The sequence below is a fragment of the Mercenaria mercenaria genome, chromosome 10, assembly GCF_021730395.1.
Source record: "Mercenaria mercenaria strain notata chromosome 10, MADL_Memer_1, whole genome shotgun sequence".
Lineage (NCBI taxonomy): Eukaryota > Metazoa > Mollusca > Bivalvia > Venerida > Veneridae > Mercenaria > Mercenaria mercenaria.
Genome location: NC_069370.1, coordinates 60,158,605 through 60,282,323, shown reverse-complemented (window position 1 = coordinate 60,282,323; position 123,719 = coordinate 60,158,605). Strand labels below are relative to the sequence as shown.

The following is a 123,719-nucleotide window of genomic DNA, read 5'->3' as shown; positions in this document are numbered from 1 at the left end:
TTGAGTGAATACAAATGAGATGCAACTATTTAACTGCAATCTTTCCATTTTTGGCAGAAAAACAAGATTTAATTACATTCACAAGTGAAACAAATGAAGGGGAAACCCTACTTTTTACAACAAAAATATATAAGAAGATGAAATTTTGGGAATACCCTGTATGCTAATTCTGGGTAATGTATATTATTTTACCATATATTTATAATTTCGGCAGATCTGGAAACTACATCATACAAAATATTGTTTCAAATGGTTAAAAAGTGTGGGAAGTGGAGGAGATTTTGTAACAGTGGTAAAAAGTAATAAGAAATTCATGAAATTTTACACATGGGTATTTTAAATCATCATAACTTTTTATTTAAAATCACATTTTGCAAAGTTTGACAGCTGTGATGTAGTTAATAAGTTTACACAACCAGTGCAAAAACTTATTATGACATGCGACTCCCTGTTCAAACAAGGAGCATGCTTAAACAAAATACACCGATTCTGGTGCCCCACTGATTCAGGTAACTGTACGATACCATTAATTTCAATAGAAGAAACATCAAACTATTGGTAAACAATCATAAAACACAAAATAAAAATGTCAATGTCATTTTTTCTATGGTGCCTCAAGTAAACGGATTTAATGAGACAGAATTCATACTTCAATACTGAACAAATAAAGTCGAATGATGTGTTTCTGTTTTGGATTTTGCTTACTCCATTTAAAAATAACCTTAGGGAAGATGTAAAACCTACCTAAATTTCTTCCACAATATATAATCTAAGAGTGAAAGCAAAATAGAGAACTTTCACCGCATGTAACTCAATATTTTTAAAGATGTGTAACTCTACCCCTTCTGTTTAAGTAGTAAATTCACTTTGAACACCAAGAAATCGCTTATAAGATTCATCTTTTTCCATTTTTGTACAAAAAATCAATAATGAGTCTTGAAAGAAGTAAAACCTTACTAGTGAAAAAGGAAAATAAGGAAAAAAATATTTGGTCCCAGTAGGGCTTGAACCTACGCACCCCTAAGATCTTCAGTAAAAGTAGGTTTATGATAGGAATTGAATACTCTTCAAAAAGGAGGTTCTCTATTAGTGATCTAATACCTTCAATGATGTCGCATATGGAAGAAGGCAAGTTAATTGCAAGTTTCAATAATTCTGTCTTCTTAATATTAGTATTGTATATTCACTGTGGACATTATCAGCATACAGAATTATTATATGCTAACATTGTGCAAAGTGAAACTGATGGTCCTGACTCTCATATCAAGTGAGTAGGTATGAAAGAATTTACTACAGAAAAGAAATGGAACATAGTTTAAAAGCTAGGTGATTTAAACACATAAGTCCTAGCACAACTGGGGAGCCTAGCCACAGCAATGCATGCTAGTCATTCAGTCTTGCTGGATTTTTTCATATCTCACAACTTTTTCCATTGTTGCTGGTCTTATTCCCAACAGGTTGATTCAAATGAAAGGCTATATTCGCCCAACCTCCCCATGAAATTCAACTAGATATATACAAGAGCTCATAGAACACAAAATGCCTCTCTTGATGCATTCAGTAATTGCACAAGGAACAGAAATTATTTGGTCACTGTACACAAAAGTTCTACTGCTCTGGGTCAATGTGACCTTGATCTTTGACCTCAAAATAGAGGTCATATGCTGGTCATAATCTACCTCCCAATCCTAGGCCCAAGGGTTCTCAAGTTACCGTCCGGAAAGGGTTTAACTATTCCGGGGCAATGTGACCTTGACCTTTACCCTACTGACTTCAAAATCAATAGGGGTCATCTGCTGGTCATGACCATCCTCCCTATTAACTTTCATGATCCTAGGCCCAAGCCTTCTTGAGTTATCTGGAAACCATTTAACTGTTCCAGGTCACTGTGACATTGACCTTTGACCTACTGATCTCAAAATCAATAGGGGTCATCTCCTGGCTATGACTAACCTCCCTATCAACTTTGATGATCCTAGTCCCAAGCATTCTTGAGTTGGTCTACATACTGACCGAAAGACATCTACAGAACAATATAGCCCTCCTTCTCCAAAAGGGGGCATAAAAATATATGCATGCTACATTACTTGTTAACTACATAACTTTTCTCCTGAATATTACTTCATGTATTATGCTGAATATTTCACTCTGATGATGGAAAAAAGTAACTAGTTTTCAAAACAGTGCAGAATTTATTGAAACAGCAGTATGTCAAAATGTTGTTTTTATAAAAGATGGAAATGACAGTAACAAACTGATTTTGAAATCTAAACAAAAAGTTATCTTTTACAAAGCATTATAATTATATACACCTACATACGTGAAAAACAGGGCAAGGGAAAACTGAATAATTTGTTTGTTATTTTCTCTCTTTTGTGTATACGTACATATCTGAACTAGAGCTATCACTTAAGGCCATTGATCATTTGACTTTGATACAGACAAAGTAAAATGTTGTGATCATGACATTTGACATTAAAATTTGACCCTGACCTTGGATCTTGTGACCCAGGTTGTACACTCTGCCTGTCATCTTGATTAGGTAAAGAATTGATCCTATTTTAATGAAAATCTTCACAGAAGTTTAGAAGATCTGGAGCAGAAACAAGTGTAGTTCTTTGACCTCCAAATGTGACCTTGACTTTGGACCTCACTCTGCACATCGTCTGAGTGAGGTAAACAATGTTTATTTGATGAAAATCTTCCTAGCTGTTTAGACAACATGCAGTGGACATAAGGTTAAGCTATTTTACCTTTGACCTTCAAGTTGGACCTTGACATTGGACTCAGGGACCTTGACTGTGCACTCTGCATGTCATTTTGATGAAGTTAACAAGTGATGCTAGTTTTATGAAAATCTCCCCAGTAATTAGGAAGGTAAGGAGCAGACATGATTGATAGACAGGACAGACCAACAAATATAACCTCCATATTCTTTGTATCTGGGAGTATACTACAAGAAAATAACATATGGTAAAAGGGTAAGAGAAAACTTTATTACTGGCCTATTTTGAAGGGCAAGAAACTGAGAAATTGGTCCTGCAGTATGTATACTGTACTTATATAATACCAGAATAATACATAATGTAGGCCTAATGGGGAAACGGCTATATTAGGATATTTGACCAAAATGTGTATGATATGGACATACAGTGAAGTGCAAGAAATTAAGAAGTTGGTCCATTAGTATGTATAAACTTGCACAATATACTTGAAATAATATATGCTGAAAGGGACAAAATAACTACATGTATTAGATAATTTATCACTAGTGTACATACCTGAATAAGAAAATAAATGAACTAAGAGTTGATTTCCAAAGTCTACATGATATATACAGTGACAGTTAAAGGGGAAAAGCTATCAGGTTATTTATCCCTGTATTGTATGTATATACCTGAATAAAAGACTGTGAAGGGTAAGAAAAGTAAGAATTTGGTCCTGCAGTATGTATATACATGTATTTACATTATGCACCTGTATAATACATCCTGAAAGGGAAACACTAATAGTTATTTTCCCCTAGTTTATATATGTACACACCTGAGTAAAAAGATTGTGAAAGACAGAAAACTGAGATTTGGTCTTCATGGATGTGAACACCTACATTACAAATACCTGATTAATACATGGTGAAAAGATGTACAAAAATAGAATGTAACACATATTCCTGAATAAAAGACAACAGAAAAGTTGCACACCCTGTATGTATATACTGATATAATACCTGTAAGGAGGAAAACTGCAAGCTGATTAATCTTTTTTGCAACAGAAGTTTTCTTTTTTCTTTTAATCTAAAACAACAGCTTTAAAAAAAAAAAAAAAAAAAAAAAAAAATACCCCCACCCCTCACCTCCAATGAGGGTCTGTCAAAGGCAACTGAGTATGTAATTTTGTATGCTGTGACCTTGACCTTTGACCAAATGACATAAAAACACAACATAGGCAATCATTCAATGTAATCTGTAAGCCCAAAAGTACTTCTATAGATACTGATTGGAAACCTTTCTCAATTTTAATGTCACTGACCTTGACCTCTGGCCCCTAAAACATAAGGGAACATCTGTTATTTAACAACGTTAAAAGCATTAGGCTTTAGTTCTTTAGTTGTCAAGCAAAAATCGTTTTCATTCTTCAGATCAATGTGATCTTGGCCTTTGACCTACTGCCCTCAAAAACAATAGGGGTCATCTACTGACAACAAGTAGTTGATATCTGCAACACAAGGCATTCTTTAGTAGTAAAAAACTGCTTTTAGTGTAAATTTCAATGTGACCTTGACCATCGTATGAAGTTTGTTGACTGTAGACCAAACTGTTCTTTAGTTATTCAAAGGGAACTATTTTCAGTCTCCAGGTCACTGTGACATTGCCCTTTCACCTACTGACAACTAAATCAATGCCCGTAAAACAAGGAATCATCTACTGACCACATCCTATGAAGTTTGACTGTTGTGCTTTAATAAAAGCTTAAAACGATTTTTAAAAATATTCATTAGTTTAAATTTTATGTCTAGATTTCGCTAATTTGATTAGATTTCGCGAAATCTACTAGACTTTGCTATTCAGTCATACCCTCCAGTTATTTATCAAAAACCAAATGGTCTACTCACTGATGGACCGACTGAAAGGTGGCCCATGAGTTAAATAAAATATCATTATAAAATTATTATCACACAGTCATAAGCTCAGAAGTAAACTGTTTAAGTTGGGATCTCAAAACTGGAAGCATTTTTACTTTGTGAAAGCAAATTTTTACAAACTTTTGGTGTTGCGTTAAAAACAGATCAAGCATCTGTCTAAATTGAAAACATGAATAATCAAATGGTTTGAAAAACACTTTTCAATATTACATATGACCTTATAGTCAGAAACCATACAGGGAGGTAACTGAAACAATGGATTCAATAATACTTTCTACAATGTTAATCAAATACTTTTAATATATGAAAAGTACATATAAAAATATCAAAAATGGGATTTAACATGAAAAACAAGTGAATGAAGTTTAGCGATGCAATAAAAAGTCTCTTACTGGAAGGTGATTAATCATCTCAACTTGCAGTATAACCTAATGATCAGATATCTGTAAATGATACAATATTGTACTATATTCTGGTATACATTATGTTATAACACACAATGTTTGAATTAAAATTTGGGTACAATAAACTCTACAGTTGTTGATAGTTTATAACATTTATAAATATAAATAAGTACATGTATTTAACTTCAATTTTAACAACATTTCATTTTTAAAATGGTAAGGAAATATGAGAAAACATTAATTTATACATGTCAAAGTTATGGCCCAGACACAGAATAACAGTTTACTGTCTTTTGAGAAAGGGTTTCTCAGATGAGGCTAGATATGGTCCTGGAAGGAGCGAGGCTTGCCGAGCTCCTTCCGGACCATATCTAGCCAAGTCTGAGAAATCCCTTTCTCAAAAGACAGTAACCTATTATTCTATTTATCATGCCATAATTTATTAACAACTTTTGTCTTACCATTATGCGAAATATTTAGTGCAAAAATAGGGGTGGACCAAATTTTGCTGTTTTGCCAGACTTCTTTTTAAAAATGTTTTTCTTCAAAATGACGCCATCTTGTTTTTTAGAATAACTGCTAAAAGACATTTACGCCAATATTTTTATAAACGCACTCTTAATAGGTAAATGAGACCATGTCACTAATGTATAGATTTGCAATTACCACAAAAATGTTTTTATAACGGAAACGCTCGTAGAAAACGGAAAATGACTCGTGCAAAGCATTTGTTCAGGATTTTAGCTCTCTGCACTTACATCATGGAATATTGCATCTGAAATGAACTTTCATGGAATAAAATCAACGGTAGATGAAATGGTATTGCCTATTTTTTCTGCCAAGCGGCGTTATGGCGTGTGTATTTAATTCACTTCAAACGTTTGCTTGGTGAGAATGGGTATCCGTCTAGCAACTGAATTTCGGATAAAATTTCACTTGGGAACAAATTGAAATTATTCTTTCGTGTTCAGCAAAACAGAGATGTGGTTACAAAACACAATGAATGTCGTCAAGGAAGCATATAATAATCTTTGATAACATCTTAAAACAGAAATTATATATCTCAAACCTTGATTTGCTCTTGAACAAAATCATTGCCTTTTAGATACATTATATTACATCACACAGGCTGAGCACTTGTGAAATAATTCCCTAACATCTAAACTCCAAACAATGATTTTATACAATGACAAATCACTGTTTAGGATATATTATTTCTTAACTAAAACTGCCTTTTCTAAATTTAGAGTGACATTAATCTGGAGGTATACAGCTGTAAGCATCTGTGTTGTCATCTTTCACAATTATTCCACCAGCACCATCAAACCCATACCACAAAGTAGCTTCTGGATCTTCCTCCTCTATTGCAGAAACTCTATCAAAATAAGGATCAGGCACCTTGGTCTTTACTCGTTCAACAATTCTCACTACACTGGACTGTTCCTTTGAGGCATACTTCTCTTCTGACTTCATTTTCATTTTAAGTTTTTCGTTTAACTTTAGTCTGACCTCTTCATGATCATCTCTTTCCCATCTTGATGACTGGTTCAATTCATTTTGACTGTTCGTTTGTTCAATGTCTGTAAATTTGGGAAGTTTTGTCATATCTGTTAATTTGTTTTCATTTGCAAGTTGTGGTGGTTTGGCTGGTCCCTTTTCAACCCCATAAGGATAATTATGCAATATATTTTTTAGCAATGTTTTTAAATCTTCAATACTTAATTGTCTCAGTATGTTTTCATTTAGAAGAGGTCTTGCACCATTTATACTGTTGCTGGGTGCTGGTTCTGTTGTGGTTTTGTCTATTTCTTGTGGTGTATCTTTACAAACTGATGATCTAGCATTACTTCCACTTTTCTTTCTTTCTTTGCCTTTCTTTGGATTGTAAGAGGTTTCACCTTTAGCTTGGGTATTGCAGTAACTCTCAGGATGGTTAAATTCTGGTGGTGGAGTGTCAGTGTGGCAGCCTTTTAGGATAGGTGAATCATCCTCATCTTCAGAGATATCTGAATACTGACTGTTTTTTATTACATGTATACTGTAGCCCTCTTTACCACTGTAATTTCTGTTGTCATTAAGTGTTGTTTTATTGTTTTGTCTATTGTCAACTGCCTGTTTGGCTTTACTTAATTTTGAAGTATCTTCTTTATTCTTGTCTAATTCACTTGTTCTTTCATTTATTATACCCTTATCACTCTGTTTGGCTTCAGTTACATCAGAACTTGTGCGTTTTTCCTTTTCATTAGTTTCTTCCCTTGCTCTGTTTGTTATGCTTTCAAAGTTCTGGAGTGATTCATGGCCTTCTATATCTGTATCTACATGTGTTATATTTGTACATGAAGCCAATGTAGAAGGAATGTTCTCATTTGTCTCAAGTTTATCAGTTCCTGAACAGTGTGTTATTTTGGTCTGGTCAGTACTCAAATTGTCCTCATTAACATTAGTCTCATCAGCTTCAGCATCCATCTGAACACACCTATTCAGGGCTTGCTTAAGTTTAGGATAATCTGACTTATTTTTCAATTCAAGTTTAAAAGGTGTTTTGAATTTAAAACCATACATATATAACTCTGGAATCTTTGAAAAATATTGTTCTCTTATTTGCTGCATACATTTATTGTAGTCCACACAATTTGGAAGAATACCCTCAGTTCTAGCTTTCTTGATGGCCGTCCTTTCTTGAGGGTCAGGCTCCTCTCTTGAGTGTCTTCTTTTACAAACCACCTTTCCAGACTCCTGTGAAGAGTCAGACAACTCTAATTCAGAAGTGTTGTTTTCAGATACTTTGTTTACATCAAATTCATCTCCAAGTGATAGAGATGATAGGGTATCTAAAATACAAATAATAATTATCAAAGCAATGTAAAATGCAAGGTATACTGAAACTTATTCTTGGTGTAGTATCTCAGAAGAGACTATAGTTTAATGACCAAGATGCTTTGCAATATTTAAAATAATGTCTAATTTTCTTCTGTTAAGAGGCTCATTGTGTTTTAACTTCTCTATTTTAGAGAAAAACAAGAGCTGTCTGTTGACAGTATGCTCGACAATTCAAAGAACTGATGGAAGTATGGGACTAAAATATTACCAGACATTTTCAGACAAAAGAAAAACAATAGATGAAACAATGTACCTGTATCTATGGATATGGATAAGTCTTGCACTTATATGGCAGTGTGTGACCATGATGGTAAGCAAGTGTTCAAAGTTTCAAAGCTATATATCAAACAGTTTAGACAAAATATGGAATGGTATGCAAAACGTAACTAATTTCTATGTCAAAAAAGGGCCATAACTGTGATAAAGTCCTTGTCCTAGTTATGTAGTCTTGCCTACATAATTTATCATGTAGACTATGAAGGTAAACAAGTGGTCAAAGTTTCAAAGCCATATATGACAAACAGGTTGGGCAAAATATGGACTGGTATGCAAAATTTAAGAAAAGTCAAGTCAAGTCAATATTAATTTATTGTCGGTAGATAAAATAACATTATAAACATAAGTTATGTATAGCTTTTGACTGAAAAAGTTTCAAAGGCACATGTCAAATACTTTTGACAAAACATGGACTTGTACAAAAACTGAACCAATTTTCAAATTCAAAAAGGGCTATAATTTAGCCGAAATAGTTGACAGAGTTATGTACTCTTGCCTACAGATGGAAATCATGTCAATTTCAATTGTTCAAAGTTTCAAAGCCACATGTCAAATAGTTTTGACGAAACGCTGACTTGTACGAAAATTGTTCCAATTTCCAAGTAAAAAAAAAAGGGCCATAATTCAGCCAAAATAGTTGACAGAGTTTTGTACTCTAGTCTACAGATAGAAACTGTTATAATAAACAAGAAATAAAAGTTTCAAAGCAATATGTCAAACACTTTAAACAAAATATGAACTGGTACAAAAAACCTAATCAAGATTTGTAAGTTAAAAGGGGCACTAATTCAGCCAAAATCCTTGATGGAGTTATGTACTCTTGCCTAAAACTGGACATAGTGATGGTAAAAATGTATTGAACGTTTAAAAGCTTTATCTCAAAAGATTTTGTCAAAATGTAGACTGGTACAAAAAACTTAATTAAAGTGCAATGCCGACACCAACGCAAATGCCGTGGTGAGTAGGGTAGCTCTACTTATTCTTCGGATAGTCAAGCTAAAAATGTAACAAAATATTCTTAGTCAAATGCTATTTTAAATAGGATTTTAATAAAGCTTTCATTGTGCTGATGGTCTAAAACTGTCGTGTATTATGTTCAAACTATTTAAAGAATACACATACAAATTAAATTAAACAACTATGACTTGTGGTTCAGAAAAAAGATTGAGATTTTGTCAGAACTTTTAAGTTTCTGGACTTACATGAAACTGAGGGTGTGACAGCCTTATTACCACAACTGGTTAATTAATATTTTTTTACTGTTTTAACCATTATATTATTACATTTTGTACACAGATCAATTACCAGAAACAGAATATAACATTGATGAAGAAAATGTAAATACAAAGTAATTTTGTTTTGGGAGACCCTTATTCATTATATACCTATATAAATTTTGTAAAAAAATTTGCTTGTATTTCACAAGTAAATAATTATTTATGAAGTGGAAGAAAAAATTTTGTATTGTACCTTTTGTATTGTATGTTACCGGACTACTTTCATTAATATGCATGACAAAATTCTTTCTATAAATAGTGCACATAAAAACTTCACTTAGTTCGATTTTATTATCGATAAACATTAAAGATTTCATTCAATAACAAAAAGATGGAGGTATATAATAAAAGGGTCATTATAACAGTAGCTGGATCTGGGATTTTGTATTTGGCTAGAGTGGATTTTGCAAGGTCGGATCTCTCTCAGCACTTGCGCGCCTCGTGAGATTCGATCTTGCAAAAATCCACTCGAGCCAAATACAGCAACCCAGATAGAGTTATTATTATTATGCCCCCGAAGGGTCTGTCGGTCTGTCAGTCTGTCCGTCTGTCGGTCTGTCCGCAATTTTCGTGTCCAGTCCATATCTTTGTCATCGATGGATGGATTTTCAAATAACTTGGCATGAATGTGTACCACAGTAAGACAACGTGTCGCGCGCAAGACCCAGGTCCGTAGCTCAAAGGTCAAGGTCACACTTAGACCTTAAAGGATAGTGCATTGATGGGCGTGTCCGGACCATATCTTTGTCATCGATGGACGGATTTTCAAATAACTTGGCATGAATGTGTACCACAGTAAGACGATGTGTCGCGTGCAAGACCCAGGTCTGTAGCTCAAAGGTCAAGGTCACACTTAGACGTTAAAGGATAGTGCATTGATGGGCGTGTCCGGTCCATATCTTTGTCATCGATGGATGGATTTTCAAATAACTTGGCATGAATGTGTACCACAGTAAGACGACGAGTCGCACGCAAGACCCAGGTCCGTAGCTCAAAGGTCAAGGTCACACTTAGACATTAAAGGTCATTTTTCATGACAGTGCATTGATGGGCGTGTCAGGTCCATATCATTGTCATCCATGCATGGATTTTAAAATAACTACGCATGAATGTGTGACACAGTAAGACGACGTGTCGTGCGCAAGACCCAGCTCCGTAGGTCAAAGGTCCTAAACTCTAACATCGGCCATAACTATTCATTCAAAGTGCCATCGGGGGCATGTGTCATCCTATGGAGACAGCTCTTGTTATAACCCTATTATACTCAGTAGCAGTGAATCTAGTCCTTAAACTGTTAGGAACTGTAAAAAATTAATTAATTCTTAAACTATTTAAGATAGAGTTATGGTTCTTGTTCTCATATCCTCATTCGTCGTCTCTTTGTAATCTGTCATTTTATCAAAAATCACTGATTCCCATCAGTAATATCAAAGATATTGTTTTAAATTTTTCACGACCAAAGTACAAATGGACAGGAAGATGTAAGAAAGTGATTAAAATACAATCCCAAAACTCATTTTGTAGAGTATAATAAACATACCACAGCAAAGCATTAAACACTGGCTTCTATGACAAATGTCTGCTTGAAATGTGTGCTTAAATATATTTAAATTATATTTAATTACCTGGACATAAATGTGTACTTTCTAAAGGTCTGGGTTCCTCTGGAGATACCTAGAAGTACAGTAACAGAATGTATTATTACCATAGCAATGAATGGTCCTGTGTTTATGTATTTCGGAGTCTGAAATATCGACTTAGGATTAAGAGTGGCAAATTATACATTGAGCAGTGCCATGAGAAAACCAACATTTTGCATTTGCAACCAGCATTGATTCAGACTAGCCTGCGCATCCGCGCAGTCTGGTCAGGAGCCATGCTGTTTGCTAACTGTTTCTCTAATTGCAATAGACTCTGAAAGCGAACAGCATGGCTCCTGACTAGACTGCGCGTATGGGCAGGCTGGTCTAGATCCATGCTGGTCGCAAACGCACTATGTTGGTTTTCTCATGGCACGGCTCAATTTAACATTTTGTTCATAATAAATCTAAATGCTGAATTAGTCTGAAGTTTTGCTCAGCTGTCTGTAGATAAATTTCAGTTTTAAAAAGAGCGAGCCTGTATTGTTTCATCCTGATATTTAATGTTGAGGGTTGCCATTAACAGCCTTAAATCAACTTTTAATGTCTGAGCAAATAAAGATGGAAGACAAGAATGTAACAAAAGGTCTTGTTGATTATAGTGTCACCCCTTTTGAAAGGGCCAGCTAATTTAGCTTATGAGACACCTTTATTGTGCGTACCAATTACCTCCCAACTCCTACCACTATGCTAGGCGCCAGGGGGATAGAAGTTGGTAACCATTCATTAACTAGCTCCCAGCTCATGAACCGGCCTTTTCAGAAGAGTGAGTCCCATGACAAACATACTCCCATCCGCACCCCCACCCGGATGAATGCTCCCCATCAGTAACATGAAGCTGATATTCCTGACAGAATTTTAAATGAAATACAACAGACCAATGGTGATACTATGAACTGTCCATGCTTCCTGACATGTTTTGTAGTAGGTCACCTGCAATGAATTCTTTCAAATTATTCTGAATTTTGTTCTTTTGTTTTAAAGTTTTCCTCTTAGTTGTTACAGCAACCAATTTTGCAAGATTGCTGTTTGTGGTAGAGCATTGCATCAATCATGTTTGCAATTTCCCCAAACAGTTTCAGTAGAAATTTCTGTTCAATCAAATGTTGAAGACAAAAACAGAGAGATGTACAAGGACCAGTCACAAAACTCATTGGGAAAGTTATTCTTGTCACAATGGCAAGCAGCAGACTAAGTATACACAAGCAAATTCATTGATGCAAGCATCAAAGACGCCGCCAAGGGTTGTGTCTGAAGTACATTTATTGCAATATGAGAAATCACCTAATCATTACTTTATTAGTCTGACTGGCTACAAGTTATCAACATTAGCACTAGCACATAAAACAATATATGTTATAAACTGTTTAAAACATGAAGAATAAACATGATAGAAAAGTTTTACCATGCAATACAAATCCTCTACCTGCAATGACATTAACATTGCGAGTAGGTGGTCCCTTTACATACAAAATTAAAATAATTATTTCACTAGCTAAGGTCACCTCCTGTGAAAAGTTCTTATATGCAGGAGCGTGTGTATGAAGTTTCACAGAACTGCAGTTTGTTGGGAAATGAGGAAATGTTGAAATTATTTCAAAGTTGTGGTTCACAGAAACCATTATTTTTATTATCATGTAATGTAATGAGTGTTTTCTATTTACTGATGAAGTTTTATGGACCTTAGTCACCTACATTATAGATTTCAGAATGCAGATTATACACAGCAATTTACTGTTTCCGTTGCCAAGAACAACCAAAAATTTTGTCCAAGAAAAGAATGATATAACATAAATAATCTCTATATTGCCCCTATTCACAAAGCATGAATCTTTCTTATATACTTTCGAATATCATAGAATTCATTTTTTTTTTCGGACGAACGATAAACTTGAAGTCCTCATTGATCTGTAAGGTTACTAGGGGTATGTCAGTGTCTAGATTCAAATCTAATATTACAAGAAATTTAGCAAGCACAATAACCCACTGCCAAAGTGTAGAAAATATTTCAATGAAAATGTTTGGGTTTTTTTGTTTTGTTTTTTGTCAGGAATGGACAAATACAAAAACTATCTAGATTCTATTAAATAAAAAAAAAAAAGAAGCAAGTAACAAGATATAATAAAACCAGAGCAACTGACTAGTCATATAAGATCAATGAACATATAATTTCAACAAGGAATTCTATTTTAAAGTCACTGATGCTTTGATAAGTTATGGTCCCATGGCTTTTGATATTTCGATCTAACCACATTTAAAGAAGTATCAACTTGTCACTGACAAATTCAGCCAAATGCTCTTTAGCCTATTGCACACCTTAGTTGACAGTGTATATCTGTAAACAATGAGTAGATCTATATGACACATAAGCAAAAAAAAAGAAAGAAAAAATAAAAAAAAAAAAATAAAAAAAAATAGGAATTTGCAAAAGTGTGCGCATTCTGAAATTACATCACTGTACCTATCAACAAAGAAAATAAGACAAAAGGTTAAAAATAAGTTAACAGCGGAACTTCCTTCGTTCATTTCAACATATCTATGCTTATTGATTCCTTTATTTACTTTGTAAATACGTTTTTTTTTCAAGGAACTTTTATGCAGGCAAATTGTAATTTTCCATTATTTTGTTTTAATCTCTTCGAAGTTTACTGCAAGATTATTGTAGAATACACGAACGCTCCCTTGTCCAGGCGATTCATGCGTTGAAGTATGGTATATCTGCGGTGTGTTCTATTTATAGAAAACGAGATAGGTAAGTAGGTCATGCTAAGAATAGAAATAGAAAACTTGACTTACAGAGTAACCTCCCTTATCAATAAATCGGATCAACATTTTTGACGAAATTTAAAAAAAAAAAAAAAATATGTTCTGTTCTACAAATGAGAGGAAAGACAGATAGCATTGTTTTAAATCACATAATAAGTTGCATTACATAGATTTTTTATGTTTTCTTTTTGCCATTTTTTTGTTTATTCACTAAAATGTATTGTGCAATATCGTTGATCCTTTTACAAACTATTCACTGTGTTCAGTTTATCGCCCCGAAACTATTCATTACCATCTTTACAGGGTCCGAAATAAAAGTGTATCCCATATACTCGACACCGCCTTCAGGGCGGCGTCAAATAAAGTTCTTGCAGTCTAGACTAAATATGCATAAAGTTCTTGCAGTCTAGATTAAATATGCATAAAGTTCTTGCAGTCTAGACTAAATATGCATAAATGTCTTGCAGTCTAGACTAATTAAGAATTGAATGGTATTTTTTTCTGCAGTTCATCGATGTATGAACTGTCAGGAAGTTTACACCTAATTTGCATAAACATCGAGGTGTTTATGTAAAAATTAGGTGTAAACTTCCTAACAGTTCATACATCGATGAACCGCAGAAAAATACCATTCAATTCTTATAATTACACATTTGTTTCCTATCTGAAAAAAAGCAACCTTTTTTACTGAAATGCAAGCTTTATGAATATTAATCAGATCTAATGAATACATGATGGCTTCACTGAGAAATGAAAGTTGGTCACGTGTGCTGACCAGAAACGCGCAAATCTATTAATTGAGTAATAGCTGTAATTATATATGCATAAAGTTCTTGCAGTCTAGACTAAATATGCATAAAGTTCTTGCAGTCTAGGCTAAATATGTATAAGGTTCTTGAAGTCTGCTAGACTTAACACATATATAATTCTTTAAGTGTTGATTATTATGCATTAACCTAATGCAATCTAAACTATACATGCATAAAGTTATTGAAGACTTAACAATACAAGCATTAAGTTCTTGCCTTTTTACGAAGACCTTCACATCCTGCGGAAGGAATGTCATCATTTACACTGTAACAAAATATGGCAGTAAATATAAAATAAACATTCTTTAATTCTAAGCTAACTTTGCATAGGATAGAGTCTTTGAAGTGAAATCTTCAGCAATAATAAAAAACAAAAGGAAGGAAGTGAAGTGCCATTTCTAAATGATGAAGATTTCACTTCATACCTTCTATCAGTCTTCATTATTTAATTTCTATCAAGTCCTACATAGGTATGCCGCCAAGTACGGTTCATTGTAGTGGAGAAACCAACATACATTTTGTAGTCTTTTTAGGAATAAATAAATACTTAAAAGATTTTGAAAATATATAAATGATATTGCATGTGACTAGATGAAACAAGAGGGTCATGATGACCCTGAATCGCTCACCTGAGTATATTGAACCACATGTTTCAAATGGCAAACTGATGCTAAAATATTAGAAAGTAGATCAGGTCACATTTATGGTCACTGAAAGACAGTTTAAAGATTGGTGTGCAAAATTGTACATGTCATCCAAATTTCAAGGCTGGATCTTAAACTAGAGTGGTCACAAGCAAAAGTTTACGCATGGACACACGGACGACATAGACCTACTGACCTAGTTTTTGACCGCAGTTGACCCAGTTTCGAACTTGACCTAGATATCATCAAGATGAATATTCAGACCAACTTTCATACTGATCCTATGAAAATTATCGTCTCTTGAGAGGTCAAAAGGTTTTTCTATTAACTGACCTACTAACCTAATTTTTGATGGCAGTTCACCCAGTTTTGAACTTGAACTAGGTATCATCAAAGTGAACATTCTGACCAATTTTCATGAAGATCCATTGAAAAGTATGGACTCTAGAGAGGTCAAAAGGTTTTTCTATTTTTAGACCTACAGAGCTAGTTTTTGACGTAGGTGTAAACTTCCTGACAGTTCATACATCGATGAACTGCAGAAAAATACCATTCAATTAATATAATTACACATTTGTTTCCTATTTGAAAAAATGCAGTATCGAACTTGAACTAGGTATCATCAAAGTGAACATTCTGACCAATTTTCATGAAGATCCATTGAAAAGTATGGTTTCTAGAGAGGTCACAAGCTTTTCCTATTTTTAGACCTACTGACCTAGTTTTTGACCGCAAGTGACCCAGTTTCGAACTTGACCTAGATATCATCAAGGTGAACATTATGACCAATTTTCATGAAGATCCATTGAAAAGTATGGACTCTAAGAGAGGTCACAAGGTTTTTCTATTTTTAGACCTACTGACCTAGTTTTTGACCGCAAGTGACCCAGTTTCGAACTTGACCTAGATATCATCAAGGTGAACATTCTGACCAATTTTCATGAAGATCCATTGAAAAGTATGGACTCTAGAGAGGTCACAAGGTTTTTCTATTTTTAGACCTTCTGACCTAGTTTGTGACCGCACGTAACCCAGTTTTGAACTTGACCTAGATATTATCAAGGTGAACACTATGACCAATTTTCATGAAGATCCATTGAAAAATATGGCCTCTAGGGAGGTCACAAGGTTTTCCTATTATCTGACCTACTGACCTAGATTTTGACCGCACGTGACCCAGTTTCGAACTGGACCTAGATATCATAGGTGAACATTCTGACCAATTTTCATGAAGATCCATTGAAAAGTATGGCCTCTAGAGTGGTCACAAGTTTTCTCTATTTTCAGACCTACTGACCTAGTTTTTGACCGCACCTGACCCAGTTTCAAATTTGACCTAGATATTGTCAAGGTGAACATTCTGACCAATTTTTATGAAGATCCATAAAAAATATGGCCTCTAGGGAGGTCACAAATTTTTTCTATTATTTGACCTACTGACCTAGTTTTTGACTGCACGTGACCCAGTTTCAAATTTTACCTAGATATCATCAAGGTTAACATTCTGACCAACTTTCATAAAGATCCCATGAAAAATGTGACCTCTAGAGTGGTCACAAGCAAAAGTTTACAGATGGACGGACGATGGACACCGCACGATAAAAAAAGCTCACCTTGTCACTTTGTGACTGGTGAGCTAAAAATAGGGTACCAGTACACGTCAAATAAATGTTAACTCATAAAATGTTTTACATATAAGAAGTGCAAACTCTCATATGGCTTTTCATCTTCATTTCACTATTTCATTTGTACAACTGGCTAACATAAACAAAATAAATTATATTCACAGGCATGACTTGTTGTTTTTGTTGTCTTTGTTTCTCATGGAAACAATACATTATTTTTTTTTGTAACCAGTTCAACAACAGCACCACAATGTGGAGCAATATACACCAAAAGGTATGACCTTTGACCCCTAAGTGTTACCTTAACCTTAAAGCGAGCCATCAAAAACTGCACATCATCTTGATGTGATGAACATATGTGCTAGGTTTCTTTAAAATTCTTCAAGCAGTTCAAGAGTTACAGAGCGGACACAAAACAAAGTCATATGACCTTAGACCCCTAAGTGTGACCTTGAACTTGAAGCAAGCCATCAAAAACATGGGCTCTCCCGCATGTCATCTCGATGTGGTGAACATTTGTGTCAAGTGTCTTCGAAATCCTTCATAGGGAGCAGACACGAAGTTGCTAATGGATGGAAGGACGGACGGACACAAGCATCATAACATAATACGTCCCTTCAGGTGTATAAAAATGTGCATTAATAAATTCAGTTTAAAACTAGTCTTCTGTATTTTGGCTTGAACAACAGACATAGACATATTGTGTTATCACTATTTAATATTTGCCGAGGACTAATATTTTATGGATGTGTCGTTCAACAAAATTATATTCATTTAAACTTAACAAATTAAGAACAAAAGCTGTTTGTGAAAAATGTATGCCCCCTATGATGGCCTGTCCAATTTTTAGTCCTGCAATCACTTTAACATTCACCTTTGACCTACTGACCTCTAAAACAATAGTGGTCATCTATACAGGCCACATGCAATCATCCTGATTGTGAGCCAAACAAAGCATCTCAGCCTCATGGTCACTGTAACCTTGACTTTTGGCCTAATGCTCCCCAAAATAATAGTGCCAGGCAAGCATCCTATCAAGTTTGAAGTAGGCAAAAGGGTTCTTAAGTTGAAACCATTTTCAGTATTGAGGTCACTGTGACCTTGACCTGATTTCTAATACAATAGGGGTCATCTATTAAAAACTGGCAATCATCCTATAAAACTCAACAACTGTAGGCCAAAGTGTTCTTTACTTTTTCAGCAGAAAGCATTTTCAATCTTGAGGTCACTGACCTTAACCTTTGACCTACTGACCCTGGAACAATAGAAGCCATCTATGCAATCATTCTATAAAATTTGACTATTGTGAGACCAAGTGTTCTCTAGTTATGGATCGGAAACCAAATGGTCCATCGACTAACTAACAGACAGTCCGACAATGAGCAAAACAATAAACACCTTCTTCTTCAAAAGGGGAGAGGGCATTTTAACCCTTAACCTGCTGGCGGCAGATGATTCTGCCTTTGCGACCAGTGCAGACCAAGATCAGCCTGCACATCCGCGCAGTCTGATCATGGTCTGCACTGTTCGCTATTCAGTCAGTAAATTTTCAGTGCAAACCCCTTTGAATAATAAATGGTATGGTCCAAATTGAAAGATGGACCAGTCCATTATAGAAATACAGCAGGGTAAGGGTTAATAAAGTATCAGGAAATATATACTAGTACCTGTTAGCAGGCTGTATGATATCTGGTAACTGTTCACCAACAGTTACTGTTCTCTCCCCAATGTAACCACACATGCTGACATTGTCACTGGTTGATGGTTGACCTTCTCCTGCTGAAATACATTCTTATAACTTGAATTCATTATTGAACCTGTTCAAATTGACTGAAATTCTGAGCCAAAAAACATGTGATTCCAACAGTTACTGTTAAATTATGAAAGATAAAATCAACTGCTTCAATAGTCTAGATCTCCAGGTACAGCATCCACTTCCAGTGCAGAAGGGTCATGGATTAAATTCCGAACCTCATCATACTAAAGACACCAAACAATCCCAGCAGCTTATGCATTAATCTCTTCTCTTATACCCTCCATCAAGAATGATGTGTTGAGAGTGGTTAATACAAGTTCTAGAACATACATCCCAAACGACATAAAACAACTAAGAAACAAGAGGACCATGATGATCCTGAATCGCTCACCTGTCCCAACATGACCCAGTTTTGAACTGAGTATGACGTCGTTTTTTTTCTATTATTTGACATAGTGACCTAGTTTTTGAGCTCATGTGACCCAGTTTTGAACCTGACCTAGATATCATCAAGATGAACATTCAGACCAACTTTTATACAGATCCCATGAAACATATGGCCTCTAGAGAGGTCACAAGGTTTTTTCATTATTTGACCTACTGACCTAGTTATTGACGGCACGTGACCCAGTTTCAAACTTGACCTAGATATCATCAAGGTGAACATTCTGACCAATTTTCAGGAAGATCCATTCAAAAGTATGGCTTCTAGAGAGGTCACAAGGTTTTTCTATTTTTAGACCTAATGACCTAGTTTTTGACCGCAGCTGACCCAGTTTCGAAACTGATCTAGATATCATCAAGATGAACATTCAGACCAACTTTCATACAGATCCCATGAAAAATATGGTCTCTAGAGAGGTCACAACGTTTTTCTATTATTTGACCTACTGACCTAGTTTTTGAAGGCACATGACCCAGTTTCGAACTTGACCTAGATATCATCAAGGTGAACTTTCTGACCAATTTTCATGAAAATCTTATGAAAAATATGGCCTCTAGAGAGGTCACAAGGTTTTTCTATTTTTAGACCTACTGACCTAGTTTTTAATCACAGTTGACCCAGTTTTACACTTGGCCTAGATATCACCAAGATGAACATTCAGACCAATCTTCATACAGTTCCCATGAAATATATGGCCTCTAGAGAGGTCACAAGGTTTTTTTTATTATTTGACCTACTGACCTAGTTACTGATGGCACGTGATCCAGTTTCAAACTTGACCTAGATATCATCAAGGTGAACATTCTGACCAACTTTCATGAAGATCCATTCAAAAGTATGACCTCTAGAGAGGTCACAAGGTTTTTCTATTTTTAGACCTAATGACCTAGTTTTTGAACGCAGCTGACCCAGTTTCGAACTTGACCTAGATACCATCAAGATGAACATTCAGACCAACTTTCATACAGATCCCATGAAAAATATGGTCTCTAGAGAGGTCACAACGTTTTTCTATTATTTGACCTACTGACCTCGTTTTTGATGGCACGTGACCCAGTTTCAAACTTCACCTAGATATCATCAAGGTGAACATTCTGACCAATTTTCATGAAGATCTTGTGAAAAATATGGCCTCTAGAAAGGTCACAAGGTTTTTCTATTTTTAGACCTACTGACCTAGTTATTAACTGCACGTGACCCAGTTTCGAACTTGACCTAGATATCATCAAGATAAACATTCTGACCAACTTTCATAAAGATCCCTTGACCTAGATAGCATCAAGATGGGCAATCAGACCAACTTTCATACAGATCCCATGAAAAATATGGCCTCCAGAGAGGTCACAAGTTTTTTTCATTATTTGACCTACTGAAGACACGTGACCCAGTTTCAAACTTGATCTAGAAATCATCGAGGTAAACATTCTGATTAACTTTCATGAAGATCCATTGAAAAGTATGGCCTCTACAGAGGTCACAAGGTTTTTTTATTTTTAGACCTACTGACCTAGTTTTGGATTGCACTTGACCCAGTTTCGAACTTGACCTAGATATCATCAAGGTGAACATTCAGACCAACTTTCATACAGATCCCATGAAAAATATGGCCTCTAGAGGTCACAAGGTTTTTTTTATTATTTGACCTACTGACCTAGTTTTTGAAGGCACGTGACCCAGTTTCGAACTTGACCTAGATATCATAAAGTTGAACATTCTGACTAACTTTCATGAAGATCCATTGAAAAGTATGGCCTCTAGAGAGGTCACAAGGTTTTTCTATTTTTAGACCTACTGACTTTGTTTAGGACCGCATGTAACCCAGTTTCAAACTTGACCTAGATATCACCAAGGTGAACATTCTGACCAACTTTCATAAAGATCCCATGAAAAATGTGACCTCTAGATTGGTCACAAGCAAAAGTTTACGCACTGACGGACTGACGACGGACGCTGTGCGATCACAAAAGCTCACCTTGTCACTTTGTGACAGGTGAGCTAAAAAGGGCCATAGCTGATCTAAAGTCCTTGTCCTTGCTATGTAGTAATGCCTACATATGTAGACTATGTTGGTAAACAAATGGTCAAAGTTTTAAAGCCGTATGACAAACAGGTTAGGCAAAATATGGACTGGTATGAAAAATTTAACTTATTTCCTTGTCCAAAAAGGGCCATAATACAATCAAAATCATTGACAGAGTTATGTACTCTTGCCAACAGATGGAGATCATGTCGATAAACAAGTGTTCAAAGTTTCTAAGACACTATCCTTTAATGTCTAAGTGTGACCTTGACCTTTGAGCTACAGACCTGGGTCTTGCGCGCGACACGTCGTCTTACTGTGGTACACATTCATGCCAAGTTATTTGAAAATCCATCCATCGACGACAAAGATATGGACCGGACACGAAAAATGCGGACAGACCGACAGACAGACGGTTCAAAAACTATATGCCTCCCTTCGGGGGCATAAAAAGTGCCCTATAAATCTACGTTACGGAGCTTAGGTTAGGACATAGCTTTATTTTATTGCGGTTACATGATTTATATTAGCGGTCAAACATGCTTTTGCAGTAAATTTGTTCAAAGGAAGAGATGCAGACCGCGACGAGATGAAAAAATTATACTTCAGAAAGATTATTTTTCTTGTGACATGCACAAGAAACTAAGCAGCATTTTGGCCAACAGTTTCATACGAGGATGTGATATATCGTTAGTGTTTACGCAAAGGCTACACTCACAAGAAAATAAAACATTACTGATTTTAGGACTCAATAAGTTAGTTTTTCTTTTCATCGATCTAGCCGAAGTACAGATACCATGATGTCCTGTAGAAGATAGTGCCTTATTTTGTTACGGAAAATAGGTTCTTTGAGTTGTATTATATAAAAATGCAAAAATTTGCTACTTACTTCAAATTATTTTGATAAAAACTCATTCTACATACAAATAAATATATTAAAGGACAAAAACCAATGATGAAATTTACACATCTTTGTAAACTTTTATTTAACTGATAAGAAATGCGAAAATCTTGAAATTGTCTCAAAATGTCAGCAACTTTGACAGATTCTTCAAAAGAAAAGAAATGCAAATTGTTTAAATTTAACGCATAAGACAACAGTCTGAAGTTAAACAGTAGGTTTTAAGAACATCAACTATCTCATACTACTAAATAACTGTCATAGAAACTTTCCTGAAAATTTGTTACGGAACATATAAAAAGTAACTTTTTTAAAGCCATACAACAAGAGCTGTCTCCATAGGATGACACATGCCCCCGATGGCACTTTGAATGAATAGTTATGGCCGATGTTAGAGTTTAGGACCTTTGACCTACGGACCTGGGTCTTGCGCGCAACACGTCGTCTTACTGTGGTACACATTCATGCCTAATAATTTTAAAATCCATACATGAATGACAAAGATATGGACCGGACACGCCCATCAATGCACTATCATGAAATATGACCTTTAACGTCTAAGTGTGACCTTGACCTTTGAGCTACGGACCTGGGTCTTGCGCACGACACGTCGTCTTACTGTGGTACACATTCATGCCAAGTTATTTGAAAATCCATCAATGGATGACAAAGATATGGACAGGACACGCCCATAAATGCACTATCCCTTAATGTCTAAGTGGACCTTGACCTTTGAGCTACGGACCTGGGTCTTGCGCGCAACACGTCGTCTTACTGTGGTACACATTCATGCCAAGTTATTTGAAAATCCATCCATGGATGACAAAGATATGGACCGGACACGAATGCACTATCATGAAAAATGACCTTTAACGTCTAAGTGTGACCTTGACCTTTGAGCTACGGACCTGGGTCTTGCGCGTGACATGTCGTCTTACTGTGGTACACATTCATGCCAAGTTATTTGAAAATCCATCCATCGATGACAAAGATATGGACCGGACAAGAAAATTGCGACAGACCGACAAAAACTATATGCCTCCGAAGTCCCTTCGGGGGCATAAAAAGTCAGAAATACAAAATATTTTTAGATCTATAACAGAACTTTGCAATAGGCAGACTTTGTGTAATAACAGAAGGCACTTAGTTCACATAATTTTCCACGTTAGGATTCCTATTTTCAGTCTGTATCACCATTATCTGCAAATATACTTTTCAACCATCATACTCTTCCAAAACATCAGTTTTTTAATAAAAAAGTAAAAAAGCAATATTATACAACATCTCGAATAAAATACCATTTATATAGACTGTAATTCGCACAAACACGGCTTTAAAGTTTGACTATGTTTTAAAATCGTTACGGTACCATAAGTGTGTATTGGCGACATCGATTCAAAGAGAAATTACTACCAAAATATCAATTTCTGACGGGAAACACGCTTCATTGTATCAAGATAAATACAGGTACTGTTAAAAGGTTGAAACACCAATACAAAACAAGTGCTCGTCAAGCACGAAATGCCCCCCTTGATGCATTCAGTAATTCCTCAAGGAACAGAAATTATATGCTCACTGTAAACGAAAGTTCTACCATTCTGGTTTAATCTGACATTGACCTTTAACCCATTAACCTAACAAGAGATGACAGAGTAATCCTGGTGCCATCCACTGAGCCATTTTTGAATGTTCCAAATTTCAAGACTAGCTCAAGGTCAAAATCAAGGTCAAATTTCATTTTGGTACAAAACAATGTGTATGTGGTCCAAATTTGAAAGCTGTGGCTTGAGAAATGTGAAAGCAGGTCACTAGATCAATTTCAATGTCAAAGTTCATTTCAGTAGACAGAACTATGCATGTGCTTCAAAACTGGAGGCTGTAGCTTGAGAAATGTGAAAGTAGGTAATAGGTAAAAATCAATGTCAAATTTCAATTCAGAACACAAAAATATGCATGCGGTCTAAATTTGAAGCCTGTAGCTTCAGAAATGTGAAAGTAGGTCACTAGGTCAATCTCAAGAACAAAGTTCATTTTGGTACACAAAACTATGCAAGTGGTTCAAATTTGAACGCTGTAGCTTGAGAAATGTAAAAGTAGGTCAATAGGTCAAAATCAAGGTCAAATTTTATTTCACAACACAAAACTACGCAAGTGGTCCAAATTTGAAGCCTGTACCTTCAGAAATGTGAAAGTAGGTCACTAGGTCAATCTCAAGATCAAAGTTCATTTCAGTACACAAAACTATGCTTGAGGTTCAAATTTGAAGGATGTAGCTTGAGAAATGTGAAAGTAGGTCACTGGGTCAAAATCAAGGTCAAATTTTATTCTGGAACAAAAAACTATGCATGTGGTACAAATTTGAAGCCTGTACCATCAAAAATGTGAAAGTAGGTCACTAGGTCAATCTCAAGATCAAAGTTCATTTCAGAACACAAAACTATGCTTGAGGTTCAAATTTGAAGGCTGTAGCTTGAGAAATGTGAAAGTAGGTCACTAGGTCAAAATCAAGGTCAAATTTTATTTTGGAACAAAAAACTATGCATGTGGTCCAAATTTGAAGCCTGTCCCTTCAAAAATGTGAAAGTAGGTCACTAGGTCAATCTCAAGGTCAAAGTTCATTTCAGTACACAAAACTATGCTTGAGGTTCAAATTTGAAGGCTGTAGCTTGAGAAATGTGAAAGTAGGTCACCAGGTCAAAATCAAGGTCAAATTTTATTTTGGAACAAAAAACTATGCATGTGGTCCAAATTTGAAGCCTGTACCTTCAAAAATGTGAAAGTAGGTCACTAGGTCAATAACAAGGTCAAAGATTTTTTCGGTACACAAACCTATGCACGTGGTCCAAATTTGATGACTGTAGCTAAAGAAATGTAAGTCACTTGGTCAAGATTAAGGTCAACTCATGCCAAGGTTCATCTTGCCATTCAAAACTATACATGTGGTCCAAATTTGAATGATGTAAGTTATGGACATGAAGATTCTAAGTTTTTCCCTATATAAGTCTATATGAACCATATGACCCCTGGAGCGGAGCCATATTTGACCCGAGAGGGATAATTTGAACAATTTTGGTAGAGGACCACTAAATGATGCTACATTACAAAATATCAAAGCCATAGTCTTTGTGGTTTGGACAAGAAGATTTTCAAAGTTTTTCCCTATATAAGTTTATGTAAACCATGTGACCCCCCGGGCGGAGCCATATTTGACCCTTGGAGAATAATTTTAAAAATCTTAGTAGAGGACCACTAGATGATATCACATACAAAATATCAAAGCCCTAGGCCCTGTGGTTTTGGACAAGAGGTTTTTCAAAGTTTTCCCTATATAAGTATATATAAACCATGTGACCCCCGGGGTGAGTCCATTTTTGACCCCAAGGAAATAATCTAAACAATCTTAGTAGAGGACCACTAGATTTTGCTACATACCAAATATCAAAGCCCTAGGCCCTATGGTTTTGGACAAGAAGATCAGAAACTGTTTAACTGTCCCTGGCCAATGTGACCTTGACCTTTGACTTAATGACCTCAAAATCAATAGGGGTCATCTGCTGGTCATGACCAACCTAACTATCAATTTTCCTGACACTAGACCCAAGTGTTCTTGAGTTATTGCCTGGGAACCATTTTACTGTTCCTGGTCACTGTGACCTTGACCTTTGACATACTGACCTCAAAATCAATAGGGGTCATCTGCTGGTCATTACCAACCTCCCTATCAATTTTCATGATCCTAGGCCCAAGTGTTCTTGAGTTATCATCCGGAAACTGTTTTACTATTCAGGGTCACTGTGACCTTGACCTTCCACATACAGACCACAAAATCAATAGAGGTCATCTGCTGGTGATGATCAACCTCCATATCAACTTTCATGATCCTAGGCCCAAGCATTCTAGAGTTATCATCCTGAAACAGATTGGTCTAAATTCCTACCGACCGACCGACATCTGCAAAACAATATACCCCTCCTTCTTCGAAGGGGGGCATAATGATGCCGTAAAATGATGAACTAGTCCTTTTTAGTTCGCAAATTAGCTTGGCGACATGGGTTTTTTGCAATATTTGGCAATTTTAACGTCTACTCGTGGAACATTTTGAAAAATATTAATGAAAGTTCGGCGACATGGTTTTTTCCAATATGAATTGATTTTGGGAAAATGGCTGACATGTCAAATAGTTTTGACAAAACGCTGACTTGTACAAAAACTGAGCCAATTTCCAAGTCTAAAAAGGGCCATAATTCAGCCAAAATAGTTGATAGAGTTATGTACTCTTGCCTACAGATGGAAATCATGAAGACAAGCAAGTGTTCAAAGTTTCAAAGCCACACATCAAATAGTTTTGACAAAACATGGACTTGTACAACAATTGTACCAATTTCAAGTCCAAAAATGGCCATAATTCAGCAATAATAGTTGACAGAGTTATGTACTCTTGCATACAGATAGAGATAGTTATAATAAACAAATCATAAAAGTTTCAAAGCCATATGTTAGACAGTCTACACAAAATATAAACTGGTACGAAAAACTTACCAAAGATTTGTAACTTAAAAAGGGCCATAATTCAGCCAAAATCCTTGATAGAGATATGTACTCTTGCCTAAAACTGGACAAGTCGATGGTACACAAATGTTGAAAGTTTCAAAGCTTTATCTCAGAAGGTTTTGTCAAAATGTAGACTGGTATGAAAAACTTAACCAAGGTGTGATGCGGATGCAGACACCATGGTGAGTAGGATAGCTCTACTTATTCTTCGAATAGTTGTACTAAAAACTGTCCATCAGGTTGTGAAAAGACTCCTATATTCAAAATAATTACTCATACCTTCAATGTTAATAAATGCTGTTGCTGTAGTAGGCACCAAATCAGCCACCTCCTCCTCATCTAAAGGTTCACAATGTTCGTCTATCTCTGTTACCTGTTTGAATTAAACAAGCCAATTTACATTCTCTGCTCTATCTATACCAGTAATAGTTAAAGGGCATATTGTAAATATTTCATTACATAAAACTTCATAAAGCTTTTCTACATATCTTGTTTTCTTTTATAAATAAATTCTTCAAAGAACTCTATCAATTCCTTCATCTTTACTTTTTATTTACAGTTACCAACTAATAAAAATACCAAGAAAACTTTGACATAAATCTGAAGGCAATTCATTTTAGAGGAGTGACTGTAGGGACTTGGTACACTGGAATGTCTTTAAACTTTCACTTACCATTACTATGCTTTGCTCATTCAATGATGTCACTGCCTCGCTGACTCTCAGCTCTTGTCTGAAAAAAAGTATATGTTTGTGGTCGTATTTAATCAGCCTTTTACATCTTTCAATTTGGACGGTACCATTAACTGTTAAAAGAGCTATAAACTTCTTTGGTCTGAGTAATTGAAGGGCCATAACTAGCTGAGCGACTTCGACTATCTGACATCACTTGATATCAAACTCTGCCAAGACATTATGCCCATGAACGTTTTGACATGGTAAGTTTGATGAATACTGGATAATAACTACATTTGTAGTCAAGTTACTGAATCGACACTGTCATTTTTTTTTGCAATTTTGAGTAACTGAAGTCAGAACTCCAAAGCATCGGGGCCAGGGATGATTCAGGTGGCTATAGAACTTAACCAAGCTATTACACCATGAACATCCTGACCAAGCTAGATGGTCATTACTAAAGATAAGAATCACCTAAGATGAAGAGCTAACAATGTTTGTGGACACTTAAGGTCTGCCCACCATGATCAAATAGTACGTCCTGTTTCACAGTTTCACAGGCATATAGAAAGGGCATTAAAGACGATAAACCAGATCAATTGTGCTAACTTCGAAGGCTCAACTACTACAACAACCAATCAAAATACTAAGATACACTGGTGTAAAAAGGCCACAATTTTATCTTCAACAAAACTGCTGCAACCTCTTCAGACTGGATAATATCTACTGTATGTGTACATTTTTCCGCGCAACTAACATAATTTGAACTCCAGCACCTAGTCTAGAAAATACTATTTATTAGCGCAAACTAAAATTTGCGTCGTGAGACATCATATTCATGAATTCATGCACAGACATTATGACCACTTCTTCTGTACAGTTGTGATTGGCATTTTATAAACGTAATTATTATACCTTACTTTTGTCTACAATGGTAAAATCCCATAACCCGAAAAAGTGATATTTTGACTATCAGAAACATTTCCAACCTTTTTGACACTTGACCAAGCGAAAGTGACCGTGCTGATATTTTGAATGTCATTTAAGGGCAAATAACTGCTTCAAATTTTTAGCCAAAAGATTGTCTCCCTTGTACACACTGTCATATTGTAATGACGTCACTATTCAACGTGTACACAGGTGATTGCCGCGCTAAAGATGCAAAGTTCTGTTGAATTAAATTAATTAAAAACATTGTAAAAACTTTTTTATGTGCTTAATTTTGTTCGGTATAATAAAATAAATATCATATGACAGCGTGTCTGACATTGATATTGTCAACCCTCGAAACAGAATGTCACCACTCGGCTTTCGCCTCGGGTGACATTCTGCCCTCGGGCTGACAATATCAATGTCACACACTCTGCCATATGATATTTATATATTGTTCCCTTATGTCTCTTTATTGTCCAAACAAACAATGCATTGTTGCAAAAATTAACAGGCTTGCATTATGTGTGAAAAACACATTATTTGGTATTTATGATCGAGTCACTGTTATCAAGTGTGATGGTAGTTTAAATATATTTTATTTGTCGAACAGAACAGAACATATCATACAAACAACATACACATAATAAAACAAGCTTATCATATTGACAAATTGAAATAAAATATTTTGTATTTGAGAAGTTTGGGATACAAATTTAAAACTTTGCTGAATTCATGGGTGTCCGGCGCGAAAATTACAATCCCGCAAATAAATCTACACATAAAGTATTCAGTTTAAGGAACACTTTCAATCTTTGCCCTTTTGAGTAATTAAAGTCAGAATTCCAGAGCCACCCAAGTCACTCAGATCATCCGATATTGACTGATATTTCTTTTATTGTCAAACTTTTATGACTTGGAAATAAGAAATCACCTATTAAAAATTTTCTTAATTTCCCTTTGTTTTATTTTTGTTTTTGTTGAGTTTAACATCTCACCAACACAATTCATATTCATATGGATACATTCCAGTTTTTGATGGTAGATGAAGAACCTAGGTGCCCCTCAGTGCATGATTTCATCCCAGGCTGATGCCTAGGTGGAACCACCGCCCATCTGAAAGCCAGCTGGATGGCTTTCTCACACTGAGAATTCAACGCCCTAAGTCAGGCTCAAACCGACATCGGTGAGAGGCAAGTGATTCGAAGTCAGCAATTTTAACTGTTGGCCACTATTTCTGTGACATTTGTTTTTGTTTTTGTTGGGAAATGCATCAAATCACCAAGTTGCCCCTCAAGGCTAGATTTCAGGCACAAGTGGGCACCTGCATAGAACAACTAACCTGCAAGTCAGGTGGATGGCTTTCTCACATGAAAGCCAGGTTTCGAACCCACAGTGGCAAGGAGCATTAGATTAAAAGTCTGTGACCTTAACCATTTAGCCATAAATGACCCCATTTCTTTGACCTCTCTAACCTTTAAATTGATTTAATTGGCGATTTTAGTATATAGTTTATAATTTTAAAAGCAATTAATTGTTAGTAAATCAAAGTAAAAAACATAAGTTTTATTTACATTCCATCTCTGTCTCCAGGCATTTTTGTCCCTGCTAAAAAACTCAAAATTCCAATTAATTTTAAGGGGATTTCCAATGAAAAATGCACAACAGTTCCTTTCTGTTTACAGTAAGTTCTTTTTTGACATTGCATAGAGTCCACTTTTTAATCTGACAAAGTAAAATGAACGAAAAAAGCATTAATTACACCTTCCAACTTCCAGGGAAAAAGTAATTGCAGATTTATATCTGAATAATGAAAATATGAATGGAAATCCCCGGTGTCTAAGTAAAATTCACACGCCGTCATATAGATAATTATATATAGTCAATAAACTGCGACAAAAGTATATACAAAATTAATGTCATAACACTCAAAATTTTGGTACTTAAGTTACAAGATCATAGTTTAACTTCCTGCTACAGTCTCAAATAACAACTTATATCTTTTCAATAATCTGTAACAGCTGGGGTTAATAATGATTGACATTATCAGTAACGCGAACTATAACTTATTCTGTTAAAATCTCTTTTATTATAAGGCTCTCTCCTAATGTGAATATATAAACACTATTTTTTCATTAATCATAATTAAAATAGTCTTTACAAACCTGGGAAGAATAGAGCTGCCTGCTATATACATAATTATGTAACCTGTTTATTAAGATCACCCTTTGGACTCTTTGTTAACAGATAGTACCTTATTTCAAGTTATTACTGTTGACAGGAAAGCAGATAGAGAAAATGATGGACATTCTAGTATAGATATTTGCAGTCTTCATGAAAGTGGCCTTAAAGTACAATTAATTTCCCATAGAGTTACACACAGATACATCAATGTAATGCTTTGACAATATTTTTGAGAAAACTAGATGCCCACGGGCAACATGTCGAACCCGCCAGCTGTCAAAAAGACTGGGAGTTGCACATGACACTCCCTGTCTCATTAAGGCAAACATTTATGCCAAATAAAAAAGAGATTGCAAAACGTTACAATATAAGTTATTTAAAGTAACAACTAAGGGACGTAAAACACAAACAAGAGGGCCATGATGGCCCTATATCACTCACCTTTTATCATTGCACTTGAGGACAAGAAGGTCCTCAGAAAAAATACCTACGGTAAATCCAACGGACAGGAACAACAAAGGGAAGAAATTTAACCAAAAAGAAAAAAAAAATTCTTACAAGGTACAGATATGTCAAAATACACCTGAAATTGGAGGTACCATCCATGCTGTACCACAGAAAAGTGGTCTCGGTTTTTCCCTACGGCCAATAATAAAAAAGTTACTAAAAATAAGCTATTTATAGTAAAGTAAAAGGGAAGTAATTAAAAAAAAATTATTGTAAGTGAACAAAAGAAGGATCTGCCAAATAAATCTGTTGACATAAATGAAATTTCAGATCAGTATCTTCATTAGTTACGGAGATATACCCATTTTAATTTGAAATAAAGGGAGGTAATTTGACATAAAATCAGTCCATAGTTATCTACCCTGATTGTCTCAGTCCAACTAATAACAATAATGAAATTTCAAATAAGTCCTATAAGTACTTACTGATATAAATCCATTTTGATTACAATCAGGGGAGATAATCAGATATAAAATAACTGGAACCTACGAATGGATCTGATTTGTCATGGAATCCAAGATTTATTGTTGCTGAAGATATTTTGAAAGTTTGTATCAAATAAAACCATAAATGAAGTCTCTATATGGCTGCAAAAGCCAAAATAGCCGATTTTGGACCTTTAAGGGGCCATAACTCTGGAACCCAAGATGGAATCTAGCCAGTTGAAGAAAGGAAGCAAGATCTTGTGGTGATACAAGTTGTGTGCAAGTTTGGTTAAAATCATATCATAAATGAAGCTGCTATTGTGCAGACAAGGTCAAAATAGCTAATTTTGGCCCTTTCCGGGGCCATAACTCTGGAACCCATTAAAGGCTCTGGCCGGTTCAAGAAAGGAACCGAGATCTTATGGTGACAGAAGTTTTGTGTAAGTTTGATTAAATTCAAATCATAAATGAAGCTGCTATTGTGCAGACAAGATCAAAATAGCTAATTCTGGCCCTGAAAGGGCCATAACTCTGGAACCCACAAAGGAATCTCGCCAGTTCAAGAAAGGAACTGAGATCTTATGGTGATACAAGTTGTGTGCAAGTTTGGTTAAAATCAAATCATAAATGAAGCTGCTATTGTGCAGACAAGGTCAAAATAGCTAATTCTGGCCCTTTCAGGGGCCATAACTCTGGAACCCATAATGGAATCTGGCCAGTTCAAGAAAGGAATCAAGATCTTATGGTGATACAAGTTGTGTGCCAGTTTGGTAAAATTCAAATCATAAATAAAGCTGCTATTGTGCAGACAAGGTCAAAATAGCTTATTTTGGCCCTTTCAGGGGCCATAACTTTGGAACCCATAATGGGATCTGGCCAGTTCAAGAAAGGAACCGTGATCTTATGGTGATACAAGTTGTGTGCAAGATTGGTTAAAATAAAATCATAAATGAAACCACTATCGTGCAGACAAGAAATTGTTGAGGGACGGACAGACGCACGGCGGACGACGGACGAAGGGTGATCACAAAAGCTCACCTTGTCACTATGTGACAGGTGAGCTAATAAAACCATAAATGAAGTCTCTATATAGCTGCAAAAGCCAAAATAGCCAATTTTGGACCTTTAAGGGGCCATAACTCTGGAACCCATGAAGGAATCTGGCCAGTTCAAGATAGGAACTAAGATCTTGTGGTGATACAAGTTTTGTGCAAGTTTGGTTAAAATCAAATCATAAATGAAGCTGCTATTGTGCAGACAAGGTCAAAATAGCTGATTTTGGCCCTTTAAGGGGCCATAACTCTGGAATCCATTAAAGGATCTGGCCGGTTCAAGAAAGGAAGTCAGATCTTATTGTGACACAAGTTTTGTGCAAGTTTGATTAAATTCAAATCATAAATGAAGCTGCTATTGTGCAGACAAGGTCAAAATAGCTAATTCTGGCCCTTTCAGGAGCCATAACTCTGGAACCCATAATGGGATCTGGCCAGTTCAAGAAAGGAACCAAGATGTTATGGTGATACAAGTTGTGTGCAAGTTTGGTTAAAATAAAATCATAAATGAAGCTGCTATTGTGCAGACAAGGTCAAAATAGCTAATTCTGGCCCTTTCAGGGGCCATAACTCTGGAACCCATAATGAAATCTGACAGTTCAAGAAAGGAATCAAGATCTTATGGTGATACAAGTTGTGTGCCAGTTTGGTAAAAATCAAATTATAAATAAAGCTGCTATTGTGCAGACAAGGTCAAAATAGCTAATTTTGGCCCTTTCAGGGGCCATAACTCTGGAACCTATAATGGGATCTGGCCAGTTCAAGAAAGAAACCGTGATCTTATGGTGATACAAGTTGTGTGCAAGTTTGGTTAAAATAAAATCATAAATGAAACCACTATCGTGCAGACAAGAAATTGTTGACGCACGGACGTACGAGATGCACGGACTGACGACGGACGATCACAAAAGCTCACCTTGTCACTATGTGACAGGTGAGCTAAAAAAAAAATAAAAAAAATTCTAAGTCCACACAAAAATCCTCACCAGAAGAGACAAAATTCACCTGAAAATTGGATGTAACATTCATGTTGTTCTACAGAAATGTGGTCTTGATTTTTCCCTACGACCAGTAATAAAAAAGTTACAATATAAGCTATTTATAGTAACAACAAAGGGAAGTAATTCCAGGATCTTGTGCAGGACACTCCGTCTCATGATGATTAACAATTGTGCCAAGTTACATCAAAAACCCTCTATGCATCAAAAAGAAATGCTTCAGACAAAGTCATTCTTGTATCTGACCTTTGACCTCTAAGTGTGACCTTGACCTTAGACCTAGGGACCTGGTTCTTGCACAAGACACTCCGTCTCATGGTGGTGAACATTTGTGCCAAGTTACATCAAAATCCCTCCATGCATGAAGAAGAAATGCTCCGGACAAAAGTCATTTTTGAATTTGACCTTTGACCTGTAAGTGTGACCTTGACCTTTGAGATAGGAACCTGGGGTTTGCGCATGACACTCCGTCTCACTGAGGTTAACATTCATGCCAAATATAAACAAGATTGCTCCATGCATGTCAAAGTTATGGTCCGGACAAACAAATCCGGACGGACGCACATACACCGAACCACCATTTGGACAACTATGTCTTCGCATCCGCAAGCGGGCTCGACAAAAAGCAACTAGAAGATGCTTTTTAGAAAAGCGCATGTCTTCCCAAATGCATAGTTGTATAGGCAAGAATTCAATAGGTGACAGGAGCAAAAGTCAAAGAGACACTGATGGTTGGCTGCAATTGGGACCATCTACTTGGCATGTCCAATCATCCCACTAAGTTTCAACATTCTGGGCCTTAAGTGGTTCTCAAGTTATAAACTGGAAATGGTCTCCCATGTTCAGGCCCCTGTGACTTTTGATGGAGTGACTCAAAAAACAATAGGGGTCATCTACTCTGCAAGTCCTATCACCTCATGAAGTTTGATGGTTCTAGGTCAAGTGGTTCTCAAGTTATTGATCGGAAATGGCTTTCCATGTTTAGGCCTCTGTGACCTTGACCTTGACCTTGATTAGAATGAACCCAAAATCAATCAGGGTCATCAACTCTGCATGTAAAATCATCCTATGAAGTTTCAACATTCTGAGTCAAGTGGTTCTCAAGTTATTGATCGGAAATGGTTTTCCATGTTCAGGTCCCTGTGACCTTGACCAGAGTGACCCCAAAAGCAATAGGGGTCATTTACTCTGCATGATCAATTATCCTATGAAGTTTCATCATTCTGGGTCAAGTGCTTCTCAAGTTACAGACCAGAGATGGTTTTCCATGTTTAGGCCCCTGTGACCTTGACCTTAAACAGAAGGACCCCAAAAGCATAAGGGGTCATTTACTCTGCATGATCAATTATCCTATGAAGTTTCATCATTCTGGGTCAAGTGGTTCTCAAGTTAATGACCACAGATGGTTTTCCATGTTCAGACCCCTGTGACCTTGACCTTTAATAGAGTGACCAAAAAATCAATAGGGGTCATCTGCTCTGCATGTTCAATCATCCTAGTAGGAAGTTTCAACATTCTGGGTCAAGTGGTTCTCAAGTTCTTGATCAGGAATGGTTTTCCATGTTCAGGCCCCTAAGATCTTGACCTTTAACAGAGTGACCCTAAAATCAACAGGGGTCATCTACTCTGCATGACCAATCATCCTATGAAGTTTCAACATTCTGGGTCAAGTGGTTCTCAAGTTATTGATTGGAAATGGTTTTCCATGCTCAGGCCCCTGAGACCTTGACCTTTAACAGAGTGACTCAAAAATCAATAGGGGTCATCTACTCTTTATGACCAATCATCCTGTGAAGTTTCAATATTCTGGGTCAAGTGGTTCTCAAGTTCTTGATCAGAAATGGTTTTCCATGTTCAGCCCCCTTTGACCTTGACCTTTGATGGAGTGACCCCAAAAACAATAGGGTCGTGTACTCTATAAGCCCTGCCATCCTGTAAAGTTTGAAGGTTCTAGGTCAAATGGTTCTCCAGTTATTGATCGGAAATGTGTGATGGACGGATGGACAGGGCAAAAACAATAGTAGGGGGGGGGGAGGGGGAGACACGAATATCCTCTCTAAAGAAATCTATCTGAGAGAAACACAAAAATCCCTATTAGAGATATGTTGAACTGCATCTTTTCTCCTGACACCTGTCAGAATGAATAGTCTTTTGCATTTAACCAGAGTGAAGTGGTCATGCCTACTTTTTGTACCAATCCGCAGACAGTCATCATGATTTTCCAGCAATTTCTCTTCATTCACAACAGCTCTATAAAATTTGGTTACTTTCAGAAGCTCTGGATATCTATTTTCAAACAAATCTATCAGGAAATGTGAGACCACTTTTCTCTCGGATACACTTCCTTTAGTTGGGTAACGAAGGGCAGGTAACTGTACCTTATTACCAGATTGTACTTTCTTACACCTAGCAGGACCTGGTGCACATCATCATACTTGCACCAAGGCAAATTCTGCATGGTGTATAATTTTTGGTCATAAGTACCAACAGAAAAGGTTTTGAGAAAGAAGGGACATAACTGTATACTTTGAATAGTTTCAGTTTTTCTCTCCTATAAATAAACCTTAAGATTTAACAATATTTGTTCATTTTAGTGTAGACTGAGATAGGTTTTACAAAGTGAAAATCAGATGAGTGGTGCAGCAATAATTGAAACTCATCTGCAGCAATAATTGAAACTTTATTATAAATATATATAATAATATTAAATATTCACAAGTTTTTATTGAAAAACAAACAGATTTTCATTTTATTCGGTAGAATATGTAACTTCTGGCTTATAAAAAACAAGAGGACCATGATGGTCCTGAATCGCTCACCTGTCCCCACATGAACTGAGTATGACGTCGTTTATTCTGACCAATTTTCATGAAGATCCACTGAAAAATATGGCCTCTAGAGAGGTCACAAGGTATTTCTATTATTTGACATAATGACCTAGTTTTTGAAGGCATGTGACCCAGTTTTGTACTTGACCTAGATATCATCAAGGTGAACATTCTCACCAATTTTCATGAAGATCTCATGAAAAATATGGCCTCCAGAGAGGTTACAAGGTCTTTCTATTTTTAGACCTATTGACCTAGTTTTTGACCGCACGTGACCCAGTTTTGAACTTGACCTAGATATCATCAAGGTGAACATTCTGACCAATTTTCATGAAGATCCATTGAAAAATATGGCCTCTAGAGAGGTCCAAAGGGTTTTCTATGTTTAGACCTAGTGACCTAGTTTTTCACCACAGTTGACCCGGTTTCAAACTTGACCTAGATATCATCAATTTGAATATTCAGACCAACTTTCATACAGATCCCATGAAAAATATGGCCTCTAGAGTGGTCACAAGGTTTTTCTATTATTTGACCTTCTGACCTAGTTTTTGACCGCACGTGACCCAGTTTTGAACTTGACCTAGATATCATCAAGGTGAACATTCTGACCAATTTTCATGCAGATCGCATGAAAAATATGGCCTCTACAGAGGTCACAAGGTTTTTCTATTATTTGACCTAGTGACCTAGTTTTTGACCGCACGTGACCCAGTTTTGAATTTGACCTAGATATCATCAAGATGAACATTCTAAGCAATTTTCATGCAGATCCCTTGAAAAATATGACCTCTAAAGAGGTCACAAAGTTTTTCTATTATTTGACCTAATGACCTAGTTTTGGACCGCACGTGATCCAGTTTCAAATTTAATCTAGATATCATCCAGTTGAACATTCTGACCAATTTTCATGCAGATTCCATGAAAAATATGGCCTCTAGAGAGGTCACAAGGTTTTTCTATTTTTAGACCTACTGACCTAGTTTTGGACCGCACATGACCCAGTTTCGAAATTTAACTAGATATCAGCAAGATGAACATTCTGACCAAATTTCATGAAGCTCTCTTTAAAATATGGCCTCTAGAGAGGTCACATGGTTTTTTCATTATTTGACCTACTGACCTACTTTTTGAGGATACGTGACCCACTTTCGAACTTGACCTAGATATCATCAAGGTGAACAATCTGACCAATTTTTATGAAGATCCATTCACAAGTATGCCCTCTAGAGAGGTCACAAGGTTTTTCTATTTTTATACCTACTGACCTAGTTTTTGATGGCACATGACCCAGTTTCGAACTTGACCTAGATATCATCAAGATGAACATTCAGACCAACTTTCATACAGATCCCATGAAAAATATGGCCTTAAGAGAGGTCACAAGGTTTTTCTATTATTTGACCTACTGACCTAGTTTTTGAAGGCACTTGACCCAGTTTCGAACTTGACCTAGATATCATCAAGGTGAACATTCTGACCAATTTTCATGAAGATCTTGTGAAATATATGGCCTCTAGAGAGGTCACAAGGTTTTTCTATTTTTAGACCTACTGACCTAGTTTTTGACCGCACGTGACCCAGTTTCGAACTTGACCTACATATCAACAAGCTGAACATTCTGACCAATTTTCATGAAGATCCATTCAAAAGTATGGCCTCTAGAGAGGTCACAAGGTTTTTTTTTTCTATTTTTAGACCTACTGACCTAGTTTTGGATTGCAGTTGACCCAGTTTGGAACTTGACCTAGATATCATCAAGATGAACATTCAGACCAGCTTTCATACAGATCCCATGAAAAATATGACCTCTAGAGAGGTCACAAGGTTTCTTTTATTATTTGACCTACTGACCTAGTTTTTTAAGGCACGTGACCCAGTTTCAAACTTGACCTAGATATCATCAAGGTGAACATTCTGGCTAACTTTCATGAAGATCCATTGAAAAGTATGGCCTCTACAGAGGTCACAAGGTTTTTCGATTTTTAGACCTACCGACCTAGTTTTGGACAGCACGTGACCCAGTTACGAACTTGACCTAGATATCATCAAGATGAACATTCTGACCAATTTTCATACAGATCCCATGAAAAATATAGCCTCAATAGAGGTCAAAAGGTTTTTTTATTATTTGACCTACTGACCTAGCTTTTGACAGCACATGACCCAGTTTCAAATCTGACCTAGATATCATCAAGTTGAACATTCTAACTTTCATGAAGATCCATTAAAAAAATATGGCCTCTAAGAGAGGTCACAAGGTTTTTCTATTTTCATACCTACTGACCTAGTTTTGGATTGCACGTGACCCAGTTTGGAACATGACCTAGATATCATCAAGATGAACATTCTGATCAATTTTCATAAAGATCCAATGAAAAATCAACTACAACAGGAAAGTTTGATTACTTGAAATATTCTAAAAATAGAATCACTGGTAAGACAAAAGCATTACACAACTTAACTAAGCCCTTACTGAATAGAATGTTAATATCAGATCTCTTATAAACAGTAGCAAGAGCTGTCATAGGAGACAGCATGCTCGGCTTCTTTGGTGCTGAGGGCACATCTGAGTAAGATGGAGCTATCAATGGAATGTTTAATGACTCCAATGCTTATGACTATACTGGACAATGTTCAAGTCCAAGTCAAATGTATTCAGTAAAAAAAAGAGATAGGCTGAAAGTGTACCAAACATTAATTAAGTACCAGTATAAAAGGGACATAATTCATGGAATATTTCTTCAAGAGTAATGCACCATGTGTTATTATCATGATGCTAATTAAGTGGAACAACTACTTTGAAATCGAATAAAATCAATTTATTTATAATTGAGAAAGAGAAAAGAGCATCATAGCTTTAACCTGAAATTCTAAATACAAAGGTAGAATAATTATCATAGCTTTAACATGAAATTCTAAGTAAAAAGGGAGAATAATTATCATAACTTTAACATGAAATTCTAAGTAAAAAGGGAGAATAATTATCATAACTTTAACCTGAAATTCTAAGTAAAAAGGGAGAATAATTATCATAACTTTAACCTGAAATTCTAAGTAAAAAGGGAGAATAATTATCATAACTTTAACCTGAAATTTCAAGCACCTGCTGCCCATAATCTAATACTACATCTCAAGTCACAGGCATACATACATATTGACTGTACAAGAAAACAGTGTTTACTAGAAAAATTAATAACATATATCCTGTGTCACAGACGTATATACATATTGACTGTACAAGAAATCATTTACTTAAACAAGAGGACCATGATGGCCCTATATCGCTCACCTGGTTAAATGGTTGCTATGAAGATTTGCATTTAAGCTTGACCCCGGGGTCATGTTTGAACAAACTTGGTAGAGATCCACTAGGCAATGCTACACACCAAATATCTAAGCTCTAGGCCTTCTGGTTTATTTCTAGACATTTTTTGGAAGATTTTCCTATGTACAATCAAGTAACCCCTGGGGCGGGGCCAATATGAAGCCGGGGGTCATGATTTGAATAAATTTTGTAGAGGTCCTCTAGGCAATGCTACATGTCAAATATCTAAGCTCCAAGTCTTCTGGTTTATTTTAAGAATTTTTTTGAAGATTTTCCGATGTACAATTAAGTTACTGCTGGGGCGGAGTCAATTTTACCCCTGGGGTCATGATTTGAAATTTTTTTGTAGAAGTCTACTAGGCAATGTTACATATCAAATATCTAAGATCTAGGCCTTCTGGTTTATTTTTAGAAAATTTTTGAAGATTTTTTCTATGTACAATCAAGTAACCCCATGGGGTGGGGTCAATTTGACCCCAGGGGTCATGATTTGAACATATTTTGTAGAAGTCTACTAGGCAATGCTACATGTCAAATATCTAAGATCTAGGCCTTCTGGTTTATTTTTAGAATTTTTTTGAAGATTTTCCAGTGTAAAATCAAGTGACCCTTGGGGCAGGGTCAATTTTGACCCTGGGGGTCATGATTTGAACAAATTTTGTAGAGGTCCACTAGGCAATGCTACAAGTTAAATATCTAAACTCTAGGCCTTCTTGTTTATTTTTAGAAAATTTTTGAAGATTTTCCTATGTAAAATCAAGTGACCTCTGGGGCGGGGTCATGATTTGAACAACTTTAGTAGAGGTCCACTAGGCAATGCTACATGTCAAATATCTAAGCTCTGGGGCCTCTGGTTTTTGACAAGAATTTTTTTTAAGATTTTCCTATGTAAAATCATATGACCCCTCGGGCCAAATATCTAAGCTCTAGGGCTTCTGGTTTTTGAGAAGAAGATTTTTAAAGTTTTTCCTTTCAGTTAATTGCCATTGCAACCAGAGTTCTGCATGGAATTCAATTCTTTGAATACTTTTTGTAGAGCTTCACCCAAGGAACATTCCTGTGAAGTTTGGATGAAATTGGCCTAGCGGTTTATAAGGAGATGTCGTTTTAAGTAAAAGTTTACGGACGGACAACGGACGCCGGACAGGGAGTGATCACAATAGCTCACCCTGAGCCTTTGCTCAGGTGAGCTAAAAAATTAGAAACATACTCTTTCTTTTATTATATTATTGTATAACAAGAGCTGTCCGTAAGACAGCCAAGCTCGACTATTCGAAATATTGTCCCAGAAGCAGGAAAATATTACCCAAAAAGGTTAAATATCAAAAGAGTTTTAAGTTCAAAAGGGGGAATAATTCGACCAAAATGCATATCAGTTATGGGACTTGCTGCTATCAACTAGTTTTATAACCCCGAAGGCACATGTGAAGTTTTAATTCAATATCTGCATTAGTTTTGGAGATAGAAACTTGCATGTAAAACTTTAACCAGAGTTTTCGAAGTCCAAAAGGGGGATAATTTGCCCAAAATACATGCCAGAGTTATGGGACTTGATCCAGTGAGGTTAGTAATTGATCTAAAAAAAGAAAAAATAAGTTTCAAATCTATATGCCTTTTAGAAATAGCTGTATGTACTTGAACGCAAAACTTTAACCAGAATTTGCTAAGTCCAAAAGGGGGCATAATTTGGCCAAAATGATGGTCAGAGTTATGGGACTTGCTGCTATCAACTAGTTTTATAACCCCGAAGACACATGTGAAGTTTCAAATCAATATCTGCATTAGTTTTGGAAATAATAACTTGCATGTAAAACTTTAACTAAAATTTTCTAAGTCTAAAAGGGGGCATAATTTGCTCAAAAAACATGTCAGAGTTATGGGTCTTGACCCAGTGAGGTTGGTAATTGATCTAGAAAAAGAAAAAGTAAGTTTCAAATCTATATGCCTTTTAGAAATAGCTGTATGTACTTGCACGCAAAACTTTAACCAGAGTTTTCTAAGTCCAAAAGGGGGTATAATTTGGCCAAAATGAAAGTCAGAGTTATGGGACTTGCTGCTATCAACTAGTTTTATAACCCCGAAGACACATGTGAAGTTTCAAATCAATATCTGCATTAGTTTTGGAGATAGTAACTTGCATGTAAAACTTTAACCAAAATTTTCTAAGTCCAAAAGGGGGCATAATTTGCTCAAAATACATGTCAGAGTTATGGGACTTGACCCAGAGAGGTTGGTAATTGACCTAGAAAAAGAAAAAATAAGTTTCAAAGCTATATGCCTTTAATTGATGGCTGAATGTACTTGCATGCAAAAACTTAACCAAGGTGTGACGCCGATGCCGACGCCAGGGTGAGTAGAATAGCTAGACTATTCTTCGAATAGTCGAGCTAAAAACTGTAACAAAAATGATCATTTTCTATTTATATTACACAGAAAGTGTATCTGAAGTTGCTACTGCTATAATTTGTTTGTCCTACCTTTTAAATGCATATCACATGCTACACATACAGATAATGGCAATGATCATCATTAACAATCTCTTAAGTTGTATGATAGTGTCCACTTCACAGAAGAATGTTAATCTTTTTTTTTCCAAGAAGCTCAATGTCGGCACAATTTTACTTGTCTGATACTGCCAACATTTTAAACAGGATTTCAAGATCGGAGTTATCATTTAAAAACTGTCAAAAATATAAGTATTCTTCAACAACCATATTAATTTCAAGTTTTACAAGGTGAAAATGTGTATCAGGATAAAAAACTTCTCTACACTCTTCTCCTTTTGTGTATATCGAAGTTTCCCTATGTTAGAAAATACTGGTACATCTTGACAAAAACTAATGGAGTCATTTTGCATAAAACAAAGCCTTTTATCCAGAAACACAATATTTCTTCAGAAACACAGACCCAGCTATTACCTGGGTAGCATTCTTTTCATTATTTTGTCAGTAATTATTTTTCTTAAATTTCTTCCATCCATTTTCAGCATAAACTGTTTTAGCCTATAGTATTTTCCTCTGTTCTTTTTACTGATGTATTCCATTATCTCGCTTATTGGTGTTACAATACTTAATTTCTTTTCTCTTTTACTACCTGTTACAATTCCAGCTGATATCATCTCCCCTTTTTCTACAGAGAATACCATAGATCCTGAATCCCCCGGTTCTGAAAATGGAACATTTTCCCATTGAACCTTAACCTGATTGAACAGAAGCAAAACCTCATTCAAAAACATGTATGGTTCATTTTTCTTGGTTATTACTCCTTTTGTAAGACCTGTCTTGGGACCCATTTTATACACTTCAGTGCCAAGCGGTATGTCATGGTAATTCTGACAGCTTCCTTTAAATACTAGCTGATTTCCCATGCCTGCAACAAAATGATACAGTATTTAAAAGGAATGGTATTAAATTGCTTAAAATCATAAAATGTATTCTATTTTCAACTGCCTAATATAATTACTGTAAAATCATTAAATTTCGTGGCATGAAATTTCGTGGTTTGGGTCAAAACGGCAATTTCGTGGGGATATGAATTCGTGGATTCCAACTTTCTAACAAAAAATGAATGGGAATTTTATTTGTTTGTTGGGATTAAAGTTCGTGGATTGACTCGACCACGAAATCCACAAAAATTAGTCCCTAACGAATATTAATGATTTCACAGTATCTTAGGCTAATTACCCTAGGCTAATTACCCTTGACAAGTTTCTTCCTTCGTTTCACAGCAATCTGAAAAGCATCTCTCCCTCTTCTTTCAAAGGAGTTTTATTTATTTGGGTTTTACAGCTCACCAACATAGTATAGGTATGAAGTGTGGAAAAAAATATAATAAGAACTCCGCAAAGTGGGGCAATATATGCCCGATACTCTAGATCAGAGGAGTAAGTTAAATAAAAGAAATTTTTTTTGGGTGTGTGTGTGTCTGAGGGGGCAGTAATGTGGTAAAGAGTGGAGGTTGGAGTGTTTTGTGTGGCAGTGGTGATAAAATACAAAGGCACAAAAAACTAAGTGATTTTTTGTGTGTGTGTTGGAGGGGAGTAGCGGGAGCTGTAATGTGGCAGTAGGTAGGGATTGGGGTGTTTTGTGCTGCAGCATTGCTGGAATACTAACACACAAGTAACCAAGTGATATTTTTTCCAAGGGGGTGGGGGGGTGGGAGTTGTCTCATCACCACCCCCATACATGCCAAGTTTAAAGTCAATACCTTGAATAGTTTTGAAGTTGTGCTCTGTACACAGAAGAACAGATTTGATATATGAAAATTTGTGTCCTTGGCCTTTGACCTACTGGCCAAGTTCATGCGCTCTGCACATCATCTCATCACCAGATACCTATATGTCAAGTTTGAAGTCAATACCTTGAATGATTTTTAAGTTATGCTCTGGACACAAAACATGGCAGATTTGAAAGATGTACCTGTTATGATAAAACATTGGAATATTTGCAGTCCCTGTTAGGTTTTGATTTTGTCATTTTGGGGATCTATTATTTTAAAAGTATGAAACACTGAACTAAATAAATCAATGTGAAACTAGAGCTATCACTAAAGGTGATGAATGCACCCCCCGCATGCACTGACACAGTACATTGCAATTTGACGCACACAAGATTGCATAATTATGTGGACTTTATGTGTATAGACTGTATGTATACAGTATAGTAACAAAAAACAAAGTGCCATAACTATGCAGAATATTTATCTAAAAGAACGTAACATGCACCATGCACAACTAGGGTTGGCACTGATCACTTGTGTGAAGTTTCATTAAGTTATGTGCAAGGGTTTGAAAGATTAGGTGCGCACAAAATTGCATATGCAGACTGTATGTACATAGTATGTTAACAAGAAACAAAGTCCCAAAACTCTGCAATTTTTGTTGTTGAAAGAACGTGACATGCCCGATGCACAACTAATGTTGTTACTGATCACCTGTGTGAAGTTTCATTAAATTGTGTCAAGGGGATGAGGAGAGATGGTGCGCACAAAATTGTGTCTATGTATATAGTATAGTAACAAAAAAACAAAGTCCCGTAACTGTGCAAAAAAAAATCTGAAAGAACCAAACATGCCCCATACACAACTACTGTTGTTACTGATCACTTGTGTGAAGTTTCATTAAATTGTGTCAAGGGGATCAGGAGAGATGGTGCGCACAAGATTGTGTCTATGTATATAGTATAGTAACAAAAAACAAAGTCCCGTAACTCTGCAATTTTTTTTTTCTGAAAGAAACTAACATGCCCCATGCACAACTACTATTGTTACTAATCACTTGTGTGAAGTTTCATTAAACTGTGTCAAGGGATGAGGAAGATGGTGCGCACAAGATTGTGTCTATGAAATATAGTATAGTAAAAAAAACACAAAGTCCCATAACTCTGCAAAAAAAATTCTGAAAGAACCAAACAGCCCCCATGCACAACTACTATTGTTACTGATCACTTGTGTGAAGTTTCATTAAATTGTGTCAAGGGGATCAGGAGAGATGGTGTGCACAACATTGTGTCTATGTATATAGTATAGTAACAAAAAACAAAGTCCCATAACTCTGCAATTATTTTTTCGGAAAGAACCTAACATGTCCCATGCACAACTACTGTTGTTACTGATCACTTGTGTGAAGTTTTATTAAATTGTGTCAAGGGGATGAGGAGAGATGGTGCGCACAAAATTGTGTCTACGGACAGACGGACAGACAGACAGACAGACAACCTGAAACCAATATACGCCCCCTTACAATTTTGTTGTCGGGGGGTACAAAAAGAAGTAAACAGTACTATGAATATATAAGGAATAAATTCTGGTTGTGTAGTTACCATCTCAACATGAAATACTTGGGCTGCCTCCTCACACTTAAGACAGCATATGTATTACCCTAAATGCTAGAATGGAGGGATAGATGGACAGGACAAAGTAATTCCAATAATAGACTAAAAAAACTTCTTCTGTAGGGCTTATAAGAGACAGAGATGCAAGAACTGTAATTTTAATGTATGACAAAAAGCAGTGTGAAATACTGAAAATTCTAATATGACGAACAATCCTTGAATTGTCACAACGATATTATGTTGACATCACGTTGTGATATTTGGCGCATTGAGAAATAGCACTTTCAAATTTGATCAAATATTTTACATAAAAACATGTTTAAAACAAATATCACAAAGCATAACTGTCTTAATTAATTTACACACACACAGGGTTGGCCAATAGCTGTGCAGAATAATTTACCATCATTTGTGCCCCAATGAAACTATTCTGCAAAACATATAACCATTTGCGATCCTGGCGTGTATAAACAAAGGAGCGTGACAACCTCCCATTTGGCACCATACATGCACCAATAAACAGTTCTATCATATTTTATCTATATTTTACAAATAAAGATAAAATAGAATCGAAATAATTTACAGCAAAACTTTGTTTGAACATTATTTATACACTTGGGCGGTTATACATCGTACGGAAAAATTTCACAAGGGTGCAGCCCGACGTATAACCGCCCATCGTGTATAAAAAGTGTTAAAACATGGTTTTGCTATAAATTATTTCTTCAGTAACCAGAGCTGTCAAATGACAATGTGTGTTTGACTATTTTGGAAATGTTATCATACCCTTCTACAAAGTACAAATTTGACTATGAAAGTATTCAACAAAGTTTTCTTAGTATAAAAAGGGACATAAATATTTAACAAAATGTTCTAAAGATAAAAAGGGACAAGATTCTGTTAAAATAAAAGCCTTAGTGAAGGAACCTTGCACCGTCAAATTCTGTAAGCCAGTGTTGTTGAATATACTTGTCAATTCTTGATACCAAAGACTTGTGTGGTGTTTGAAATCATTCCATCCAGTAGCTGCTTACATGCAAAACTTTCATCGAGATTTATATGTTGAAAAGGGACATAACTTTGCAGCGCTAATAAATGTACGCCTACAGTACCTGACTAGTGGGATCAAGATGCCAAAGACATTTGTTGAATTTAAAGTCATTCTCTATAGTAGTTGCTGAGAAATTTACTTTTACCAAAAAAGTTTCAGTTAAAAAGGAGCAGTCTTGAAAAATTGTAAGCTAGATTTATGAAGTCAAATAATACAGAACACTTGTTTGGGGTATCTGACAGCATTTGATCCATTAAATTCTCAGAAGCTTCCTTACATGAAAAACTCACAAAAATTTCTGAGCAACAAAAGCTCGTAAATGCGAAATGCCCCCCTTGAAGCATTCAGTAACTGCACAAGGAACAGAAATTTTCAGGTCATTGTGACCTTGACCTTTGACCTACTGACCTCAAAATATAGGGGTCATCTGCTGGTCATGATCAACTTCCCTATTAAGTTTCGTGATCCTAGGCCCAAACTTTCTCAAGTTATCGTCCGGAAACCGTTTAACTGTACCGGGTCATTGTGATTTTGACTTTTGACCTCAAAAACTATAAGGGTCATCTGCTGACCATGACCAACCTCCCTATCAATTTTCATGATCCTAGGCCCAAGCATTCTTGAGCTATCATTCGGAAACCGTTTAACTGTTCCGGTCACTGTGACCTTGACATTTGACCTACTGACCTCAAAAAATCAATAGGGGTCATCTGCTGGTCATGACCAACCTTCCTATCAATTGTCATGAACCTAGGCCAAAGCGTTCTTGAGTTATCATCCGGAAACCGATTGGTCTACATACCAATAGAGGGGGCATAAAAAGGGGCATAACTTTGTTAGCAGTAAGCAAGAGATATGAAACCTGGCCTGTGATGTCATACTTGTGTATAAATCAAAATCATTCAGTTCAGTAGTTGCTGGAAAACCTGCTTACATGCAAAACCCAGGGGTGTGGAATTCCTATGTCTGACTTGTCCGACTCAGAACTTTTTGACGGCGGACAAGTGAGTTTTCGCATTCTGTTTGTCCACGAACAAGCACAAATTTTTTGGTTTGAAATGAAAAAAGGAAAAGATAATTTAGAAACGCTGAACAGTGCTTCAAGTTTATGGAGTTAATAAAAGAATTTGACGTACAAAATGGATGTTTCACCCGCCGAGGGCCTCTCGATTTCTCCAGTTTTGGGAAAACCATACTGCGTCTAAATTTAGCATCTCTTTCTCTGCATTTTGATTGGTTCCTGTCACGACCTCACATGATTTTTGCACATGATAACTCGGCGAATAGAAACAGGAAACATAAACAATTATCACAAAGTTTTGGACAAATTCGTTGTTACAACCTCGTCTGCCAACAAAAATGGAAGTCAGCAGTTAAAGCACAAAGAGCTCGCTAGTACGAGTCAGGAAGTTTCATGTTTTCTAACCGTAACAGTCAGAAAGTTTCATGCTTTCTCAAATGATTTCGCATGGCATGATGGGCAGTCTTCAAGGTATTTCTGTTAAATGTTTGACTGCCTCGCGGACGAACACAAGCTAAAGTGTCGAAAGCTTAATTTTTGAAACAGCTATAGTATTACACTTTATTATGTTTACGTTTGTTAATACTTGTAGATTATTGTCCAACAAAAGAATTATTTGCATGCTTAAATGTTGAAAATCCGGGCAAGTAAGTTTTGACTGCGGACAAGTAGATTTTTCAGTCTCATTTGTCCGTGGACAAGTGAAAAATATTGGGATTTCCACACCCCTGAAAACCTTTTTTGATGTAAATGCTAACAAAATGTGACAATAGCTAATTCAAGGGCAGTAACTCTGCTATTATATGAGCTCATAATCACATTTAAACAAGATATGCTCTATGTAGATTTCTTTAAAATTTGTCAACAGATGCTTTAACACTAACAACAATGAGCATTTATAATAGCTCTCTCCTAATTAACAAAAAGTAAAGTTCTTACCAAGTTTGTTCCACTGATCAGATATCGAGTCAACAAAGTCAATGTTTACTTTCTCTTCATGGTCCATTTTGACAAGGGCTATCTCAATCCCACTTCTATCCATTACAGCCGCTGAACAATCCCCTTGTTCCCCGTTTATAAAGTGCACGTTTAGTTTCTCCAACCTTTTCCCCATTGTACGAGAGGTCAACTCCACATTTACATTCCCCAAGGAAATTCTGGTAAAGCTGGTGGCAAACATCAAGATGTTTTAAATTCTCGACATCCCCTCCTTCATTCTGAATTTCTATAATTCTATTAGTTCCAAAAAGAACATGCAAACTTAATACAACAAACTCAGCCACTCCTTCGATTATTCGCCAGCTGAAAGCATCGGGGTCAATGTGACTTTTAATGTAATGTTCAAACTGCTGTCTATCACTAAATATACGTATCTTACTTTTAGGCTGTTTCTGCAGATCTAAAAATTCTTCTTCATTTGTAGTTCCCTCTGCAGCGGTTTCAACTGAAATACAGTATAACCTCTAGCTATGAGACCACTACAACAAATGCTAATGCTTACCTCTAATTTCTTAGTAAAATATCCTTTAATACAGCTGTAATCTGTGTGAAATTTCAGTGCTGTTGCACTACAGAGGTTGCACTGTACAGTCTAACCTGCATAAGCAGTCACCTATATACCTATATATACGTGACCCTGCTTAGAACGATCACCTGGTTCCACCATTGGAAATCCCTATATAATGACTCTTTATATAGCATGTCGGCCTCAGTGGCCAAAAATAACTGGGATCTGGACATTTGACCCAAAATGAAAAAGTGGACTGTTGGACATTTGCCCATAAGTGCTTATTTCTGAAACAGACATTTACACACTCCAACCCCTCACACGCGCACAATATTTTTGTCCCCAAATGATTGTCTTGGAATGAAGTTGAAAATAATTATCTTATTGCTGGTTTCAATATCTTTGTTTGTTACAACTTTTTAATAAACAGGTTTGAGTGTTAAAAATATAGTACAAATTAAAACAAGAGGGCCATGAAGGCCCTATATCGCTCACCTGACCTATTGACCTAAGATCATCAAGATAAACATTCTGACAAAGTTTCATTAAGATATGGTCATAAATGTCTCTAAAGTGTTAACTAGCTTTTCCTCTGATTTGACCCGGTGACCTAGTTTTTGACCCCACATGACCCACATTTGAACTTGATCTAAAGATCATCAAGATTAACATTCTGACTAAGTTTCATGAAGATAAAGTTATAAATGTGGCCTCTAGAGTGTTAACAAGCTTTACCTTTGATTTGACCTAGTAACCTAGTTTTTGACCTCACCTGACCCAGATTAAAACTTGACCTATAGATCATCAAGATTAATATTCTGACCAAGTTTCATTAAGATATGGTCAAAAATGTGGCCTCTACAGTTTTAACTAGATTTTCCTTTGATTTGACCTGGTGACCTAGTTTTTGATCCTACATGGCCCAGATTCAAACTGGACCTTGAGACCATCAAGATAAAAATTCCGACCAAGATTCATGAAGATACAGTCATAAATGTGACCTCTACAGTGTTAAGAAGCTTTTCCTTTGATTTGACCTGGTGACCTAGTTTTTCAACCCAGATGACCCAATATCGAAATCGTCCAAGATTTTATTGAGGGTAACATTCTGATCAAGTTTCAATAAGATTGGGCCAAAATTGTGACCTATAGAGTGTTAACAAGCTTTTCCTTTGATTTGACCTGGTGACCTAGTTTTTGACCCCAGATGATCCAAAATTGAACTCGTCCAAGATTTAATTCTGAGTAACATTCTGACCAAGTTTCATTAAGATTGAGCCAAAATTGTGACCTCTACAGTGCTAACAAGCTTTTCTTTTGATTTGACCTGGTGACCTAGTTTTTGATCCCAGATGACCCAATATCGAGTTCGTCCAAGATTTAATTGAGAGTAACATTCTGACCAAGTTTCAATAAGATTGGGTCAAAATTGTGACCTCTAGAGTGTTAACAAGCTTTTCCTTTGATTTGACCTGGTGACCTAGTTTTTGACCCCAGATGACCCAATATCAAAATCATCCAAGATTTAATTGAGAGTAACATTCTGACCAAGTTTCATTAAGATTGGGCCAAAATTGTGACCTCTAGAGTGTTAACAGTCAAATTGTTGACAACGGACGGATGACGACGGACGACGGACACAGGGCGATCACAAAAACTCACCTTTGAGCACTTTGTGCTCAGGTGAGCTAAAAATATATAATGCTGTTATAAGCGCTTTTGTTTCTCAATATCAGGCTATTATTTAACTACTGTACACCGCAATTTAATTATAAAAATGTTTTTATCAATCTATTTATCAAATTATCAATGAAAAAAAAAGCACACTTTTTCAGAAAGAAAAATGTCTCTTACCGTAGTTTTTGAGGACAAAAGAACAAACAAGAGGGTCAATGACACTATATCGCTCACCTGTTAAACTTGCCTTTGAATCATCAAGATAAATATTCTCACCAAGTTTCATGAAGATAAATGCGGCCTCTACAGTGTGTTTGATTTAAGTGGTGACCTACCTTTTGACCCCACATGACCCAGTTTCGAACTTTGCCAAGGAATAATCAAGATAAACATCCTGACCAAGTTTCATAAAGACAGAATTACAAATGTGGCCTCAAGAGTGTTAACAAGCTCTTTCTTTGATTTGATTGAGTGACCTACTTTTTGACCCCATATGACCCAGTTTTGAACTTGGCATAGAAATCATAAAGATAAACATTCTGAAGTTTCATGAAGATAGGTCATAAATGTGGCCTCTAAAGTGTTAATAAGCTTCCACAAATAGAAATATTTTGTGCACTGGTGATGGTATATTAAATTCATGATAAAACATTTCCAAAACAAATTGGTCAATATAATTTAATAGCTATTGCAGAAGTATGTCAAAATTGAAAGTTATTATCATCATCTACAGGACAGTATCTATTCCTAAAGAACAAGAAGAGGAAACCTTCATAGATTTTCTCCCATCAGTTGCATCTGAAATGTGTGTGTTTTTATAAATATGATAACCATGTATCAGAAGAAGAAGATAACTGTGTATCAGTCTTTTGAAAATGCTTTTATAAGAATAATCTTAATAGAGGGTCACACAATTACCATTTGTGTGAAATTATTTCAGAATCAGCTGCTCGTTCTACATACATAGAGGATATTACACAAGTGTCTTTTCATATTAAATTTATTAAACAAGTTGAATAAAATAACAAGAGGGCCATGATGGCCCTATATCGCTCATCTGAGTAGTGTTGCTTGCTTGAATAAATTTCTTACCTAAAGCTTTAAAAACAAGAAAATTAGGAGGGTGGGTCAAGGTAAAGATTATGCAAGATTACTTCTGAAATCTGGAAAATATTACAGGTAGTCCAAATCCTTTTGCTGTAGCTTAAAAAACAAGAAAGTAGGTCAGTAGGTCACATTGATGGTCATTGAAAGTCTGTTTAAAGATCGGCATGCAAAACTGTACATGTCATCAAAATTTCAAAGCTGTATCTTAAAAAAACAAGAAAGTAGGTCAGTAGGTCACATTCAAGGTCACTGAAAATCAGTTTTAAGATGGGTGTGCAAAACTGTACATGTCATCCAAATTTCAAGGCTGTATCTTAAAACACAAGAAGTATGTCAGTAGTTCACACTCATGGTCACTGAAAGTCATTTTTAAGATCGGTAAGCAAAACTGTACATGTCGTCTAAATTTCAAGGCTGTATCTTAAACAAGAGGGCCATGAAGGCCCTGTATCACTCACCTGACTATTGACCTAAAGACCATCAAGATTAACATTCTGACCAAGTTTCATTAAGATATGGTATAAATGTGGCCTCTAAAGTGTAAACTAGCTTTTCTTTCAATTTGACCTAGTGACCTATTTTTTGACCCGACATGACCCAGATTCAAACTGGACCTTGAAATCATCAAAATTACCATTCTGACCAAGTTTCATGAAGATATAGGCATAAATGTGGCCTCTACAGTGTTAACACGCTTTTCCTTCGATTTGCCCTAGTGACTTAGTTTTTGACCCTACCTGACCCAGATTTGAATCTGACCTATTGATCATCAAGATTAAAATTCTGACCTAGTTTCATTAAGATATTGTCATAAATGTGGCCTCTACAGTGTAAACTAGCTTTTCCTTGGATTTGACCTGGTGACCTAGTTTTTGATCCTACATGACCCAGATTCAAACTGGACCTTGAGAATATCAAGATTACCATTTTAACCAAGTTTCATAAAGATACAGTCATAAATGTGGCCTCTACAGTGTTAACAAGCTTTACCTTTGATTTGACTCTGTGACCTAGTTTTTAACCTGACATGACCCAGGTTCGAACTTGACCTAAAGATTATCAAGATTAACATTCTGACTAAGTTTCATGAAGATACAATCATAAATGCGGCCTCTAGAATGTTTACAAGCTTTTCCTTTGATTTAACCTAGTGACCTAGTTTTTGAACCCATCTGACCCAGATTCGAACTTGACCTATACAGCCTCAAGACTAACATTCTGACCAAGTTTCATTACAATATGGTCATAAATGTGGTCTCTAGAGTGTTAACAAGCTTTTCCTTTGATTTGACCTGGTGACCTAGTTTTTGATTCTACATGACCCAGATTCAAACTGGACCTTGAGATCATCAAGATTAACATTCTGACCAAGTTTCATGAAGATACTGTCTTGAATGTGGCCTCTACAGTGTTAACAAGCTTTTCCTTTGATTTGACCTGGTGACCTAGTTTTTGATCCCAGATGACCCCATATCGAACTTGTCCAAGACTTTATTGAGGGCAACATTCTGACCAAGTTTCATTAAGATTGGGCTATAATTGTGACCTCTAGAGTGTTAACAAGCTTTTCTTTTGATTTGACCTGGTGACCTAGATTTTGACCCCAGATGACCCAATATCAAACTCATCCAAGATTTTACTGAGGGTTACATTCTGACCAAGTTTCATTAAGATTGGGCCAACAATGTATCCTCTAGAGTGTTAACAAGCTTTTCCTTTGATTTGACCTGGTGACCTAGTTTTTGACCCCAGATGATCCAATATCGAACTCGTCCAAGATTTTATTGAGGGTAACATTCTGACCAAGTTTCATTAAGATTGGCTCAAATTTGTGACCTCTAGAGTGTTAACAGTCAATTTGTTGACGACGACGGACGACTGACGACAGACACGGCGATCACAAAAGCTCACCTTTGAGCACTTCGTGCTCAGGTGAGCTAAAAAGAAGAAAGTTGGTCAGTAGGTCAAGGTTACAGTCAAATGACCCCTAATTACATGGGGTCATACGGTAATTATAATTAAACAGTCTAGGAAATATGATCAGATATTTTTTAAGTATTTTTTCCTATATAACTCATTTAAAAACTATGTGACCCTCAGGGCGGGGCCTATTTTCCCCCCTACAGGCATAAGTTTAACAATCTTGTAAGGGAGCCGCTAGGCAATGTTACATACTGAATATCAAAAGCATAGGCCTTGAACTTTCAGTCAAGAAGATTTTTAAAAGTTTTTTCCTATGTAAGTCTATGTAAAACTTTGGACTCCCAGGGCAGGGCCTCTTTTTACCCAAGAGGCATAATTTGAACAGTCTTGGTAAAGAACCACTAGGCAATGCAACATACCAAAAATCAAAAGCCTAGGCCTTGCAGTTTCAGACAAGAAGATTTTTATTTATTTTTTCCTATACAAGTCTATGTAAAACTTGGGACCCCCGGGGCAGGGCCTCTTTTTATCCTAGGGGCATAATTTAAACAATCTTGGTAGAGAACCACAAGGCAATGCTACATACCAAACAATATCTAAGCTCTAGGGCTTCTGGTTTTTGAGAAGATTTTTTAAGATTTTCTTATGTAAAATCAAGTGACCCCGAATGTTTTATCATCTGTATATTATGTATATATTCTGAGGCCCACATGAAAGATTGGGAAACCAAATGTGTAGCCTCATTAAATAAAGTCTTTACTTACTTACTTACTTACTTACTTACCCCTGGGGCGGGGTCAATTTCGACCCCGGGGTCATGATTTGAACAAATTTGGTAGAGGTCCACTAGGCAATGCTTCACACCAAATATCTAAGCTCTAGGGCTTCTGGTTTTTGAGAAGAAGATTTTTAAACTTTTTCCTTTTGGTTGCCATGGCAACCAGAGTTCTGCATGGAATTCAATTCTTTGAATAATTTTGAAAGGGGGCCACCCAAGGATCATTCCTGTGAAGTTTGGTGTAATTCTACCCAGTGGTTTTCAAGAAGATGATTTTTTTAAACATTGTTGATGGACAACGGACAACGCACGACGGACATCAAGCGGTCACAATAGCTCACCTTGTCACTTTGTGACAGGTGAGCTAAAAAGTGACCACGCCCACTGGCAGCCATGTTTTTTGACAAATCGATATAACTTGATCAATCTTGGTAGAGAGTCATACAAGGACCATTTATTCTAAAATTGGGCTAGCAGTTTCACACAGGAAGATTTTTAAAGTTTCCACTATATACATATAGGGAAAAGTGACTACTCCCTCTGGCGGCCATGTTTTTTGACGAATCAAAATAATCTGAACAATCTTGGTAGAGGTTGACATAAAGCATATTTGTGTGAAATTATTTCAAAATTGGACATTCGGTTTAGGAGGAGGTGTCGTTTGAAGATTTTTCTATTTTCAGCTCTGGCGGCCCCTATGTGCAACCAAACGGAACCGTTTGAACAACTTTGGTAGAGGACCATCCAAGGAACACGCATGCCAAGTTTCATCAAAATCCATTCAGTGGTTTTGGGGGAGATGTCTTTTAAACACAATTGTTGACGACAAACGGACGCACGCACGACGAACACAGCGTGATCATAATAGCTCACCCTCAGCATTGCATAGGCGAGCTAAAAAACTACTTTCTTTAATTATCATAAACAAATTAATACAGCCAATGACTCCAATACTTTAAACGACGTCGACGTCACATTTTCTAACATCAGATCTGCATTACAAACCATACAGTCTTAAAATTACAAAATTGCATTTCTCATATATCTACATAAAGGTGTTCTGACAATTCCTCTTTTCCCTTATCCTGCATTCTTTTAACTTATGTATATAAACGCATCATAACTGAATCAAATCATCATTCTAGTTTTCATTTTACCGATTTCATGATCTTTATTGGATGAAATGAAATGTTAACAAAAATATAAACACTGAAATCGTACTTACCTTTAAATGTTTCTTTTGGAGCAACGGAGACTAAATCTGCCTACAAAATAAGTAAAAAAGACTGTAACAGAGTTGTTTAAGTAATATGCTCTAAAACATATGATGCCAATGATTTTTGTATAACTGTATACGTCATAAATGTAAGACAAATGGCTTAATTGGGCCAGGGTGAACATTTGTCAACAGGGATTTTTTTCCTTCTTTGACATTCACCATGATTTAACCATTCAAACAGTTTGTTTGATGATATTTACATGAAATTTAAGGAAGAATCATTCTAAATGATGTTATTAATTAACTGTAAAAATTCCCAATCTGAGTAAAAACCCCGCTATTTTCCCCAATTTATCCGGTACCGGACCTTTTCCCAAAAGGGCAAAAAAAAAAATCAATGGTCAAAATTGAGATAAGGTCTGCTATAAAGATTAACTTGCCACTAAGTTTAACAACTAACTTGAGGTACCATAATCTAAAATGAGAGATGTAGCTAGCTAGCAAAGCCCAACTTTTCATAGGCCTTATCACAAAAATGTTAAATCAAGTTAAATCCTTCTTAATATGATAAATAAGATACCAGCTTACATAAACAAGACGGACATGATTGCCTTAGATCACTCAAGTGAGTTTCATAGCTGGCTTAAACAGTTTTTAACAATCCTCTCATGTTTCATGACTTTAGCTCAAATACATTTTGATACATGTGACATAAATGTCTAGGCCCTTTTTGAATATTTTCTAAGTCAAGACCCATAACTCTGGTCTAGCCAAACTTGACATGGTGAATGTCTCAAAGTGTGTTTGAATAGTTTTGCTCCTAAACAACCTCTAGATACTTTGACAGGGTATAATAATAGCTACAAACTCTGTGACAGAATAATGATCCATCAGATCTACAAACATATTAAAGAGACATCTGAATCAGAAAGTGTCACAGCAATAATTACCAATGCAGTTGGTACAGGATCCATTGGTTCAACTAATGATCCAAATTTTATGTCTGTTTCAGAAACCGTTTCTCCTCCCTTTATCTTCACAGCAGTGATTCCTTCTCCAGAATCTGTAATAAAGATATTCTTTAAAGATGGTATTATACAAATATTAAAATAACAAACATATTACTTGTATAACATTTTGTATTACAATAACCATAGCTACCATTAAAAGTACTTTCTTAATACAGACAGAAACAAGAGCAGTCACAGGATTTTGGTGCTGGGTAGTGAAATAGCTCACATCTGAGGAAGCCGGAGCAACCACTTGAGAGTTTAATACTCCAATGTGTATAACTATATTGAACAATAGTTGAAGTCTGAGTTAGATGTGTTTAGTAATATCAGTGATAGGGTGAAAGCGTATCAAAACATTAACTTAGTAGAAGACATAATTCATGGTATATTTTTGCAAGAGTAATGCACCCTGTGTAATATCATGTGGCTAATTATGTGGAACAATGATTTTAAGTTTGAATACAAGGAATCGGTAAAACCAAATGATGCTCCCCTGAATAACATATTAGAAACAAAAACAAGAGGGTCATGATGACCCTGGATCGCTCACCTGAGTAATATGAGCTACATGTTTCAAATGTCAAACTGATGATAAAATATTAAGAAAGTCATTAGGTCACATTCATGGTCAATGAAATTCAGTTTTACGATTGATGTGCAAAACTGTGTATGTCATCAAAATTTCAAGGCTCTATCTTAAACAAGGAGCTGCGTTCAATAAACGCCTGATGTCCCCGGTGGCATCCTTGTCGGTACAAAGCAACCTAAGTCCAAAACGAGATCAAGGTCAAACTGTGGTCAGGTGATGTTTGAACATGAGGAATGGTCACAGGTTACATCTGTATTAGTATCAATTCATTCTTGTAAGCGGTATTAATGCTGGACGAAACCGTCCCATTTGGTTAACCAAAAGATAGCCCATATAAATCAACCTAAGATAATTCCAGTCAATGGTAAATATAAATAAATCACCAATGGAAACGGACTTCCTGGCTGCAGCAAAAAAAAAATATATATATACAACACTTAAATGGTATGGTAAAACACACTTTCAGACGTCTGTAATCAACAAATGACCTTCAATATTCAATCACCGAAATACACTGTCTGAGAGATTTTTTCAAGGCAATTTCTAGATTTTCCATGATCTGTTTGGGATTTCCATGATATTTCTATGATAAAATCTATCTTTTCGAAATTCCATGACATTTCCATGATACAGTGATTTTCCATATTGATCTCACTGAGGTTAACATTAATGCCAAATATAAACAAGATTGCTCCATGCATGTCAAAGTTATGGTCCTGACAAACAAATCCGGACGGACTAACACACGGACGCATGCACAAACACCGAACAGCCATTTGGACAACTATGTCTTCGCTTCCGCATTTTAGCGGGCTCGCCAAAAATGTGGAAGTAGTTCACACCAAAAACTTGTTGCAATAGACCAACAACCACCCAATTAATTGAAGATTATTACAATATGCCCCCTAAACTTTATTTTCAGTAGTGTAATAACAGAATACTTACCTTCTTCTGAAGAAGTATTGTTTAAAAAGGTCCTGCCTAAACGACTGGCAATAATTTTCTACAAAAGAAATTAGATGAGGGATATTACTGAACTTTAACACCAAACCATGCATGTAATATCATAAAAGCTGGTCACAAATGCATTCAAGCAAGATGGTTGTTCTCAGTTTTTTAACCAGGAGCTAAAAACCATGTATTTGCACAGTTTTGTTAAAAGTTACTAAACTAGAGGAAACACTATCAGAAAGTAACTACTTTTGGCCATACATGAAAAAAGCTCATATACTTTGATGGCCTAAGTTGACAAAGATGAGAAAACTCAAAGAGCTTTTATGGCCAAATTTGCCAGTCATAAAAAAACAAGAGGGCCAAGATGGCCCTAGGTCGCTCACCTGAAAAACACACCATGTTTGATCTAGTGATTTCATGGAAAAAAATATTCTGACCAATTATCATTAAAACTGGAGCAAAAACTACAGTATAAACAAGTATTTTCTTTGATTTGACCTAGTTTTTGACCTAAGATGATAATATTCGAACTTGACCTAAATTTCATCAAGGCTATCATTCTGACCAAATTTCATGAAGATCAATTGAAAAATACAGCCTCTATAGCATACACAAGGTTTTTCTTTGATTTGACCTAGTGGCCTAGTTTTTGACCCTAGACAACCCATATTCGAATTTGACCTTAATTTCATAAAGGCAACCACTCTGACTAAATTTCATGAAAATCCAGTGTAAAATGCAGCCCCTATTGCAAACACAAGGTTTTGCCTTGATCTGACCTAGTGACCTAGTTTCTGAATCCAGATGACCAATACTCGAACTTGACCTAGATTTCATCAAGGCAATCATTCTGACAAAATTTCATAAAGATCAGTTGAAAAATACAGCCTCTATCACATACACGAGGTTTTTCTTTGATTAAACTAGTGACCTACTTTTTGACCCCAGATAAAACATAATCAAACTTAACCTAGATTTCATCAAGGCAATCATTCTGACCAAACTGCATGAACATCAATTGAAAAATACAGCCTCTATCATATACACAAGGTTTTCCTTTGATTTGACCTAGTGACCTACTTTTTGATCCAAGATAACCCATATTCGAACTTGAACTAGACTTCATCAAGACAATCATTCTGACTTTATTTCATGAAGATCAATTGAAAAATATAGCCTCTATCGCATACCCAACGTTTTTATTTGATTTGACCTAATGACCTACTTTTTGACCCGAGATGACCGATTTTCAAACTCGGCCTAGATTTCATCAAGGTAATCATTCTGACCAATATTCATGAAGATCAATTGAAAAATACAGCCTCTATCGCATACACAAGATTTTTCTTTGATTTGACCTAGTGACCTAGTTTTTTATCCCAGATGACCCATTTTCGAACTCGGCCTAGATTTCATCAAGGGTATCATTCTGACCAATATTCATGGAGACTAATTGAAAAATACAGCCTCTATCGCATACACAAGGTTTTTCTTTGATTTGACCTAGTGACCTAGTTTTTGATCCGAGATGACCCATTTTCGAACTCGGCCTAGATTTCATGAAGCTTATCATTCTGACCAATATTCATGAAGATTTATTAAAAAATACAGCCTCTATCGGATACACAAGTTTTTTCTTTGATTTGACTTAGTGACCTAGATTTTGATCCGAGATGACCCATTTTCGAACTCGGCCTAGATTTCATCAAGGTAATCATTCTGACCAAATTTCATGAAGATCAGTTGAAAAATACAGCTTCTATCGCATACACAAGCTAAATGTTGACAGACGACAGATAGACAGACGACAGACGCCGGATGCCGGGCATTGAGTGATCAGAAAAACTCAAACAATATTCTTTTATGCCACATGTGCCATATGAAAGAAAATTCATTAAACAGTCCTGGCCAAATTTGCCATATTAAAGAAAACTTGTTAACTTAAAACTATTACTATTTCCTTTTCTTTCTCCTCAGAAATCTGCCTAGATAACTGTCTGGCAATTTCATCTTCTTTTGGACCATCTGAAATGTTAATACAACACCTACTAAATTTTAATAATTTTCTTCCTTTGCAATGGGTGAAAATATATAAGTAAAATTGTTTGCTACCTTCTCCCTCATTGTTCAGAGAAAGATTAAGAGTTACCCAACTCAATAAAATACTAGCAGGACTGTAGAATACAAGGCAGTCTGAAAGACAGCTAAATCCCCCGCCACTGTTATGGATAGTGAAAGGGTAAACCTTTGACCTTTAGCTGTGACCTTAACCTTGAACTGATATGGCTGACTGATGAATTCTGCACAACGTCTTGATGAGGTGATCATTTGACCCAAGTTTCATGAAATTCCTTCAAGGGGTTTAGGAGATACAGAGCTCAAACATTTGACCTTGAGTTGTGACCTTGACCTTGAGTTGACATGGTTGACTCATGAGCTCTTGATGAGATGATCATTTGACCCAAGTTTGATGAAAATCCTTCAAGGGGTTTAGGAGATACAGAGTGGACACAAAATGGAAGGCTCAAACCTTTGACCCTAAGCTGTGACCTTGACCTTGAGCCAGCATGGCTGACTCGTAAGTTCTGCACATCAATTTGATATGGTGATCATTTGACCCAAGTTTTATAAAATTCCTTGAAGTAGGTTTAGGGGATATAGAGCGGACACAAAATGGAAGGCTCAAACCTTTGACCTTGACCTTGAGCCGGCATGGCTGACTCATGGATTCTGCACATCGTCTTTATGAGGTGATTATTTGACCCTAGTTTTATAAAATTCCTTCAAGGGGTTTAGGAGATACAGAGCGGATCCGACACAAAATGGAAGGCTCAAACCTTTGACCTTGAGTTGTGGCCTTGACCTTGAGCCGGCATGGCTGACTCATGGGTTCTGCACATCGCCTTGATGAGTTGATCATCTGACCCAAGTTTGATGAAAATCCTTCAAGGGGTTTATCAGATATACAGCAGACACAAAATGGAAGGCTCAAGCCTTTGACCTTGAGTTGTGACCTTGACCTTGAGCCAGCATGGCTGATTCATGGGTTCTGCATATCGTCTTGATGAGGTGATTATTTGACCGAAGTTTTATAAAATTCCTTCAAGGGGTTTAGGAGATATAGAGCGGACACAAAATGGAAGGCTCAAACCTTTGACCTTCGAGTTGTGACCTTGACCTTGAGCCGGCATGGCTGACTCATGGGTTCTACACATCATCTTGATGAGGTGATCATTTGACCCAAGTTTGATGAAAATCCTTCAAGGGGTTTAGGAGATATAGAGCGGACACAAAATGGAAGGCTAAAGCCTTTGACCTTGAGTTGTTACCTTGACCTTGAGCCGGCATGGCTAATTCATGGGTTCTGCACATCATCTTGATGAGGTGATCATTTGACCCAAGTTTTATAAAATTCCTTTAAGGGGTTAAGGAGATGTAGAGTGGACACAAAATGGAAGGCTCAAACCTTTAACCTTGAGTTGTGACCTTGACTTTGAGCCGGCATGGCTGACTCATGGGTTCTACACATCGTCTTGATGAGGTGATCATTTGACCCAAGTTTGATGAAAATCCTTCAAGGGGTTTAGGAGATATAGAGCGGACACAAAATGGAAGGCTCAAACCTTTGACCTTAAGTTGTGACCTTGACCTTGAGCCGGCATGGCTGACTCATAGGTTCTGCACATCGTCTTGATGAGGTGATCATCTGACCCATGTTTTATAAAATTCCTTCAAGGGGTTTAGGAGATATAGAGCGGACACAAAATGGAAGGCTCAAACCTTTGACCTTGAGTTGTGACCTTGACCTTGAGCCAGCATGGCTGACTCATAGGTTCTGCACATCGTCTTGATGAGGTGATGATTTGACCCTAGTTTTATAAAATTCCTTCAAGGGGTTTAGGAGATATAGAGCGGACACAAAATGGAAGGCTCAAACCTTTGACCTTTAGTTGTGACCTTGACCTTGAGCCGGCATGGCTGACTCATAGGTTCTGCACATCGTCTTGATGAGGTGATCATTTGACCCAAGTTTTATAAAATTCCTTCAAGGGGTTTAGGAGATATAGAGCGGTCACAAAATGGAAGGCTCAAACATTTGACCTTGAGTTGTGATCTTGACCTTGAGATGGCATGGCTGACTCATGGGTTCTGCACATTGCCTTGATGAGGTGATCATCTGACCCAAGTTTCATGAAAATCCTTCAAAGGATTTAGGAGATATGGAGCGGACACGAAAGTGTTACGGACAGACGGACGGAGACCATTCCTATAACCACTTGTGGCAGAGGATTAATAAGTCTGATATATGTATGTGTTATAAAAATAAATTCTAGAATCACTTCTGTTACAATAATATCAATCATGTCTGTTACTTAAATGTTAAAATTTCAGAACACAGCTTCTTGATATTCATCCAAAAATATTATATCCGGATATGATTACACTTTTCTAAATACCGCCAAAATCTCCAGTTTCAGCAATATGTTTACAAATTATGTTGATACGGAGACAGTTTAGTAGCATTTGGCAGTATCTGACATTAAAGTTTACGATGACATTACCTCTTCTTAAAATCATTTCATGAAAAATGACAGCAGATGATCTACTTTCAATTTAAAAAACTACAAGAAAATACAATTTAATGTTTCACCGATTTGTTTATTTCTCGAAAATTAAAGGAATAAAATCATTTAATCAGTAGCGATCAAAACAAACCAGTAAGAGCTTCTTCTCCCGATAATTTATCCGCTAACTGATTGCAGATAACACTAGAAATGTGTCCATGGGACACAGATGCCCCCACTACATGACATTAAAATGACAATTTTTTCCCAGGTCAGGGGCCAAAAACTCTAGGTCAAATACTTTTGGAGCTACGCACGACACAACATTAAAATGACCCATTTTTAACTAAGTCAGTGGCTATAACTCCTACATGACTGAATGAATCCGGACGCGAAACCCCAGGTGCACAACTGCATATGCTGACCAACATTCCTGTAAACTTTGATGATTCTAGGTCAAATACTTTTGGAGCTATGCACGACACAACATTAAAATGACCAATTTTTTACTAAGTCAGGGGCCATAACTCTTACATGACTGGATGAATCCAGACGCGAAACCCCAGGTGCACAACTGCACATGCTGACCAACATTCCTGTAAACTTTGGTGACTCTAGGTCAAATACTTTTGGAGCTATGCGCGACACAACATTAAAATGACCAATTTTTTACTAAGTCAGGTGCCATTACTCCTACATGACTGGATGAATCCGGACCCGAAACCCCAGGTGCACAACTACACATGCTGACCAACATTCCTGTAAAGTTTTGTGACTCTAGGTCATATACTTTTGGAGCTAGGCGCGACACAACATTAAAATGACCAATTTTTACAAAGTCAGGGGCCATAACTTCTACATGACTGAATGAATCCGGACGCGAAACCCGAGGTGCACAACTACACATGCTGACCAACATTCCTGTAAAGTTTTGTGACTCTAGGTCATATACTTTTGGAGCTAGGCGCGACACAACATTAAAATGACCAATTTTTACAAAGTCAGGGGCCAAAACTTCTACATGACTGAATGAATCCGGACGCGAAACCCCAGGTGCACAACTACACATGCTGACCAACATTCCTGTAAAGTTTTGTGACTCTACGTCAAATACTTTCAGAGCTACGCACGACACAACATTTTCGGAAGGACGGACGGACAGACAGACGGAAGGACGGACGGACAAGAGCAAATCTATATGCCCCCCCCCCCCAAAGTGGGGGCATAATAAAACGCAGAATGTGTATCAGTGTCGATTTTTTGCTACCTGAAACGAAGGCAAATTATCCGAACCAGTTACATTGTATATGTAGACATTTCCATTTTCCCAACTCGCGATTTTGCATCATTTGATCTGGCCGATCTCCTTAGTATTTTTTGGTAAATGGTACTCTGTATTTTCAAACGCAAATTCATAGAAACTACAGATAATCCGTAGATATGAACAGGTCTGATAAAGTGACCCTAAAATCAATAGGGGTCATCTACTCTGCGTGTCCAATCACCCTATTAAGTTGCAACATTCTGGTTCAAGTGGTTCTCAAGTTACTGACCGTACATGGTTTTCCATGTTCAGGCCCTTTGACCTTGACCTTTAATAGAGTGATCTCAAAATTAATAGGGGTCATCTACTCTGCGTATCCAATCACCCTATTAAGTTGCAACATTCTGATTCAAGTGGTTCTCAAGTTACTGACCGGAAATGGTTTCCATGTTCAGGCCCTTTGACCTTGACCTTTAATAGAGTGACCTCAAAATCAATAGGGGTCATCTACTCTGCATGTCCAATCGCCCTATGAAGTTTCAACATTCTGGATCAAGAGGTTCTGAAGTTATTGATCGGAAATGGTTTTTCATATTCAGGCCCCTGTGACCTCGACCTTTGATGGAATGATCCCAAAAACAATAGGGGTCGTCTACTCCATAAGCCCTGCAACCCTATGAAGTTTGAAGGTTCTAGGTCAAATGGTTCTCCAGTTATTGATCAGAAATGAAGCGTGACAGACGGACAGAAGGACAGGGTAAAAACATAGTGGGGAGAGACATAATAATCCTTGATAACATGTTGGAATTGAAATAATATATCTCAAACAGTAATTTGCATGTGAATACAATCATTGTTTGCCATATAGATGCGTATTATTATATCACTGAGGCTGCCCCCTCGTGATATAATGCCTTCGCATCTAAACTCCAAACAATTCAATGATAAATTGTTTGGGATATATTATTTCTTAAATAATTCAAGAATATTTTTAAAAGATCACTGTAAAACAAATGAGTACATACCTTTATGTTCTGACAAAATGAAGGAATCCAGGAACCTTTTTAGCTCCTCCTAAATACAAAGATATTGTTCGAGGTTTAGTTAATTACAACTAACTGAAATGAAAAACTACAATAACAGACATAAGATTAACATAAAACTCAGCTCTACGGTAACAGCAGACAGAAGTCCTAGGGCCCTATGTATATCACACACAACAGAGTTTCACAACTTAACAAGAGTGCAAGAATGTCACAATATACGCCCGTCACAGCAAATTTCTTTACTCTAGCACCTGTATTTGCAAATGGAATTTTAATTTTGTGGTTGTTTAGTAATAACTAAGTGTTTTGTTTTTCTAAGTCCACAAAAAAACTCCTTACCAGGTAGAGATACCTTAAAATACACCTAAAATTGGAAAGTAACATCTATGTTGTACCACAGAAAAGTGGTCTAAACTGAAAAAACAGACCTCCCCAACTGTAAATTTCTAGTTCAGTTAAAGCATGGCAAATAACACTTTTAAGGGTAGCCATATTGGGATCATTCCTTATCCGTCTGTTATCATTTTTGCCTGAAATGAATCTCTACCACAAAAACATAAGCTAGCCTGATCTGTTAAGAAATTATTCCAAAGAGATTCGAGCATTGTCGAAGCATCTGTATGCCCAGCTCTGTTTGGTCTCACTGGTCAAGTGGTTTATTACTTCCCCTCACCTCTATGGGTTGGAGTTCCACTAGGGGCACAAAGGTGTTCATGTGTCGAAGCCATCTAACTTAGTTTCAGAAGAAATGTTATTCCACACATGTGCCTGTTTTGTCTTAAATATTCCTCAACCTGTGCCGTTAAATAGGCACGCCTTCAGATTAATGTAGAAAAATCAAAATTAAAAATAAGACACCCATCCCTTAGTAATTATAATTACAAAATAAAAAAAAAGTGATTCAGTGAGTTTTATTTGCAAAATCATTCATGTAGTCTCTTCTTTTTTTTTGGATTTAACGTCGCACCGACACATGATAGGTCATATGGCGACTTTCCAGCTTTAATGGTGGAGGAAGACCCCAGGTGCCCATCCGTGCATTATTTCATCACGAGCGGGCACCTGGGTAGAACCACCGACCTTCCGTAAGCCAGCTAGATGGCTTCCTCACATGAAGAATTCAACGCCCCGAGTGAGGCTCGAACCCACATCGATGAGGGGCAAGTGATTTGAAGTCAGCGACCTTAACCACTCGGCCACGGAGGCCCCTCATGTAGTCTCTAAAACATATAGAAAAGCTTATACTGTGTTACCCACACCGTAAATGTTTGATTTCTGTGTTATTTCTAAAGAAATGTTAACTTCATGTATAATCATAACCGCCTCCTCAAGGGTCCAAGCTGGAAAAAAAGGCCCGCTAGCTCCATGTAAAATCTACCCGCCTCTGAAAAAAAAAATATTGAGAAAAAAAAAAAAATAAAAATTTCGCTCGCTCGCTCCTATTTTTTTTTTTTTTTTTTTTTTTTTTTTGAAAATTTTCCGAAGAACTATTAATCAATTTGGTATGGCCTTATATGGCGCCAAACAGGACTACAAATTTTGGTTTCACATCTCATTTACTTCGAAATAAAAACCTGAGGTATGGAATCAAAATTTGCATACCTGTTGGAATCACAGGGTTACAGAAAAACCAAGTGTCAAGACCCTATTAGTCGCCTCTTACAGTCATGCAAGGGTAAGGCAGTGGTTCCAATTCTTTTCATACATAAGTCGTCCCAAAACCACATGGGGCAAAGGAGGCGGCGATGCGAAAAGTAGTGCAAATGCAAAATGAAAGGAGGGGGCAATAGGGGATGTAAGGAGGAGGCAACAGACAATACATGCTAGACAGAAAACCAGTTAAAAATAAGAGCCACCGCCTTGGAATGTTCAGTAGATATTGAGTTACTTCTCTTTTATGTTACTTGAAATAGCTTAACCGATACCACTTATTTGTGGTACAACATGGATGGTACCTCCAAATATAAGGTGCCTTTTGACATACCTATTCCTGGTAAGGATTTTTAGTGGACTTAGGTATTTTTTTATGGAATTTCCACTTTGGTTGTTTTTTTCTGTCGACTTAAAATTTGTTTTTTAATTTCTTCCCTTTGTTCTTCCTGTTCTATTGGCTCAAACAGTCAAGTTCTTTAATCCTATTCTGATATAACCTTTCTGACGTATATTGCCCGGCTTGGCGGAGCTCTTGTTTATAAACTACATCTCTATTATAAGTATTTTTGTACTGAACTCTTCTAACAGTTTTTACGATCTGTATTAACATTTACAGAAAGCTTTCCATGCCATATAAAAACGGTAATTCTGTTGTAACAATTTCTTGGGGATATAAGATTTCTGTCATTAAAATCATCTATCTTTGAGTAAGCTCTTGCAAAACGAATAAGTTGTGAAATATAGACTCCGTATTATCAAAATTAAAATCGTTCCTTTTATCTTATTTTTTCATTTATACACCCACCAAACATGTTTGGGGAGGGAGTATATAGGAGTCAGATTTGTTGCATCGCGTCCCGAACTCTATTATCTCAGTTATAACTAAATGGATTTGACTCAACTTAAGATAGATGTTCCACCTTATCACCCACATCATGTGACACAAGGTGCATAACTCTGACACCAAGTTTTCATGAATTATGTCCCCTTTTACTTAGAATTTAAGGTTAATTTTGTTGTATTTTCACTTTATCTGAGTTATTACTAAATGGATTTGATTTAAATCTAAAATAGTTGTTCCACCTCATCACCCACATCATGTGACATAAGGTGCTTAACTCTGACATCAATTTTTAGCTCACCTGAGCAATGCTCAGGTGAGTTTTTCTGATCGCTCGATGTCCGGCGTCTGTCGTCCGTCGTCTGTCGTCTGTCAACATTTAGCTTGTGTATGCGATAGAGGCTGTATTTTTCAATTAATCTTCATGAATATTGGTCAGAATGATAACCTTGATGAAATCTAGGCTGAGTTCGAAAATGGGTCATCTCGGGTCAAAAACTAGGTCACTAGGTCAAATCAAAGAAAAACCTTGTGTATGCGATAGAGGCTGTATTTTTCATTTAATCTTCATGAATATTGGTCAGAATGATAATTTTGATGAAATCTAGGCCGAGTTCGAAAATGGGTCATCTCGGGTCAAAAACTAGGTCACTAGGTCAAATCAAAGAAAAACCTTGTGTATGCGATAGAGGCGGTATTTTTCAATTAATCTTCATGAATATTGGTCAGAATGATAACCTTGATAAAATCTAAGCCGAGTTTGAAAATGGGTCATCTCGGGTCAAAAACTAGGTCACTAGGTCAAATCAAAGAAACACCTTGTGTATGCGATAGAGGCTGTATTTTTCAATTCTTCTTCATGAATATTGGTCAGAATGATAACCTTGTTGAAATCTAGGCCGAGTTCGAAAACGGGTCATCTCGGGTCAAAAACTAGGTCACTAGGTCAAATCAAAGAAAAACCTTGTGTATGCGATAGAGGCGGTATTTTTCAATTGATCTTCATGAATTTTTGTCAGAAAGATTACCTTGATGAAATCTAGGCCGAGTTCGAAAATGGGTCATCTGGGTTTAAAAACTAGGTCACTAGGTCATATCACGTAAAAACCTTGTGTATGCGATAGAGGCTGTATTTTTCAATTGATCTTCATGAATTTTGGTCAGAATGATAACCTTGATGAAATTTAGACCAAGTTTGAAAATGGGTCATCTGGGGTCAAAAACTAGGTCACTAGGTCAAATCAAAGAAAAACCTTGTGTTTCCAATAGAGGCGGTATTTTTCAACTGATCTTCATGAAATTTAGCCAGAATGATTATCTTGATAAAATCTAGGCCGAGTTCGAAAATTGGTCATCTGGGTTCAAAAACTAGGTCACTAGGTCATATCACGTAAAAACCTTGTGTATGCGATAGAGGCTGTATTTTTCAATTGATCTTCATGAATTTTGGTCAGAATGATACCCTTGATAAAATTTAGACCAAGTATGAAAATGGGTCATCTGGGGTCAAAAACTAGGTCACTAGGTCAAATTGAAGAAAAACATTGTGTATGCAATAGAGGATGTATTTTTCAATTGATCTTCATGAAATTTGGTCAGTGTGATTGCGTTGATGAAATCTAGGTCGATTTTGAATATGGGTTATCTGAGGTCAAAAACTAGGTCACTAGGTTAAATTAAAGAAAAATCTTGTGTATGCGATAGAGACTGTTTTTTTCAATTGATTTTTATGAAATTCGGTCAGGTTGATTGCCTTAATGAAATCTAGGTCGAATTTGAATATGGGTCATCTGAGGTCAAAAACTAGGTCACTTAGTCAAATGAAAGAAAAAACTTCTGTATGTGATAGAGGCTGTATTTTTCAGTTGATCTTTATGAATTTTGGTCAAAATGATTGCCTTGATAAAATCTAGGTCGAGTTTGAACATGGGTCATCTAGGGTCAAAAACTAGGTCATATCTAAGAAAATGCTTGTTTTATCGCAAGAGACCAATTTTTTGGTTCAATCTTAAGGAAAATTGGTCAGAATATTTGTTTCCATGAAATCACTAGGTCAAACATGTTTTACACTGTTACGGAGTGTTTCTTAGGTGAGCGACCTAGGGCCATCTTGGCCCTCTTGTTTATGAATTATATCCCCTTTTTACTTTAAATTTAAGGTTGATTTTTATGTATTTTCACTATATCTCAGTTATTACAAAATGGATTTGATTCAAACTTAAAATAGATGTTCCACCTCATCACCCACATCATGTGACACAAGGTGCATAACTCTGACACCAATTCTTTTTATGAATTATGGCCCTTTTTACTTAGAATTTAAGGTTAATTTTGATGTATATTCACTGTATCTCAGTTACTACTGAATGGATTTTATTTAAACTTAAAAAAGATGTTCAACCTCATCACCCACATCATGTGACACAAGGTGCATAACTTTGACACCAATTTGTCTTGAATTATGTCCCCTTTTACTTAGAATTTAAGGTTAATTTTGATGTATTTTCACTATATCTTATTCTGATTGGCTTAGAGCCAAAGGGAAGTAACCTTTTTTTAACTTTTGTACGGAGTTTCTTCACCTTAAATATCAGGAATTAGTCTAATTTTAGAAATCCTATTTTTAGATTTCAATATTTTAGGTAGTTTTCTAACTTTTTTATTATCAGTCCTATGTAAAAAGAATGCTCTCACTTCATTGCAAGCCAGATAATTAACGTTTTCTCTTGCACATGTTTTCTCAATTAAAGCTACTAGTATGTCTATTGTAAGATTATTTGGTAAAATTGGTATAAAGAGTAGAAAAGTCCTAAGAACTTATATTCGAACATTTGAAGTTTTTTGTTTTTAGCTCACCTGTAACGTAGTAACAGGATGAGCTTTTGTGATCGCCCTTCTGCCGTCGTCCGTCCGTCCGTCTGTCCACATTTTCCTTGTGAACACGATAGAGACTACATTTTGTATTTGATTTTAATCAGACTTGCACTCAACATGTATGGGCAAAATATCTCAGTTCCTTTCGAAACCTGGCCAGATCCCATCATTGGTTCCAGAGATATGGCCCCTTAAAGGGCCAAAATTTGCCTTTATGGCTTGTGAACATGATAGAGACCACATTTTGCAATCAACCTTAATCAAACGTTCATAAAGCTTGTACTGGCATAATATCTTGGTTCCTTTCGAAAACTGACCAAAGACCATTATGAGTCCCAGAGTTATGGCCCCTTAAAAGATCAAAATTTGCCATTTTGGCTTGTGAACATGATAGAGACTACATTTTGCAATCAACTTTAATAAAACTTGCACACAACTTGTATCAGAATAATATCTTGGTTCCTTTCTTGGTTTCCCATCATGGGTTCAAGAGTTATGGTCCTTTGAAGGGCCAAAATTTCCTATTATCTGCTTGTGAACATGATAGGGAAAACATTTTGCAATCAACTTTAATAACACTTGTACACAACTTTTATTTGCATAATATCTCGGTTCCTTTCGAAAACATCATGGGTTCCAAAGTTGTGGCCCCTTAAGGTGGAATGCGCCTAATTTGAAGTTCTTGGGTTCTGTGTCGAAATTTTGTTTAATATAAAATTCAGCATATTCCTCATATAATGCGTATTTTAATTTTTAGCTCGACTATTCGAAGAATAAGTAGAGCTATCCTACTCACCACGGCGTCGGCGTCACACCTTGGTTAAGTTTTTCGTACCAGTCCAAATTTTGACAAAGTCTTTTGAGATAAAGCTTTGAAACTTTCAACACTTGTTTACCATCACCATGACCAGTTATAGGCAAGAGCACATAACTCCATCAAGGATTTTGGCTGAATTATGGCCCCTTTTGACTTAGAAATCATGGTTAAATTTTTCGTACCAGTTCATATTTTGACAAAGTCTATTGAGATAAAGCTTTGAAACTTTCAACACTTGTTTACCATCGCCATGCCCAGGTATAGGCAAAAGAACATAACTCCATCAAGGCTTTTGGCTGAATTAAGGCCCTTTTTGACTTATAAATCATGGTTAAGTTTTTCGTACCAGTTCATATTTTGATAAAGTCTTTTGAGATAAAGCTTTGAAACTTTCAACACCTGTTTACCATCACCATGTCCAGTTATAGGCAAGAGTACATAACTCCATCAATTATGGAATTATGGCCCCTTCTGACTTAGAAATCTGGGTTAAGTTTTTCGTACCAGTTAATATTTTGTGTAAAGTGTTTGACATATGGCTTTGAAACTTTTACCACTTGTTCAGTATAATAGTCTCTATCTGTAGGAAAGAGTACATAACTCTGTCATCTATTTCGGCTGAATTATGGACCTTTTTGGTCTTAGAAATTTGTTCTGTTTTAATACAAGTCCATGTTTTGTCAAAACTATTTGACATATTGCTTTTAAACTTTAACACTTGTTTATCATCATGATTTCAATCTGTTGACAAGAGTACATAACTCTGGCAACTATTTTGGCTGAATTATGGCCCTTTTTGGACTTTGAAATTGGTTCACACATTGCTATTTAGTACAAGACTTATCGAAATCCACAAATACAAGAACATTGTTTGTCTAATCTTGTTTTGTCTTTTGTGTGAATATCTGTGGTAATATTTTGATCCCATTCTTCAATCAATTCTTCGAATAGTCGAGCGCGCTGTCATCCGACAGCTCTTGTTTGATATTCCTGTAACTTTTTTCTCTACAAACCTTCAAACACGACCATTGACGTCAATTTTTGATGAACCATTATTTCACGTCCGTCAGACTGTTTTCTTAAATCGTTCTGTTCAGTCAACAAGTATCGATTTGTTTGTTTCTCATCATATTTTCATTTAAAAATGTCTTTGAAATTGTGTAAAATTTGTGGAGATCATTTTAACATTGAAGCCGATATTTACGTTAAAGTGACGTCAGAGCGACAAATATGACGTTTAGTTTTGAATGAAAAGTTTGCGTTTATCTTGTCTTGTGTAAAACCCAAACGCTAGACTTCGACAAAAAACTAACATGATCATGAAAACTTTATTTTCTGTCGATTGAAGGAAAAACATTATGTGGTCACCGAATTCTTTTTCGCGTAAAATTACGTTACGCTACCCCTACCCCTAACTAACAACATAGCTTAGTTTGGCTGTTTTTCTGATATATCTCTTTTCAAATCTTAGTATTTTACATTCTTATTCATCAGTTGTTCACTACAGGCGTGAAACGAATCATGGAACGTGAGAAAGAGAGCTTTCCTTTCGAAAGAGGTCCTTATAACTGTAAAATTGGCGACTTCATTGAGAAATGGTTTGAATGGAAAATGTATATAACATATACGCCAATACGACAACTTTGCTTAAAATACTGATCATGTTATTTTTGAAAGTCGCTTTAAATATACTTTCTATATGATAAAGCTTATTTTTTTCTATTTTTTTCTTATTCAAAGTACCAATAAACACGTTTTCCGTTGTAAAACACCGCTAACATGAAGAATATTTGAATATGCAATTGTGTATATTGCTCGGAGTTTTCACGCTTGAAACACAAACAGAAAGCATCATTATTGTACAATATCATTGGTCAATATTATACAACCGATTCAAATATTCTAAAGGTTTTGATTTCAGGCGTATGACCCTTGACTCAACCGCCCCTCCAAGGGAGTAAAGGTTGTTTGTATCTTGTTTCTCTTAATATTATCCCTAACCCTCCCTAAGTACGCACACATGCATGCACGCACATCCCAAGGTCTTACATTTTTACAACTTGGTTTCTTACTTCTCCACCCTAGTAACGTCTGACCATAAGATAAGTTGCCATGGGCTTGCCCGGTTAATTACCCGTTCCACGCATACGTTCGCATAATGGCTGAATTTGGTTTTACGGGTCAGAGTTAATTTTTGAAATTTTATACCACAGACGCTATTTGAAATAAGTCGTAACTTCTACAAGTTCAGTATTCATGATATAAGAGAGGTTTCTTTGGGTTACAGCGAGTGTCAGTCTTTTTTTTTTTTATTTTTTTAAAAAAAATTTTTTTTTTTTCCTCCTTTTTTTCTTTTTTTTTTCGCTTTTTTATTTTTCTTTTTGTTCTTTCTTTTTTTTTCCTTTTGTTTTTCATTATGTATATATCATCTTTTAAACTAATGCTGTTGTTTTATCTTGTTGTTTTCATTATGTATGTATCATCTTTAAAACTAATGCTGTTTTATGTTGTTTTTTGATCGCGTATTTCTGTATTTTTCATTTAGTAACTATAATATTTAAAACTAGTGCTGTTGCTTTATCTTGTTGTTTTATCTTGTTGTTTTCATTATGTATGTATCATCTTTAAAACTAATGCAGTTTTCTGTTGTTTTCCAGATCGCGTGTTGTTTTCTTAAATCGCGGTTTTCAGTATTTTTCATTTGATACATATGTATCCGTATGTTCATCGTACTTACGACTTGTTTCCAAGGCTAAAGCAGTTTCTTCAAATTTGGCAATGTGAAACAATGATTGTGTTGAGTTTGAATTTCAAAGTACTTAATATATATCAACATTATATATTGCAAGTTTTATTTCTCAAAAAAAGGAGAAAAAAATCCAGAAGAAACTGAAAGGGATTTGCGCCCCTTGCCTCTTGAGCTTTTTTATTATCGGTCAAGAAACATTTTTTTTCAGCTCGTCCATTTTTAAAACCAATGCTATTGTTTTCTGTTGTTTTTCAGATCGCGTGTTGTTTTCTGTTGTTTATTTAGATCGCAGTTTTCTGTATTTTTCATTAGATAAGTATCATGTTTAAGACTAATGTTGTTGCTTTATCTTGTTGTTTTATCTTGTTGTTTTCATTATGTATGTATCATCTTTAAAACTAATGCTGTTGTTTTATCTTGTTGTTTTCATTATGTATGTATCATCTTTAAAACTACTGCTGTTTTATGTTGTTTTTTGATCGCGTATTTCTGTATTTTTCATTTGGTAACTATAATACTTAAAACTAATGCTGTTGCTTTATCTTGTTGTTTTATCTTGTTGTTTTCATTATGTATGTATCATCTTTAAAACTAATGCAGTTTTCTGTTGTTTTCCAGATCGCGTGTTGTTTTCTGTTGTTTATTTAGATCGCAGTTTTCTGTATTTTTCATTAGATAAGTATCATGTTTAAAACTAATGTTGTTGCTTTATCTTGTTGTTTTCATTATGTATATATCATCTTTTAAACTAATGCTGTTGTTTTATCTTGTTGTTTTCATTATGTATGTATCATCTTTAAAACTACTGCTGTTTTATGTTGTTTTTTGATCGCGTATTTCTGTATTTTTCATTTGGTAACTATAATACTTAAAACTAATGCTGTTGCTTTATCTTGTTGTTTTATCTTGTTGTTTTCATTATGTATGTATCATCTTTAAAACTAATGCAGTTTTCTGTTGTTTTCCAGATCGCGTGTTGTTTTCTTAAATCGCGGTTTTCAGTATTTTTCATTTGATACATATGTATCCGTATGTTCATCGTACTACGATTGTTTCCAAGGCTAAGCTGTTTCTTTTTGCAGTAAAATGATTTTTTTTTTCTCTATTTTCAATTATATTAGTTTATTTTAAAAAAAAAAAAAAATCCAGAAAACTAAGGTTCCCCCTTGTTTGGTTTTAATTAAAACATTTTTTAAATTATTTAAAAAATGTTTGTTTTTCTTTAATCTTGTTTCTGTTGTTTTTAGTGATTTCTTTTTAAAAAATTTTAAACTAATTGTCTTATTTTTGTTTTAATCTTGTTTTTTCATTATGTAGTATCATCTTTAAAAAAGCTTTTTTCCTGGCTTATTAAAACATTTTAAAAAACTGCTGTTTATGTTGTTTTTGACGCGTATTTCTGTATTTTTATTGTAACTAAAAACTTGAACTATGCTGGTTTTCTTTTTTTTTCTTTTGTTTTCTTTTTAAAAATATGCATTTGTTTTAATGCTGTTTGTTTATTTAATCGGTTTTTTTTTTTTGCTTGACCTTTTAGAACGTTGTTTAAAAAAATTTTCTAAATTTTTAAAGTTTTAATTAACAAATATGTTTTATTATTTTTGATCCGTATTTTTATTTTTAAAATTGGAAAAAATTAAAACTAATGCTGTTGCTTTATCTTGTTTTTTATCTTGTTCTTTTTCTTTTATGTATCATTTTAAAACTAATGCAGTTTTCTGTTGTTTTCAGATCGCGTGTTGTTTCCTTAAATCGGGTTTTTCAGTATTTTCATTGAACATTGTATCCGTATGTTCATCGTACTTACGACTGTTTCCAAGGCTAAAGCAGTTTCTTAAAATTTGGCAATGTGAAACTGATTGTGTTGAGTTTGATTCAAGTACTTATATATATCACATTAATATGCAAGTTTTTCTCAAAACAGGAGAAAAAAATCAGAGAACTGAAAGGGATTTGCGCCCTTGCTCTTACTTTTTTTTCGTCAAGAAACATTTTTTTCAGCTCGTCCATTTTTAAAACCAATGCTATTGTTTTCTGTTGTTTTTCAGATCGCGTGTTGTTTTCTGTTGTTTATTTAGATCGCAGTTTTCTGTATTTTTCATTAGATAAGTATCATGTTTAAGACTAATGTTGTTGCTTTATCTTGTTGTTTTATCTTGTTGTTTTCATTATGTATGTATCATCTTTAAAACTAATGCTGTTGTTTTATCTTGTTGTTTTCATTATGTATGTATCATCTTTAAAACTAATGCTGTTTTATGTTGTTTTTTGATCGCGTATTTCTGTATTTTTCATTTAGTAACTATAATATTCTTGTTGTTTTTCTTGTTGTTTTCATTATGTATGTATCATCTTAAAACTAATGCAGTTTTCTGTGTTTTCCAATCTTGTTGTTTTCTGTTGTTTTTTAGATAGTTTTCTTTTCATTAAAATCAGAAAACTTGTTGTTCTTCATTTTGTTTTCATTTTATATATCATTTTAAAACTAAGGGTGTTTTCTGTTTTTCTTTGTTTTTCAGTCTTTTTTTAACTATGCGTTTTTAATCTGTTGTTTTGTCATTAGAGTATCATTTTAAAACTAATTTGTTTGTTGTTTGTTTTGATGCGTTTTCAGTATTTTCCATTATGTATATATCAAACTTAAACTAATGCTGTTTTTTTTTTTTATCTAATGATGTTTTCATTATGTATGTAAATCATCTTTAAAACAATGCATTGTTTCTGTTGTTTTTTCAACGCTGTTGTTTTCTGTTGTTTATTTAGATCGCAGTTTTTCTGTATTTTTTCATTAGATAATTATCATGTTTAAACTAATGTGTGTTGATTTGTTTTTTATCTTTTGTTTTCATTATGTATGACACTTTAAAACTAATGCTTGTTTTTCTTGTTGTTTTCATTATGTATGTATCATCTTTAAAACTACTGCTGTTTTGTTGTTTTTGATCGCGTTTTCTGTATTTTTCATTGTAACAAATACTTAAACTAATGCTGTTGCTTTATTTTTTTTCTTGTTGTTTTCATTATGTATGTATCACTTCAACTAAGCAGTTTTCTTGTTTTCCAGATCGGTGTTGTTTCTGTTGTTTATTAGATCGCAGTTTTCTGTATTTTTTCATTAGATAAGTATCATGTTAAAACTAATGTTGTTGCTTTTCTTGTTGTTTTCTTATGTAATATCATCTTTAAAACTAAAGCTGTTGTTTTAATCTTGTTGTTTTCATTATGTATGTATCATCTTTAAAACTACTGCCGTTTTATGTTGTTTTTTTGCGCGTATTTCTGTTTTTTTCATTTGGTACTATAATCTTAGAACTAATGCTGTTGCTTTATCTTTTGTTTACTTTTTTTTTCAATTATGTAGTATCATCTTTAAACTATGCAGTTTTTTTGTTTCCAATCGCTGTTGTTTTTCCTTAATCCGTGTTCTTTTTTCATTGATCTATGTTCTATTTTTCTTTGTACTTGTTTAAGCTAAGCGTTTCTTAATTTGCTTAAACATGTTGTGTTGAGTCTTGAATTGATTTTCTTATTTTCATTAGATGCAAGTTTTATTTTCTAAAAGGAGAAAACGAACTAAAGGATTTGCTTGCTCTTGAAGTTTGTTTATCGTCATGAATTTTTATTTGTCGTTTTTCTAAAAATGAGTATTTCAGTGCTTTATCAGATCGCGTTTGTCTGTTGTTTTTTAGTCCATTTCTGTTTTTTCATTAATGTAAGTATCGATGTTTAAAAGACTAATGTTTTGCTTAACTTGTGTTTATTTTGTTTTCATTAATATCACTTTAAAATAATCTGTTGTTTTTCGTTGTATCATTATTATGAATATCTTTAACTACTGCTGTATTATGTTTTTTTTTGATCGCGTATTTCTGTATTTTTCATTTGTAACTATTATACTAAAACTAATGCCTGTTGCTTTATTCTGTTGTTTTCATTATGTAATGTACACCTTTAAAACTAATGCAGTTTTCTGTTGTTTTCCCAGATCGCGTGATGTTTTCTGTAGTTAATTTAGATCGCATTTCTGTATTTTTATCATTAGATAATTAATCAAGTTTAAAACAATGATGTTGCTTTATCATGTTGTTTTCATTATTATATAACACTTTAAAACTAAGCTGTTTGTTTTATCTTGTTGTTTTTCATTAGATCAGGTATGTACATCTATAAAACTACTGCTGTTTTTATGTTGTTTTTTGATCCGCTGAATGCTGTATTTTTCATTTAGTAACTATAAAATTTAAAACTAATGCTGTTGCTTTATCTTGTTGTTTTATCTTGTTTGTTTCATTAGTAAGGTATCATTTTTAAAACTAATGCAGTTTTCTGTTGATTTTCTGATCGCGTGTTGTTTTCTGTTGTATTTTGATCAAGAATTTTCTGTATATTTCAATAAGAACTGTCATAATTAAAACTAATGCTGTTGTTTTAATCTTGTTTTTTTTCCCATATTTTTCATTATGTAAGCATCATCTTAAAACTAGATGGATTTTTCTTTGTTTTCAGGAGAAAAAATCTTGAAGAAACTGAAAGGGATTTGGCTGCCCCTTCCTCTTGAGCGTTTTTATTGTTATTGGTCAAGAAACATATTTTCAGGTTCTTCATTTTTAAAAACAATGCTATTTGTTTTCCTGTTGTTTTTCAGATCGTGTGATATTTCTGTTGGTTTAATTAGATCGCGGTTTTCTGATTTTTCATAGATAGTCAATCATCTTAAAACTAATGTTTGTTATTTATCTTGTTTTTTCCCAAAATTATTGCATTATGAATGTATCATCTTTAAAACTAATGCAGTTTTTCTGTTGTTTTTCAGATTCACGGTGTTGTTTTCTCTTGTTTTTTTTAGATTTGTGAATTGCACACCTTGCCTCGAGCGTTTTATTATCGGTCAAAAACATTTTTTTTTCAGCTCGTACCATTTTAAAACCAAATGCTATTGTTTTTCTGTTGTTTTTTCAGATCTGCGTGTTGTTTTCTGTTTTTTATTTAGATCGCGTTTTTTTTTTTTTATTCAGAAAGTATTTCTTTAAAATAATGTGTGTTTTATCTTGTTTTTTCCGTATTTTTTTTATTTTTGTATTATCTTTAAAACAAATCAGTTTTCTTTTGTTTTTCGTGCTTGATGTTTTTTTTTCGCGTATTTCTGTTTTTTTCATTTAGTAACTATCTATTTAAAACTAATTCTGTGTTTTTTTTTGATGTTTTTCCAATTTTCATTTGTTTATTTTTTAAAACTAATGCTTTTTCTGTTGTTTTTAATCGCGTGTTGTTTTCTGTGGTTTTCAATCTGTATTCTGTTTTTTTCATTAAGTAAACTTTTTTAGCTCTCTGTTTTTTTTAAAAAAAAATGATGGTTATTGTCATCATTTGGGGGCGGGTCGGCGTCGGCGTTGCCTGGTTAAGATTTATTTTTTGGTCAGCTTTTATCCAAAAACTATCAAAGCTATTGTTTTTGAAATTGGAATCTTGTTCCCCTCAAAAGCGGGGACCTGATGAAAAAAAACAAAAATCCATCTTGTTTTTGCAAGTTTTATGGGCCCTTTTGTATTTAAAAAATATCGATTTTTTGGTTTAAAATTTTTATTTTAGGTCAACTTTTCCCCTAATTTAAAAAGCTATTGCTTTGAACTTGGAATTTTTTAAAAATTTAAGCGACCTGTCAAAAGAACAAAACTCCTCTTGCTTTTTGCAAGAATTAAGCCCTTTTGGACTTAGAAAATCAGTTTTTTGGTTAAGTTTTATTTTTTGGCAGTTTTACCCTAAAAATCAAAGTATTGTTAAACTTGAAATTGTTCCCCACAAAAGGACCTGACAGCAAGAAAAAACCCCACCCTGTTTTTTTGCAAGATTTAGGGCCCCCTTTTGGATTAGAAAAATTAGATTTTTTGGTTAAGTTTTAGTTTGGTACTTTTTTTTTAAAACTACAAAGCTTTTGCTTAAAAATTTGCAACCTTTTTCACTAAAAGCTGACCCTGTACCAAGCAACATAACCCTCCTGTTTTTTGCAAAAATTTATTCCCCCTTTGGTTTTGAAAATCTTTTTTTGGTTGGTTTTATTTTAAAAATATACTTTTTCTAATATCAAAGCTTTTGCTTTAAAACTTGCAAAGCTTTTCCCCCTTTAAAGGGGGACCTTTTCATCAAAAACATAACTTGCCTGCTTTTTGCAAAAAGGGATGGCCTTTTTAGACTTAGAAAATCTGGGTGGCAATGTTTATTATACAAAAAAATCAGATGGGTCGCCCCCGAAAGGGCGGTGTCTTGTTAAATCTATTGTGTTGTTTTTCTTTTGTTTTTCCCTATTTTTTCTTATGTATGATCTTTTTTAAATAAAATGATTTTTTCTGTTGTTTTTCAAATTGTGTGTTTTTTTTTTCTTTTTTTTTAGTCGTGGTCTTGTTTTTTCCATTCAGTAAGTATCATGAAAACAAAAATTTTAGGTTTTACTGATTATCTCTTACCAGGAAAACCAACACCCAGAATCGACATCACCCTGATCGTTTGAAATAAGTTACAGAGCGTTTGGGAAACTTACACGAACAGGCTTTTGGCCCTCTGGTGGACATGAAAATTTTTTGGGAAAATTCCCTATACCCCTTAAACAAAAAAGGGGTGGGGTTTTCAGACCCCGTGTGGAACAGTGTTTCGAGTTGCTTTGAACAGGGGTTTTGGCTTTACTTTTCCACTAATAGGCCCCATTACGTTTTTTGCTGACCTTTTAAAATTTAGGTTGCTTTTCCCCTTTGGGGGAGCAATTTTTTCTTTTTTTGCAGAAAAAGGGCCTTTTAACCCTGTTTGCCAGTTGATAACTGCTTTCAGCAAAAATTTTTCTCAGTCCTGCTTTTAAGAAGAAAGCCCCCACCCAAAATTTGGGGAGATGTCATACTGATGTTAGCTTTTCAATAAGCTCATGAAAATTTTGAGCTTTTTCTTGAATAGGATTACATTATTTACAGAGTTTTTTCAAAAGTTTAAACAATGGGAACCTCATCCACATCATTTACTTCATTTGCGAAGAAGGTTGGGTGTTTTTTGTGTATGTGCTTGCAAGGGGTTTTTGTTTCTTTTGTCTGGGGAGCTGCAAGTGTAATAGTTTAATAAGTTATTACAGGGTGACGGTTGCATTTCAAAAAGCATGAAGTGTTAAACATTTTTTAATATTTTTGTAATAGTGTATGTTTTGCCAAAACGGATTGCAAGACGAACGGTTTTCTTTGACAGTTGAATAGTTTCATCGGATATAAAAAGGCTATTTGGTGTCTTATTTGGTCATCTGCTTTGATTGAGGTGGTTTGCTGTAGGTTTTTAGTTGTGTTTCCTCATGAAAAAAATTTTCTTCTAAATCAATTTAAATGTTTTATAGATCCCCGCTCCTTTTTATTTTCCTTTTTTAAAAAAAATTTTTTTTCGGTTTTATGGAGTTTTCTTAAAGTTATTGTTGAAATTTTCAGCTGAAGGTCCTTATCTCTGAATGAAAGCCCCATTCTCTGGCCTGGATGAATTTTTAAAAATATCCAAAAAAAATGCTTTCACTGAAATTTCAAAAAATGATTTTAAATTTTTCATAATGTTTTTAAAACAGATTTAAAAAAATTTTTAAATGTGAAAAAAGCCTTTTTAAATTCTCTCTTATTTCCAAAATTTTAAATTTTTTGTAATTCCTATTCCAAGCCTGTTTCAGCCAAAAATAAAAAGATAAGGGAAAATCGTCTCCAAATAATTCGTGCAGCTTTATATACAGATTTTGTCTCATCAGAAAAGGTTTTAAAATGCTGTCCCCGGGAAATCATTAAAAAAACTGTACCCAAAAGAGTTTTAAATTGTTTCAGTTTCTCTGGTAGAAATCAAAAGGCGCTGGAAAACCCTTTTTTAAATTCATCAAAACCAAAACTGTTATAAGTTATAACCAAAAACTGTTTGATTTGTTTTAAATCAATGCATATAATTTCTGTGTGCAAAACTGTTCAAACATCTGCCTCTGAAACTTAGTCTTTTTAAACCCCAAAAATGAAATCAAAATAATCAAAAAATTTTTCTTCATCATCTGTTTTAAATGGTTGTACAGAAACACAGGTTATTTTCTTTGATCTATAGTTTTTAACAAGAAATCAAAAAAGTTGATTCAAAAATCACGATTTTTTTTAGTTAAAGGTCAAGGTCCAAGGGCCTGGTTTGTAAAAATATTTCTGGAAGTAACTTGGAACACTTGCCTAAAAAACAATGGGTCTTACTCTTCGAGGAATTTTCTCCAGTCTTTTATTTACAAAATGATTTTATTAACTTTGTTTTTTCTCGTTTTTAAAAACTGCTTTTTTTCCGTGTATTTGCTTTAGAATTACTTTTTCCCCAAAATTCCCAAGTGCGAGTTTGTTTCCGTTTTTCAGATTTAATGTTTTTTGGAATGGGAAAGACTTTGTTTTTTAACAGATGTTGGGTGTGGGGGAAATGTATTTTACATTGACTTTATCTTCATTCAAAATTTTTTTTACTAACTTTCGTGCGGACAACTTTTTTTTTTTGCAAAAAAGCCTTTCTTAAATTTCCCAACCTCCCTTTCCCTGTTGGTTTATTGCTTTGGATTTTCCACTTCATTACAGATGATTGAAGGTATTTTGTTTTGTTTTGCTGTGATTTTTTTTTTTTTTTAAAATACAAAATTATTTCTTTCCTCTTTTCTTCCAGCAAAGAATTGTTCTAAAACTGTGAGGGGCCTTGGGGGGGTTTGGTTTAGGTCGCTGACTTAAAACCTTCCCCCCTCATCGAGGGGCCTCATCGGGGCTTTGATTTTCATGTGGAACCCATCAGCTGGCTTACAAAAGGTCGGTTTTTCTCCCCAGGTGCCCGTCGTGAAAAATAAGCATGGGGGCACCGGGGGTTTCCTCCCCATCAAAGCGGAAGTGCCATATCACCTTTCATGTGTCGGTGTGAATTTAAAACCCAACCAAAAAAAAAAAAAGTTGAATTTTAAAAATTTGAGACAGAGATCAGCATTCCAGGGCCCTCTTAAGGGATTCAAAGAAGTTAACTTTTGTGAATGTGTTGTACATCTCCTGTTTAAAAATTTCACGGCCAGTTCTTTTTGAACTAAAAATTTGCTTTTGAAAAAAAGCAATGTCCCCCCCAAGCAAAGTCCTTTCGGCAAGAAGTCAATAGGGGTCAGGAGGAAAGCCAAAAGGACATGGGGTTTGGGCTGCAATAGGGATATTCCCGCATGTCAGTCATTCGCTGAATTTAACCTTTGGGCCCAGGGGTTCTCAAGTCCACTTTTCGGGCTCCTGTCCCCTTGATTTTTGATCAAGTGACCTAAAAATAAATAGGGGCCTCTACTCTGCATGTCCAATCACCCTTTAAGTTTCAAATTTTGGTCAAGTGGTTTCGAGTTATTTTCCAGAAATGATTTTCATGACCGGGCCCCCTGGCCTTGCCTTTAACGGTGACCCCAAAAACAATAGGGGTTTTTCTACTTTGCCTTGTCAATCATCCTATGAAGTTTCAAATTTTGGGGTCGAGGGGGTACTAAAGTTTTGATGGGAAAATGATTTTAAATTGTTCAGGCCCCTGTGACTTGCCCTTTACAGGCTACCCCAAAAACAATAGGGGTCATTATTCTCATGACCAATCTCCTTGAATTTTTCAACATTCTGGGTCAAGTGGTTATAAAGTTATGTTTGGGAAATTGTTTTCCTGTTAGGCCCCTGGCCCTTGACCTCGGGACAGGTGCCCAAAATCAATAGGGGTATCTATTCTTCATGCCAATCTCCTATGAAGTTTCACTTTGGGAAAGGGGTTTTGTAGTTATGATGGGAAAATGGTTTTCAATTTTGGCCCCCTGGACTTGACCTTTCCCCCAAAAACAATGGGTTCTACTTTTCATGACCAATCCCCTATAAATTTTTAACATTCGGGTCAAGTGGTTCTCTAGTTTTTGATGGAAAGGGTTTTTAATTTTCACCCCCCTGTGACCTTCCCTTTGATGGGGCCCCAAAAATCAAGGGGGTCATCTATCTTCATATAAAATCACCCTATTAAGTTTAAACATTTGGGTAAGTGGTTCTCTAGTTTTTAAATGGAAGGGTTTTCAATTTTCGGGCCCGTGACCTTGACTTTGACGAGTGCCCCCAAAAATCAATAGGGGTCGTTTTCTTATGACCAAAAATCCTTTTAAGGTTTAGGTCATAATAGGAACCTCCTTTTTAAAGGGGTTATTAAATTTCTTCCCAAAAACCCTACTTTTATGAAATTTTAGGGGGGGGGGGGTTTCAAGCCCCTGGGACCAATTTTTTTTTCTTATTTTCCTTTTTTGTATTTTTTTTTTATTCTTTCGATTTTTATTGATTTTTTGTACAAAAAGGAAAAAAGAGTTCTTATAAGCGATTTCTTGGTAAATTTACTACTTAAACAAAAGGGGTAGATTTTCACATCTTTAAAAATACGAGTTACCGCGGTGAAAAATTTCTCTTTTTGTTTTCACACTTAGTTTTATATTGTGGAAGAATTTATAGTTTTGCGCTGCCCTTAAAGGTTTTATTTTTAAATGAATTAAGCCCAAAAATTCAAAACAGAAAACGCTTTCAAGTTGAAGTATAAAATTCTGTTCATTAAATCTTTTTACCTGGGTACCATAGAAAAAATGTATTGACATTTTTTTTTGTTTTTTTAAGTGTTTACAATAGTTTGTGTTTTTTTTTTAAAATTTAAAGGGTTTAAAAATGAGTTTTTGTTTTGGGTGTGGCTTCACTTTGAAATTTTGTCTTTTTGGCTTGAGGGATCCCCTAAGTTATACAAAATTTATAAAAAAAGGGCCGGTTAAAAGTTGTTTAAAAATTGCAAAATAGTGCAAAAAGGTTTCCCTTTTTGAATATCCCAAGAAAAGGCCATTTTGTAAACATTACTTTTGTGATCTAATTCCTTTAAAGTTTCACATTCTGTGTCAAGTGATTCTGTAGTATGATCGGAAATGGTTTTCAATGTTCATGCCCCTGTGCTTTGCCTTTGACAGAGTGCCCCCAAAAACAATGGGGTGTCTACTCCAGCGCCCTATAACCCCTATGAGGTTTAAAGGGTTCTGGGGTAAAAGGTTTCCAGTTATTGTGGAAATGAAGTGTGAATACGGACAGACGGAGAACCGGACGGACGGACAGGGCCAAAAAAAAAATGTTCCCTCAGAGGGGGGGGGTGACATAATTACTTCTCAAAAAGGTTCTTTGTGGGAAAGTTTTCAGGGAAACCTAAGAATGATTTGAAAAGTTATGTCAATTCATCCCCATTCAAAAAAGTTAGTTTTTAAGATTTTTTCCGACATTTGTTAGTTTTAATGTCCCCTTTTTAAAAAAAGACTTGTTGAAAAATTGTTTAAGTGTTCACATGTTATCGTTTTTCTCCTTATTTGATCTGTTATATCTTTTATGAAGAATGTTTATTTTTCAAATGTTGTTTAGTTTGACTTGGGTGAAAATGAAAGGGTTTCTTTTAATGCAAATATGTTCAGTAAATTTAATTTTTATTGGGTGTTTGACCCTGGCTGCTTTTGGCTATTTATGGAAAAAGAGAAACTTGAGGCGCAGCACTGTTTATTTTAAATTTATTACAAACTATGAATGAGAGATCTGTGCCCTTTAAAATGTGAGTGTATTAGGAGTTTTTATCTGTTTTCAGATCCCAAAAAAAAAACTTCAGCACCAATTGATCGACAGAACTTCGTAGTCAAAATCAATGTTATTAGTTAATCAAAGATTAGGCTTTGGGGGCATTGTTCCCGGTTAGAGCGATCTTTCGTTTTTTAAAACCGATTAGTGACCACCCCCTAAAGATGAGTAAATGAGGAAAATACTTGTTGACCGATTGTCGAAAAAGAATGGGGGACCCCTTTGGGTTTTTAGGGTGCCCCCCAAGAAATTCTTCTAAATGTATCAAAGAGTTGACCAAAGCAGCAATACAATTTATAACCTGCATAAACACCTCCTGTTCAAGCGTGCAGTTCGTTTTGCATGAATTGGGTTTGGTGATTGACCCGAAAAAGGGATAATGAAGTCCCCAAAGCATCGTAATTTTCACGTATTAACCCAAAGGCTTGGACCCTAATTCTGCATACCCGTCCACACGAGTTGGACCTGGGAAAAAATATGACCAACTGATAAAATCCCGTTTTCATCCCGATGTGTCGAAAAATTTAAAAAAATTTCAGTAATATGAGCCCCTTCAAAGAACATAGTCTTTGCAGTAGAATATGGTTCTTTTGAAAGGGGGATCTTTTTCTACATATTTTTTATTTTTGACTCAGTTGGTAATTTTTTTTTCCCCGGTCCCATACTCGTGCCCGTGTACTGTTGGTCTTTTCAGACCAAAACTTAAGCCCTGAAAGGCGTTACCATCTTGTCCTATTTGCCTGTTAAACCTCTGGTTAAAAGTTTATCTTGGTTTTAACATTTCAACACTTATGAGGGGCCCAAAATTTGAGGAAGGATCCATGACCCGAAAAAATACATGTAATTTCATACACTAGGCAAAATTACATGCAATACAATCAAATTTTAAATGCAATCTGATTAATTTCTTCTATAAAAAATTTCAGATTATTCAAAAGTAATAAAAAATTTTTGTTAAGTATGGTTTTAATTAGTCTATAATTTTGCAAAAACATTCTTTCACTTTTAATATGCATAATACTTTGAAATCAAAAAATTCAATGTTATAAAAATATTTCAAGTGGTATTCATTTTTTCAAAGTTTAATGGAAGAAAGATTGCCAGGATTTAATAAGTGGGATCCTGGGGGTTTAAGACCCTTTTGTACAGATATATTGTAATAGTTTTAGTCAGTATTTAGTAAAACGTGACCAACTAGGCATGTCTTGTAGGTGGACACTCTTTTTTTGTCTCTGTACAAAAGAAATTTGTCCAACCATGTTTTTTAAGCCAAAAAAAGGGGCCCTAAATTCCCGAAAAAGCAGGGGTGGAGTTTTTGTTTCTTGCTGTACAAAGTAGTTTGATGGCAAACAAATGTTAAAAAATTTTTAAAACTAGCTTTGATAGTTTCGAGAAAAGCTGCATAAACGTAAAACTTATAAGGTAATGCAGATGCCGATCAAGTGATGACAACAAGTAATAATTTTTTGTCGAAAAATCAGATGAGCTAAAAAATGCATCAAAACTTTAACCAGGCAATTTAAGAAGAAAAAAATATTCTTTAAAAACTTTAGATCTTTTTTACCTTGGTCTTCATTTGGGGGGATGTTGACAAAACTAGTACAACTACTAAAATGGTTTCGCGCTATTTAAAGTTGAATTCGCTGTTGTGTGAAGTTTTGTAACGGAACAGCCAGTACCATGAAAACGCCATGTTGTAGTTTTCATTTTACATTACAAAAGTGCTGTGATTTGCATTTTTTCTTGCCGGTTAAAAAAAATGGTTTGCACCTGACAAATTTTTCTGAGTTTTTCAAATTGGTGTTTCAATAATGTAGAAATTTTTTAATACGTATATTTTTTAAATTTAAAGTACTTTTATCAGGATAAGAATTTAAACAAAAATGTGTAGTTATAGCGGGTTTTTTTTAAAGGGGGGGAAAATTTCTGCGTTTCTGCGGTTTCCCGGTGAATCGCAAAAAAATTTCCATCGAAAATTCACCCGAAACATTTGAAACGCAAAAAATCTGCATTTTTTTTTTCAAAGTTGTTTCCGATATGTTACAATTTGGAATCCCAAATTCAAAAGGGGGGTTAAATTTTCTGAAATTACCCTCGTCATCTTACAAATTTCCGATAAAGGTTAATTTAGGTGTGATGGTTAATCAAGTCCTAACTTAATCCCCCAGAAAAAATTTTTTTATTTTGTTTGTTTTTTTTTTAAAAAGTAAAAAACTGATGAATTTCATTGAGTTGTTTTTTTAATCCTTTGAACATCTTCGAATATATTTTGTAGCATGATACTTGTCAACCCTATAAACGATGTATTCCCCCCCTTCCTCTTGAGAGTGACCAAAACAATAAACAGACACGCAAAAGGGAAGAAAACGTCTTCACATTCATATTTTGGTCGCACTGTATGGTATTTTGTTAACGATAATCTAACATACATTGTGTATATGGTGATTTAATAGATGAAACTGATGGAAGTTTAAAAAATGTTGACTGACACACCATTCATGAAAATTCACTTGACAAATCCGAAATGATGAATTCACGCCCAAAATTTATTTGTAATCAATTTCCTTTATGTCTTTTGTAATTAGTATGCATACTCCATAAATATATGAAATAAAAATGTTTCGTTTTGTTGTGTTTTTGAAAAGAAATTAATTTTTATCTAGTCGGTGAAAAAAAAAATTTACTGTTGGGCCCACTTGCCAGTTTTTGAATTTGTCTGAATGGTATTTGCAAATGTACTGTATTCCGCTTGCAGTACAATAGGCGATTTTGTCCCTTTAAAAGGGGTAAATGCAATAAAAAAATGCATACAAATTTTTTTTTTGATCAGTTTTCATGTTTATAAGGTCATTTAAAGTCGAACCCCCATGCGAGCTTGTTTTCTAATCCTTTGGGGGGGGGGGGGGAGTGTCTGTGACTCGCTATCCTACTTAATTAAAAATTATTGAATGCTTCAGGTCATTTACATGCAAGTGTTAGTGTTGGGTTTTCAACATATTTCATAAAAACGAATTAAACGAAATTTACACGGGTCCCCCACTATGCCTTTCAAGAAATTAAACGTCGATTCCCCATGGAAAACAACGAAGAAATGTTACCTTCGTTTCAAAATCGATGAAATGAGACAGGGGAGGACTATAGGTTGACCCCGTTGTCTGTCCGTCTGCAACAAAATCCTTTAAAAAAAAAACATTTCACCCGCAAGTATTGCGAATGGATGTACAAGTAGAAAAAGGATACGAAAAATTATCGAAAAGTTGATTAATCCCTTATTAGTAAATTCAGGTTAACTTCATAGTAAATCAGTCAAAAAAGATTTAAAGTTACAAATAGTTGAATGTACCCGATTCCCCCCTTTTCAAAAAAAAAATAAAAAGTTTCGTTCAAATACAGCGTCGTGCTTTCTACCTTCAAGATTTACCCCTATTTCATGTTAGAAAAAATTTTCATTTGATGGATAATGCACACCGCCCGGGGAAATTTTCTTGGGATTTGGTCGTTTTCGCTGGCCTTACTCGATCCCCTTCCCTTGTTTTAAAAATGGGGTTTAGTTGTACCTCGTCTTTGTTTCGTATGATCGCCAAATTTCCCCCAATTTAATCGAAAGCGTTTTTTTTGGTAAGTATAAAGTAGAGAAATGATTATCAAATCACAGGGGTGGCATTAGAGATTTTTCCAAATTTATGGCCGATAGGGATTAACAGGTTTTCTTTTATTTTATCTGGGGGACCTAGTTTTTGACTCAGATTTGAAGTCCTAAGATTATCAAAATAATATTAAGTGTCATTTTGATATGGTCTTGATGGGGCCCCTAGAGTGTTAACTTTTTTTCATTTGATTTTATTTGGGACCAAGTTTTTTTACCCCCTTGACCCCGATTTGAACTCGACCTAAATATCCCCAAAAAACATTTTGAAAAAAAAAATTTCATTTTAAAAAAGGTCTAAGTGGTCTCTAGAGGAACTAGGGGTTTTCTGGGGTTTGACCCGGTGACCTAGTTTTTTAAAACCCCGATGACCCAATGGCGAACTGGTCAAGATTTTATTGAGGGTAACTTTGAACAAGTTTTATTAAGTTTGGGCAAAAGTGTGATTCTCATGTTAACAGTCAAATTGTTTACAAAGGAGGACAACGTCGGACGGCAGACACAGGGTGATCACAAAAGTCATTGAGCACTTTTTGCTCAGGGGGTAAAAAAGCCCCCATTTCTTCCTCTAATGGCACTTCTGCTTGTAAAATGGGGACTTATTTCATTGCGGAAAGATTTTCAGTAAAATAAGCAAGTTTCTGTTAAAGTTATTGGTTTTTGGCAAATCAAAGAAAAACTAAAAAAGAGTTGTTTACTGTGCAATGCCTTCAAGAAAGCATCCACAAAGGGTTTGTGGATTCAAATTGGACCCTTTACTCCAAACACCCCATTTATGTTCAATTTTCCCCCAACCCTTTTTAATTGCAGCTGCGATTATATATTGGGGTTTTAATGGTTTGAAATTCTAGAAAATATGTCTTGTATGTGACACATCTTTCCCCTTTCGGTCTATGATGGTGAACATTTGTGCCAAGTTTTCAAAATCCCCTTAAAGCTAATGTAAAAAAGTTATGGTACTGACACGATAAAACAGACCATGTTTCACTTTAAGTGTCACTTTAAAAGAAAAAAGGAAAATAAAAAGTGGCATTAACCTTTGGCCCATGTTTGTATGAAACTTTTAGAGAGGGGGGGTGCAAGCATGAAGTAATTGCACGACCAATTTTATGAGGGACACATTAAAAGACCCCAGACGACCGCATGGTGTGCTTTTTACCCCTCCTTCAAAAAATTGTTTGCGGGGTTTAAGATGAAAAAACCCCCCCCCCCCCCCCCAAAAAAACCCCCCCCCCCCCTACAGCTTTTTAAAATTTCAAATTTTTGAATTAAAAGCAAGGGCTACATCAGGAAATAACACCCAATTTTTTTTCATTTCGGTTATAAACAAATTGGGAATTTATCAAAGATTTTATTTTTTTTTACCAAAAAGTTTGTTTCTTTTTTCCATTAAACAGGGAATTTACATGTAGGGCATTTTTCAAGCAAAAAGTACTTTGACACCGACAATGTACAATTTGGACAAAAAAAGTGATCAATCGAGTTTTTGCTATCTTTACCTGCTCAGATAAAACTTATATACAGAAAAAATCATGTTTAGTTCCAAAAAAATGTAAATATATATACCCTTTAAAACCAAAACAGTCATTTAAAATGTGTTTTTCAATTTTGCTGTAGTTTATTGTTTTTTTCTCTCGCAAAAGGGAAAGGGGGAATACAGTTTTTTAGGGGGTGTTGTGTAACCCTTATCCATATACCCTAGTTTGCAGTTTTAGTGTGTACAAAAATTGTTGGACTTATTTTGTTATTTTCACTGTTATTATATCCTAAATGCAGTCATTAAAGCAAAGCTACTTAACAAAAGTTACCCGGGAAATTTTGTTAATTGCTTTCATCGCTATCATTCTCACACATCGATTAGAGGGGAAAAAACATTTGCCTTGGTATCGAAAAACGCAAAAAAATTTTTACTTCCTTTTAAGTGAAAGTGCAGAAATTAAACACGCAGAAATTTTTTTCACAATTTTGGGACCAAAACGCAGAATATTTTGACCGCAGAAATAACCCCCTATACGGTTAAACAAATTATCATTTTGGGACAATATGCAAAAATTTTATTTTAAGGAAAAAAGGTAATTTATGAAACACTGACAATAGTAAAATATTTGTTTGACTGTTATTTAATACTTGGCCTGTTACCGTATCAGACAATTAAAATTTTTTTGTTAAAACAGTTTCCTTTCTCATCAATGGTCCTTTTATCATGGGGAAAAAGCTTGTGTTTATTTGATCAGAATTTTATCACAAAAAAAATGTATTGACATATTGGTTTGCTTTCTTGTACTATATACAGTGATTTGTCAATCAAACGGTATATTGTGGAACATGAATTTCACTCACGATCACCAAGTAGGGTAGATTGAAAATATGTTAAGGATAAGTGACAAATTAATAGTATTTGCCCAATTTATGTGCAGCCTTATATGTTATTTTACCTGCAAACATTTGTTATGTGCATAAGCTATTAACTTTAAGCCAATTTCGCAACTGATGTATTCCGCGAATCTTCGTAGTCGCTAAATCGTCTGTCGTCATAAAAAACGCAAAATATAGTGTTTGCGAATGTTTCTAGGTTTACAGTAATCCCTCATGTAACAACAGGGATATTGTGAAAATGCATCAAAATGAACCAGAAATTTTAAGTGAAAAGAGGGAATAACTCATAAAACACTGGGGTTAAGAGTTATGGACCTTTTGTCATTTGATATCAGAGATGACGTTAAACATAAGTTTAATGTTTTAATCAAACCCATATTGTAATCACAGAGGAAGTGTGGAAGTGCATCAAAACTGTCATTTGAAATTTATGAGAAATGGTGGGTGAGGGTAGATAATCCGTGAAATGTTGGTGTGAGACTTATAGCCCTTGTGTCATAAGCTATGTATTAGGATACTGATGACTATATTAAGTCTGTAACAAATCCATGTGGAGATAACAGAGAGACAGTGAAAAGGTTTCATGGCCTGGACATGGAACAGTCAAAGACACCAGATAAAGTAAGATAGCTCTCAATATCAATAGGAAAGTTCAGCTGAAAATCAGCTGGATAATCAGTCTAAAATTCAAATACAATTTCAATAGAGATATAAACCCATAAATGTTTGTCTCATGTGTTGACCAAGTGAATGTACAATTCTAATACAAACTGACTCATTTTCCTATTGAAAAAAAGAAGGCTGAAAACAGTGAATTATTGTACCATTCATTTTTCTGACGTCACAATTATTACGGCATAGCGGTGCACTCATTCAAAACGGACAAATATTTAATGAATGTCATCAAGGATGTACATTAAAATCCTTGTCATTTAGATACGTATTGTTATAACACTCGGGCTGTGCCATCGTGATGTAATTCCTTCGCATCTGAACTCAAAATCATGATTTATTCAGCGACAAATCACTACATGAGATATATTATTTCTTAAACAAATCCAATACAAGCATTGATCACTGAAGAAATAGTTATGTGAATATGAAAGTAACTGTAGAATGTTCAAGAAATGAATGATCCTTTTTGCCAGAATACTTACCTTGATCATACTACACACTGATCTTCTAAATCATCTTGAGTACACTGAGTTACAGAAGTCACCCAAATTAATTTTTATGATATTGCTGTTTAGGTTCCATGCAATAGTACGGAGCTGTTTCTCTGCTGTTCAATGAAATACTTCCTGAATAAGATTTAACAACTACAGCATAATGTAATAACTGAAAAAGAAAACTGAAACCAACAGAATTAAAAAAGCTACTCGAGTAGTCGGTTTTCTAAGCACAAGCAAAGTTGTGACTGACACCCTTTTCAACATAACAGGTGCCAGAAACAACCCAGTAAGTGCAAAGAATATCTGACCTACTGACCTAGTTTTTGATCGCAGGTGACCCAGTTTCAAACCTGGCCTAGATATCATCAAGGTGAACATTCTGACCAATTTTCATGAAGATCTCATGAAAAATATGGCCTCTAGAGAGATCACAAGGTTTTTCTATTTTTAGACCTACTGACCTAGTTTTTGACCGCACGTAACCCAGTTCCGTTCTTGACCTAGATATCATCAAGGTTAACATTCTGACTAATTTTCATGAAGATCTCATTAAAAATATGGCCTCTAGAGAGGTCACAAGGTTTTTCTATTTTTAGACCTACTGACCTAGTTTTTGACCACACATGACCCAGTTTCGAACCTGACCTAGATATCATCAAGGTAAACATTCTGACCAATTTCCATAAAGATCCCATGAAAAATGTGTCCTCTAAAATGGTCACAAGCAAAAAGTTTACGCAAGGACGCACGCACAACGGATGCTGTGCGATCACAAGAGCTCACTTTGTCACTTTGTGACAGGTGAGCTAAAAAAAAATGTTCACTTTACATAGATCTTTGTGCAGTAACAATTAAATTACACATAAACTGTCACTTTATATCTGAATGCAGTGTGTAATGTTTTATTTGTAATGGAAAGTCTGTTATACATACATCAAACTTTTTACATTTTTAGCACGTGATGCACTAAGTACTATATTTAGGTGTAAAAATTTAATTGATTAAGATGGTGGGGTGCAAATGGGCATGCACTGATTCATTCATGGAATGTGTTTTACATGTAAGAAGACTCTTTTTCGTGCTTACATTCGCATGTTTTCTACTTGTTCACTAGGAAACAAAAGAAGCTCTAGATCTATTTTTTTATTCTGCGAACCGCTTACTGAAATGTAATATGAAATAAAATATATTGTAGGTGGTAAGTGTAGCTAACGTCATTTGACTTACATTTTACAGAATTCTATTCAACTCCACATTTTCTGGGTTTTTTTGGGGTTTTTTTTAAAGGAAACACATGGATGTCTTGCGGAAAATAGGCTTTGATAAGACAATTTTAAACTGTTTTACAAAAAATAGAGAACTATTTCTTTTAATGGTATGTAACCTAGAGCAGGACTTATAGAGGTTTTCTTCCTTAATGCAGCAACACGAACATTAAAGATACTGTATTGATCTGGTAGTCGCAGATATTTAAAAGGTGATTAAGATATCAAATTCTAAATTAAAATGCCAAGAAAGTAATTACGTCAGACATGTCATTATATTGTTTGGTCTAGTCTTTTTTTCTGTGTCCTGCATACTGGATGCTGACCAGTTACCTGGTTACCAGATAGGAAATATACCGGTCAAATTTAATTATTTTGCTTACATGAGTATAGGAGTTGTCAGTTAATTGGAAACTTTTAGTATTTTGTTTTCACTATCATAATATTATATCAACATTGACCGACAAGGATACTATACTGATAATCATACCAATCCTCAAAACTTCCTCTTACCTGGCACGATTCATGGATTTGTCAATCCTATACAGTTGTACATTTTGCATGAACACAGAAAAAATCATTTCATTTCTTAAGAGATCCGAGTGATGTGTGACGCATTAACTTCTGTTTATCTGCTGATGGGCAGTACAAATGTTTTTGAAATGAACGGGATCAGAATTATTAATTAAGTTCTAGCTTATTTGTGCACATTTATAGATTTCAAAATTCAGAAAGTTTTTAGCAAAAAATACTCATGTAAGCAAAATTATTAGGCCGTTAGAACACATCTCAGTTTACATAAAAAAAAAATGTTCAGCTTCTGCCCACCCGATCAATGTCTTATCAGTTCTAAAAATAGAAATACAACGGATTTGTAAGCAATCATGATCTCTCCTATTGGTGAAAATATACTGTACTGTTGTTACAAAATGAATCAACACATTTGCATCATTTGCTTGGCTGTGTGTTGAAAACTACAATATGCGTGAATAGGGGCAGAAACATACCTTGCTCTCAGTTAAAAAATTTATCACCTTGTCCTATAGACACAATTGGCTTTTTTTTTTCATATAAAAAAAACTTAAAATTGATTTAAAAAGAAAGTGGAGGGGAACAGCTCCTCAATCATTTTTTCAGTTAAAGGGAGACAAAACGTACAAGACTGCTAACACATCATCATCTGAAGACACAGACATGTTCATTGGCATCCAAGTTGAATCTTGAGTCATCAATGCTGTGTTCTGCAAATGCTGACTGTGATGGTTGTGGGACCAAACTAAATGGTGGTGACGGTGACATAGCATAAGAACTAGACTGCGGCAGGTAATTTCATGTTCGCTTAGTCAATTTCTCACTGTATGTAGATTTATAAGCCATCCATGGTTAACCATAATTAAATCTTGTGTGGCTTTAGTTGTTAAAACTCGGTCTCGCAAAATGTGTTGACATATGTAATTGTTCTGCTGTACTGACATTACATGCTGTCTCTGCTACAACGCTTACTGATATCCGTTATGTCTCTGACATAGGATAGGCTAGTGGAGATACAAATTATCTGACATGCAATAAAAGTTGAAAAGATTTTATGAAGATCTTCATTTAATCTACCAACATTTGAATCGACATGGTAAACAAACAACAAAACTGTCCATAGTTTACTTACAAATTTACTGCCACATTATTGGTCTCAGCTGTGCTGCTTGCAGCTTGCTTTCTCGTCACAACCTTAACTGCAATTGAAAGAGTTACATAAGTTCCATCATCATAGCACAACACAACCAAACATGTAACAACAACTCAGCCCATTTAGAGTAGCAACTGACTAATTATTGAAGGGAATATAGATGTTGTACTGGTTTTATTTTAAGTATAGTCTGAAGTGCATATAAGCAGGATTGAAAACAACCTCTTTGGGTTAAAAAAAGCTTTTGTAGAACTTATCAGTTATCCAACATACTTACACAGTGAACGTGCTGGTGTCCCTGCTGGCTCCACATTTGAAGTTGTGGTTGAATCAGTGTCTTCCTGGGGTGGTGCCTCTGTATCGGCTGAAGGCTGTGTAGTTATTACTTCTGGGCCAGGTAATGGTGCAGCTTCTGCGTCTTCTCGAGGTGGTGCTACATTAACAGTCATGGGTGCACATGGTGCCTCTACAATACGTTTGCCAGGTGCCTGTTGGAAAGGAATGGCCACAGGTGCCATCTGGTGCTCTGAATAAAGTCAAAACAAAGCTTTATCAACATGTTGGCATCGTTTAAATATTGACCTGAAAGTCAATGTGTCTAGCTACCAATGATGTGTGTTATAGGTGGTTTAATAACATGTTGTAATGTGAAATATTTCCATCTCTTTCATTGTGATAAAGCTTCAGTAGTTTTTCTGCTGTAACATTCTGCTGTAACAAGTTTATTGCATAATAGTGTTCTAATGTCTTATGTTATAGACAAAATGGAGATGATTTACCTGTCAGAATGTTTTCTATAACTGCTGCCTCTACATCCACATCAAAAACACGGCACTTCTAAACCTTCTTCATAACCCCCATGCAGACATTTTTTGTTCTTCCCCCAGGTAGCTCAGCAGCGCGCTGTTGAATCTGGCGTGGCAGTTCGACAGTTCTCAGTGTCAGACATGAACCATTCAATTTCACATACTCGGGGATCTGGAAAATAAACCATTATATTATTAATACTATGTGAAAGATAAGGGTATTTACAGTTGATTTTCCTAACTATTTTGGATTGAGAGACAGGGACAATTATCTGTTTCTATAAACGATCAGTTTATTTGTTTTGAGGCAACATGCACTGTTTTAGATTCAATGATTAATGTGGCATGTATTTCTTTTCCTTGTGAAATCTTATACTTCTGTTCAGTAAACATTATAGTCAGCTAGCTTGTTTATGCTGAATATGTTTTCAAAACAGTGTTTGTCAAATGTATTTTTAATGTCTGGGTTAGTTTATTTATAATAGCCAAGGGGTTATACCTGCTCTGGGGCCAAGTCAGATACTATGTCAGATACGAGCCGACTGAAGGTTCCATGGTTTGCTGCTATTTTGTTCACACTGTGCCCAAGACACTGCATATGGGATGGAATGATTTCCGTCTGCAGGTATGTAAAAAGTTCATCTGACCATGGCAGATTGAGTGCTTCAAGTATCTGAAACAAGCGTTATTGAAACAAGAGTTGGCTAACAATATGTATATCATTTTAGAAACATCTAATAAAAAACATCTTACTATCAAATACCAAGTAAAATTGAAAACAGCATAACCTAACCACCTTTGTAGCCTAGTGATACAGTGCCATTTCAGCGGGCTATTGTTGGTTCAATCCCCTGCCTTGTCATTCTGAAGACGTGAAACATTGTACTAGTGGTACTGTATAAGTTACTTCATTACTTGTTGCTCGGCATTAAGAGCCTGGTGTCGGTACCATATGAATGAGTGGGGTGTCATGCCTATTGCGTGATATTCCAGTGAGGCATTTCACTCACTGCCACAAACAGACAATGTCAATTAAGACTGAAAAATTGTTAAAAAAGATGCACAAGGTTATAACACACTAAATAGTTGTTGTTCTTTATTCTATATAAAATTGACCTAATTCCAATGACCGTAGCACACATCAGGACCCATTTTAAATTTCTGTAACCTACATTTTCTTGAAGAATATTGTCAGTACTAACTAAAAATCAAAAGAAAAGTGGGGGTCATGTTTGATGCAAGAAAAATAATTTCAGTCAAACACACAAACTGCAAAATCAGCTAAAAAATGAGACCCCAAATTATACTGGTGGTGTATGATCTACGTTTCCATGAAAAATTTTGTAATGTTGTTATTTCATTATGAAAATGCTACCTACATGTCAAACATAGACCTGTCATGTGATTTTAGCAAAACAAGAGGACCATGATGGTCCTGAATCGCTCACCTGTCCCCACATGACCCAGTTTTAAACCGAGTATGATGTCGTTTTTTTCTATTATTTGATATTGTGACCTAGTTTTTGAGCTCATGTGACCCAGTGTTGAATCTGATCTAGATATCATCAAGATAAAAATTCTAACCAATTTTCATGAAGATCCACTGAAAAATATGGCCTCTAGAGAGATCACAAGATTTTTTATTATTTGACCTACTGACTTAGTTATTGAAGGCACGTGACCCAGTTTCGAACAAGACCTAGATATCATCAAGGTGAACATTCTGACCAATTTTCATGAAGATCCATTCAAAAGTATGGCCTCTAGAGAGGTCACAAGGTTTTTCTATTTTTAGACCTACTGACCTAGTTTTTGACCGCAGTTGACCCAGTTTCAAACCTGACCTAGATATCATCAAGATGAACATTCAAACCAATTTTCATATAGTTCCCATGAAAAATATGGCCTCTAGAGAGGTCACAAGGCTTTTTAGTTATTTGACCTACTGACCTAGTTATTAAAAACACGTGACCAAGTTTCGAACAAGACCTAGATATCATCAAGGTGAACATTCTGACTTATTTTCATGAAGATCCGTTGAAAAGTATGGCCTCTAGAGAGGTCACAAGGTTTTTCTATTTTTAGACCTACTGACCTAGTTTTTGACCACAGTTGAACAAGTTTCGAACTTGACCTAGATATCATCAAGATAAAAATTCTGACCAATTTTCATACAGATCCCATTAAAAATATGGCCTCTAGAAAGGTCACAAGGTTTTTTTGTTATCTGACCTACTGACCTAGTTATTGAAGGCACGTGACCCAGTTTCGAAACTAACCTAGATATCATCAAGGTGAACATTCTAACCAATTTTCATGAAGATCCATTCACAAGTATGGCCTCTAGAGAGGTCACAAGGTTTTTCTATTTTTAGACCTACTGACCTAGTTTTTGACCGCAGTTGACCCAGTTTCGAACCTGACCTAGATATCATCAAGATGAACATTCTGACCAACTTTCATACAGATCCCATGAAAAATATGGCCTCTAGAGAGGTCACAAGGTTTTTTTATTATTTGACCTACTGACCTTCTTTTTGATCGCAGTTGACCCAGTTTCGAACTTGACCTAGATATCATCAAGATGAACATTCTGACCAACTTTCATACAGATCCCATGAAAAATATGGCCTCTAGAGAGGTCACAATGTTTTTTTATTATTTGACCTACTGACCTAGTTTTTGATGGCACATGACCCAGTTTCGAACTTGACCTAGATATCATCAAGATGAACATTCTGACCAACTTTCGTGAAGATCCCATGAAAAATATGGCCTCTAGAGAGGTCACAAGGTTTTTTTATTATTTGACCTACTGACCTAGTTTTTGTCCGCAGTTGACCCAGTTTCGAACTTGACCTAGATATCATCAAGATGAACATTCTGACCAACTTTCATACAGATCCCATGAAAAATATGGCCTCTAGAGAGGTCACAAGGTTTTTTTATTATTTGACCTACTGACCTAGTTTTTGATTGCAGTTGACCCAGTTTCGAACTTGACCTAGATATCATCAAGATAAACATTCTGACCAACTTTCATACAGATCCCATGAAAAATATGGCCTCTAGAGAGGTCACAAGGTTTTTTTATTATTTGACCTACTGACCTAGTTTTTGATCGCAGTTGACCCAGTTTCGAACTTGACCTAGATATCATCAAGATAAACATTCTGACCAACTTTCATAAAGATCCCATGAAAAATGTGACCTCTAGAGTGGTCACAAGCAAAAGTTTACGCACGCACGGACGCACGCACGGACCCACGCACGCACAGACGACGGACGACGGACGCTGCGTGATCACAAAAGCTCACATTGTCACTTTGTGACATGTGAGCTAAAAAAAAAAAAATGCAAAGAAAATAAGGCAAATAGCTCTACAGAGCAAAAGAACTGAGGACTATTTGTATCCGCTATTATGCGACTACCATTTTTTTTCGCGCCATTTTTCTTTTTAGTGTCTGTATGCCTATAAGAAAAACTTTTTTCTCTGACACTGTGCCAGTTTCATTTGAAATGTACAAGAAACCCAAACGCATGAAAGAATACAAGGTTTTAGCTTGATATCAACAGTTTCCAAGTTTTTATGGCATTTTCAGTACCATAAGACAAAGCATCAGATTTTGTCAAAAATAGCTGTCACGACATAATTTTGAAGCAGTTACCCTAAATGCAGCCTTGTTTTGCCCTGTTTTGACATTTTCTGCTCTGATGTGCATGCAAATTACACATTTAAACTGTTAAATATGTTCACTTATACCTCTGATGGCCAGAAAATAGCTATCAGTAGGCTATAAATATGCAGTTTTTGAAAAAAATACACCCAAAACAGTGAAAATGTGATATTTTTGGGTTTTATCCTCATTTTCAACGAAATAGCAATAAATTTGTCATTTTCTATCAAATTCTAATCAAAGTAGCCCATTTCCACCATCATCTGGCCAGATTTCAATTTTTACCAATGTCATCTTATAGGTTATAACACACTAAATAGTTGTTGTTCTTTATTCTATATAAAATTGACCTAATTCCAATGACCACAGCACACATCAGGACCCATTTTAAATTTCTGTAACCTACATTTTCTTGAAGAATATTGTCAGTACTAACTAAAAATCAAAAGAAAAGTGGGGGTCATGTTTGATGCAAGAAAAATAATTTCAGTCAAACACACAAACTGCAAAATCAGCTAAAAAATTAGACCCCAAATTATACTGGTGGTGTATGATCTACGTTTCCATGAAAAATTTTGTAATGTTGTTATTTCATTATGAAAATGCTACCTACATGTCAAGCATAGATCTGTCATGTGATTTTAGCAAAAAAAAAAAAAATGCAAAGAAAATAAGGCAAACAGCCCTACAGAGCAAAAGAACCGGGGACTATTTGTATCCGCCATTATGCGACTACCATTTTTTTTTCGCGCCATTTTTCTTTTTAGTGTCTGTATGCCACAATCACACCAAACAGAACCTGAAAAATTTGGTTTTATCCATAGAGTACTATGTGCTAGTATAAGCCATTCCAGCTGTCTTTTTTCTCCACTCTTTGAAAGACCTCATATAATAAATATTTCCATTTTCATTCCAGTTTTTTTGCATTGCATTGTTTGAGACATATCTTGCCTCTCTGACACAGTTTTATATGTGACCATGACTGAGAAAATGGGTCCAGATGAGGAATTTTGACATTTTCAGGTTTTTACATATTTAGAAAGTATATTCATTCAGAAATAAATCCTGAAAATTTCAGATGAAAATCTTCAAAACTGTCAATTTTATGACATATTTCGTAACATAGATATTAAAAATAAAAACAGTACATTTCAGGTATCCTTTCTTTCTAGTTTATTTCTCACATACTGGTAATGGCTAACAATTCTGAAATAAATTTATCTTTTGTTACAATTGCATGATATAAGTAAGATCCCTTCTTAATACACAAAATGATAATCAATTAAAATCTACAACAATTTTTATAAAAATATTTCTAAAATTGTGTTACCATGGCAACAAATATATTAAAATCCCTTTTCTATTATAAAACTTAAAAAAAAACATGTTAGCTTGAAATAAGGATTTTAAAAAGTAAAATATTTTAAGGCATATGTATTTACAAAAATAAACTGAAAATTTCCCATGAAAATATTAAAAATGTTTGGTTTTATGACAGTTTTTGTAACATGGGTAATAACCATAAGAATAAGATAGATTTGTCATTGTTTCTTCATAACTTGTCTTTTACATGCTGATAATAAATGACTACTTTGGAAAAACAAGAACCTTCTATTACTATGAAATTTTATTTTTGTGATGCTTTCTTAAAACAGAAAAATACAGCTAATTTAAATATATGTTATATTTTCCATGAAAGCATTATTCAAATTGCGTTACCATGGCAACATATGCAATAAATTGCTTTTTCTACAATAGTACTTAAAATAAAAGCTTAATTTAAAATAATGTTTCTTGTAAGTTGAATATAATGAAGTATATTTATTCGAAAGTAAAATTTGAAAATTATATGTGAAAAGATATAAAATGTTTGGTTTTATGACAGATCTCGCAACACGGGTAATAACCACAAGAATAAACTATTTCAGTCGTTGTTTCTTCAGTTTGTGTTTTCACTTATTGGTAATCACTGGCTATTTTTGAATAAATGAATCTTCTTTTACAAAGAATATTTAGATATTCACTTAAAGTGCAAAGATCTAGTTGGCTTCACATTTTCTATAAAAGCATTATTAAATTATGTTACCATGGCAACATATGCATTTGATTCTGTTTTCTACAATAGTACTTTAAAAAAGAGCTAAATTTGGAAGTGTTTCAGATAACTTGAATATTATAAAGTGGTATGTATTAAAAAATGTTATCTCAAAATTTCATGTTAAAAAATTAAAATGTTTTGTTTTATAGAGAATAACAGGCTACTGTCTTTTGATATCAATGTTATCAGGTCGAGGCTGATATGGGCGGAAGGGGTGAGGGATATGGGCTGGAAGGGGTGAGGGAACCGAACCCCTTCCGCCCATATCAGCCGAGACCTGATAACATTGATATCAAAAGACAGTAGCTTGTTATTCTATTTATCATGAAACTCATACAAACTGCCTAGAAAATCATATGTCTTCTTCTCTTATTTCGTAAAAAATATCTTCTGAAGCAAAAAATTAAATTTATATTTTACGGATTTGAAAATTCATCCGCCCCTGAAACTCTGAACGAAACAATACGGCAGCCATATTGAATTCAACTCCGACAATGTTTTTGACATTCTGATATTCTTGTAAAATAACAATGAAATAATTTCTTACCTGCGTAAAAATAAAAAAATCATCATCTTGAATAAACCAGAACATGCTTTATTTCCATATTATACAACATTTGACTCAGGCAACTACAGGTCCAAAGCACTGAAAATTTCACTTCCAGTTCCAGACTTTAAAGTTTTTTTTTCACTAAATTTACACTGATCCAAGAATTATAATTAACTGATTCAAGAATAATAAGTAACACAAACACTTTTGCTAATACTTAATAAAATGTGCATGCCTTAAATAAGGCATAAATCAAGAATAAGTATATCATACATTGTCAAGTGTATTGTAAACCTTTCCAAGAATCGATCCATGTAAACATTGTGATGTCATGATGAACGTTTCACAATGAGGTCATTCAGTGCTATTGTCTGTGTGATAAAATTAGAGACAACCATATTCAAGGAAATTTGCTGAGATTACAGAATCTATTTAGAAAAAAATATTGTGCAACATTGAAACTGGACTCTAAATAAAATTTAGTCTGGAAGGAAACTGATGTAAAAACTAGTCCGTCAATATGGGAGGAGCTTAATTTTGATATCAGGTCAATGACCTGATAACAAAATAAAATATCAGGCAAGTGATATCAGGCACTTTGCATAGTAGTTGCATGATAAATGACAGTGATTGTAACATGAGTAATAACTATAAGAATAAGACATTTCTGTCATTGTTTTTTCATAACTTGCCTTTTACCTGCTGGTAATTATTTTGAAATAAATGAAACATATATTACTATTGATTTTTTTTTATTGTTTATGCTTATTTTAAAGTAGAATACCAGAAAGTACAGCTAATTAAAATTTTTCCATATTTTCTAGGAAAATTGTGTTACCATGGCGACATATGTTTTAAATTTCCTTTTCCTACAATAATACTTAAAAGCAAGAGCTTATTTTAAAGAAGTATTTCTAATAAGTTAAATACATGTATTTGAAAGTATAAGTATTCAGGAAAGAAATCTGAAATTTTCACATAAAAACTTTAAAACAGCCATGTTCTGTAACAAAAGTAGTTATGTAAAAATAAACATTTCAGTCACTCCTTTCCTCATAATCTATTTTTTCACTGGCTAGTTAATTATAACTGACAATACAAAAAAGTGAACATTCTTTTACCATTACATTATATACTGTAGATCCCTTACTGAAATACAAATCCATAATTTCAATAAAATATAATTTGAAATATGTTACCATGGCAACATACATACTAAATTCCTTTTTCTAAAAATACTTTAATAATTAACACAACAGCTTAACTTTTGATGAAGGTTATACTGCTAAAAACTCTGATGAAAAGTATATATCTATTTCCAGCCAATACTTTAATGTAGGTAACCTTTACTTGATGTTTAACACATCTATATGAACAGCAAAACAGGCTAAAGTGTTGTGTATTAAAACGTTTGAATTCAACAACAATTTCTATCTTTTACATTCACTTCCTTTTTTTCAGTTCTCAGAAAAATCCTCGCTAATCACAATTTCAGTTTTCAGTTGAAGTGGTTTCGGACAAACAGAATCCTTTGACTTTTGAGACAAATACTATTCTCTTATGAGTTCATACAGGTACCATTGTCAGGCTTGTGTCATTCCATGTCAATAATATTCGTTTGGCAAGGGGGAGTAGATTTTAGTAAGTTAACTGGACTGTCACTTTTAACACTAACAATCCATGTGTTTCTGCAGACATGATAAAGTGGCAATACTGGGTTATCTTCTTCAAAAGTTTAAAATATTGTGATAAGATATTTCTCCACTGGTAGAATGTGACAGAATTTAAATCATTGTTGACCAACTGTGCAGTGTTATGACCTTTCTTTGATGACTGACACACTGTGTCAGCAATATCATGTATTATTAAAAGTCTCAGCATTCACCCTCCTCCACAGATTCTTCTAAATTCAAAAGTGCAAGTCAGATTCAAACTTTGCATGGTCTGTGATCATTGTTGAATATTCAATCGATCTGTGATATCCTGTAACAAATAAGTAAAACATTTTATTTTAAATAATTAACCATATTATTTTAAATAATTAACCTAGGAGTCTCTTTATTTAACAAGAGAGCCATGATGGCCCTATATCGCTCACCTGTTATCATTGCACTTGAGGACAAGAAGGCCCTCAGAAAAAATATCTAAGTCCAAAGGACAGGAACAACAAAGGGAAGAAATTTAACCAAAAACAAAAAAAAATTCTTACAAGGTATAGATATGTCAAAATACACCTAAAAATTGGAAGTACCATCCATGTTGTACCACAAAAAAGTGGTCTCGATTTTTCCCTACGGCCAATAATAAAAAAGTTACTAAAAATAAGCTATTTATAGTAAACTAAAAGGGAAGTAATTAAAAAAAAAATTGTAAGTGAACAAAAGAAGGATCTGCCAAATACATCTGTTGACACAAATGAAATTTCAGATCAGTATCTTCATTAGTTACGGAGATATACCCATTTTAATTTAAAATAAAGGGAGGTAATTTGACATAAAATCAGTCCATAGTTATCTACCCTGATTGTCTCAGTCCAACTAATAACAATAATGAAATTTCAAATAAGTCCTATAGGACTTACTGATATAAATCCATTTTGATTACAATCAGGGGAGGTAATCAGATATAAAACAACTCTGGAACCTTTGATTGGATCTGATTTGTCATGGAATCCAAGATTTATTGTTGTTGAAGATATTTTGGAAGTTTGTATCAAATAAAACCAAAAATGAAGTCTCTATATGGCTGCAAAAGCCAAAATAGCCAATTTTGGACCTTTAAGGGGCCATAACTCTAGAATCCATAAAGGAATCTGGCCAGTTCAAGGAAGGAAGCAAGATTTTGTGGTGATACAAGTTGTGTGCAAGTTTGGTTAAAATCAAATCATAAATGAAGCTGCTATTGTGCAGACAAGGTCAAAACAGCTAATTTTGGCCCTTTCAGGGGCCATAACTCTGGAACCCATTATGGGATCTGGCCGGTTCAAGAAAGGAATCGAGATCTTATGGTGACACAAATTTTGTGCAAGTTTGATTAAATTCAAATCATAAATAAAGCTGCTATTGTGCAGACAAGGTCAAAATAGCTAATTTTGGCCCTTTCAGGGGCCATAACTCTGGAACCCATAAAGGAATCTGACCAGTTCAAGAAAGGAACCAAGATCTTATGGTGATACAAGTTGTGTGCAAGTTTGGTAAAATTCAAATCATAAATGAAGCTGCTATTGTGCAGACAAGGTCAAAATAGCTAATTCTGGCCCTTTCAGGGGCCATAACTCTGGAACCCATAACGGAATCTGGCCAGTTCAAGAAAGGAACCAAGATCTTATGGTGATACAAGTTGTGTGCCAGTTTGGTAAAAATCAAATCATAAATAAAGCTGCTATTGTGCAGACAAGGTCAAAATAGCTAATTTTGGCCCTTTCAGGGGCCATAACTCTGGAACCCATAATGGGATCTGGCCAGTTCAAGAAAGGAACCGTGATCTTATGGTGATACAAGTTGTGTGCAAGTTTGGTTAAAATAAAATCATAAATGAAACCACTATCGAGCAGACAAGAAATTGTTGACGGACACACGGACGGATGCACGGACTGACGACGGACGACGGACGAGGGGTGATCACAAAAGCTCACCTTGTCACTATGTGACAGGTGAGCTAATAAAAGCAGAGTTATCACTATTTGATAATAGATGATTCTTTAATTTCTTACAACCAATGCTCTAAAATATAAACAGACTGACAACAGCGTGCTGTCAGTATATAAAATGTACTTCGTTTGTAGATTTTGATTACTGCAAATAGGATGTTCTAAAAAAACATTTTTGCATTTATTGGGTTAACCCTTAACCTGCTAAATTTGTAAAATTGACTACTCCATCTTTAAATAGAGGCAGTACCATTTATACCTTATAGGGGGTTCTCATAGAAAATTTGCAAAGTATCAAACACTGCAGATCATGATCAGACTGCAAAGATGTGCAGGTTGATCTTGATCTGCACAGGTTGTAAAGACAGACATAGCTGCCTCATGCAGCCTAAGGGTTAAAAGTATACACTGTTTTAACAGCTATCAAAAATGGTTGTTACCTAGTAAAAGTCTCCAAAGACTGTACCACAGCAAGATATTATTTCTATTCTAGCTAGCAACGCTGTCAAAATGGAATACCAATACAGGTAGTGATGTACCATGCTCACAAGTTGTCTGCCCTTAACCAACTGAGTTGCTTCATAAACAAGAGGAAATGCTTGCATTCCTGAAAAAAGATTTAAAAGTCTTTGGTAAAAGTATCTGTTATCTTCATGTATCTCAGGAACCTTTACAGTCTTCATTCTAATCTATATTCTTGGTGCAATAAAACTGGTAAAAAAATTCAATCACATCACAATGTCTAAGTCAAGAATGGGTTAATTGAATTTGAAAATAATCACATTACAATTAAACTAAATTACAATTAATTGATTTACTTTGAATACTTAATTAAAATTCCTATTATTTAGAACTATATTCTACAAGTGAAAGAAATATCAACTTATACACATGTACATGTTGTGTTAAGCATTCAAATCATCCATGTACTTATTGAGTGCCACAGACTTTTCTCAGGCTAATAGCCAATGTAATGAAGACTACACCAACTGATCCTCCTCAAAACCAGATTGTTGAAATTAAATTTCAGTAATGCCAGTTTTGTCTGTTTAAGCCATTTAATAGTCATAGTACATACATTGTACAAATCATTAGTGTAGAAGTAGACTTATTTTGAATTGACCCCAACAAAACCTAGACAGAGGTATAAATAAATAATATATTGCATTAAAATTTTAATAAGAGCCATTAGCTGCATGTTACTTACCTGATTCCTCAAAGCACATCCAAAATATGTTACATTTTCTTGGGCTCTTAAAGTAAACAGACCAATTTCCTGGCTGTTGTAGGGTATATGAACCAGCTGTATACTAGTAGTGGAATGAACCATCAAAGGAACAAGGAATATCATCTGAAAGAAGATACATTACATGTACTGTAAACATCACTAAAATCAAAAACTTCATGAATACTAAATTAATAATGTGATTGTGAAAGGTTTCATTAACTTACCACAAAATACTATAAAAGTTATTATACTATGAATCTATTTTTTACAGGATCATAAATTGTTTACACACAGCAAGGCTCAAAAATTTCAAAATTAAAAAGATTTTCATTATATGGCATAAATTCCCACTATCCAAAAAAAAAAAAAATCATCCTGTTACAAAACATTCTGAATCAACAATAATAGAAAAAGAGAGTAGTCACCAGACAGAAATAACATGACTTATGAGACCAGAGCAAAAACAGTTACCATTTTATAAATGGAAGTGTCTAGACATCCGGTAACCAGAAACCTAGCCGGTGTTCTAGCCAACCAGTAACAGGATGCCTAGCCTATCCAAATTTCTATCCTATAGGGGTTTTCTAGGTGTCCGGTAATCAATTTTAAAATATTGTATATGCTTTGCAGGTGAATATTCAAACAAATGCTAAAAATGATACAATAAATTTATTTCCTTACAGCATTCATATATAAAAAGATCGCCGAACAGCTAGAAAAACATTCGCGGAGAGGCTAGTCGTATTGTTGCCGGACAGCTAGAATGCAGGGTAGGCGTCGGTTACCGGACATCTGCATATTTCCTTTTAAAATACCTTGGCTACTACTTGAGAGGGGACTTTTTGAGAAATGATGTGACACAGGCAGGCATCTATAAGTCTGCATTAAATTTATTAATTATCATTGCTACATGTATATTGTATTTTCCATAATAATGCTTACTATGGACAATGAACTAATTTGATGAATCCTGGTCAACTCGAGTAAGAAGCTGCCTACCTTCAATAATCTTTTACAGGTCTGATGTCTAAATATTCTTTCTGTAGTAGACTGTTATCAATCATGTAACAAGCAGTCGTACTTGAACGGTCAAACTTTTGCTAATTAAAACATGTGTAAAAAAGCTGCGCGCGTAAACTTGGCGCAATTTTAAACGTCGTTTCTCGATATTACGTCATGCCGCATCTGGACCGGTTTTCAAAGACGACGTCACATATAGTTCGTAATTAAAGGGTGATTTCATTTACCTGGTTTTTAATGAATGCTTTAGTTATAATATTTGTTACATTAGAACAGATATTTACCTTTGTCATTACAGTTAAGAGCACAGCCATACCCTCAACCAGCCTAACTTCTAAACTCTTGCAACAAGTCATAATCTGGAGGGTCATCTTCCATATATCAACTGCTGTAACACCGTCTGTAAGACTTAACATACCAGGTAGTGCAGCTGAAGCCTTGCGGGCGCCATCCTCCAGCTGCATCACATGGGCCACATCACTGACCTCTGCCTTCTCGAAGAGGATAAGATTGAGATGGGTGTAGCATCTGAAATGACAATTAATTGTGTGTCACAGTATTATATCATCATTATTATAGGTCTATATAGGACAGTTTAATTTCAGTAATTGGTCTAGCTACTTGCTTTTTAAAGAACCAGTGTTTTCATTAGTTGAGTACTTTGCTAGAGTACTTTATCAAGCTTGAAACTTTTTTTCCATTATTAGATGAGTAAGTACACTACAAACCATAATTCCTCTGAACCTTATAAGGATACTTACCGTTTGGAACCTTGTAATTTTTAGTAAAAAATGCATTATCCTAGTCATACATGCAGCATGTGCAATAGTTCTGACTGTTGTACATCATTGTTAATTGATTAAGAACCTCAGTTACCATGTCAGACATATTGTCAAAAACTTAAGAAAGCATCCTTTTTTTTGTTTTACCTACTTGAAAAGCACCCAGGTTTTTTAAACAGTAAGGAACATTGATCAGTTCATAGTTTAATTGCCTATATTCAATTCTTTTTGAGAAATGTACATAAACTTACTTCTTTGTTCCTCCCAAATCAAAGTTGGCTGTCACTAAACAACCTGTCTGGGGCTGTAGATTGCAATCCTTGGTTCCCCTAATGGCGCCATTTCCCAAGTCAGTTGCCAGCTGGCTCACATCAGCTGCCTCAGTGGGGTCATCCCAAACAACTGGTATCGTAGACATGCTGCACAGCTCAGTTATTGCAGCCAGAGTACATCTGAAATTATTGTTTGCATGTTAGTCTAAATACATTCACCTTGTAGCCATTCATTTAAGTAATTAAGCCAGTTACCATTTTGTAAATCTGTCTTCCATTGTTCTTTGGTGCTTGTTTGTATCAGGTGTTCTTTGCTTTGTAAAGTTTGGTATTTCAGAGAGCAGTATTGAAAAACTTGCAATATTTAACACATTTTTGTTTTGCGGAAAATGCAGGCCTTATCTGAAACCTTGTTTGAAAAAAAAAAAGTGGTATCTCCACTTCTTTTAATTCATTTCATAAATTGTTGCTCACATATATTGAAGCAGTAAGAAAACTCAGCTTTAACTTTCAGACTATTACACACCTCGAGTAGACAGAATCAGACCCTGTTACATTAGCCATGCACTGGGCGGTCAGAGTCTTCCCACACATTGGCTCCCTGTAAAGAAGTGGCAGGTTGAAGTGTCCAACTTCTCCAAGTAACTTGCGATACCAACACATTGCCATCGTCGATGCAAGCGTCATTAAGGTCGCTGGAAAGTTATGACCTTGCACAGTCCTAGCTAAAACCAACCACTCCCCTATTGCAGCTAACTGAAACAAGAAATACATTGTGAAACTTTACTAGTGCATCCTAGTCATAGTTAATTCCTCATTGCAGACAAATGTTTTTTCTTGTCTGCTGCAGTGGTACATGGAAACAAAACTGTTCTTTCTGTGCCAAGAAGGAATTGATTGATACAGTATCTCATTTGTCATTTGTTTGTATATTTGGTGGCATCCTAGACCAGTAATTTTATGATAAATTATGACAAATCAATTTTATCTTCAGGACAGCCACCTCAACATTATTTATTTAATACTTGAATATCAAATATGTATAAGAAGATTATCTAATGCTTACTGAAAATGGCATCTCTATTGTCCTGTACAAATGAGCAGGCGGACAACCTGGCCATGATTCGATCCAGATGTATGGTGTCTCTTCTGAATTGACCTAAAAGAAATAGCAATTGGAAACTTTTACACAGACCTGTGTTTCTTAATTATTTTTTTTAATCTTTGTTATATTTCATCTACACATTACATGTCATGCAAAACCGGATAAAATAAAGCAACATTGTAGTCTTCTGAATTGCTTGACATGTATCACATTCCTTAAATACTTATTGAAATAATATAGAGCATAACCTATAGCAGAGCCATGTTTTAACATATCAAAACAATACGAGAAGGTTGTAAGTGTAGACTGAGTATATACACAGCATTTTTGTAGAGTGGAGAAATGTTAAAAATATAGCTGTACGTATCATTCTGTCATATCATTTCGATTCTGTCGACTAATATGTATTTTATGTTAACAAGTAGATAAATATGGGAACACTATTTCATGGCACATAATATAGTAGATCGACATGACATCAATGTGTAAAAGTGTTGTAACAGGGTTAAATACTGGTGGTATTATGTCCCTTGAAATAACTTGCGTAGGTAGAAGTCTTGCGTGTTATTCTAATAGTCTAATAGATACAGTGTGTGAGAAAGTGCAAAACCCATCTAATATCATAAATTCTGAAAGTCTTCTATGTGAAGTAGATCAAACTGGGTAGCAGTCTTTGATATGTTGATGTGATGCATCATTTCTTTATATTATAATTTCTAACAATGCAAATATCTGAAATAGCTCACCTCAACACCGGCCCCAGAGAACATTTGATTAGGGTTTAGCAGAGTTATGTCACTGTTACGTTGTCTTCCAACGTACTGAACAAGCGTCTTCTTGAACAATGCATCATCTGAATAGTTATATTATCATATTTTTTCATTGTCTCTTCCCAGTTCAATCATTATTTACAGTTGTAGAGTTCATGCATGGTAGATAATATGATTTTGGGACAGTTTTGTGACCATATTTTCTTTATTGACTTCAATTCCAATAATGTTGTTGAAACAAAGCTTTCTTGCAGACCTGCAACCTTTTCAAGACAGATCACTTTCATATTCACCAATAGTGATAACAGTTTTCAAACCAACATTTTGCTAATGTGCACTTTATCATTCTTCAACTTTGCATTATACAGCTTTTTTGTTTTTAAATATGCAGTTGGTAGTAGTTATCATATCAGAATGATCATATAAATATTATACGACATAGAATTATGTTTTAACAAACATTTTGTTTTTATTTTACAGTACTTGTTAGATGTATGATTGAAAAAATCCCTTCTTCCAATATGAGACTGCATTGCAATTGTAATACTTCTGAAAGCAATTTTATAGATGTGTAACACAGGTGCCAATAATTCAGTTATGTGTATATGCTTCATATTGTGCATCATAACACTGTATGTATATACCTTGTTCTCGCAGAGTTCTGTCTGCTGCTGTCATAAGATGTAGAAGCTCCTTAGTGAAAGTTGAAAATAGACCACCATCTTCCATTATACCATCTACACTGAATGAGGACTGCAATCCCTTCACAAAGTGGGCTACATCTGTTTGTGGCTGAGACCCTAAAAACCAGGCAGTCCTGAAACAGAACAAGAGGGCCATGATGGCCCTATATCGCTCACCTGTTATCATTGCACTTGAGGACAAAGGACAAGAAGGTCCTCAGAAAAAATATCTAAGTCCAAAGAACAGGAACAACAAAGGGAAGAAATTTAACCAAAAAGAAAAAAAAAATTCTTACAAGGTATAGATATGTCAAAATACACCTAAAAATTGGAGGTACCATCCATGTTGTACCACAGAAAAGTGGCCTCGGTTTTTCACTACGGCCAATAATGAAAAAGTTACTAAAAATAAGCTATTTATAGTAACGTAAAAGGGAAGTAATTAAAAAAAATATATTGAAAGTGAACAAAAGAAGGATCTGCAAAATAAATCTGTAGACATAAATGAAATTTCAGATCAGTATCTTCATTAGTTATGGAGATATACCCATTTTAATTTGAAATAAAGGGAGGTAATTTGACATAAAATCAGTCCATAGTTATCTACCCTGATTGTCTCAGTCCAACTAATAACAATAATGAAATTTCAAATTGGTCCTAAAAGTACTTACTGATATAAATCCATTTTGATTACAATCAGGGGAGGTAATCAGATATAAAATAACTCTGGAACCTACCATTGGGTCTGATTTGTCATGGAATCCAAGATTTATTGTTGTTGAAGATATTTTGGAAGTTTGTATCAAATAAAACCATAAATGAAGTCTCTATATGGCTGCAAAAGCCAAAATAGCCATTTTGGACCTTTAAGGGGCCATAACTCTGGAACCCATGATGGAATCTTACCAGTTGAAGAAAGAAACCAAGATCTTGTGGTGATACAAGTTGTGTGCAAGTTTGGTTAAAATCAAATCATAAATGAAGCTGCTATTGTGCAGACAAGTTCAAAACAGCTAATTCTGGCCCTTTTAGGGGCCATAACTCTATAACCCATTATGGGATCTGGCCGGTTCAGAAAAGGAACCGAGATCTTATGGTGACACAAGTTTTGTGCAAGTTTGATTAAATTCAAATCATAAAAGAAGCTGCTATTGTGCAGACAAGGTCAAAATAGCTAATTCTGGCCCTTTCAGGGGCCATAACTCTGGAACCCATAATGGAATCTGGCCTGTTCAAGAAAGGAACCGAGATCTTATGGTAACACAGGTTTTGTGCAAGTTTGATTAAATTCAAATCATAAATGAAGCTGCTAATGTGCAGACAAAGTCAAAATAGCTAATTCTGGCCCTTTCAGGGGCCATAACTCTGGAACCCATTACAGGATCTGGCCTGTTCAAGAAAGGAACCGAGATCTTATGGTAACACAGGTTTTGTGCAAGTTTGATTAAATTCAAATCATAAATGAAGCTGCTATTGTGCAGACAAGGTCAAAATAGCTAATTTTGGCCCTTTCAGGGGCCATAACTCTGGAACGCATAATGGAATCTGGCCAGTTCAAGAAAGGAACCAAGATCTTATAGTGATACAAGTTGTGTGCCAGTCTGGTAAAAATCAAATCATAAATAAAGCTGCTATTGTCCAGACAAGGTCAAAATAGCTAATTCTGGCCCTTTTAGGGGCCATAACTCTGGAACCCATAATGGGATCTGGCCAGTTCAAGAAAGGAACCAAGATCTTATGGAGATACAAGTTGTATGCCAGTTTGGTAAAAATCAAATCATAAATAAAGCTGCTATTGTGCAGACAAGGTCAAAATAGCTAATTTTGGCCCTTTCAGGGGCCATAACTCTGGAACCCATAATGGGATCTGGCCAGTTCAAGAAAGGAACTGTGATCTTATGGTGATACAAGTTGTGTGCAAGTTTGGTTAAAATAAAATCATAAACGAAACCACTATCGTGCAGACACGAAATTGTTGACGCACGGACGGACGCACAGACGACGGACGACAGACGAAGGGTGATCACAAAAGCTCACCTTGTCACTATGTGACAGGTGAGCTAAAAACAAGTAAATTATAAAAAAGAGTTTGAAATTTCCCTTGTACAGAACAATTTTATTAATCTGAGGATATGTATAAAAATATTTTTCAATAATAAAGTTTTAGAAAAATATACAGATCACAGCTTTCCCGGTATGGGCACTTTGACAGCCTCATTGACTTTTTCCTGAACCAAAACTAACAAAACACTTGAACCTGTGGATATATTTGTCAAGTCTGTTGATAACACACTGAGCTAGCTTACTTTAGGCTATATTCATTGACACATATAAAATTCTTAATGATTACCTCCCTTTTTTGCCTCATGTAGTGCTTTAAGCACTGGCATTTTGCAATAGGGGTAAAATGGACTTAGGGGTGTGGTCATGACTTTTTGTTACAGTAAGACTGTAATTATTGTCATTATTGTAAGGGTCAGCTTATGATGGTGAACAAGTGTTGCAGTTTTAAAGCAATAGCTTGTAGTTTAGGATAAAGCTGACCTAAACAAAAACTTAACCAAGAAAATATTTTTAAGTCCAAAAGGGCAATAATTCTTGCAAAAAGCAAGATGGAGTATGTTCTTGATGTACAGGGTCTGCTATGATGGTGAACAAGTATTCAAGTTTCAAAACAATAGCTTTGATAGTTTAGGAGAAAAAGTTGACCTAAACATAAAACTTGAATTGTTATAATAATTATTATTTTTATAAAGTACAATGTATTGATAAATCATTGATAAAAATTGTTTAATCAATTTATTCAGTTTTTTTTTCATTTTCTTGGTCTAAATTATGGATAAGTTGAAAGTATTTGAAATAGAATTTTCCAACTATATGAGTTATGCATAACTTAAAATTAAAATGAATAGTTACTTCATCTGCATTAAACACAAAATTTAAAGCAATGTGCTTATGGCACAATGATAAAGCACATTGTTGTGCTGATTCATAGCTTTATATTTTTTCACACAATGAAAAGAAATGTTAATGGAGGAATGACACATCAAACAAGAGATCACCGAGTGATCTTGGCGCCCACCAATGTGCCATTTTTGAGTGTTCCAAATTTCAAGACTTACTGACTAGCTCAAGGTCAAATTTCATTTCTGTACACAACACTGTGCATGTGGTCCAAATTCGAAAGCTGTAGCATGAGAAATGTGAAAGTAGGTCACTAGATCAATTTCAAGGACAAAATTCTTTGTACACAAAACTATGCATGTGCATCAAGTTTGAAGGCTGTAGTTTGAGAAATTTGAAAGTAGGTCACTAGGTCAATCTTAAGGTCAAAGTTTATTTCAGTACACAAAACTATGTGGTCCAAGTGGTCCAAATTTGAAGGCTGTAGCTTGAGAAATGTGAAAGTAGGTCACTAGGTCAAGATCAAGGTTAAATTACACTTCAGAACACAAATCTATGCATGTGGTCCAAATTTAAAGCGTGTACCTTCAAAAATGTGAAAGTAGGTTACTAGGTCAATGTCAAGGTCAAAGTTTATTTCGGTACACAATCCTATTTATGTGGTCTAAATTTAAAGCCTGTAGCTGCAGAATGTGGAAGTAGGTCACTAGGTCAATCTTAAGGTCAAAGTTCATTTCAGTACATAAAACTATGCAAGTGGTCCAAATTTGAAGGCTGTAGCTCCAGAAATGTGAATGTAGGTCACTAGGTCAAAATCAAGGTCAAATTTTATTTCGGAACACAAAACTATGCATGTGGTCCAAATTTGAAGCCTGTACCTTCAAAAATGTGAAAGTAGGTCACTAGGTCAATGTAAAGGTCAAAGTTTGTTTCGGTACACAAAACTATGCACGTGGTCCAAATTTGAAGACTGTAGCTTGAGAAATGTGAAAGTAGGTCACTAGGTCAAAATCAAGGTCAAATTTCATTTCGGAACACGAAACTATGCATGTGGTCCAAATTTGAAGCCTGTACCTTCAAAAATGTGAAAGTAGGTCACCAGGTCAATGTCAAGGTCAAAGTATTTTTCAGTGCACAAAACTATGCATGTGGTCCAAATTTGAAAGCTGTAGCTACAGAAATGTGAAAGTAGGTCACTAGGTCAGAATCAAGGTCAACTCATGTCAAGGTTCATCTTGCCACTCAAAACCATACTTGTGGTTCAAATTTGAATGTTAGGTTATTGACAAGAAGATTTTAAAAGCTTTTCTCTATATAAGTCTATATGAACCATGTGACCCCCAGGGTGGGGCCATATTTGACCCTAGGGGGATAATTTGAACAAACTTGGTAGAGAACCACTAGATGATGCTACATTACAAATGCCAAAGCCCTAGGCTTTGTGGTTTGGACAAGAAGATTTTCAAAGTTTTTCCCTATATAAGTCTATGTAAACTATGTGACTCCCGGGGCGGGGCCATATTTGACCCTAGGGAGATAATTTGAACAATCTTAGCAGAAGACCACTAGATGATGTCACATACAAAATATCAAAGCCCTAGGCCCTGTGGTTTTGAACAAGAGGTTTTTCAAAGTTTTTCCCTATATAAGTCTATATAAACCATGTGACCCCCGGGGCGGGGCCATATTAGACCCCAGGGAAATAATTTGAATCATCTTGGTAGAGGACCATTAGATGATGCTTCATACCAAATATCCAAGCCCAAGGCCCTGTGGTTTTGGACAAGAAGATTTTTTTAAGTTTTTCCCTATATAAATCTATGTAAATTATAGAAATAAACAAAGGGCCATAACTCATTAAAAAATTGTTGAACCAGTCTGAATTTCAGGGGGACACAACTAGGGTACCAATACATCATTCTGACAAAGTTTGGTCAAAATCCCCTTGGTAGTTTCTGAGGAGATGCGATAACGAGAAATTGTTAACGGACGGACCACGGACGCAGAGTGATTTGAATAGCCCACCATCTGATGATGGTGGGCTAACAAAGGGGTATGTTTAGACTATTATTTATTTATCTACTGGTTTCAGTCCTTCATCAGGATAATAGGTCATTAAATAATAATGAAGTGGGTATTTTTCCAGTCTTATACCAACATAATTCATTCTTACCCTACAACATATCCTGGCCCAGATGGTAATGTGGTGGCTACACTGTATTTCAGTCAAAACGTAAAGTTAGTTTTCTCCTCAAAAACACCATTCTTCATGACACCCCATCTGGTCTTGTTCGGAGACAGGATGACTTCATTGACTACCTGAAAATATATGAAGCAAATTAGGGATAGACATTTCCATGTTTCAGTTTATTTCCATGGATTCACAGGAATTTCATAATTAGCCATTTTCTTCACAAGTTTTTATAATACAAAGATACCAATTTTCTACTGAAAAGTTGTCAAAATCATCTATAAATGGTTGAAATTTAATCTTCTTTCCCCATAATGAAGGGATTCAAAGTCAGATCACTTAGAATTCATGACATTGTCCAGTGAAGTAGCTTTTCCAGATTGTTTGCATTTCAAACCCTGTTTTTAGAAGTGGTAGTTTCATGCAATGTTTATGACATTATTTATTTTCCTAAAATTAGAAATTTATTTAAGTAACAAAAAGATCCAAAGAGTTTGGTACCTTTTAGGGATATATATATATATATATATTTTTTTTATTTTTGTTATTATAACTCACCTTCAAGATGAAAGAATAAAGCTGAGTATTTCTTTTGATTTTACTATAACTACAAATTTTTAAGGGATTTTAGCAGTTGCAAGTGCACTGGAATTGGAAAGTTGCAAAATTAATATATTTTAATGGATTTGAGCAGCTACAAATGTATATGATTTGAGAAGTTTAAAATGTATTGGAATGGTTTACATATTGGATTGGCAAAGTTACAAATATATTGGATTGAAGACATTGAACAATTACATATTAAGTGTGGATTCAGTTATATTGAATTGGTACAACAGTTTCTGTATTGTAGTAAGAGTATATATAGTGAATTACATCATATGGGATTTGCAAATACAAATGTATGTATGGTATTGCACATAAAAATATAGAATATGAACAAATGCAAATGTAATGGTTCCGTTTCAGCTGTTGGAAATGTATGGTATTTAAGTACTTACCAGAAACAAAAACAACTGTGTTATTACAAATATGTGGAATAATTAGTAGCTTTTCCAAATATAAAATTTGAATGGTCACAATTTTTAAATGTTTTGATTGAAGCTTATCCTTAGCCCTTACAATGCTAAATTTCTATAATGAACAGTCCATCTTTCAATTTGGACAGTACCATTAACTGTTTAAAGGGGTGCTTACCAAAAAGATACTGACTGTATAGCAAACTGTGCAGATCATGATCAGGCTGCATGGATGTGCTCTTGAACTACACTGGTTGCAAAAGCAGAATCAGTTGTTTCCAGCATGGTAAGGGTTTAAGGGAATTATTTTAGAAACTGTTTTTTTTTTAAATAAAATCTGTGAGGATACTTGAAAGATTATATGATTTTCTTAACTATTAACTTACAGTAAGAAAATATGACAGTGAGGAAAACTCACATATCAGTTGGGAAACAGTTTGTTTTAAAATGCAGAAACGGTTCAAGCCAGCCACCTTACTAATTTCTTAAACCAAACAAGAGCTGTCGGATGACAGCGCGCTCGACTATTCGAAGAATTGATTGAAGAATGGGGTCAAAATATTTCCATAGATTTTCAGACAAAAGAAAAAAAGGGATTAAACAAAACATGTTCCTGTATTTGTGGATTTCGATTAGTCTTGCACTAAATGGCAATGTGTGACCATGATGGCAAATATGTTAAGTTATATGTTAGGCAAAATATGGACTTGTATGAAAAATTTAACTAATTTTCAAGTCCAAAAAGGGTCATAATTCAGTCAAAATAGTTGACAGAGTTATGTACACTTGCCTATAGATGGAAATCATGTTGATATACTAGTGTTAAAAGTTTCAAAGCCACAGTTCAAACAGTTTTGACAAAAATTTCAAAGTCCAAAAAGAGCCATAATTCAGCCAAAATAGTTGTCAGAGTTATGTACTCTTGCCTACAGATGGAAATCATAATGATAAACAAGTGTCTAAAGTTTCAAAGCCATATGTCAAATAGTCTTGACAAAACATGGATATATACGAAAACAGAACCAATTTCCAAGTTCAAAAAGGGCCATAATTCAGCCAAAAAAAATGACAGAGTTATGTACTCTTGCCTATTGATAGAGACTATAATACTGAACAAGATATAAAAGTTTCAAAGCCATATGTCAAACACTTTACACAAAATATAAACTGGTATGAAAAAATTAACCAAGATTTCTAAGTCAGAAGGGGCCATAATTCAGCCAAAATGCTTGATGGAGTTATGTACTCTTGCCTACAACTGGACATTGTGATGGTAAACAAGTGTTGAAAGTTTCAAAGCTATATCTCAAAAGACTTTGTCAAAATGTAGACTGGTACGAAAAACTTAACCAAGATTTCTAAGTCAAAAAGGGGCAATAATTCAACCAAAATGCTTGATGGAGTTATGTACTCTTGCCTACAACTAGACATGGTGATGGTAAACAAGTGTTGAAAGTTTCAAAGCTTTATCTCAGAAGACTTTGTCAAAATATGAACTGGTACGAAAAACTTAACCAAGATTTCTAAGTCAAAAGGGGCCATAATTCAGTCAAAATGCTTGACAGAGTTATGTACTCTTGCCTATAACTGGACATGGTGATGGTAAACAAGTGTTGAAAGTTTCAAAGCTTTATCTCAAAAGACTTTGTCAAAATGTGGACTGGTACGAAAAACTTAACCAGGGTGTGACGCCGACGCCGACGCCAACGCCGACGCCGACACCGTGGTGAGTAGGATAGCTCTACTTATTCTTCGAATAGTCGAGCTAAAAACCATTTTGAATTTACATATAATTTATTAGAAAATTCCAGTGACATTTACATGGATAAAGTGATTACTTCTAATCTTAGAGGCAGACAATAGACAACTTGTCAGTTGACAAGTGCCCAATATCAAATACTTGTTAAATGCAAAATTCAAAATTTGACGATAAATGCTGAATACTAAATGTTGTATGCCATACACCTAGTGCTATGTATGAAATATTTGATTAGAACTGCCAAAATAAAACAATACTTACTGTCAAATTTTCAAAGTTGTGAGCTAAGGATATGCACACCCTATTACCTGATGTCCACCATGCCGAGGGATGCGGCTGCCACAGAGGTAGGAAATCAATAACGGTGAATAGTGGTGTTAGTTTTTTGAGCTGTATTTTTTCATTTCGACTTTCCATGAACATATTCTGGTGCAGGCATATGTGTAAATGCCTAAACATATTATATGATTAATCCTGGTCGCCAACTTTGCGAAATAAAGAAGTATTCAGCTGTTTAAATTGGAAGTTTATTAAAATTGATGCGAAAATCATATTCAACGGCCCAATTCGAAGTGTTTACAAAATAATTTGATCGGGTTTACCTCGCACGTCAAACGATCAATCATCTGGGGATAATCCTGACAAGTTTCAAGTCTGTCCGGACGTCTTCACCGACGTTATGACCCTCCAAAGGGACCCGGGTACAGTCACGTATGATAAACTTTACCGCAGAGGGCATTTTTAAATGATGCCCATTCCGCTGAGGAGTCAAAATATAGGATATCGTTTACGACAGAGGGAAATTTTGTGTAAAAATGTCTATTTTGGCTGTTTGTTTTGCTTTTGAGACCTGGGAGGTCATGGAATTATTTGCAGTATGCATTGTTTATACTTGTGTTTAATAATGGGCGATTTTCAATGGCGAACACTGCTGTAACACGGTGGTAATCAGTCTAGATTGAACTTCTATCTATCTCCGACGTTGTTTTGCTACTATAAGTCTTCGTTTTGTAAACTCAATTTTGTTTCAATTTCTTTTATCATGAAATATACAGATATAATTATATCGTAAGTCCTGATGGTATCGGTACTTGCGTTCTTGCTGGATTCAGTGTTGAATTTACGGTTTATATTAAATGATAAATCGTTTTGCAATCAGTCTAGATTGTATATATATATATATATCCTACATTGCATACAATCTGATACTGTACATGTATAGAGTTGTTTTGCCACAGAAAGTCTTCGTTTTGTAAAATAATTTTTGTTTCTTTTTTATCATAATATACAGACATTTGCTGCCAGCAATGAAATCCTAAGTCCTGGTACTTGTGTTCTTGCTGGATTCAGTGTTGAATATAGGTTAATATTAAATATCAAATTGTTTTGCATTATCAAGCTTTCATACTAAGAGGCTACTGATAGTAACATAGTTCTACATAAAAGATCTGTTAGGCTAGAAAATTTAAATATATTTGTTGTCAGTGGCATAAGTCAAGTGATCGGTTCTAAATAAAGCTGTTATTCATTAATCGTTTACAGAAATGTTCTAAACAATTTATTTTGTATTCAATTTCAGAACCAAAGATGAAGGCATACACGTGTTATTACTGTAACAATGATTTTGAAGTAAACACTGGAGTGATTGACCATTTAATTAATTGTCATGTCAAGAGAGATCTATCAAAATGCAATGGAAATAACTAAACCATCTGTTATTACCGAGTTACTATCTGAAATGAAGATTTCATTCTGACTGATCTCTCTTGAAAACTTTAAAGATGTATTCAATTTTGATATTTTGCCCTGTAACTTCGATACATGCCCACACACTGGTCACTAGAAATAAATATTTCACCTTCATTTGGAATCACGCCGGTATATGTTTTCTGTCCTATATCCAGCATTCCAAATGTTTTCATCTTATTCCAGTTCCATGTACTTAAATGGTCAATCACTCTAGCGTAAGCTGCAAATCAGTGTCTTAGCTTTTTTTAAACAATTCTCATGCATTTCAAATATATATGCTTAAATATACTACTCGACAAACTGTGTTTAACTATATGATCTGATGTGTATTTAAATGAAGCTGTATATAATAAATGCAAAACGATTTAATACCTAATATTAACCGTAACTTCAACACCGAATCCTGCAAGAACGCAAGTATCAGGACTTAAGATATCATTATTTCTGTATATTTCATCAAAAAAGAAATTGAAACAAAAATGAATTTACAAAATGAACATTTGCAGTCAGCAGCAGAACCAATCTATACATGTAGCAGATAGTATGCAATGTCGGAGATAGAAATACAATCTAGACTGATTAACACTGTGTTACAGCGGTGTTTGCCATTGAATATCGCCCATTATTAAACATAAGTATATAAACAATGCATACTGCAAATGATTTCATGACCTCCCAAGACTTAAAAGCGAAACAATCAGCCAAAATAGACGTTTTTACACCAAATTCCCCTCTGTCGTAAACGGTATCCTATATTTTGACTCCTCGGTGGGATGGGCATCATTTAAAAATGCCCTCTGCGGTAAAGTTTATCATATGTGACTATACCCGGGTCCCTTTGGAGGGTCATAACGTCGGTGTAGACGTACGGACAGACTTGAAACTTGCCAGGATTATCCCCAGATGATTGGTCGTTTGACTTGTGAGGTAAATTCGATCAAAATATTTTGTAAACACTTCGAATTGGGCTGTTGAATATGATTTTCGCATCAATTTTAATAAACTTCCAATTTAAACTGCTGAATACTTCTTTATTTCGCAAAGTTGGCGACCAGGATTAATTATATAATATGTTAAGGCATTTACACGTATGCTTGCACCAGAATATTTTCATGGAAAGTCGAAATGAAAAAATACAGCTCAAAAGACTAACACCACTACTCATCGTTATTGATTTCTGACCTCTGTGGCAGCCGCATCCCTCGGCGTTGTGGACATCAGGTAATAGGGTGTGATATGTATAATCTTATTTATATTAAAATCTCTCATAGGATGTATCTTTTTCTGTAACTCATGAGTGTACCTTTCAATCATCAACATAATTTTCTACAACGGTCAGATTTGGATTAACAATCCTACTAACCTGGGACTGAAACTGCTTATATTTCTGGCCCAACTGAATAGCATGGTGTCGCACCTTGGTTAAAGTTTTGCATGCAAGTACATATGGCTATTATCTAAAGGCATATATCTTTGAAACTTATTTTTTCTTTTTCTAGGTCAATTACCAACCTCACTTGGTCAAGTCCCATAACTCTGACATGTAATTTGGCCAAATTATGCACCCTTTGGTTCTTTGAAAATCCTGGTTAAAATCTTACATGCAAGTTACTTTCTCCTAAGTGCAGG

The 123,719-nt window shown here is 35.2% G+C and overlaps 4 protein-coding genes across 8 annotated transcripts; all 4 read right to left on the bottom strand.

Moving 5' to 3' along the window:
- Nucleotides 1-3,823: 3,823 nt before the first annotated feature.
- LOC128546430 (uncharacterized) lies at nt 3,824-8,141 on the bottom strand. The gene is made up of 3 exons (XM_053516944.1): nt 8,135-8,141; nt 4,036-7,877; nt 3,824-3,913 (listed from the first exon to the last, which is right to left on the bottom strand). The coding sequence occupies exons 1-2, from the start codon at nt 8,139-8,141 to the stop codon at nt 6,301-6,303; spliced, it is 1,584 nt and encodes a 527-aa protein (XP_053372919.1). The 3' UTR covers nt 3,824-3,913; nt 4,036-6,300.
- LOC123530681 (uncharacterized) lies at nt 7,740-30,837 on the bottom strand. 4 transcript variants are annotated; one of them, XM_053553199.1, is made up of 6 exons: nt 29,814-30,833; nt 27,310-27,367; nt 26,916-27,009; nt 18,631-18,739; nt 11,105-11,153; nt 7,740-7,877 (listed from the first exon to the last, which is right to left on the bottom strand). In XM_053553199.1, exons 1-5 carry the CDS (start codon nt 29,945-29,947, stop codon nt 11,126-11,128), a joined length of 423 nt encoding a protein of 140 aa, XP_053409174.1. In that variant the 5' UTR covers nt 29,948-30,833; the 3' UTR covers nt 7,740-7,877; nt 11,105-11,125. The 4 variants fall into 4 exon arrangements, with proteins under 4 accessions (XP_053409174.1, XP_053409173.1, XP_053409172.1 ...); XM_053553198.1 differs by having other exon boundaries at nt 18,631-18,742; nt 29,814-30,823; XM_053553197.1 differs by lacking the exons at nt 7,740-7,877; nt 11,105-11,153 and adding an exon at nt 14,549-14,959 and having other exon boundaries at nt 29,814-30,837.
- A 5,237-nt stretch (nt 30,838-36,074) lies between these two features.
- On the bottom strand, nt 36,075-96,346 carry LOC128546429 (uncharacterized). Its single transcript, XM_053516943.1, has 10 exons — nt 96,106-96,346; nt 95,816-95,874; nt 95,339-95,458; nt 65,086-65,134; nt 60,186-60,256; nt 58,223-58,280; nt 56,626-56,738; nt 55,682-55,721; nt 48,404-48,908; nt 36,075-42,930 (listed from the first exon to the last, which is right to left on the bottom strand). Exons 1-9 carry the CDS (start codon nt 96,344-96,346, stop codon nt 48,499-48,501), a joined length of 1,161 nt encoding a protein of 386 aa, XP_053372918.1. The 3' UTR covers nt 36,075-42,930; nt 48,404-48,498.
- Nucleotides 95,589-112,838, bottom strand: LOC123550391 (uncharacterized). 2 transcript variants are annotated; one of them, XR_008372818.1, is made up of 10 exons: nt 112,430-112,838; nt 111,762-111,868; nt 110,977-111,069; nt 110,437-110,666; nt 109,890-110,090; nt 109,141-109,384; nt 97,134-97,307; nt 96,608-96,806; nt 96,106-96,354; nt 95,589-95,874 (listed from the first exon to the last, which is right to left on the bottom strand). XR_008372818.1 is itself a non-coding variant. In XM_053553195.1 (8 exons), the coding sequence occupies exons 1-8, from the start codon at nt 112,653-112,655 to the stop codon at nt 96,666-96,668; spliced, it is 1,416 nt and encodes a 471-aa protein (XP_053409170.1). In that variant the 5' UTR covers nt 112,656-112,838; the 3' UTR covers nt 96,412-96,665. The 2 variants fall into 2 exon arrangements, 1 of the variants encoding a protein (XP_053409170.1); XM_053553195.1 differs by lacking the exons at nt 95,589-95,874; nt 96,106-96,354 and having other exon boundaries at nt 96,412-96,806.
- Between the last annotated feature and the right edge of the window lie 10,881 nt (nt 112,839-123,719).

Excerpts from the sequence above, each read along its gene's own strand:
- LOC128546429 (XM_053516943.1), bottom strand. The coding sequence starts at position 96,346 with ATGGCACCTGTGGCCATTCCTTTCCAACAGGCACCTGGCAAACGTATT. Across the intron at positions 95,875-96,105 it reads GACACCAGCACGTTCACTGT|TTAAGGTTGTGACGAGAAAG; the intron begins GTAAGTATGTTG and ends TTTCAATTGCAG. Across the intron at positions 95,459-95,815 it reads CTGAGACCAATAATGTGGCA|TCTAGTTCTTATGCTATGTC; the intron begins GTAAATTTGTAA and ends TACCTGCCGCAG.
- LOC123530681 (XM_053553196.1), bottom strand. The coding sequence starts at position 29,947 with ATGCAATGTCAAAAAAGAACTTACTGTAAACAGAAAGGAACTGTTGTG. Across the intron at positions 27,368-29,813 it reads CCTGGAGACAGAGATGGAAT|ACAAGAGCTGAGAGTCAGCG; the intron begins GTAAATAAAACT and ends ACTTTTTTTCAG. Across the intron at positions 14,960-18,630 it reads ATCATACAGCCTGCTAACAG|TGTAAATGATGACATTCCTT; the intron begins GTACTAGTATAT and ends ATTTTGTTACAG.
- LOC123550391 (XM_053553195.1), bottom strand. The coding sequence starts at position 112,655 with ATGATAACAGGTGAGCGATATAGGGCCATCATGGCCCTCTTGTTCTGT. Across the intron at positions 111,869-112,429 it reads CAGAACTCTGCGAGAACAAG|ATGATGCATTGTTCAAGAAG; the intron begins GTATATACATAC and ends ATAACTATTCAG. Across the intron at positions 96,807-97,133 it reads CTGACTTGGCCCCAGAGCAG|ATCCCCGAGTATGTGAAATT; the intron begins GTATAACCCCTT and ends TTTATTTTCCAG.